Source organism: Aythya ferina, assembly GCF_964211825.1.
Source record: "Aythya ferina genome assembly, chromosome: Z".
Lineage (NCBI taxonomy): Eukaryota > Metazoa > Chordata > Aves > Anseriformes > Anatidae > Aythya > Aythya ferina.
The window spans coordinates 63,089,709-63,233,887 of NC_140299.1; the positions used below are offsets into that span (position 1 = coordinate 63,089,709).

A 144,179-nucleotide genomic window follows, 5' to 3' on the forward strand; every position below is an offset into this window, starting at 1 on the left:
ATAGACCAACCCCCACCTCACTACAGCCTCCTTTAAGGTAATTGTAGAGAGCGATAAGGTTGCTCCTGAGCCTTCTTTTCTCCAGGCTGAACAAGCCCAGCTCCCTCAGCCGCTCCTCGTAGGACTTGTTCTCCAGGCCCCTCACCAGCTTCGTCGCCCTTCTCTGGACTCGCTCAAGCACCTCAATGTCCTTCTTGCAGTGAGGGGCCCAAAACTAAACACAGTACTCGAGGTGTGGCCTCACCAGGGCTGAGTACAGGGGGATGATCACTTCCCTAGCCCTGCTGGCCACACTGTTTCTTATACAAGCCAGGATGCTGTTGGCCTTCTTGGCCACCTGAGCACACTGCTGGCTCCTATTCAGCTGACTATCAACCAATACTCCCAGGTCCTTCTCTGCCAGGCAGCTTTCCAACCACTCCTCTCCCAGCCTGTAGCTCTGCTTGGGGTTTTTGCGCCCCAGGTGCAGGACCCAGCACTTGGCCTTGTTGAACTTCATGCAGTTGACATCAGCCCATCGGTGCAGCCTATCCAGATCCTCCTGCAGAGCTTTCCTACCCTCAAGCAGATCGACACACGCGCATAGCTTGGTGTCATCTGCAAACTTACTGAGGGTGCACTCAATGCCCTCGTCCAGATCATCGATGAAGATATTAAAGAGGACTAGCCCCAGTACTGAGCCCTGGGGAACGCTACTAGTGACTGGCCTCCAACTGGACTTGGCTCCATTCACCACAACACTTTTCAGTTTTACATTTATTGAGAACTCATCATTCTTGGTCAATCAGCAATCTGTGAGTAGGAGGCAGAGATGTGTCTCTAATTGAACATTACTGAAAGTTTAAAAACAAACAAACAACAACAACAACAAAACTTGATTTTATAAATTAAAAAAAGGTTCATTAAGGTGTTTACTGTATGCAAACTTATTCATGCATAACGAGTAAAAATTGTCATTTAACTTAAGAAAAAAGGCAGGCATGTAGTAAGCCACTGATCTGTGGTCAGCTGACTCACATTGGATATTAACATTTCATCTTCTAACATTAAATTGCTCTATGTCTGCCTTTGAAATCAAATAGTAAATACTAGCTGAACATAACTTTAATGCAATAGAAAGTTTTAAAAGTAACTATTTATTAGAATTGTCCTCTTGGTACTCTTAGAAACATGATATGGATGGTATGGGTAACTAATATCAAATATAAAATTTTGTCACAATAGATCAGATTTTCAAATGGTGGAAATCTGACACTGATATATTTTCCATGTGTATATCTAATGAGGATCAGACTATTGTATTTACCTTGTAGACACCAATAATAGAGCGTGTTAAACCTCTAAAGGATATGCTAAATATTAATGAAGCAAAAGTTATGATTTCTGCTTCATTTTAGAAAAGAGGATTTTAGAACCATAATATTCTTAACTCAGAAAGTTGGGAAAGCTCAGTAAAATAGTAGAGAAAATGTCTAAATGAAAACTGTAAGTAAATAACATCAGAAAAAGTAGTGGAGGAAGGAAAAATATTTGAAAACTTTTGGTCAGTCTGGCAGTTCCAATGTTTAAGGACACAGGAGACACAGACTATTATCTGGGCTAGAGTGTGGGTGTAGATAATACACCCTCCTCCTAGGAAGGAAGAGCCAACACTGACAAGTCAGAAAGGTGTCAGAAGCAGAAGAGTTGAAGGCCTTCATGGGGTTGCATCTGCTCTGCAACAGAAGTGCTAGGTGATATGTAAAAATAACAAAAATAAAACAACTGAACTGCCTTCAAAAGGTTTATACTGAGACAATGCTTGATTATTGTACATGTAAAATCATCCTCCCAGAGGAACATATTTATTATTATTCTCTATATCACATTGGATACAGTTTCAGGTTTGTGTTTTTTTTTTTTTTTTTTTTTTTTTTCTCCCCTTGTTCTACCCTGTTGGCCTGGAAATTACTGCTGAGTCAACCTTTAGCTTTCCACAAGATCCTTTCCCCATGGAATGAGACATAATCCAGTCCCAGTTCTGGCACACAAAACTGTTGATGTGTTGATGGGAAGGGACCTCTGGAGGTCATCTTCCCCAGCCTGTTGCTCAGAGATGGTAGACAGGTCAGCTGTGGCCTTGCTTGTGGAGTCTTGGAAGTCTCAAGGGTGGAGTTTTCAGCACCTTGAAACTCAGTCTGCATTTACATCTCACTTTCCTTGCATGTGTGCTTGAATTGAGGCATTATAGGATATTCTGGGTAGAGCTCACACAATCCTTTTGATTGTAGACCTTCCACTTTTGCATAACATAATAAATAGTTGTTGAGCTGGAAAAAAGGAAAATAAATTTCAGCAGTGGTGGCTGGGTCTCAAGCCTAATTAATATTTAATTATTTGTATACAAGAATGACTACACTAGGATCTAAAACATTCTCCTCGTTTAATACCTTTGTGGTCTCTTGGGACAGAGGGATTCAAACAGAGGTGAAAGAAATAGAACTGACCCAGAATAAATGCTGTAATCATTGGACTATTAAGTTAAATAACTGCTGATGCTCCCCTTGATTTTTGGAATCCCTATCATTTCATTGCTTTCGCTTTTCTTATCACAGAATTTCTAGGTTGGAAGAGACCTCAAGATCATCGAGTCCAACCTCTGACCTAATGCTAACAGTCCCCACTAAACCATATCACTAAGCTCTACATCTAAACGTCTTTTGAAGACTTCCAGGGATGGTGACTCCACCACTTCCCTGGGCAGCCTGTTCCAATGCCTAACAACCCTTTCAGTGAAGAAGTTCTTCCTAACATCTAACCTAAAACTCTCCTGGCGCAACTTAAACCCATTCCCCCTCGTCCTGTCACCAGGCATGTGGGAGAACAGACCAACCCCCACCTCGCTACAGCCTTGTACTGGGTCTGGCTGGAATGTTAACTTTCCCGGCAGCAGCCCATACAGTGCCGTACTCTGTACTTGTAGCTGGAACAGCAGTGTTATCACACCAGTGTTGTGTCTACTGCTGAGCAGCAGTGGCACAGCATTGGGCCTTTCTCTATCCCTCCTAGGGGGTGGGCAAAAAGTGAGGAGAGAAACATCACTAGGGCAGCTGACCTAAACCAATCAAAGGGATATTCCATACCATGTGATGTCACACTCAGCAATAAAAGGTGGAAACAGGAAGAAGAGGGGAGGGGTGGGCTCTCATTGGGAAAACGTCGGTCCTCCTCTTGAACACCGGCTGCGTGCGTTGAGGCCTTGCTTCAAGGACGTGGTCAATCATCGCTCATTTGTGGGAAGTAGAGAGTAATTTCTTTCCTCTGCACTTCCATATAGCCTTCATTTATTTTGTTTGTTTTCCTCCCTTCTTTTTATTTTTCCTTTTCCCCTCCCTTTTCCCCTTTCCCTTTTTATTTCCCCTTAGTTAAATTTTTTAGTTCATGGTAGTCTTTATTTAATTATTATAATTATTTCCCTTTAATTAAATTATCCTTATCTCAACCCGTGAGTTGTTCTTTGCTTTACTTCTCCCCCTCCTCATCTAAAGGAGGGCGAGAGAGAGAGCAGTTGTGGGGTTTAGCTGCCCAGCACGATAAAACCACCACAAGCCTCCCTTGAGGTACCTATAGAGAGCGATAAGGTCTCCCCTGAGCCTCCTCTTCTCCAGGCTGAACAAGCCCAGCTCCCTCAGTCGCTCCTCGTAGGACTTGTTCTCCAGGCCCCTCACCAGCTTCGTCGCCCTTCTCTGGATGCGCTCAAGCACCTCAATGTCCTTCTTGTAGCGAGGGGCCCAAAACTGAACACAGTACTCGAGGTGCGGCCTCACCAGAGCTGAGTACAGGGGGACGATCACCTCCCTAGCCCTGCTGGCCACACTGTTTCTGATACAAGCCAGGATGCCGTTGGCCTTCTTGGCCACCTGAGCACACTGCTGACTCCTATTCAGCTGACTATCCACCATCACTCCCAGGTCCTTCTCTGCCTGGCAGCTCTCCAACCATTCCTCTCCCAGCCTGTAGCTCTGCTTGGGGTTATTGCGCCCCAGGTGCAGGACCCGGCACTTGGCCTTGTTAAACTTCATGCAGTTGACATCAGCCCATCGGTGCAGCCTATCCAGATCCTCCTGCAGAGCTTTCCTACCCTCAAGCAGATCGACACACACACCTAACTTGGTGTCATCTGCAAACTTACTGAGGGTGCACTCAATGCACTCGTCCAGATCATCGATGAAGATATTAAAGAGGACCGGCTCCAGCTCCGAGCCCTGGGGGACGCCACTAGTGACTGGCCTCCAGCTAGACTTGACTCTATTCACCATGACTCTTTGGGCCCGGCTATCCAGCCAGTTTCTAACCCAACGAAGTGTGCACCAGTCCAAGCCAAGAGCAGCCAGTTTCTAGAGGAGAATGCTGTGGGAGACGGTGTCAAAAGCCTTGCTTTTTATGAACTGTCCAGAAATGAAATGTGGATAAAATGATACATGAACATGACACAGTTTGAGAGGAGCGAAGGCAGAGGAGTACCTTTCACTTCTGTAAGACAAAAAGCAATGAAAAAATGTACATGAGATTTATTTAAATGTATCAAATGTATATGCCTTTTTTTTTCTTTTTTCTTTTTTCTTTTTTTTTTTTTTCCTCTGTGGTTGCCCATCTGAAAAATCAATTAGTTGCACAGCCGTAATCAAGGTTACTTCTATACCCATATCCTCATGAAATAAGACAGCTGGATAATGAATATTTTAAACCTGCATTTTACATGTCATCTGTAAGTTCATCTCAGTATTTGAAGGGATAGAGAGAGCAATATGCATGTTTTTGTTGAGTTGAGGTTGTGAGGAAGAGTTCTGGCAGCGTTTCATGTGGCAGTTTCATAATTCTCCTTCCCTTCATTTCCTTTCTCAGCAGCCAACAAAATGGGTTGACACAAGGTGAATGTCTGCCAAAGAACTTTAACAGGAGGCAGTTTTTAATTAACAGGGGCCAAAGAAGGTGATAACCCCAAGGGTGGCAAGAAGAAATTAACATGGAAAAGCAGTTCCACGCTTCCGTGGGTCCCAAAAGGCCATTCGTATTAGTGGTGTCTGTTCTGATTGAACCTTTGTCGTGTCTTTTTATTGATTCCCTTGTCAGAGTCTAACAAAAACACTGCTGGCCGTCAGTTGTTTGCTTGTGGTGGCAGCTTATGGTTTGAAACAGCTTCCTTGTAAAATGTTCAGCATAGCAAGGTCTGTCATTGTGGTTAACATTTCCCAGAAATAATTAATTTTGTTAGAATAAAACTCAGCAGAATTAAATAAAAGCCTCCTGAAATAAAAGAAGTTCAGTTCATAATGTTTGCCTGGCTTAGAGTAAAATGTTTTAATTATTAACCTATTTTAAAGTGAGATTTCAGGAAAGATAATCACTTTGGCTCTTTCAGAACGGATTTATTCATTTAGCATATCTGTTACTTGGGGAAAGATTTTTTTATTATTATTTTTTTTAATAATATCCTGTGGATAAATATTTCAAGTTTCTCTTCCTGGACTGAAAATGAATAATAAATAAAGCTTGTAAGAACTTCGGGAAAAGCCTGCCTAGCAAGCAAAATTAAAAAATAAAATTAAAGAAAATATAAAAAATAAAAAGGTGACACCTTTGTATGCTTCAGTGTCTGGACCAAATTCTACTTAGGCTAAAAGGTGGAGGAAAAATCTTTACAATAGCTCAGTAAAATCCATGCTTATTCTTAAATATTTCTGTTGCACAACTGACTCCAAATAAGAGCATAATCCAATAATATTTGGAAAGCTTTACAGAGAAGTGCCCAGCATTTGCTTTCTTGCATCTTTGAGTCACAGAGTATGATTCAAATAGAACTACAGTTCCTATTTTCCTTTTCAGAGCCAGAGCCCAAATCACAGGATTATAGAATCATTAAGGTTGGAAAAGACATCCATGATCATCTGGCCCAACTATGCTCCTACCACCAATATCACCCACTAAACCATGTCCCAGAGCATCACGTCCAACCTTTCCTGAAACACCCGCAGGGACAGATTCCTCTACCTCCCTGGGAAACCCATTCCAATGCCTGACTGCTCTTTCTGAGAAGAAATGTCTTCTCATTTTTAACATGAACCTCCCCTGGTGCAACTTGAGGCCATTCCATCTAGTCCTATCGCTAGCTATCGGTGAGAAGAGGCTGACCCCCTGCTCCCCATAACTTCCTTTCAGGCAGTTGTAGAGAGAATAAGGTCTCCCTATGCCTCCTCTTCTCCAGACTAAACAACCCCAGTTTCCTCAGCTGCTCCTCACAGGCCCTTCGCCAGCTTCATAGCCCTTCTCTGGACATGCTCCAGGGCCTCAAAGTCTATTTTATATTGAGGGGCCCCAAACTGAACTCACCATAGCAGGGTACAGGGGGATAATCACCTCCCTGGTCCTGTTGGCCACACTATTCCTGATACAAGTCAGGATACCTTTGTCCTTCTTGGCTACCTGGACACACTGCTCATGTTCATGTGAATGCCAACCAACACCCCCAGATCTTTTTCCTCTAGACATCTTTCCAGCCACTCTGCCTCATACCTGTAGCATTGCATGGTGGTGTTGTGACCAAAATGCAATCTGAGCTCAGTCACTCAAACACAGCCAGTGCAAAGATTTTAGATAAGTGAGAACAGGAAAAGTGTCAGTGAGTGTGCTAGGGAAAAACTCAATGCTCACAGAAACATATGTGTATGTATTAACAATGAGACATGCACCTATATGTAACATATTTGAATGTTTCATGTAACTAGGCAGAATTTATAAATCTTTTGCAACTGAAGAGAAATGTTATAAAAACATTTAGGTGTTGGTCCATATGTATTTTATCATTCATGCTCCCTTTTAAAATAGCATTCTGTTTACATATCATTTAATCCTTAAGTTCTTTTGGCAGGCTGCAGACATTTACTGGATAGTGAGGAAGATCTGTGATCTGTTTGCTTTGATTACTTACTTCTCATGGTTTATGTTTAGTTGCTTACTATATGTTAGCTGGCAATATTCTTCGCTCTGATTGCTTGACTGAAACAACTTAGAGTGCAAAGAATACTATCAATAACCAGTGGTAAATCATGGATAATTAATTTCTTGGATTGCTTTTGGAAGCATAATCATTAATACTGTGATGTACACTAATTTTCAGGAGCCTGAAACAATGACAACTTGCAGGTTTTCATATGTAAAAAAAAATGCAGAAAAAAAAGTTTTATGTTGTGTAAAAACATTATTATGTATCCAAAAACATTCCAGAGCTTCTGAAGTTTGGGGGAATTATATATATATATATACATATATATATATATGTACATTTTTATTAGTGGAAAAAGTAGCTGGACCATCTTCAGATATCTTTGGTCCATTCCCAGAACATGTATAAAATCGTCAGCTATTATTAACTTCTCATAATTTGTAATTCAGCCTCATTACTCTTATAGAAGAGCTCTCTGTGTAACGTCCTATTTATACAGTGTCACTCACCTTTGACTTTCATCAAGTTGACTACAAGTATCAGTATTTTTTTAACTATGGTCTAGAAAGCATAATTAGGAAATGGACTAGATCTGTTGTTTATCTCATGCAGTTGATTAAGTATGCTTTTAAAAGCAGTGTAATTTGCTTGTTCTTTTTAAAGGAATTCTTACCCCACAGAAGAGGTCATCCAAGGTAAATGTTGTCAGTGACACTTGGCTTGCCATAATTAAAATAGCTAGGTTACAGAGCCACGTAACGAGGGCTGTTTGCTTATCTTTAGAACTGTCAGTTGACATTAAACAATAGACACTTTAGTAACAATGTGGCCTAATGCTGCTAGAGAGATTACAGGTATCAGCATCCATTGTACATTTGAACCCGTAAGACTTCATAGTTATTGTTTGTTATTTGGCAACACATATTGTCAAAAACAAAACAAAACAAAACAGAAAACGAACGAACAATCAAACAAAAAAAACTCACACAGAGAACAGAGAGCTGCTGATCTGTTGTAGGAAATAACATCACAATGTTTTATTTATTTATATATATTATTTATTTGTTTATTTAAGCTTATTTTCTTGTTTCCAAATAAAAATCCTACGTAGTTTCTAGCTGAAAAGCAGTGCATCTGGGTTGGCAGTGTTATTTGTTATTATTACTGTTACCATTTAAGTGAACACAATGAACAGTGAGAACACATTACACTTCTCTCCCCTCCAACGGCCACCTCAAAAACAAAACAAAACAAAACAAACAAACAAACAAACAAACAAAAAACAGAAAATACTGACAAGTGATATTTTAATTGGCTTGACCTCTAAAGTGATTAAATAATTATGAAACCTCTTCTGTTTAACAACTGCTTGAAGTATTTTATATTCGTTCCTCAAAGTGCAACAGTTTCCAGCTAGTAGCAGTATGATTGATTTTTCCATATCAGATATGATGTTATGGTCTATTGTTTCCATAGCAAACCTATAGCATTTGTCTTCAAATTCTGGCTGCAGTCCTGCACTACCCAGTGATACTTTATGTGACCACATCCTTCCATTACAAGTATGAGTGGATTAATATTGATTTTTTCCTCTTGTCCAAGACTGAAGGTCCATCTTAACAACAATAAATTACACAACTGAAACATGGGGATAAGCTTGCTCTTCCTTTGGTCTTCATGGCCAGGATTATTACTTTGTCTCGAAACCAATTTCTAATGTTTTTAACCCATTACAAGGCTGAAGGTTGTGCTTAGATTTAAACACTTGTTTGGGTTATGTTGCCAATAACAATACAGCATTTCCAGTATACCTGGAGTCCCTGGTTACAGCAACAGCTCTTTACTCTGCTCAGAAGTTGGCAAGAGTATTCTACTACAGTTTCTGTACAGCAAGGTTCAGAAATAACATTGAAGAAATGCAAGAAAGTATGGCTACCAGATTCTGGTGATCTACAACTTGCTCAGAAAGAAAGTGAAATAAGGGCAGGAATGGAGACGATAACAGGACAATATTGAATAGCGGAAACATTTATGGAAATGTAAGGGCATACTGAATTAATGAGATGCATTTTATGAGTAGTGATCAGGCAAGTGCTATACATGATGATGGTGTCAAAGGCCCCTACTGGGGTACAATTTCTTACCATTTCTGAAATCACCTGAAATACCAAAGTCTTCCCCAGGTTCTGCATGCTCAGCAGTGGTGGTACTGTGGCACCAGTGGGTCACCCCAGTTCTTCTGGGCAATGCTTCACAAATATTTTTTTGTGTGTGCATGTGTGTTTTGTTTGTTCATTTGGGGTATTTTTACAGCTGGAATGTAATTTCTGATGTGCTCTTTGTGGATATAGGCTCTTTGTGGATATAGGCTTTCTAGTCTGACAGAAGTATGTGTTGTAATCCTTGAAATAGTAATATATGGGAACAAATCCCAGTGTGGAAAGGGTCCTGGCAGCACCTGTGTAAGCAAACTGGGCTTTGGGAAGGTGAATATGGGGGTTCATGAAGGAGTGAGGGGGACCTTGCCTCTTCATGGTGGCAACCTACTTGGCTGGTCAGCCCTGGGCCATCAGTAGCTGTTCCCCACTGACCTCTCTTCTATGGAAGCATGGAAAACTCCTTTCTGCCAGGGAGCAGACACAGCTGCTGGGCTGCAGGGAAATGGTGTGGCAAAGCCAGGGTCTCCCTGCAGCCCCAGGCTCTCCTTGGGGTGTGTCATGCCAGGAACATGCCATCCTCCCTGGCAGGCCTGCACCAGCTACTTTTTTTGCAGCAGTTCGGACATCTTGCATTAGGTAAAATCCAAGTAGCACAGAAGCAGGCCTTTTATACTGCTGTATTTATTGCCAATTGTTGTGGTCAACACTAAAGAAAAGAAAACAAAACAAAACAAAAAAACAAGTCACACCTAGACTGAAGTTTTGCTCAGGCTTCACAGTTGTGCTGACAGTTCAGCAGTCTTGCATCTGTTTATGCCAATATTCTTTTGGTGGCATTTGATATTTGCAGTATAGAGAGTACTCACTAAGGGAGAACATTTCTGAGTATTTCTTAATAAATTCAAATGCTTCTGTTTAGAAAAGTGGTAGAAATAGGCAAACAGAGATCATCTTGACAGCTATGTACTTTTAGAGCTATAGCTGAATGCTGGGAAGGTGCCTCTCATTGGCTGGAGCTGATAAGTCTTAGCTACAAATGTCTGTAATAAAATATGAACAATGGAGTTATTAATCTTTATTCAAACTCTAGCTGTTAGGAAAAAAAGTATGTGCAAACATGAGATGGGCATGAACTTTTATATTGCTAGAAAAAGAAAACAAACAAACAAACAAAAAACCAGAATGCATATTAACTGCTTCAGAAGTACCTTAAATTGCAAAAACATACAAATAAAATACTGTTTTTACCTAAGTGTGTCAGCCTAGGTGTATCTTCAGCTTTGTAGAAGACAGTTCTGAATCCTTGTCTTTTCCTGAAAGTCTTTTAAAGCAGTTAGATAGCTTAGACAGACTGCACTAGCTGAGAATGCACTTGGAGTTCAATCCACATCCCACCTCAACCACATCTGCTTTCACTGACAGATGGGAAAAGGAAGGAGTGAATAAGGGGAAATTACCACCAATATGATGGGATGAAGAATTCTGTCTTTGTGAGCATGCAAGTAGATATATTTTCTAACCAAGATCACTTTGAATAAAAGAATAAAATTGACATGATTAGAGTATCGCTAATGTAGTAAAGATTCAAATTACACTCCAAGCAAACAATTTTCACTACAATTTATCTGGTGTTTTTATACTCTTTTGTTTATACTCTTTTTTTTTTTTTTTTTTTTTTTTTTTTTCCCCACAAATTATTTGAAAATTATTTTTTTCTTTATTTGCTCTTTGGAATTGTTTTACAGTGTTTTATGTGAAGAAGCTTCATTCAGTGAATCTCTTGCATATTTTTGACTGGGATCAGTTTGCTGTGCATGTTGTACAGGTGGCTACCCTTATGTCTAAACGCAGTCTTCTGAGCTACATAGGGAGGCAAGTTCCTTCATTTTGTCAGGAAAAAGCTAGAGGGTTTTTTCCTTTTTCCATTTCTGTTTCCCTGTCCCTTTCCTTTTCCCCTTCCTGTTTCCTTTTCTTTTCCACTTCCCTTTCCTCTTCCACTCAGTTTCTTTTTCTTTTTCTTTTTTTCTTTTTTCTTCTTTTTATCCTTTTTTTTTTTTTTTTTTTTTTTTTTCCCCTAACTCTTCATCATGGTGCTTGATGATGCTTTGTTCTAATGGGAAAGTGTTAGCAGACATTATTCACACCAAATTCAAACATGACATTTAAAAATATATAAATATATATTTTCCAGTGGAAAAAAGGCTGTGTATATTCATATTTTCATGATTTAAAAGCTTCTTGCTGACTGACAGGATTAAAACATATGACAAGGAACTGAGATTGAGTTAGTAAGTTAGTATAAGAAAAAATGTAGCTTGTGTAAGTCAATTTTGCTGGAAGAATCCTTTTTTGGTCAAGTCTATAAATGTAGTTAAGAAAAATCATGATATTTGGGGTACAAATAATATTTCCAGGTTAAAAAAGTTTATTATTATTTTAAATGATTCTTGATAGAACCCTGACAGCTTTTTTACGAGAGAATGGCTGGTACTAGGAAAATGCCTTCAAGTCTTTCAAGTCTTTTTTTTTTTACTGCTAAAGTACTTCCCTGTATTTACTACAAACACAGTTATTATTCTCTTCCCTGTGGTACCACAGTGTGGTTCTAAACTTGATTACTACATAAAATAATTCCAAAGCAGGAGTCTTGTTTGAAAAGTGATTCAGTCATAAGATACTGAAACATAAATAAGAGATCATTATATTTCTTATTTATATTATATATAAATAAGTGTATATTTAACCAATCAGAAAATATTTTCGTCCTCAACATTACTAAATGTTTTACATATTATTTTGTTTCATAAATTACTTGTACTTTTTTTTTTTTTTTTTTTTTTTTTTTTTTTTTTTAAGCACCATAGTGTTTAGGAACTAATTTCTCACATAATCACAATTTCAGCCTGTCCAATTGTTTTTATTATTGACATACTTGTTTTTAAAAAAGATTAGTACAATAGTACATCAGGTACAGTTATATATTTTTATAAGTCTCTTTACAGTCTTCAACAAGTGAAAACCACAAAGCTGGGGTGGATGAGGTGCATGCTGGTGCTAAAGGTCAATGTGGAGACACCCTGTACAAACACAGATATGATCTGTTGGATTTTAAAGAAGAGAAGTCTGTGCTCCATTTTCAACCAGAGAAAAAAAAAGTGAAGGCTTATTACATCCATCTGCCTTGCTTCTCTGTCCTTGCACATCAGTCAGACATAGCCAAACTGAAAATCTATTCTGTCAGCAGCATTGAACTGGAACTAGTCAGGGTCTGAACAGGTAAACCTAAGTGTGGACATGTACTGTGCTTAGCGTTGGAAGGGTGTTAATCTTTCTTTAAAGTTCACATGTAAAATGATAAAACTGGATAATTTCTACTAAATTCTGCTTTGAATTTGGAGATATATTTTGAAAGCAAAGCTTAAAATATTTTAAACCCATACATTCTGAACTTCAGCCCTTAATCTAGCTGATCAATAAATGTTTAGCAGGAGCAAAAAGCAAGTTCAGTCTAGCTACAGAACTCTGTAAAGTTTATGGAACTGATTATTTCTATATTGCCAAGAAGTTACAAGTTGAATCATTTGTATGCTCTGGGTACAAATGGATAAAACCTTTTTTTTTTTTTTTTTTTTTTTTTTTTTTTTTGCTTTGTTTTCTACACATGAAAGAACAGTAAGGGAATTATTATAACAGTAATCATGTGTAGGATTTCTGAAATGTAATGCAAACTAGTAATCTTTGAATAAAGTAATCATGTTAGAAAAGTCTTTTTGTTTTACATTTTTTGCAGACAAAGTACGGAAATATGTATTTGGCAATATACATCCTCCATAATATAACTGTATGTATGTAATATCAGAAGAATGCTAAGATTTCAAGTAAGCTACTAGAATATTAGAGAAAAAATACTATAAGTAAAGTTTACCTGTTCCAACATATTATGATCTTTAATTTTTTGTTCACATACTACTTTTTTTTTTTTTTTTTTTTTCAGTATTGGTGACATGTTCTAAGGTAATCTCTTAACATAAAATATGAAAATCTTAAAAGTTCTTAACTGTCTGCAAACTCATTTCCCCAGAAAATTGTTTTTGCTTTAAAAAAGAGCCTAAGTTCATTACCTAAGAAAGTTTTGAGACAGTATAAAATTGTAAAGGTGTATTCCACAGAGGGGAAAAAGAAAAAAGTTTTTATACAGTGTATAAGCTCTCAAAAGCTAAATAGCACTTCTTTAAGAGGAATCTACAAAAGATGACTTTATAAATTGAGGACTAATGTCAATTCAACAGTGTTCCCTAAGATAACCTTGCAAGACTGATTCTGTATTCCTCTGGGAAATCATTAGATATGTCTACTTTAACTTTTATTTTTGATTAGAAGTATGTTTTTGAAGCAGATCTCCATGTTGTCTCTACTTACACTGTTTTAGTAAATAACACAAAACAGTCTCAGTGTTCTCAGAATGGACTCCTCTTGGATGAAACTAAAATGGAATATGATTGGAAAGGGCATCCCATGCATCCCAACAACAAATGGGCACTCAGTCAGTGAGGAATTGTTTCAAGTCATGAAGAAAATTTGAAACAAGAATACAAATAAACTCTGAAATATATGTTATGCAAGTTTCAGGTTCTCACCTCCACTTGGAGCCCTACAAAGCTGTTTAAGTAAGCTGTTGACTCATGTAGTTTGTAGTTTCTATGGCCATAGTTTCTGCAGTTGGCACTGGGAATGTGTATGGCAGCAAAAGCATATCACTCAAAAAAATCTCCAGAGCCTATGGAATGTTATAATTTACAGTGATGAAGTTTTGATATCAGGAAGAAAAACAGCAGAGACTTTTTTATGAAGAATATTAAGCTATAAGTAGCAGCAAAAAAAAAATCTTGTAATAGAATTATTGTTAAGCATCAATATCACTGCCTGTACATGGTGATAGTCATGTTTCTGTTATCTCACAAGCCTGTATCACTTTGGTTTGACACATTAATGACTTCTGTATCTGTATATATGCAAGTTTTTCTTAGATTTTTTATGAGTTTCTCTCTATGAAAGGGAGAATAAAAATTTTCTTTTGGGTAAAGCTGAATGAAAGTAAGCTGTTGACCAAGGTATTTTCTCTAGCTGTTAAAATTAAAACTAAGCTATATATGATTATACAATACAGAAATATGAATACGTTTGTATAAGTAGGAAAAAGACATGTATTTTTACCATTTACCTGCAGTGCAGGACATTCTAGAGAAAGCCAAGTAGTTTAAATTGCTGAAAAAAAGAACCAAAAAGCTGGACTGAAAAAAAGAGATGTAAATATGAACATATCTATCAGCCTTGCCAGATTATGGACTATTCCCCACTGGACATGAAGCAAAACAGAGGGAAACAGAATAACTTCAGCTATGAGCAAAAATCATGCTTTTCTAATAAGGCTACCTGTATTGCAGAATTCATGGTTCAACATTGGAATGTGTTCAATTCTCATGTTGCTTGTAAGGGAGACAGGCTGTTTATTTTGATCCTCTGAGGAAGCTTAGAGGATGTTGTGTAAAACATCACCCATAAATTAGAAAAATGGTGTCTGTAAATGTTAACAAAGGACATCTGTCTTCAATACTGACAATGGAAACCTTGGAATATTTGTAATAGCAAATATCCTGCAGACAACAGGAGACTTTATGGTCAGTCACTTCATTACTTTGTCTTACTGTGTAGCAACAAGGTGTACACTGTAAGAAAAACACATACTTTTCATTGAGTAAAATCTCGCTTGTCCCATTGATGGAAATACTTGTTGACTTCAATATGAATAAGGTTTGAACCAAAATATCTTCTAATAAGTGCAATTTAAGTAATAGACAAATAAAATTTGGTTGTCTGGATGAAAAAGGAACTTTCCCACTTCAAAAACACACTGTATTAATATTATTAAAAAAACACACTGTATTAATATTATTAATATTCATAACATTTTTGTTTTGTTTTGTTTTAGAATATACATGATACTGTCAGAGACTTTCAAATTTATTTATTTATTTATTTATTTATTTATTTATTTATTTATTTATTTATTTTCCTTATTGGCACCTGTAGTGGGTTTATGTGCCAAGGTTTTGGTAGCAGGGGGCAATAGGAGTGGCTTCTGTGAGAAGGATCTAGAAACTGCTCCATGTTAGGTAAGGGCCCCACTGCTGGCCAGGGCTGAGCCAATAAGTGATGCTGTTTGCACCTCTGTGAGAGCATATCTAAGAGAGGGAAAAAAGAAATGCTGTGGACCAGCAGCTAGGAGAGCAAGGAGTGAGAAACATCCTTGCAGACCCCAAGATCAGTGCAGCAAGAGGGCAGGAGGTACTCCAGGCACACAGCAGCAGTTCCCTTGCAGCCTGTGGAGAGGCTCCTGGTGGAGCAGGCTGTCCCCCTGCAGCCCATGGGTCCCACATGGAGCAGATCTCCACGCTGCAACCCCCCAATGGGTGGAGCAGCCCCCAGTGGAGCAGGTGGATGTGGCCTGGAGGAGGCTGCGGCCCATGGAGAGCCCCCGCAGGAGCAGGCCCCGGGCCGGAGCTGCAGCCCATGGAGAGGAGCCCATGCAGGAGCAGGGGATCTGGGGGGAGCTGCTGCCCACCCGTGGGGGACCCGTGCTGGAGCAGTTTGCTCCTGGGGGATGGATGCATGGACCCCGTGGGACGGAGCCGTGTGGGAGCAGTGCTTGAAGAGCTGCTGCCTGTGGGCAGCCCCCGCAGGCTCAGTTCAGGAAGGACGGCATCCCTGGGTGGGACCCCACAGGGATGGAGCAGGGGCAGATCGTGAAGGAGTGGTGGTGACAAAGCGTCAGGGACTGACCACAGCCCCCATTCCCTGTTCCCCTGTGCTGCTCGAGGGGTTGAGGGTGGTGGTAGAGGATGGATGAAGGAAGGGGTGGTTTTTTTTTGTTTATTTGTTTTCCTTTGTTTCTCACTTCTCTAGCTTGCTAGCAATAGGCAATGAATTTTACTATCTCCCTCCTTTGAGTCGGTTTTGCCCGTTGTGACAACTGTTGAGCAATCGCCCCATCCTTAACTCAACCCTTGAGCCCTTTGCATTGCATTTTCTCCCCCTTTCCATTTGAGGAAGGAGAGTGAGAAAGTGGCTGAGGTAGAACTTGTTTGCCCAGCTGAGTAAAACTCCTGCAGCACCAAGCGTGATTTATAGATTGTGGATACTAGTCATATGAAGTGCAGGGTTCATCATATTATTGCACGAGGTGACTTGCTCAAGTATGATGTTGAAGCATTTTCATGTTACCACCGACCTGAAATAGTGCAACTAAAAACACTATTTTATTACTATTAATCATTTCACAGAATCACAGAATTTTCTAGGTTGGAAGAGACCTCAAGGTCATCGAGTCCAACCTCCAACCTAACGCTAACAGCCCTCCACTAAACCATATCCCTAAGCTCTACATCTAAACGTCTTTTGAAGACTTCCAGGGATGGTGACTCCACCACTTCCCTGGGCAGCCTGTTCCAGTGCCTCACAACCCTTTCAGTGAAGAAGTTCTTCCTAACATCTAGCCTAAAACTCCCCTGGCTCAACTTAAACCCATTCCCCCTCGTCCTGTCACCAGGCACGTGGGAGAACAGGCCAACCCCCACCTCGCTACAGCCTCCCTTGAGGTACCTAAAAAGAGCGATAAGGTCGCCCCTGAGCCTCCTCTTCTCCAGGCTGAACAAGCCCAGCTCCCTCAGCCGCTCCTCGTAGGACTTGTTCTCCAGGCCCCTCACCAGCTTCGTCGCCCTTCTCTGCACCCGCTCAAGCACCTCGATGTCCTTCTTGTTGGGAGCAGATGTTGTTGCCACAGGATTATTCTATAATTTCTGCTGGAGTGGGACATTTAAAAGTTTCTTTGTCAATGAAGTCAACAGGGTTAACAAGTCCAGAGGTGTGAACATCCATACATTCATTACGAACACATGGCATAATATGAGACAGCATATGAAGCAGAAGCTTTGGGGGTTAAAGTAGTGTTTTTCTGTCCACCAGTAATGGTAGACAACTGCTACAATGAGCAAATTAACCAGAGGGGTTAGTGGTCACTTTAGATGCTGGTATACAGTGTCACACATAAGATGGGGGTCAATATTTATATACATACATATATTAAAGTGGAAGATAAACCCAGTGTGAAATCAAGTGAATGTATGATGACTCAGATACTGTGAAACTGACAGCATTGAGACTCATTAGGACCAGGATTCACCATTAAGTAGAGGTCATCACTGTGAAGCTTAACAGGGTCCTTTGGGACATGGTTAATTTAAGAAAAATTTCTGACTAGGCAAACTCTGCTTACCTGGTACATTTTGTTCTGCATATTCTGAATCTTGCAACACTTGTCATAGCCTCTGTGGGAACATTTAAAATGCTGTGATAAAACAGCGTAAACAAACCCTCAAACAATTCTATGAACGGTAACTGCACAAATCATGGCAGTATTTTCAGTATGTTATTTGACTAAAGTGATGCATTCTTTGCTGACACTGAAGTGGTATCTCACACTCATAGAGCACATAAAATTTGCATTTAGATTTTATTATAGCTGTTTGCTTCCAGTTTCAAAGGCATGTTCTCACCAAACATATTACAAAGAGAGGGAGGCAGTGTTAGCTTTTTTACTCTTTGGGTTTCAGTGGTGTTTTTAAAGAACAGAAAGAATTATGGTAAGATTTATTTATTTATTCTTCCCCTCCTGTAGTCATTTGGGTAAACTTATTGGCTCAGGTTAAATAAAACATTCAGTTGTTATGTTTGGCAGATTAATCTTGACTTTGGAATGAATTTGAGGTCCTATGCTCAGGGTTGAAAGGTCACGTGTGGATTTGTTATGCTTCCTGATTAACCTAAAAAAAATAAATTAATCTGATGAAATTCTCATGAAGTGTTTATTTTGTAGTGTTTATATAATAATCAATAAATTGTAATTTATGAGGATTAATTGAAGAAAAGTCTAGAGGAAGTTGTGTATAAGATTAGGGGATTGTTAAATCAACTTTACCATGTTTTCAAAACTTAAAAATGTTTTACAGCTACAATAAATTGCTTGAGAGTGTTATCAACCTACAAATTTTAATAATTTAATAAACATTCAAACTCATCCATAAAGTAGGACACATGGCCAAATCTTAGGGTTGTTTGTGCACAGAGTATCATAGTAATAATGCTTTTTTGTTTGTTTGTTTGTTTTGGTTTACATAGCTAATGCAAAAGTGATCTGTTCCTATGCATAATACTTAGCGATTGGTCATTAATTTTAATGAACTGTGTCTAGGAACTCACTGGAATCAGGAGGACAGCTGACATAACCCTCCTCCTTCCCCATCTGTTGCAGACTGTTAGATACTGCTGTTGAATGTAAGGAGGGAGCATCACTTATTATCTCTCTCGTAGCATATTGACCTTTCAGGCTTTTGGCAAAGTGACTGCAATGTCAATATACATCTTAATGGATGACGGGAGGCAGTTATTCATCTCTCAGTGCTGGCCCACAAGGGCACAAATAGGGAAAATGTGAATTTATTTCACATAAGGGTGATGGAGAAGAGGAATATAGCCAGTAAATCTTGCATCCCGTCAGTCACTAGACACCCTGCATTTGCGCAGTATTGGTTGGAGCCTGGATGGATTTTCCAATGGCATGCTGTGCAGAGCATGGAGAGAAATTCTCCCTTTTTGAATTTGAATTGTTACTTAATTCCTTGCTGTAAAGCAACTCAATTCCTGAAGGTTGTTCTCATGAGAACTTCTGCTGCACTTTTAGACAAAAGCAAGGCCATACAGCTGATGTACTGAGTGGGAGCTGCCCACAGGTTCCCCTCTGACAGTACTCTGTCTGAGGTTATCCAGTGTCCAAGGGATTTGTGCCTCACAACTCAGATGTGGAAACCATGCTGTGTGGGAAGCACAGCACCTGTTCAGGTTAGCTATTATGTTGATCACTAGCTCCTAAACATGCAAGACTATCCAACTCAGGATCCACACCGTGGCTATTCAACAATGAAATAATATTAAATGCAGATTTCTATGCAGTGTGATATCTGCTTTTGTTGATACTATAACAGGTGTAAATAATGACTTATTTATTTTTGCTATTCATTTATGTTTAATTACATTAATTGTGTAAATTATTTTTTTGATTTATTTGTGGAAAAATAATTAAAGACATTTAAAATAGAGAATCCCTCACAATTCATACCCTTTTGAATGGATATGAATGTCTTAATTAATTTATCTATTTATTGCAAAATGGAAACCCATTTTCTTCTGGATTCCACTTGTATTGGGTGGAGGGTATCCTCTTTTACAAATGTAATTTACAAAGACCCTGTATGAGGTAATTGTTCCTACCTTTGAAGTAATTTCATTTTCAGACTATACAAATATATATATATATATGTGCACACACTTCGGATACATTTTGACTTAATGAAGAGCTTAATAAAAATCAGCATTCATAGCTCCTGCATAGTCAGATAAATTAGTTAATGCACAAACTGAGCTCTTATGTATTATGCAAAAGATTAGTTTTAACATTTGCATAATGTGCTACAAATGACCTACTGTTTCAAGCAGCAGAGGCTCAGTTAAAAGTGGGTTGAAAGCTGAAGTGACGTCAATAAAGTAATTACCCCTAGCTTAGCATGTCTCATGCATTGTCAAAGTTCAAGACCCCCTACAGTGCCAAGAGAACAGCTGAAAGACATTGAAGGTGGGTTAAAACAAAAATAATGCAACAGGAGTTGGCTCAAAAAGCAGAGAATTATCAGTATGATTTGGGTACAGGCTTCCTTATCTCTTCATCATCAGATCCAAAATCCTGTTAAACTGAAAAGAAATCCCTGTTTACTTAAAGAGAATTAGTCTGTACAAGAAACTGTAGATCTGACATGTAAGAGTGTACAAATACAGAACTGACTATTCTTATACATTAAACCTTAGATCAGTGTAATTTCTGAGGAGGAGGGGAGAAGTAATATTCTTTTCTTACATATCTGGAAATAATTATATGGTATTTTCTCTATGTGACAAACAGCAAATGTCAGAATTTTAATCATGCAAGTGGCACAGAGAGTGGATTGGAACTCCATGGTCTCCAGTCCTTTCTTGGTTTGAATCATAATATGGTCAGAGACCTTACTGTTTCCTCAGGTTTCATGTAGAAATAACTCTTATGAAAATACCCTCACAAAATATTGGCTTCCTATGGGAAACAGCTTACAAGAAGAATAGGTGTGTGGTAGTAGCAGTATGCGATATCAGTTTGAGTCAGCATCACTCAAAATTTATTTTCTAGCCAGCTGCTGTTAGACTGAGTATACTCACGGCATTTCAGTCTCTGTGCAATCCTGAGTGCCAAACAACCTCTTTAATTAGTGCAGTTAAAGAACACTCTTAACTTTCTCTTAAGTAAAGGATTAAATGTACACTTTAGAATTATTCACTCCAGACTTACATGTGAACAGAGCAATTAAATAGAATATATACCACCATTGAATCAGTGTAAGAAGCCCATTATTTTTGTGACATGTTGGAAGAAGCATCTTGCACTGTTTGTTGGGCAGTCACATAGGTACCTAAAATCACTTAATGCACTTTTTACACTTTTTAATCTTCTTTTAGAAGGGATGCTTCATAAATTTATGAAGAAATCAATCCATGCAAAGGGTATTATTGCTTTTTTTTTTTTTTTTCTTACTGAATTAAAAACAACAACAATCATTTCTTGATGCATCAGAAGAAGCAAGAGTTTATTGTTTGAATTATTTTTGACTGAGACCCTCATAAATTATATTTTACTTAAAGTAAAATAAGGTTTAATCTACTTCTCTAGTATAAAAATAAAAACTGAAGAAGTTGAATTTCAGTGCTGCCAATTCTTGCAGCATGTTAGTGTGGGACTTGTAGTGTCTTATGGTTCCAGTGAAGTCCTGGTCTTCATTGCCCTGTAAAAATGATAGCAAAGAATTATGTCTTCAATTTAGACAAGAAAAGCTTGAAAATATGAATATGCTTGAAGGGCTGAAAAACAATGTAATCCATTTTTTGGTCCAGGTACAATCAGGACAGGCACACAAGGAACAGGTACCTTGAGGACACCCTGAGGCACAGGCCTCTGCCACATAGGACACTGGATCCTGTCCTCTACCCTCATGGGCATTCACATTGTTCCATGACCTTCCTATCCCAACTCAGCTCTGTTCTAAAAGCATCCAGCCGTTTTGACCCTACACCCTGGTATCACTCAGGGATAGTGAGAGTTTTAATGTGTCCTGATATAATATGCACATTCCATCCAGTGCTTCTTCTCACATTATACTTCTGTTCTTATTCCTTTTACAGAGGTACTCATATTTGTCTTCAGAATAAAAATCTATATTGTTCAGAAAAAAACTGAAGAGTCAGAATAACTTTTTACTAAATTGCATAGGCATATGGACAGATGGAGTAAATATCACCAACTCTATGTCTAGTCCCAACTTCACTATCAGTAGGAAAACGACTGCTTGAATGTTGTTCGGTTAAAATCTGTTTTGGGAGAATGAAGCAAGAAATTCAAAAGGTGTAATTTCAAACCTTTAGGAAGCCTGTGTGTATATGTGTGTGTAAAAAAGCAAGCAGAGTATCTAATTATAATAAGATTTTTCAACCACTTGGTAAAAGCCACAAGGATGATGTGCTGAAGTAAGGTCATTTTTATCAATCAAATGAAGTCCTATTGTTTCACTAGAAAGCAGTGTTTGCAACTATCTTTATGACAGCTGTGTTCTGTCTTAATTAGTAGTATTATTTCTACTTCACCTAAAATAGCTGAAGGGTTCTTTTGGGATCTATTCTTGGGTACAATTTTGTTTAATCTTATTATTAATGATAATAATATTTTTCTTGCTTGGATTATCATCTGTATGACAATGATTCCATTATTTAAACAAATAATTATTACACATTACAATTCCATTTACTGCATGACAATAACAAATCATAGTTATGGCTTATTCAAAGTAAATTAGTTCTAAAACACTAATAAAATTAATTGCAAGATGTTTGATTGGAAACTAGAGCCAGTTAAAATAGGAGCTTTTTATCATGGTCTTTGATAGTGCATTACTTACTGGAATAAAGCTACCAGCCTTAAATATCTTGGTGCTTGTTAGCAAACAAAGAGTAATTGAAAGTTGGTTGCTAAGAGACATTGTTTCTCATTGTTGACAACCATGATTTTCTTTGATTGCTGCTTCTATTGTTGTTCATTACACAAGCTAAACGTTTTCATACAAGGCTGGGAAAACATGCTTTGGATTCCATTTGTTCTACGTGATACCACTGGGTCTGTTTAAAGAGCTTTCAGTAAGGATACATGCTCTTGGAACAGTGCTGGTATAGGATTTTCTGGTGTAGAAATTTTTCGAATGCCAGAGACATAAGTGGAAGCTGTAATAGCAATCCAAGGTTAGCAATTCTAACATTTCCTCATATATTGTGGGAGAAAAAGTTTGTAAGAATTTGTTGTTTAATGACAATTAAATAATTTCTAATTATGTTGAAATTTTTGCCCAGGGAAGTGGTGGAGTCACCATCCCTGGAAGTCTTCAAAAGACGCTTAGATGTAGAGCTTAGGGATATGGTTTAGTGGAGGGCTGTTAGCGTTAGGTTGGAGGTTGGACTCGATGACCTTGAGGTCTCTTCCAACCTAGAAAATTCTGTGATTCTGTGACAAAAATTCTTAGCAGCACCAGATATTTTCAGACAAGAACACTGTTTTCTGAGGAACAAATTTTAGTCATCTGAGAAAGGGCTTTATTTTAAAGTCGAAGTACTCACTATCAGTAAGCTAAACCACAAAAAGCATCTTTATTTCATTGTAAACCATTAATCAAATTCCATAAAATACATACAAATGTTTTAGAAGACCATTGTTTGGCAACTAGAAAAAGTCCAAACTCTTTGATTGCTGATTCAGGCAGACACCTATCCTTTGGCCACCTACCCTTAAGGCTGTTTTCCCTCCCTGCTCCTTGTACTCCCCCAGCCTCCTCACTGGCAAGACAGCATGAGAAGCTGAAAAGTCCTTGATTTAGTGTAAGCACTGGTCTGCAACTATTAAAAACATCTGTGCATTATCACAGCTATTTTAATCACAACTCTAAAACACAACATCGTCTGAGCCCTTATGAAGAAAATTAATTCTATCCCAGTCAAAACCATGACACTCTCCCACATTGGTTGTCTATTATTTGGCCAATTAAATACACAACTTTTGTTTTAGACCAAAACTCTGCTCTGTGGAAATTACTTTAAAAGCTGAAAGGAGACAAATTTTAAAAATAGTAGAATTAAATAAAATGTAGCATATGCACACTGCTTCTGGCAGAAAAGATTAGGAATGGATGGAAGGATATGGAATTAACAGTGGAAGGATCAGTGAGGATTTTTGATTCTCCTGTAGATGCATGAACTATTATGCATCTAGCTGTGACATATCTTTTTTTCCTCTGGTGTGCTGAGAAACCCTCCAGCCATTAACTTCTTCAGGGTGGCTGAGTGTTGCTTACATATCTAAGAGCACAGAGTTCACAAATGCAGAAACCAATTTACATGACAGAATCAATTTACATATCAATGTACAGTGTAAATTTTCAGAATGGGAATGTATTCTTTGGAGAGATGCCAGTAGTGGTTCATGGGGAAAGGTAGTATGACCAATTTTGTTTGAACTGCAGGCTTTTTCAGACCAAGAGTTATAACCCTCTGTATCTGTAAAGGACAATGAAAAAATGAAATCAGAGTCAGTTCTATGCTACAAAACACAATTGCCATATACATCTGTCCTTGTAAGCGGAGCATGTATCATAAGGGAGTGCCTTCCACTGAAAACAGAAATGGGATTTATGTATGCATGTGATTGCATGGGATTTATGTGCATTAGTGTTTAATTTGAATCCAAGTGCAATAAAAATAAGTCCATTTTAGCCTTCTAAAGTGAGGCTCCATGCTGAAAAGTTTGATGTTGAACTCTTTCATGTTATTTCCTTGCTTTCAACTTTAACTGAATGATCTGAGGGAAAAAAAAAAAAAAAGTTCTTTTCTTCACTTAGACAACCCTGACTTCTACTTCTTGAAACAGCTGTGAGGTGAGTTTAGTATTAAAATTGCTAGTGGAAAAGGAATATTGTGGAGGGGAAACCAATCCCCTAATTTCCCTTAGAAAGGAAATTAACCTTTGCAACATATTGCAAGAAGGATGTCCTTTGGATATTTCCATTGTTTATTTTTATTAAGTTCCTATGAATTGGCTTACTGTTTAGCTACTGTGACTAATTCTTGGGTTTTACTTTCTAAATTGATTGCTTAATTGGTGGTTTCCAGAGTTCCAGTTTGAGAGAACAATCACAGAATTACAGAATGGCTGAGGCTGGAAGGGAACTCTGAAGATCATCTGGTCCAACCCCCCGCAGAGCAGGATCACCTAGAGCACATTGCACAGGATGACATCCAGGCAGGTTTTGACTACCTCCAGAGAAGGAGATTCCACAGCCTCTCTGGGAAACCTGTCCAGTGCTCTGTTACCCTCACAGTAAAGAAGTGCCCCCTAATATTCTGCCAGAACTTTTTGTGCCTCAGTTTATGCCCATTGCCTCTTGTCCTATCACTGAGCACAAATAAAAGAGACTGGCTCCATCCTCTTGACACCCTCCCCTCAGATGTCTATACACATTGATGACGTCTCCCTTCAGTCTTCTTGTTTCCAGACTAAACAGGCCAGTTCTCTTAGCCAGTCCTCATACAACAGGTGCACTCCTCTCATCATCTTTGTAGCCCTCCTCTGGACTCACCCCAGTAGCTCTGTGTCCCTCTTGTACTGGGGAGCCCAGAACTGGACACAGTACTCCAGGTGAGGCCTCACCAGGGCTGATTAGAAGGGGAGGATCACCTCCTTTGACCTGCTGGGAACACTCTTCCAAATGTACCCCAGGATTCTGTTGTCCTTCTTGGCCACACAGGCACATTGCTGGCTCATGGTTAGCCATGAGGACTCCCAGCTTTGCAGAGCTGCTCTCCAGAAAGTCAGCCCCAGCCTGTACTGGTGCTTGGGGTTATTCCTACATAGGTGCAGGACCCTGCATGAGGGTTCATGCAGGTTCCTCTTCATGAGGTTCCTCTCAGCCCAACCCTCCAGCTTGTCAAGGTCCTTCTGAATGGGGCAGCGCTGCCCTCTTGAGTATTAGCCACTCATCCCACCTCTGGGTCTGGCTGGAATGTTAACTTTCCCGGCAGCAGCCCATACAGTGCTGTGCTCTGCACTTGTAGCTGGAACAGAAGTGGTATCACACCAGTGTTGTGTCTACTGCTGAGCAGTGCTGGCACAGCATCAGGACTCTCCCTAACCCTCCTAGGGGCTGGGCAAAAAGTGAGGAGAGAAATGTCACCAGGGCAGCTGACCTAAACCAACCAAAGGGATATTCCATGCCATATAATGTCACACTCAGCAATAAAAAGTGGAAACAGGAAGAAGAGGGGAGGGGTGGGCTCTCGTTGTGAAAACGCTGGTCCACCTCTTGAACACCAGCTACGTGCATTGAGGCCCTGCTTCAAGGATGCAGTCAAGCATAATTCATTTGTGGGAAGTAGAGAGTAATTTCTTTCCTCTGCACTTCCATATAGCCTTTAGTTGTTTTGATTGTTTGTTTTCCTCCCTTTTTTTCCTTTCCTCTTCCCTTTTCCCCTTTCATTTTTTTTCCCTTTAGTTAAATTATTTAGTTCATAATAATCTTTCTTTAATTATTATTATTATTTCCCTTTAATTAAATTATCCTTATCTCAACCCGTGAGTTGTTCTTTGCTTTACTTCTTCCCCTCCTCATCTAAGGAGGGGGAGTGAGAGAGTGGTTGTGGTATTTAGCTGCCTAGCAGAGTAAAACCACCACATGGATCATCAGCATACTTATTGAGGGTGCACTCTGTTCTACCATCTATTTGTTGACAAATAAATTGAACAATGCTGGACCCAGTACTGACCCCTGGGGGACACCACTAGTTACAGGCATCCAACCAGATTCTGCACCACCAAGCACAAGCGTCTGAGCTCTGCCATCCAGCCAGTGATGGCAGTTTTGTAATTGCAATGCATCTACCACTGTTCCTAAGTACAGTAGGAAAAGAACAAATGTCAGTCAAGTTCCCAGACAAACATTTTAAGATACTGAGGGTAAAATCATAGAAATCCATAGCTGGAAAGCACAGAACTCAGACTTGACAGCAGTTAAGGTAAAATTTTGATAGGTTCAGATACTTTTTATGTGATCTGAATGAGTTTTTTAGATACTTAAAGAGAGTCTAATGGAGTCAGCCAAACTATTCATCTCTTGAGAATCTCTCATGTTCAGCCCAATTTTCTATGCACCATACAACCTTGCATCATGCAAGAATCAAGCTACAAATTCTGCAGACTCTTATCTAGATGGAATTACAGCATGTGTAGCTACCTAGTCTTTTGGGATTTCTTTCCTTCAAGAAGTGAAAGTATATACATAAAATCTAGTCACCTAGGAAAAATAAGAAAGGACTGTTTGTGTACAGAAAGCAGATTGGGTGTGGTTGGTGACTTTATGACAGCTTTTCCTATGTATTTTATTTAAAAGGAAAATGTCAGAGGTTTAGTGCTTTGGAAAATACTAACATGTAATACATATGTGCTGTATGATTAATACAATAAGGGAACAACAGTGTCATCAATGAGCATTTTAAATTTCTTTAAATGTTCACTTTTTCTGTAAATGTCCCTACATTATATCATCCTCACATACATTGCTGGAGCCTCACGGTAGGATGCTTGCTCAGGAGCGATGTTTGTCACTATGTCATTTGTGTGGACTGCGTTCCACCCAGGATATCTGTTTCATGTAGGGCAATGTGGTGAAGAATCTACCTTCCAGTCTGGACAAAAAGGGAGAAAGTCTTGAGATGGTCTCAATAAACCTTCACTTTAGTAGTAAGTATCTCTGTGCCAAATAAGAAATATAGACACTGCTATGCTGCATCCATAACTTCAAAATTGTTATAAAATGTGAGACTGAACTGATGTGATACAAGAGATCATTGTAAAAGGAAGAGGACGGAGTCCTTTTTTCAAGCTGTGCAACATGTTACATGGAGGTTGGCATGTATACCAAGATCTGACATATGCACCGTATTGTCTCTGTGAGTCCAGGTGTTTGCTCTCTGCATGTGATAATTTGGGGTAGATGAATTGGTGTATCTGTCAATGTAGGTAACTTCTTTATAGGTGATCATAAATACGTTTTGCTGTCTGTGAGATCAGTATTAACACTTTTACTGTCAGTTTGCTTCAGGGATGATCTCACTAAAATCAGTGAGCATATTAGTATATTACAAAGGAAAATGACTACATGATCCAGGAAGCATTTGCTGGATCCAGGAAACATTTGCTGGATTTGACGGTGGTGTCATGTTGCTGGTTCAAGAAAGGAATCATAGGCTTTCTTAAGGGCATAGTAAGGGACAAAGAGGAGGATGCTCTAGGACACTAATCATGGTGAGATTAGAATTCCAGTCTGCACAATTCTGCATCCATTAGGCATCCACTTCTGTAATTTCATGACACTCTTCTGGGTGGTGATGATAGGACATCTCTCTGAACTCTCTCAGCCTCCTGCTGAGATTTTTTTGCCTCTCAGTTCTGAAAAAAGAGTTAGTCCTCCAGCAGCCTCATTAAAAAGAAAGATCACAGACTTCTTCAAAAAACAAAAAACAAACAAACAAAAAATATTCAATCAATCAATCAAACAAACAACAAAAACAAAAAAACACCACAACCTGTTAGGATCTTAAGTTTGTGACTGGTGCAGGGAATGGCTTAGAGTAGTTTTTAAGTCTCTCAATATTTACTTGCACTGTATTCTGTGTATGCATATAACCCTGATGTTCTGTGTTCAGTGAATAAAATGTCTGAGTGCTATGAAAAAATGAGATAATGTTCTGTTATGGACATTTGCACCTCTGTATACTGAGTGTGAAGGAGATTTGACATGTTACCAGACCAGACTGGTGATGTTTTATTCCTGCATTATATTAAATATCTATGAACAATGGAAGGCAAAAAAGTTGCCAATTATTGTGATGTAATTTTGAGATTCATGCTATTATTGTTATAATGCCCAAAGTGAAAAGCTTGACTTTTATTAAGGAAAACTTTTAAAATCTTCTTATTGTAGAAAGAATCTTGTAAACAGATTCTAGAAACAGACATGAAATTTATGTTCAGATCTCTTTCAAGTTGTATACAATATAACATCATCTAACTGTATGCTTAATCTAAGATTAATAATTTGTTCAAAAGATAAAATGATTCCATGGATTTATTTTTTATGGTGGATGTTTGTAGTGCATAAAATATGAACCTGAGGCAATTAAAAGCAAGTCATCAGATGATATTCCTCCTGTTTCCTTGTACAGAGTTTTATTTTAATTTGTTTCTGTTTCTACCACCTTTCTGTATCTGACATAGTTCTCTACTTAGTGTTGTTATTATTATTATTATTATTGTTGTTGTTGTTGTTGTTGTTGTTATTGTTATTATTGTTATTATTATTGAGATCACTCAGTTGGGTTCCAGTCAGTCCTGATAATCCTGCGTATGTTTAAAGTTAAAGCACACCAAGCACACCAAGTGTAGAGATACTAGATGGTGTAAGTAAAGAGTACAGGAGTTTTATTTTATCTTGCAGTTATGTAGTATAACATTTTATAGAAAAAGCCTTATGCATATGAAATAAATTTGTCATTCAAATTATGTACATCAGAACATCCCAGTCCCTCAAAGACAAATTTTGAGGCAGTCTGAAACTGTAGACTGCAATATTTGCAATGCTTTGTGCTTTCACAGTTTCTACTTTCATATAAACTTTTTTTGGATACTGATTATGTTTTGGGTTTCATTTTTTTTTAGTGTGGCTGTAACTTTTCATTCACACCACATGCTTTTGCAAAGGAATATAATTGACCTATTCCCTTTTGCAATGTTCTCTATTTTATATTCACTTCAGCTGCTTGCTTTTCTTCCTCTAGTCTAATAAATTCTTTATTCCAGAATTATTTTCTCTGAAGCTTCCTGATTTATTGTTTCCGTTTTAAGGAAATCCGTAAAAAGATAATTGGTGCAGGCATTACAGCTTTCAGTTTACAATGTTACTGTCTAAGTAGAATGATATTTGTTTTATTGATAAATGTGAGTTAAATCCAGAATTCAGAAGAAAGAAGTTGTTACCTTTTTGTTTTCTTAAAATACACATATATAAATAAATAAATTATGATTCACCACACTGTAGCTTGTCACTTGAGACTGTGAATTTTTAGTAGGCAAGGCTGACCCTTAGTGAATAAATGCCTCAGGGTAATAGGTCAAGGACAAAGACCTCCCTCAGCTGTCAATACTCAGGCAATTGATCTTCTCTTTTTATTTAATCTCACCAGCCACTTCCCTTTTTTTTCTCTCCCTTCCCTTCTGCCTCTTTCTCCTTCCCCACAGTCTACTTAGAGAAACTAAATGTCCCTGCTGCCAGCAGAGCTTAGTGTAAGTGTAATATTACATGAATCAAAGGCCCTTTAGGCCATGATATAGACTGGTAATTTATTACTGAAGAACAGAGGCTTTTTTGAAATTTCCTTTAGTTCAGGCAGATCACTGTGAATTAACTAGGCAAGAGGGCAGCAGGTGCTCTCATTAAATTTACAGTCACTGACAGCAGACAGGAAAGTATTTAAAAAAAGAATATGCAGCTGTACTGACACATGTAATCACAACAGTCCACAGACACACAAGACGCGCAAGGGCAGCCGCAGGTTCTCAGTCACAAGCGCCAACGAGCCTAGAGCTGACGATGAGTCCCTAAAGGGCAGATAACTCAGGCTAGACCTTCAAATGCTGTGTGAGGAGCAAATGAGCTCCTTGAAGGGCTGGGCTTAGCTGAACCTCCCAGCTGAAGTGACCCTGAACTTCAGGGAAGTTCATCTCCTGACTGCAGCTTTGTGGTTTTGGCATTTCTCTGCTTGCCATTTTGTGAGCCTGTGAAATAACAGCCTCAACAGACCTCTCCTTGATCTATTTTCTTGGCTCAGTTTTCTTCAGCCATCATTTAGTGTTTTGTGTATGACTGGTATGTGAAACTAATGAAATGACATTTTCTGTAGAGCCAAAAATGTATTTTCCTTAAAGGAAAGGAAATTCCATGCAAAACTGCTTCCATCTCAGTAATGGTATCTTCTCAATTTACCTTTGTAATCTTTTAATACAAAAAAAAAAATAAAAAAATAAAAAAAAATAGTATGGAAATGCTTATTTTGTTTTCAGAATTTTATTTGAAAACATTTGCAAAGTAAACTCTTGGCTTTGATCCAAAGCTCATTTAAGACTTCCACTAACTTCACTGAGCTTTACATCTGGCCTTTAAAACCTCTTTTTGGCTTTAGAGGTCTGTGCTTTGTTTTCATTAATTTCCGTAGAAGTTGCACACATATGTTTATGCCTCATTCTCTAGGTTCAATACAATCCTTAAGTGCAAATCTACTGAAAAGGCAGCACTCTCTCTTTGAAGTACGTTGTACTTTGACTACTGCTACATAGCATATATGGTTTGTACTCAGCTTACTGTTATAAAACTGTGTCTATATTATTCCTAGATTTTCTTCCAAAATATTCTCATGAGGAGTTATGAAAATAAATTCTGTTTTATTAATTAAAGGAAATATAAATTATTCAATTTACTATGAGTCACTACAAAGAAATATTATTTTATCATTTATAAATCTTTTAAGTTTAGACCACTGTAACCTGGTATTAACATTTTGATTTATTTATTTTGAAATTTGATGAGCATATATCAAGCTATAAACTGTATTCAAGCTTTTCACTCTTTTTAATCTTAAAAAATAAAGATGTTTTATGTTGCCTTTTTTAGTATGTCTGACCCTTAAGGCAAACAAAAAGAAACATTGACACAATTCCTCAATATTTCTTCTATGTATAAACTCCCTTTCAGGACTACAAATCACCAAAAACAAATATAATCATCTGTAGAAAGTCTGAGGAAGATGTTTCTTCTCTCTTATGTTCTGTTTACAGTTTCTGTGGGTTCATGAAATGTTCTGATGTTACAGAACGTGAACAAACTACTCTGCTTTTAATAGAGCTATTTATCTGCTTTTGAGAAGGTTAGCATACAATCCCTAGAGACATTTTTCAGCTAATAAGAATAAAATGAATGCTACTTGAGCATCTGTAATCAAATTACTTTTTATTCCCTAAACTCTTGACTGGCTCTGAAGTCTTGTAGCTTCCCTAGGTGGGCATATGGTGGTGTAGTTCTGGTAGATTCTCTTTTACTTTTTCTCCATCTATAGTTACGTGAGAAAAAAGCAAAACCAAGCAACCAAAGAGAAGACCCCATCAGAAAGAATGTTGCAGTGTTTTGGAGGGATGAATTCCTCTGTAGTGTTGCTGGAAAAAAAGGTCAAGCCATATGACTTGTTGATGTGCACTGCTACCATAGACTTGGCTGTTCCCAGATTACGTTCTCATCAAGACTGAGGAATCAATAAGTAAATAAATAAATAAATGTTTATAATTTGAAACATTCATATTTCAAATTTAAATAAATAAATAAATAAATAAATAAAACTTCCGTCCAATGTAACTGATTTTCAGTGAATTACAGCAGGCCTGAATTTGGTCTTCAGGCAGAACTCAGTAGTTTTAATTCAAAACACATTAAATAGATATTCTGAGCTTGCTATATGTGCATTTGCAAATGGAAAGAGTAAGGTTTGGTTTTGTCTCATCAAATGAAAAGAACTTTATTGTGATACTTGGATCTATTTCCCAAACTGGAATACAGAATTATATTTTGCACAAAGTTCATGGTTGGAAGCTTATTTAGGAGACTAATAGGTTTATTGTTGGCCCTCTGAAAGTGAATTAATATAATTCATTGATTACATTTTTAATTAATATTGCTGCAAATAAATTAACTAGACTACTAGGAAAAAAGCCAAGAGAGCGGAGCCAAAATACTGTTAAATAAATAAATGGCAAGTACTAATTGAATTGGTAAGTGTGGTTGGAAAGTTAGTGTCTAATCAGATAAGAGGTTCCTGTCAAAATGTCTTTTTATGGTTTTCTGATCAGACATAATGCCAATCTGAAATACAGATTTTATTATTATTATTATTTATTTTATTTTTTTCCTAGTCTCAGTTCCTATAATCTGTAAACATGGGGTGTCAATCACTCTGCTGTCTCAGGCAAGACTAATCAGAAACACTTGATCGAAAAGGACTTCTCTGCCTCCCAGTTTGGGAAGACAAGCTGTCACAGTGTTTAGAAAAAAAAAAGTTTAGAGGTTGCTTGTTAAGCATATTAATACCTTTGAATTTAGTGTAGGTGAAATTTTGAAACCAGATTTTTCTGTCTAAAAGGGAAGAAAAGTTGTATGGAAATCTACCTCATGAATTGAAAATGATAGCATAATGAAGGAATTAACAAGTCCTATACAGCGGCAATAAGATGTCTTAATCATCTTAATATTGAAAATTTTTAACAATCTGTTTGATTTCCTTATTGCAGGTATGATTTATAAATTTGTTTTCATAGGAGGCCCCGAGATCAAAATATAATCAAACACTGTTTTTTTCTTTTTATAATTTAAACTTTCATTAGAAGTTAAGATATATTCTATAAATTAAAGAGGAGTCAGAGTCATATATTACCAGCAATGAACTTAGATCCATAACCAGCAACTCCTGAACTTACTATGTCAAGACAATGGATGAGGCTACATATCAAAAAACAATGGGGTCCTACAGTGAGATCCCTTCTTTTGCTTAACTTAATTTTCTTGTACTCTGCATATTGCAAGGTAATGCAGAACAGAGGGAAAAGGCATTTGAAAAATTCTGTATGGTCTTCATTACAATTAAAATAATAAGTGATCTTGAAAACACAAGCTCAGTCCTTGAATGTCTCTTAATGATTTCATGAATTAATAGTAGTTTATGAACATGAAAGTATTTCGCATTGTTAATAACTCTAAAATGTTTATTTTATGCAAATTAAATGGAGCTTAAATGTATTACATCCTTGAAGAGTCACTTGCAGTATTGAAAACCTCCCAGATTTATAGAAGAATAAGCATTATCATAATCCAGCACACTTTTTTCACTACCATCAGCTGATGTTCTGTTGCAGAAAAAAACTGTATATAGTCAACTTCCTTTACTCTTCACAGATCAGAGTCCCTCTCAGAGTCTCTTGCTTCCCCTCAGCCCTTATTTTATATATATATATATATATATTTTTTTTTTTTCCTATTGTTAGTCCTTCCATCTCTTCCACTTACAATATTTCTGGTAGGTCATTCTAGAGGCAGACATAAATCTTCCATGTCTTCTATACAAACAAAAACCATACCAGCCTGTTAAACCCTCCTGTGGCTTTAACAGAATCCCAGCAATGTCTACTCTACTTTTGCAGGGTTTGTTTTCACTTGTTTGCTTTGGTATCATGGCAATGTGGTATATCTGGGTTTCCACTTTTTTTTTTTTTTTTTTTTTTTTTTTTTTTTTTTTTTTTTTTTTTTTCCACAAAGCCACTGAAAGTTGATTTTCAGAACAAAAAAAAAGCAAAATTTTCTTGCTCTATCTTGGGCACTCAGTGCAGTAGTTTACAACAGTTGTCAACATCGAAGCAGGGTGAACTTACAAAGAAGAAAGTGTACAAAAGGAACATCCATCCCAAGGCCTAGACCATTCTTTGGCCTATGTTTGCTAAAGTTGCTGTGCTTTTCTGTTTTCTTTCTCCAACTTGGACTGCATTCTCCCATGTGGATCTTAACTGTACCTTATATCAATGGTGTCTTTGATTATATTTGCTCCCTGTACAGAGTCTGTAGCATACCAGGTAGAGTCCTCTATTCCAGAATGGGTTTGACAACTTGCCTAAGAGCTCCTATTCTCAGTGATTCTCCTTCTCTTACTGACACACATGCATTTGATAGTCTTCTGTACACTTATTTCATCTTAATAGCATCAGTACATTGAAGAAGCAGATGGAGCTCCTCCTATAGTATCTATCTTTTCTGACAGAATGATGGAAGTGAGACCTTTATCATAAATGTAATGTATTTTTTATAAAGATAGAAAGTAAACCTTGATGTTTTATTTCCTCTCAAATTATTTCTAGTCCCTGCCTTGAAGATGGCACACACTTGCTTTGATTAATGTTTTTTATCAAATTGAGGATCTTATATTCTCATTCAGTTGCCATATTTCTAGGCTGCAGAAATATTTTGTAGTCAGCTATGTACACAAAAACACAGAAAATAGGACTTGAATCCTAGTCTGTTCTGTGCCCCGTGTCAAGATAAACTATACCAATCTGTTTCTGAAATTCTCCAGTGATTAATATTTGACAAGCTCCCCAGGCAATCCATTCTAGTGCTTCTCCTTCTTCATCCTTAAGACATTTTTCCTAATTTATCTTATGTTCCCTTATGCAATTTAAGTCCATTGACTCCTGTTCTAGCTGACATGCTGCCATTGAGAACAAGGTATTCTTCTCTCTTGCTACCATGTTTTCCTATCACTTTTTATCTTCTCTGGGTTATGTATTCCTTTTTTTCTCCTCTGGACTTTTCTGAATTGCTTCATATATTTTATATTTTTACTTGAAGTTTTTTGTTTGGTTGGTTGGTTCATAGAATCATAGAATACTGAGTTGGAAGGGACCCTTAAAGATCATCAAGTCCAACTCTTGAATCTTGGTTGGATTTGTTTGTTTGGTTTTGGTATTTGCTTGCTTACATGTGCATATGAGAGAGGCTCATAAGGAGAGGCTGTTTGCTTAGGCAACAGCCTCTGGAGGCTACAGCCTCCCCACTCTACTCTGTAGGACTGCTGGCCAGGAGGCTTTTCATTCTCTCCGTGTTCAGCAGTTATCCTACTTAGTCTTTCTATGGTCTTCATACTTGGTTGCATCACTCTTTTATTCAGTTTATGAGATCATGTGAGACCCCACCTACAAAACTTCATCCAGCTATGGGTCCTCAGCACATGGGCCTGTTGGTGTGACTCCAGAGGAGGGCCATGAAGGTAGTGAGCTGGAGCGTCTTTCCTATGAAGACAGATTGAGAGAGTTGGGGTTATTCAGCCTGGGAAGACCTTATAGCAGCCTTCTAGTATCTAAAGGAGACTTACAGAAAAGCCAGGAAGGGCTTCCCACTCTCAGGGAGTCGGAAGAACAAAGGGTTATGGTTTCAAACTAGTACACTCTTCTAGATTTAGTTTAGACATTAAGAAGAAATTCTTTAGTCTGAGGGTGGTAAGGCACCGGAATGAGTTGCCCAGAGGAACTGTGGATGCCCCATCCCTGGAATGTGGCTGGTGTATGGGGCTTTGGGCAACCTGGTCTAGTGGAAGGTGTACTTGTCCATGTCAAGAGGTTTGGAGCTAAGTGATCTTGGAGGTCCCTTCTAACACAAAGCATTCTATGTCTCTTTTGTCTCTATCAATTGTCTCTATATGTCTCTATCAATTTGAATGTTTCCAGCCCCTGCCAGCTTTAGTATTAATAAACCAATAATTGATAAACATGGTTTCTGAGCCTCTGATCTAGATCTTTAATAAAAATGTTGATATGGCAGGACCAGAGTACATCTCTTCAGCTTTAGTACATTCCTTCCTTAAGGAACTTACAGTGATCTACAGATAAATGCTGTCTCAATACAGCTTTCCAATAAATTTTAAATCAACCTTGAGTAATTTCATCTCTACAAGTTTTGCTAGCTTGCTTATGAGCATGTCATATGAGACAGAGTCAAGGACCTTACTTAATTATAAAGATGTCATTTCTGCTTCTGCTGTATTCATGAAGTATGTTATTCTGTCACAGAAAAAAATTAGAATCTTTTGACATAATTTCATCCTAACAAACCCTTGCTGACTGTTCTCTCCTTTTTTTATTTTATTTTATTTTTTATTTTTTTTTTCTCATTTGATAGTATTTGCTGATTATGTTGCCAACATATTTGGCTGTTTCAACATTATTTTTTGTTTGTTTGTTTTCCTCATAACAAAAGCTACATGTCTGGACTAAAGTCTTCTGTAACTCCTCTTCCTTTCTAAAGATGCCTGTTTCTGTCCTTGCCAGTTTATCGGTGCCTTTTGTGTTGTCCTTGTTTTCTCTGTTTTCCTGAGAATCCAGAAGGATGAAGAATACCAGGACTACGTGTTTGGAAAACTGATTTTTCAGGTGGTGTATGTGTTCCCCTTACATGTAGGACTTGCCTACTTGGCACATGTGTCAATATTTTCTAAATCTTTCCTTCCAATTACGTCACTTTTCCTAACAAATGTCTCTTAGATCAGTTAAATTGCATCTTTATTCTTAATTGCTACAAATAACTAGATTGTTTCCTGTTCTTTTTGTATCAGTACCAGAAATCTGAAACTTATAACAATAAATCATCTCACACAATTTATTTTCATTCTGTGATGTTACTATGAGTAACTTTATCCTTCTTGGTTATGGGACTTTAACGAAATCATTATACTTTCTTGTCCCTGGTCAGTCACAGAAGAAGACTTTCTTCTCTAAAGCTAGTGAATGCAAAGATTCTTTAACCACTTTTCATTACACAGAATCTACCCTCCACTCAGGGAACATCTTCCCAAAATCAAGGAAACTAAAGCCCTCCTGGTGAACCATCTGTGCAGGCCTACTTTCATCTGTAGAATGAATCTGTCCTGGCCTGATCCTTTGACCCTTGATGGAAGGATTAATGAAAATGCCATCTGAGCCTCTGACTCCTTCACCCTTGCTCTGAGTCTCATCGTCACTTTTGATCTGTTTAGAGGCATTCTTGGTGGTATTGTTAGCATTCAAGCCTTTTGTTATATCACTTCCACTTCAATAGCATGTGCTATTGAATAAGAAATCATTTTGGAGGGTCTCTTTAAGGTTTTGTCATTAGTTTTTGCGCAAATAATTATCTGTCCTTGGGCAGACCTTTTTACATGCAATCATGCAAAGGTGTTCTTTTTCAGTCTGGACAAGTTCGTGCTTTGTTGGTGCAAGAGCCCTTCATTAAAGAGCTATGACTGTCTCTTCTGGAACTTGTTCCTCTGTAGTTCCTCACTGACAACAAACAATTGCTGTCTTATTCACAGTGTGAAAAGTACACATGTGACTGCTATGGTGAGTAGGACAAATGTATGGCAGGGAAAAGTGCTTATATATGAGAACCTTAAAAGAAGTTGAGAACTTGATATGCTTCTTTGGAGATGAGCATAATGAGTAAAGCTAAAACAGAGAAGACATAAGATGTCCTATTGTGCTTACTTTTACCTTCTTTTTCTTCTCTTTTTTAATTGATTTATTTCGTTCCGTGTTGTAGGAAAAACAAACAAAACCAAAAGCAACAACAACAACAACAACACAATGGGAGTGGCCATTCTGTGCCATAGCTAGCACCAGACTCTATTTACACCCATAATCCCACTATATTTAGTTATGATGTTAATTTCTACAAATCATATTTGCATTGCTTGCTGGCAATCAAAATTTGGCTATAGGTTTCATCAAATTATGTATCTAGCTGTGATTATCTTTATGCTACAAGATATCTGCTGCAGTATTTTTTATTTTTTATTTCCCTACTATCTATCTATTTACATATATTTGCCAATATTTGTCTTTTTTTGTAAGTAACTTAGAATTTGTGTGATTTTTTCTCAAGTGATATTGAGAATGGGGATGGAAGACTTAAATAAGTAAATTATTAAGTTTGAACTCACCTAACAAGACACCTGGAGTAATAGGAAAACTTTTTATTTTACAATCTAGCAACTTTTTCAAATTTTTCAAAATGAAATTGTTTCAGAACTGCCTATAATTTTAGAGTACTACAAGATTATTTTTTGTGTGTGTTGATTTTTAAGAATTAGTATTTTTTTAAATTTAAAATAAATTAAAATATTAAATGAAATGGATAATTCAGTTGAGTATGAACAAAATTATTATTATTATTTTTTTCTTAAATAAAGTTAAGAAATTACAGACAACTTATGACACAGAAGCAAAAGAAAGTCCAGGATTTCATCTTTGAGATCTTTCATTTTCAGATGTTAAATGTTAAAGGGAATGAACTGGAGACTGAAGTCCAGTTGAAAAACAAGTTCTCTTGTCCATCTGCTTGTGAGAAAAGAATTTGTTGTGATGCTTTAATTATTATTTTCTTTATTCTTTGTTTTTCCTTTCCCCCTCTGCATACTTAGTTTCTGATTTCATGCACTTGCAGGTTCTGGCTCACTGCAGACTGACCCCATGTTCAGCATTTCCAAATACAAAGAGAGAGAGAAAGAGCAAGGACAGTGGGATATTTCAAGCTTCTATGATTATTATTAATTATTATTATTATTATTTAACTACTTTCACAAAGTACTTCATCAAAATATATTTCCATACATTTCTACACATATCTCTCTATACTAACCATGCCTCAATTTTTTTATTTTTTTTTGGTCCCTCATTACTCTTGTAAGAAATGTGATCAGTATACTAGTGTATTATACTAATTCACCCTCAACTATAAACATTTATTCAGCAGCTTGCCTGAGAGGTGAAATTTGTTACCTGAAGGAGGAAAATGTAAGATTAAGGTCTTTCTAGAACATTTCTATTTTCTTTTTTCTTTCTTTCTTTTTTTTTTTTTTTTTCTTTTCTTTCTTTTTTAAGATATAATTATTGTGTGTCTTTGACATTAACTGACCTTAACAAAAAGATAGAATCTTATTATGGAGCATTACAAGCACTTGGAATTTTCTGATTGCAAATTACACATTTTACTTACTATATTGTTTTTTTGTTTGTTTGTTTTAATATATTTTTCCATTTGAATGTGATCTCCTTTGCATGAACATGATTTCAGGGGGGTATATCCTTGCACATCGTCTTACACATCTTCACTTAGAAATCAGCTTCAAATGAGCTTTAACTTTGCAGACATGCTCTTTTGTTTCCTTTGGAAGAATTTGGAATAATGCTCTCAGCAGATTTGTAGGGAACAAGTCAGCCTGAAGAAATGAAAGAACATTGTTCAGAACATTGCCAAGAATTAGTACAGCTTTTGGAATATCAAGAAAAATAATTCAGCTGTTTCTGGAATTCAACATTTAAAATTAATATTACAAACCCTTTTCCTATTATTAATGTGATTATTTCTGTTACTCAATTTCTTGCCAAAATCTTACCACTTGTAAGAAAGAAATGTATATTTTTTTCAGGTGTTAATAAATAAGTTCTTAACAATTTAGCACTCGACTTAAAGAATTAGATTTTTTTTTTTTTAATGTAAGAGAGAAATCAGGTAATCCTGTTGCAAAGACACTCAGTTATAAAATCCATCTTCAAATTAAAAAAGATGCACAAGAAATGCCAATACAAAATAGAGAAAGTGCAGAAAGTGTTTCTTAATAAAATAAAAAGTAAACATTTTAATTTTTAAGTAAAAAGTAACTCCCTTCCCTTCCCTTCCCTTCCCTTCCCTTCCCTTCCCTTCCCTTCCCTTCCCTTCCCTTCCCTTCCCTTCCCTTCCCTTCCCTTCCCTTCCCTTCCCTTCCCTTCCCTTCCCTTCCCTTCCCTTCCCTTCCCTTCCCTTCCCTTCCCTTCCCTTCCCTTCCCTTCCCTTCCCTTCCCTTCCCTTCCCTTCCCTTCCCTTCCCTTCCCTTCCCTTCCCTTCCCTTCCCTTCCCTTCCCTTCCCTTCCCTTCCCTTCCCTTCCCTTCCCTTCCCTTCCCTTCCCTTCCCTTCCCTTCCCTTCCCTTCCCTTCCCTTCCCTTCCCTTCCCTTCCCTTCCCTTCCCTTCCCTTCCCTTCCCTTCCCTTCCCTTCCCTTCCCTTCCCTTCCCTTCCCTTCCCTCCCCTTCCCTCCCCTTCCCTCCCCTTCCCTCCCCTTCCCTCCCCTTCCCTCCCCTTCCCTCTCCCCTTTTCACCTCCCTCTCCCCTTTTCACCTCCCCCTCCTCCTCCCCCTCTCCCTCCCCCTCCCCTTTCCCCCCTCCCCTTCCCCCATCCCTATCCCTATCCCTATCCCTATCCCTATCCCTATCCCTATCCCTATCCCTATCCCTATCCCTATCCCTATCCCTATCCCTATCCCTATCCCTATCCCTCCTCCTTCGAATTCCTCTTCCCTTATTTTTTCCTCTTTCCTTTCTTTTTCCTTTTTCATTCCTTTTTCCTTTCTTTTCCTTTCCTTTCTTTTCATTTCCTTTCTTTTCTTTTCATTTTCTTTCTGTGCAACATGGATAAACACTGTGCAGTCCCAGGTAGGGTGCAGTGTTCGCACACTTGAATGATGGTGCTCCATAATGTGCTATGGGAACATGAAGTGTACGTACACAAATATGGAAAGGAGAGTCTTTTATAATTAAAAATAGTCAGGGAAACAAACAAATAAACAACAACAACAACAACAACAAAACCCTGCCCATTTCCTTGGAATGAAAATATAGCTAATAACAAATAGAAGATCATACAGGAGAAGGAGTAGATACTTGGAGTCAGGCCTAGTCTTTTCAGGGGGTTGAAATAAAACTGACAACCTGAAAGAATCAAATCTTTTCTAAAATTAACTCAGTTTGATGCCATTTATCAAACATTTAAAACGGTATGCAAGGAGCTTGTGTACCCAAATGTTCAAGCAACTTGCTGATCCTTGTTCTGCAGTGCTAGAACACTGCTAGAAGTGTTTGCTAGTATGCAAATTTGTTTGTTTGTTTTTTTTTTTTTTTTTTTTTTTTTGCCATGTGTTGCTGTAGATTTAGGTCATGAAAAGGCATGACAAGTCTATCCTCTGACCATGAAGGCTGAACCCCAGGCCCTAGGAAAGGAACACGCTTAGAGCAGAGGGCTTATCAATGGGGCTGCCATGTATGGTGGTTATGGCAAACCTCAGAGGAATGTGTAGATGGTCTGGAGGGCATGGAACATTCTGTGGTGTCTCTGGAAAGCCTAACTATTTTTTCAGTCTTGTCTAGCCCTTAATCACTGCACATTACAAGCCCAAATGGGATCATTTCCAGTGCTGCACACTAGTAATATTTATTAAAAGGCCCAATAAAGCTTTCCTCTGTAGCCAGGTTCTTATTGTATGGTGTCATTACATAAACAAGCCTTGGAAGACTGTTTCCAGTTACAGATATGTAGCAGAAAGCTTAATCTCAGAGGCCCAGTAAGGTGTGATTTTAGGTTCCTTCCTTCCTTCCTTCCTTCCTTCCTTCCTTCCTTCCTTCCTTCCTTCCTTCCTTCCTTCCTTCCTTCCTTCCTTCCTTCCTTCCTTCCTTCCTTCCTTCCTTCCTTCCTTCCTTCCTTCTTTCTTTCTTTCTTTCTTTCTTTCTTTCTTTCTTTCTTTCTTTCTTTCTTTCTTTCTTTCTTTCTTTCTTTCTTTCTTTCTTTCTTTCTTTCTTTCTTTCTTTCTTTCTTTCTTTCTTTCTTTCTTTCTTTTTCTTTGTTCCCCTTTCCCTTTCCCTTTCCCTTTCCCTTTCCCTTTCCCTTTCCCTTTCCCTTTCCCTTTCCCTTTCCCTTTCCCTTTCCCTTTCCCTTTCCCTTTCCCTTTCCCTTTCCCTTTCCCTTTCCCTTTCCCTTTCCCTTTCCCTTTCCCTTTCCCTTTCCCCTTCCCTTTCCCTTTCCCTTTCCCTTTCCCTTTCCCTTTCCCTTTCCCTTTCCCTTTCCCTTTCCCTTTCCCTTTCCCTCACATTATAGTAGACTAAATATTCAGTATAATTTGAGGACTCAGTGTTTCAGACAGATATATTAATTACAATAAATTATTTCCCTTTTCTCTCTCTTCACTTTTGAGAGTAGTGTACATATGTGTGTGTATATATATATATATATTTCATTCTTGGGAGTCTGTACCAGCAACAGCTTCCCATATGTTAGACGCATCTCAGGATTTATTAGTCAGCCGAGGTCAATTGAGATTTGCTGTATTTGCTTTCACAAAAGCTGTGTGTACTATATACTTCTTGAACTGGAAATCACACAATGCTCCTTATTTGCCTTCAATCACTAGCAGATGCAGAACGGTCAGATCATTTCCCTTTAAATTGACCTAAGGGATTAAAGGAATTGAAAGGAATTTCCAACTAACTAGTGCCTCTGCTTTCCCGGACTTTAATTCTTGAGCCTTCAGGGTCAAAGTCTCTGGTAACTTAATCTGTCTCTCCCTCCCCCTAATTTGTTCACTTCCTTCCTTTTGTTTGCCTCCTGAGCAGTAACCAAGTACCCAGGCTCAACTCCTGTGTTTGCTGGCTTCCAAACTCTTAAACTAAACATTTGTGTAAATCTGGCAGGAGGTGGGTGCTCTGTCAAGAGCGTAGGAATCAGAAATACTCCTTTGTGGCAGTTTTCAACCTTTAATTCACAGGTATCAATTGCAACTAAGGTAAGTATGAAAAGGAATTATGTTAGTAGCAGCCTAAATTTGCCATGCAAGCATCCCAGTCTTCAAACAGGTAGATAGGAAGAGAGAGACTGAAAAATAGACAGACAAAAACTAACCAAATGTGTAGGAATATGAAAAGGGCTAAAAACTGCTCTTATCACAGCAGACAGAGTGTCAGGAACAAGAGCAGTTTTCTCAGTGTTTAGGAAAGCAGTCCTGAAGAAAAGAAGTCAAGAAGGGCTGGCTCACAGCAGAAGATGTAAAATACAACAGGTAAGATGTGACAGGACAACAATCTGCTTCCAATCAAAAGCAGTTAATGGCAGTTCTGCATCTTATATTGGTTTTTGTTTCAGAAACCTGTCAGGAGCCCTTTTGTGGATTGTCTCAACTATCAGGGGATAGCAGCTTACTTAGCAGGTGGCAGTTTAAAAAGTGGCAGATACTTTTAAAACTACCTCTACATCTTTTGTTCTCTGCCTGCTTCCATGACTATGTGTTTCTAGTTTTGACATCTGCTCTTCATCCAATTACTCATTTTGATCATATACTTGTGGGGCATGAAAGGTGCTTTCTTTCAAAGAAAGCATGTCATTACTTTCTTTGATGACTACTATCGTCTCTATAAATCAGCTTCTGTTAAAAAAATAAAATCAAAATCAACAACCTATCAGATTGGTGGCCAAAAACTCTAGAAGCGCTTTCTCAACCATTTATTTTTTGTTGAATTTCATAGCATAAAGTGTATGGATTATAAAAATTAGGCATTTAAAAATCTCAAAATTTATCATTAGCATATGAAAGTTAGAAATTTTTACTTGACTGAAATAAAATCTTCAAAATATGAACCAGATCGTTCTGAGAAAAACAGTGATTTATGCCTCATATTTGCCAAAACAAAACAAAACAAAAAAACTTCTGTCATAACTAGATCTGTCTCCTTCCTGTTCAGTGAATTAAGGTTGTAGTAGCAAAGGAAATTTACACATTTGTTTTTACCAGCTTATTCCTAACTAAAAAAAAAGGAAAACATGTAAATAGGAAAAATTATATCATGCATAATTTTGGGGTAGTGAGCATTTGAGTTATCATTTATTTTATTTCTTCATTGTAATAGAGACAGGCAACACCCATAAGGATGGAGCAAAGCTTGATGTACCTCTGAATCCACCTAAAGTAGCCAGAAGTTCTGGAAGTGTTTCCAGGAATTTTGTCATCATTTCTGTGGCATCAAATCCCAGAAGTCCAAGAGAACATAGAAAGAGGTCAAGTTTAACAGATGGATTAAACTTGAAGGTTTACCTGAGGACATGGTTTAGTGGGTAATATTGGTAGTAGGGGGATGGTTGGACCGGATGATTTAGGAGGTCTTTTCCAACCTTAATGATTCTATGATTCTATGGAGAGAAAAATACAGCTGATAAAAGAGAGAAAAGACAGTAATTGCCATTCTTTTGTGAAGTTCATTTTTGTCTTTACAGGTACAATTTTTAGAAAGGAACAAATAAGTGTTAATTAAACTGCTGTATCTGTACAACAGTCTTAAGCCTATATCTTCTTCTTTTGTGCATTACTCTACTAAGATCTACGTCCAGTCACTTGTTACTTTTTGGTGACAAGGAAGAAAGAATCATAAAATCACAGAAAGGTATGAAATTACTAAAATGATTATATAAGATAAATAAAAACTTAATTGTGGGAAAGATGGATGCAAATGTATTTTTCTTCCTTTTCACACACACATCTTCCCATAAATCAAGCAGGTCAGAACAGTTTCAAATGAAATGCAATAATCTAGTTTAAACTCAGAGTAAATGGTTGCTTCTAGTAGCTTATAAGAATCTAGATTATCCTTTCCCAGATGGAAAAGGACAGAACAAATTAAGTCCAAAATATGGTGCTGTGATAGAGAGGGATTAGTTAACTTGTCCCATTTATTCCATCTAGAGAGTAAGGTATTGGCTGCCTCCACGAAGGGTCCTCTGTTCTAAATCAGTGGAGAAGGGTCTTTAGCCCAGTGACTTGACTGAAGTAAAACGTTGGGGAATCTACTTTCTCCTTGGAACACCAAGGCAGGCTGGTAGATAATTCATGGCTTCAACTTGTACTATGCAAATACCTCAAGTCAGAATCTGAATTAACTAGTATGGTATGAGACCTGTGTAGCCAAAACAATCATCTAAATCATCCAAATCTCTACATTGTAGTGTGTTATACTCCTTTGTTTTAAGTAATCCAACAGATGGTGATACTTTCTTCCAAGTCTTCTGGGAAGCTGGACTTAGATTTCAGTGTAGGGATTTATTTATTTATTTTTCCCTGATATTCAGTCTACATTTAATTTGGCCTTCTTCCATCTTCTGAATCATAGTTACACCTTCTTGGACCAAGAACTCTGTGTGATTCCATCCTGCAGACCACCATGCAGTTTCCTGTTGATCTGAGACTGTTTCCTTCTGTGGACAATGAAGAGGAAGAGAGGCTCAGAGGAGTCAGTCCTTGGCCTGAATAATTCTGATGTCTCTCTGGTGCCTGTATCCTACAGTTAATCATAGCAGTTACCATTTGAGACTTAGCTTATCTTGGTGCATTTTAAGCCCATGGAAATACTCAGAAGAAAGCTCAGGACATTTTTTTTTTTTTTTTTTCATTGTGCTGTAAGATCTTTTATTTATTGAATTTAGGATCTTCTCTGAACTTTCCTGGACATTTTAACAGCATCCTGTTTTATCTGAATTGGTGCCACCCATTGCATAAAAGAAATTACAGATTTTGTTTCAGAAAGTGCAGCGGTCTCTTTTGTCATCACTTTTGTATCACAAGTTCTTTGCTAATGTTCAGTTTTCTGTTATTCTGGTTGAGCTCTTTTACCTTCTCTGTTTTGCAAGTGCTTTCCTCCTGCTGAATATCTGTTTCAATTTATTTTCCCACAGACACATTAACTTGAGTTTTTTTCATGTTGAATCTCATTTTGTTACTTCCTGTCTATATTTCTGACCCCTCTAGGATTCTTTGTTTTACGATTAAACAAACCTGTTCATGGGCTCTGTGAAAGACGAGATCATGCATTTGTAGGTTTATTTTTATTGAATCATGGTGAAAATTGCACCTTGAGGGAGGGCTCTATTACATTTAACTACTTAGCCAGGATTTATTAAAATAAACAGCATAGGAGCCAAGACCTTCCAGATGGGATCACACTTTAAATTGTGCTTCAAAATATATATAGACTTGTGGGTTATCTGCATATTCCTCTGCCTAAGGAAGCTTAGTTACTCTCACCTGAGATTAGTTTCTCATTATTGTGGGTTTCACATACTCCAAAACACTTTGTACATCATGAATTTGAACAGGCTGTGTGTTATGATTGAGGGGGATATTCCCTTTCCATGGTATTTTGTTTTGTAAGACCAATAATTAAAATTATCATATAAGAAATAGCTGTTCCCCATGCTCTGCCATGATCAAGATGATTTCAACATTTTCTGGGATTCTGTTTTATTTATATGTCTTAGTTTTTGTCCTGCTGCACTGTATAGGAAAACCATAGCTCAAATCTAATTAAACCTTATGCATTATTGTTGGTAGTTGAGGGAGAATTGTATTTCTGTACTGAAGATATCTTCTCTCAGATCATAATTCTCAGCTTTTTTAAGAATATTGCAAGAATCAAATCCATATTTTTCTGCTGGTGTGTTGAAGAGTCCAAAAACTCCAGTTAAAAGATTGGATGGTTTGATTTTTAAAGAAAGTTTATAGGAAAAGAAAGTATTTTGCCATGTAAGTGAAAGGGTTGCACTGAGCCAGGTTTTCATTTGTTGCTTCAGTGTAATACTAAATTAATTCTACTGATCCTAGTGGGATGACACGGGATTTTTTTCTGGATTCACACTGGTCGCACGGAGATCAGAGTCTAACCTACCATTTTTTAATGGACTTCAGGGAAATTATTGGGACTATTTGAAGGATTTCTGCAACACACAGAGACTGAGTGAAGGTGTAATTTTTGCTTTACATATGCATGTGACAACGTTTTAAATAAAACGGCAGGGAAAAAAGTCCTTGACTGAAGTGAGTTACAGGTAAAATACATTTTTTTTTTTTTTTTTTTCTGTTCCCAACACAACAGTGATGGTAAAGTTTAAATAAGCATACTGCACAGCTATGGAAGAAATAAAACTCACAACTGTATTACATCAAAAACTAGAGCTCAGGCAAGCTAAAATCAAAGCCCATGTCAAGTACATCAAGATCACCATCAGGCTTTGTCTGTCTGCTCAAAGAGCTTTCTCTTGATAAAGGGGAAAAAGGCAGGAGGGAGCAAGGTTTTACACTCATAACTCACATTCTGTATCAGAGAACAGCTGCTCCAGGCTTTGTCTCATCCTTTAAACCTATTCTTTAGTGAGGAATGAAAAAACAGAATGAGAAATCCATGGGAGGAGGTGTGTGGTGTGTGTGCAGAGAATCTCACCACGCTGACAGTTTTCTGTAATGCCATTTAAACATAACCACCACCAGCTAAGGAAACAGGAACATGGCTGTGAGCTGCATGCATCTTCTCTTACCCCCTACACACTCATGCTCATTACAGCTCTTTCTTTAAACCGCTGGCTAGACAGCTGGCAGTGCCTCAGAGGAGCGCCGAGTAAGGGAGCATATAAATTACTGTTGCATTTTACAGCCAAGATAAACTCAAACTGCAGGGTTATAAGCCTGAACTGGCACACACACACACACACACAAGAATCTAACAGTCCTCCGAGCAGCAAAGGGGAAATGAAATAAAGAAAACACATTTTGGCAAACTTTTGGCAATCGTGGTGGTGAAGGGTGAAGTAAATACACAAAACAATGTACTAATTCTGTATGTCTACAAATGATAGCAAGTTTAATAGTTCTGTGTGTGTAACCATTAACGTGTAATTTTAAATTACTTCTTTTTTAAAGTAGTTTTAGGCTTACTTGTACTGTCACCTCTGTAGATTTTCAAAGATGACAATGGATGTGTGGTTATAATTTCCATGTTATACTTTTTACTAAGTGAGGCTCAGTACACTTGCCATTTCAAGTGGGTCAGTGCTTGAATAAAGCTCCCAGCTGAACACTGAGCAGGCTGCTCTGTTTGGAACTGCTTGTGCTGGCTCTGTGCCTCCCACATGGTATAGGTAGTTGTGCACTATTTAAAACAATGAGTTTAAGATATACAGCGGTACCAAAGAGTTATTAAGATTAAAGCATTATTTCAGATCCATATTCATTTGTGATTGACTTTGCTCGGGAAAGAACAAGTTGTGGTCCCTAATATGAGTGGCTTTATTTAATCCTCCACCCAGCATTGTGTAAGTCATGGTATAGAGTTCAGGAATTGTTTAAATGCAAGCATGGCTTTATGGGGCAGGCTATAATACCAGGTGCCAAATACTCAGATATTTTTATATAGACATTTCAGTCTGTTACCACATATTACTGTGAGTAGTCTCTGAGAGTATTACATAGTTTGTGGAACAAAGAGAGGCTGAAAATGTGTGCAGCCTGACTCATTCCCTCAGGAAACCATGCTTGAGTGTCCAAAGACCCACAAAATAGGTACTGGACATGCTTTCAAAAATCTATAGGCTGAAGCGCAGTGTGCAGTGCATAGTACTGCTCTGCTGCAAGGAAACATAAAACATGAATCTTTACTTTCAGCCAGAAACCCTGGAACCTCTGGGAGATCACAGTCCAAATCAAAAATCAAAATATTTCCCCAGTGCAACTACAAATTGAAAAGAAACCCTTGTACTGTTCTGGCAAAGATACAGATGGAAGATGGCTTTGAAATGCTGAAAAGATTCAGATGGTGATCAACTTGGTGACTTTTCTTAGGTAAGAAAAATATTAATCTCAAAGATGCCTTTATTGTGATTCATGGAGGTTTGAGAAGTGAGAAAGGGAGCTCTTAAGAAAGGCAGTTATATTGGTTACTGTATATTAACAGTATGACAGTGTATGCTTAAAAGTTATAGTGCATAAATAAAATGTCGTGACTACAGGAAGTGAGGCAAAGCATTCTACACAATTTGTTGCAATAAGAATCATACAAAGATTAGCTATAATGTGGTTTTGGTCTTTCAGAATCAAAACCGTATCATCTTTGGTCAATATTGTATTCAGATACAAAGGCTAATTTTAGCAAAACTCTTCTGATTCCACTTCAATTTAAAAAGGTTAAATTAAACTATATATATATATATGTATACATAATTATATATAAAATAACTACTGGGATAATATAACTAAATGTTTATACATAAAATATCTACTGGTACACTTAGTACCAGGAGAAGGTTGAAACAAGTAAGGAAGAGGAGGGTCTCATATCTGACTGGATGTTAAAACACGGAGCATACCACAAAGTCAGGGTAATTTGACCTTCCCCCACTTTAGTGAGAGCACTGTCCTGAAAGGTAAAACAGGATTGTTGAGTTGAATCATCATGAGGTGATTCCAGAGAAGATGTCAGTACCACAACAAGTTAGAATAAAGACACAGAACTGTAGCAGGAAAAAATTCCCTCAGTCTTATCTGGAATGTTGAAGAATGCCACTGAAAACTTCTGTTTTCAAATCTGGTTGATCTATGTCCCCTTGAACACTTCCACTTGAGACAGCCACTAGAGAAGAGCCTGGAGAGCTGTGGAGAATGGTGGTATTGCTTTTTAGAAGTCCTGTCTTTGAAACTTAGCTTTTCCCTTTGATGTTTTCTTTGCATTAAACACTTCTATATTTCTGCCCTATGGCTAGCGCAAGTTGTTAAGTTTTCACAGTCAAAGATGTATATTTAAAATGGTTATTTAGGTTAGGTTTGTTGGATTTCCAGAGATCACATCTTGCCTTGCAGAAAGACATATTGTCTCTCTTCTCTTCAGGCATTTCTAGCAAGGGTCCTTCTTAAGCCAGGAATTAATACACCAAGGTTTTTCATGCTGGTTGTGTTCAGATCCTGGGTTCACTTTGTCAAAATGGAGTTACACAATGAAAATGTTATCCTCTTCAAACGATGCTCAACCAAGGTATCACTTGGAGTTCACTTCATGAAGGGCTCTGGGTCCTTCCTGTTTTGTGTGCTCCTGCCTCTGGCTTCAGACAGGACAGGTTGGTGTGCACTGTCCTGACGCCTTGCAGCCAACAGATTGTGTCTGTGCTTGGGGGAATCCAGAATTGCTAATGCTTGAGGAGCCAAACCTCTGTGAACAGAGTCAGAAAAATAATCAGAGCTGCAAGACAACACTTTATTATTATTATTATTATTATTATTATTATTATTATTATTATTATATACAAATAAAGGATGGAAATCTGTATTTTATGGAGAACATGCACATTCCCTTTTTAACGGGTATATAAAACTTCTGTGAGCAGCCCCATATGTTCTGTAATGGGAGGATTAAGCCCAGGCACATATTATCACATTGATAATTATTACACTTATAGAAAGAGTTGTACAACTCTAGAGATCTCTGAGTCTACCAGAGAACCTCTACAATGTCCTAAACTTGGCATTGATATATAGTGTCTCCAGTATGTAACCAGACACTAAAGCTGTCTAAATACTGTAATCTATTCTCATTCCACAATAACACAGCACATGTGCATCTTTTCTGCTGTCTGTCATGAATCATGATGCCTGACAGGTCCAGGTAATCAGCTTCACAAGATGGCACAGAGGCAGAGAGTGTTTTGTTTGTTTGTTTGTTTAATTGTTATTATTTTTATTTTTTAATCCCTAAGGGAACTGTGCAGTTCTACTTCTCTGGCTGCCTTCTTTTCTTCTTCAAGTCACATAGAGACATCTAAGGGATCTTTTCCATTCTTCTAATGGTAATTCTCACTTGAAATTCTGTGTGAGTTCTATCTGTAAAGGAATGATTAAATATTTTAACCAAGTTAATTGGTTTGTTAGTTAAGAAGAGTTTCCAGAATTATTCTGTTGAGGTTCTAATACTAGTTTTATTTTGGATAATGACTTCCAATGATTAGACTAATTCCTGTTTAATTAAAACAAAACAGAAGAAAACAAAACATTTCTGTTATTAACTTTTAACATCACAATGTCATTAACATTAATACTGTGCACTACTTTTTCATCAAGAAAAAAATAGAATATTTCTTCAAAGGAATGTTGAATTAATGTCATGATTTGCTTCTCTAAACATTACATACATTCAAGGCACCTTTCAGCAATTGCTCAATACCATCTCAAATCTTAAACAGTGTTGTAACATTTTAAAGACAACATTGGAATTTAACCCATATGTAGTAACCAGTATTAACCAGTTGCCTTGTGACTGAAAGAGACTGATTATTGTCCTAGAAATACATTCCCCCTAAACATTTTTTTTTTTTTTTTTCTCTTGAAGGTAGATGTGCTAAAATATCTGTCATATGACCCGCTGATTTCTTGGGAGGTTACATTTATAAAGATCTGGAATTGTTACTGATGAGTTATATATTACACTAACTGGACATGCACACGGGACTTGCAACTGGTCTTTATTTTGCGCACATGTAGTTATTTGGGTGTTTTTCATTGTGATATAGTTTCAGTAACATCTTCTAATAGCATTTGCAGTTTATCCTTGATATAAAATAGAATTAGAGGAGATTAATAAACAGTAAGGCCATCTAAAGCCAGAATCATTAAAATAAATAACCACTATATTTCATGGGGTGGTTATAGATATGTAACTCTGCTAGACTCACCTCACAAGCTTCTATTTTTCTTGTCTTTCACACCATGTAAGAGAGCAAAGTATTTCTTGTTTTATAAGTGCAGCAAATTTTGCAGCTGTTGTGGATTGCTTTTCACTAGTATAATGATACTGAATGATACAGAAAATAATGGTCTTAATGAAAAAAAAAAGACATACGTACATTAATACATGTTATTTTTCAAATAGAAATAGTCTTTCAAAGAAAAAAAAAAAAAGGTGTGTGTTCCTTGAAATTCATCTTAAATAAAGCTCTGCATAACTATAACCAAAGTATGTCCTTTCCTTACTGTCTTTTCTTTCCATTCCTTACTGTCTTTTCTTTGAAAAGGAAATAAAATAGCATGTACACAGAATGTGGAACAAATTACTGGAAACACAGAGATAAATCAATTATTCACTATTTATTACAAAATAAAATAGCTCAACAATTCACAAGGTATGTTAAATGCTTAAACTATGATTATTACACAGAGTTTATTTCTGTCTTTATTACATCTTGCTTTTAATATATGTGTATAAAAGAGAAGGGATATTTTATATGGAAAATTTAGTGGGGGAAAAATTTCCATTCCATTTTCGGTGATTTCATGCTACTGAGATTTCACTCTTCCACTAAATTCCTCTGGGATAATGGAAATTTTTCACATTGAATCATACAAATGTTTAAAAAGCCTCTTCTGTGTGAAATGTTATGCTCTATTTCTGATAAAACACTTAAGAGGAATTGTGGCCATATTTTAAATTTATCTTTTGAAGAAAGATATAAGAACAAGTGAAGAAAAAATCACTATCTAGACCAGGTTTCTGTCAAAATATTTCTATGTATTTCTAATTTGCTACAAGACTGAAAAAATAAAAACCATTCTTTCTTTAAGAAAAGAAGTAGTGTTCCTGGTACTCAAAGGGAACCTTAATGTATGACATATCTGTGAACAGAGTGAGATGATTTCACAGAGCCTTGTCTGCTGATAGATCATCTGCCACAGTGTAAGCTGCTGATAAATTCCTTGGGTTGTAGAAAGATAGGGATGTACTGTGATTTCACTTGAGAAAGAAGAAATGGATCCTGGTTTTCATTTCTAAAGATTTTGCTTTCTGAATGTAACTTTTCAAAGTGTTGATTCTTTTAATTGTTGATTCTATTAATGAGATGTAATTTTTGCAGTAGCTCCATCTGGGGAAAGATACTGTGACTCCTCAGGCAAAATCCTCATCCCACACTGGCCCCCTCTTTTTAGACTGAAAGGGATCTCGCCCCCAAAACCAACCAAACAAACAAACACCTTTCTGAATTGCAAAAATTGTTCCCCATTTGAGGGCAAACTCTAGCAAAAAGGGTTTGCTTGGAGTTTCTGTCTGTCTCTCACACTGTCTCTGCTAGGGGCAGTGCAGTGGTTCATAGCATACATAGCCTGTTGGAAGTGAGACATGTTTTGAGGCATTGCTGAGGACTTTGGAACAGTAAAAATGTGGCTGAGAGCTCTCTGTTGGCTGCTTCTTCTCTTGGCTGTACCTCTACAGGAAACATTGCAGAGCTCATCTCTGTGTTCTAAGGTAGCATCCTGCTGACTACAGACAGCTTAGCATACTGTATTTTACCTGCACGTAGGTGTCTCTCTGGTTGAAGTGTTAAAGGGGGGATACAATCCATGACAAAGCAACAGGGCAAATAACATGCACAAATCACTGATGTAAGAAACTCCAAATGCTTTATGTCTTTTACATAATTTTTTTTTTTAGTCCTTTACAGCAAATAGCTCTTCCTGCAGTCTCAGTTCTTTAGGTTGTTGTTTATGCTCTGTATAACTTTGAATCTGTTTCACAAAGGGACACCAAATTTGTAAGGAAGGAAGTTTCTTTGGCTTTGCTGAATAACTTTCAACCCTCTCATTCCTCAACTTTTCTTCTTAATCTGGGATTACACTAATATGTATAGAGTATCATGGTTCAAAGATAATGCAGCATTTTAAAGCAATCATCCTGGATACTAAGGCCTACGAGTGATGAAAGAACAGAAATAAACTAAGCAATACAGATTGTAAATTTTCTGTAGTTTTTTGGAATCACATTGACTATGCCTCCAAAAGTGAAATGGTTGAAACAGAGTTGCAGACACGTTTTCTTTACAGAATTTAAGGCTTTCCTGAAAATGTAGCCTCTTTTTACCAGAACATCAAGAAATACTTGTTTGGCTCATGTCAGAATTGATTTTTCAGTGCTGATCTGAAATCTGTGGTACAACATAAATGAACAATGGGCAATGACATGCAATTTAACAACTTTGGAACTTTTATGCTACGCATTTTGTCACTCCTGAGGCAAAGAAAACATAGCAAAACCAGTCAGATAAGCTATATTATAAGTTATATAAGTTATATATAAGTCAGAAAGGGATATTGTTTGAGCATGCTAAAAGAAAACAATAGTTGAACACAAAAACAAGATATAAATTAAAAGGAATGAATTAACTTATTTCTCAGAGGAGTCCCATGATTTATGATCAAGTTAGAAAACATCAAGTAATGGAGCTGTAAAGGGGGCAGGTGATTGTCAAATATAGAGATTACATTTGCACTTCCATTGAGTTTTCCAGTGAGTGAGTCACTACAGATTTTCAGAAGCTGTGATGCCAGGCAGAGAGCTTCATGTGGAAATAAGACTTTGTTAAAAATATACTTGTTAAGAATTTCCTCTTTACATCTGATGCATGCCTCAGTGCATGTCATAATATTTAAATTGTCGCTTAATGTTCAGAGTGTGTAAAATGCACAGTTTGGGAATGTACTTAACCGCTTTTGCAGAACTGTTAAGTCAAGGGCAAAAGGCAGGAGTGAGTTTCCAAGCTGAAGTCTAAACTGCTGGATGAAAAAACAATAAGGATGCTGTTGTATACAGACTCACAACACTGCTCATACATCTTAAACAGATCTTTGTCAGGCACAGGATCACGCAGTCCCCACAGTAATAATAAAGCAGCATGCTTTCTGTTTTTTATACAACCCTCTCTTTGAAGAATTATATTTAGAAGTTAAGTCTTTTGACAGATTTGACAAATTTTTATTACTGCACACCCAGCACAAACAGTTCTTTATATATTATGAGGGAAAAAATAAATAAATAAATAAATAAAATAATAATTAAAAACACTGAGGTGCATTCAGCTCCAGTCAAGTCAGATTAGTCAGTTTAGTGTGGTTGCATGGCTGCAGTCATTAATTGAGAGCCAAGGGAGATCTATTCTACAGAGTGCAGAGTATTTTACAGCATATCTTGGATAAAACATCTTCTGGTCAGTATTAACTCCCAAGCCTTGTTAAACAGCATAATTGAAAGAAAAATGTCACATAATTTTTCTCCTTAATAATTGATGGCAGCTGAGCACTAGACAAAAGGCCTGATTCTCCCTTCCCTCTCTGAGGCTCTCCAGACTATGTCTGAAGAAACTGGCTTGCAGTCAGAGAAATTTATGGGGGTGTAAAAATACTGCAATTGATAAGGGAAACAGGCTGAGTACATTCCTGCAAAGCTTTTGTTTACTACAATACTTCCATTATTTTGAGTTTTCACAGCCCCATTTTCTTTTGCATAATACACATGTTCAGGAGAGGTTTTAAGTAGTTGCATAAAATACCTTTAAATATGCAAAGAAAAGATGTAACTGACCACCTGGTAACAACTGGTGCTCACATGTCAGTTGTGCTTAAAGCATAACTTTTTTTTTTTTTTTTTTTTTTTTCTCTCTGAGTGTTCCTAGTCCCCCCAAAAAAGGGAAAGAGAGATCGAAATTTGGTTATAGGCAAAGACACTTAAAAGAAAAAAATGATGTATATATATATATATATTTCTATAAAAACTGTTTCAAAAAAGAGATTATAAATAACTTTTTTTTTTTTTTTTTTTCACAAAAAAATTTTGAAAACAATTCATTTACTTACTTAGGAATCATTTCCTCTAATACTAGGGTGACCTTTCTAACTTTTTGGGGTTCACAAAGAACCTTATTTGCAGCACGCAATTCATACATTGCTATGAAATTTTGCATAATGCAAGTGACACTTCTTGATCCATTTTCCTCTTCTTTTTCTTTCTTGTGAATTGCAGCTGTTACATCTGTAGCAGTTTCCATAGTAACAGTCAGTTTTAGACTTTACTAAAGGGAAGGAATGAGCAGCTTCAGAATGATTGACCAGGAAATAGGTTTAAAATGAATAATTATAAAACATTTAGAAGCTACTGAGAGAAAAGGGAGGGGAGTGGATGGGAGGGGGTGGGAGGAAAGACACTGAAAATCCTTAAACCCTTTCCAACCCCTTACAATGTTAACTCAGCCTTCCAAATGTACCCAAAACACCAGTTCTGAACACATAAATAATTAACTCCATGGCCTGGGATCCGGCAGCTTGATGAGACAGTGGTTTCCACTGTGATAATTATGGTAATATAGCTTCATATTAAATTTTAACACTAAAGGGTCCTGTCATTTCTATACTTCCTCTTTCTCTCAGAAAGTGGGCTTCCCCTGGTGAAGTCTGTCATGGACTCACATATGAGATAGCATAGAGGTGAACTAGTGAGGTGTTACAGTGATCACAGTGCACTGAGATCTATTTGTGATCAAATATGACCCATCTCTGTTGCATGGAGATTTGGAAAGTTTTGGAAATATGAATTTATTTATTTATTTATTTATTCAAAGTCAAATTTATGGACGAATATCTCAGTCTCAAATGCCACTGCATTAATAGGGTACCTATGTGCATTTGGCTGAATCTAGAAAGAAAAATAGCAATGTTATGAATTGTTGGAATCCTAAAGTGCATGGAAGACAGTTTCAGCACAAGCTTTGCCCACTGAATGAATACTCACTAGAAATAACTGTTGTGAATAACTTCAAAAAGAAAGACAAAAGAAGAGAGGACAGAGATTGGCGGCTTAGCAGCTAAAACCCTGAACCTTTCACCTCTGGATCTACACTGAATGCCCAGCTTGAAATTCTCAGAAAATGTGTTTTCTACTTCAAAATGGAAAGAACTTACCATACATAATTGGAAGTGATTTAGGATAAGGAGCTAGAATAGTAGTTTTATGAGGTCACGACCTTTTAACCTGCACATTTTGTCATGGTGCTTTTTACAGCTGGTGACATTTAGACCAAGGAATAATTTGTCTTGACATGTTTTTGTTTTGCTTTGGGTTTGGTTTTGTAGCAAATGGCACATAGATACTTTCTGTGATAAGTGTTTAATGTCCTGCATTTAATTATTAGAGGTTGATCATCCAGCTAATCTTTACCTGAATGGAACTCTGATTTATTGTAGCAAATAAATTGCAATATAAATACATATCTAAAATCAGCATTATAATGGCATGATTGAATTTCCATGGAAGGAAATTCATGGAAGAGAGATGGTAGATTGTCTGCTGTAGCTTAATTCTTACTTGGTAGGAATGGAATATGTGGTGGTTCCAGGTCCCCCATAATGTCATGTGAACACTGTAGATACTTGTTAAAAGGCTGATGTGAATTACCTAATTGAGGCTAGAAACATATAAATTTATTTCCCATTATTATCTGCATTATGCAGCTGTGGTTGTATAAAATAACTTCTCCCTTTCTTAAATGTGGTTGTATAAAATAACTTCTCCCTTTCTTAAATTCCATCACACCTGAGTTTCTGTGTAAGAACTGAAGATACTTGGAAGCTCACTCACTCTCCCTTTGCACTCTGTGTGACTAGTGACAATTAATAACAAAATCCTCATCAGAACAGTAATTCTGTCATAAGAAAAAAATCATAAACATATGTGTATATATACACATATGTATATATATAAATATATAAATATATGTATTTGTAAATAAAAGCTAGGGCTTAAGGGTTTGGAAGAGATTTCAACTTTATCCTAATATGACTTTGTTAACCTTCTTTAGAAATACTATGAAGAGAAAAAGAAAAACATCTTAAGAAACAACTGAGAAGTTTAGTCTTGTGAATAATAACAGATTAGGGAGAGTGGGAAAAGAAGAAAAGAATCAGAAAAAAAAGTGAAGTACAATGAGATGACTGGTGAAAAAGAGTTAAGTGCCTCACTTCATGCAGCTTGGTAAATGGAAGAACACAAATCATTGCAAAGGAAAAAACATGCTTGGAAATCTCTGGAGACTGACTTCACATGGCTAATTTACAACCACATGCCGCATCTGTCACTTTTACAAATCAATGAGAGTGCCTACCCTTTAATAGCACAGGGTCACTAGTAAAGGTTGCTAGTGTCAGCCATACAGACAAGACCTTTCAGGATGTCAGAAAAGAACCTTGGTGACGCACATTAACACCCACACGCTCCTTTATGTCACTTCCAATTTACTTTATCTTAAATTGTCAGCTAGCAGAGCTCACTCCCATATTAATAACTAGGGGTTTGCATCCAAGCCAGGAAAAATAAACCCTGCTGATAGCTTCATGAGGCAGCTGGCTTGCTCTAAGGAAAGCCAAAAGGGAAAGATTGAGCTCTCAGTCTTTCTTAGTAGAGAGTCTGCAATATTAAGGAAAGAAAAAAGATGGTATGACTTACAGATGGTCTATGTGTTGCATGTAGAGAAACATTTGCATTTTCTTATTTTCTCTACAGATTGTTCAATAAGAGAGTGATTTGATTCTTTTACATTACTGGACTACAAAAGGAGACATTGAGGCCAAATATTAATACAAAATGCTCCCATAAGATGGAAAAAATTCTACCAACCCGTAGTTTACATTTCTCCATGGTATTACTAAGTATTTAATCCTCCTTCTTAGTCCTTTTTCCAGTGTTAGAGAAACTTAATAGGCTTGATTCACTTTTTGAATTAAGGTGATAGAAGCTGAGCTGTGGGACTTGGTGTTGGAAACATTTTTGAGGGTAAATCAACACCACCAAATGCATCTCAGCCAAACTAGCAAACAGTCCCTCAAAATACATATCTATTCCTGCTCCAGAGGGGAGGATGCAAGTCTAAGTGCTCAAGAGAAGCTGATGCGTCCAGTCCTGTAGGTTTCTTGCAGTGGATCACAGTTGTCCACTGGGGAAACTCACAGAGGTCCTTCAGCACTCCCCATGGTAACTTCATCTTCCTTCTTTCTTGTATCTAATCAGGTGAATAAAAACCCAGATGCTAATTCCTGATGTTTCAGCTAAAGAATGTGTAGTTACAATTTTAGCTGAATCCTCACACACCTTCCTAATAAAGAAGGAAAAAAAAAAAAAAAAAAAAAAAAAAAGAGAAAAAAGAGGAGAAAAGGAGAGAAGAGAAAACAAACAAACAAACAAAAAAAACCACCACCATCACCACTACCAAGAACTTAATCGTGTTTATTGGAAAGATTAGAAGCAAATGTACTTTCATTTGGTTGGTTTTTAAACCAGCTGCTTGATAATTTTTCTGGAATGACTACTTGATTGTAATTTTATTAACTGCAGCTGTAACCCTTCATTCAGGTAATTGTCAAGCTGAAGTATCCTCTTTTTTACTCTTTGCATGCAATGGAGTGGATTCCATGACTGTAGTCATTGGTAAGTCTTATCACCTACTTAATTGTCTGCTTTACCTGCTCATTTATAAATAAATAAAACATATAGATCTGAGTAGCAATCTTATGGTCTTCTTTCCTTTCACAAAAGTGATCTTTTGGTTGAAATAGACTAAATAGCAACCAAATCTGCAGCTGGATACCTGTTGACATGGGAAAGATTGAACTATCTGCCATATGTAAAATGTTGAGAGGAGTAAGTAGAGAGAAGTTTTACAGAACGGTATAATGTTTATTCAGATTCCTGGTGAGAAACAGCTCTATTAATGTATCTCTGCTGAGGTGAATGAGTTTAGCACAGGAAATAACTGAGCTAATTGTCAATAATCTAATGCATTTAACAGCTGATGTCTGATGGGTGGAGAAGGTGGGCTGTAGCTACAACTGGCAGAGACAACCCAAAGTAAGGATATTGCAGAAGTGATTTATATGTTACAACAAAAATGTTGCCTTTGGATTTATCTCTATTAGGCTGGTGTAGTTATGCTTGATGTGATAGCAAAAAAACAAAAATATATTTGCAGGATTATTGTTGGTTTTGACAACAAAACATGGTTTAGCTACTCTCCATAAGTGAAGCAAAGCATTTTCTCTGTTGGAGTAATTTGCAAAAGTATATAAAGTGATGTTAATGAAAAAAATATACATTTATGAAGGATATATCTGTAATTTACCTTTTGAAGTTTAATGCAGAATTTCAAGTAGTCATTTCTATTTTCAGGTTCTTATGGTATCTGTCATAGTTACATTTGTTGACCTAAGTTAAAGAAATTTGTCTGTAGAGTATGTTTTCTAAGGATTGCAGCACAGAGATGCTGTGTTACACCGCGGTAATCATACTTCAATTAAGCATAGTTTTTTTGTTGCTGTTGTTAATGAGTACTTGTTGTTGTTAATAATGTTGTATCATGAACATGTATACTCTGCAGTGGATACTGCACTGTTGCTTAGAACTTTGGTCTCATCTAAAAGTCTCAATTCTCATCTAAAATCTCAAGAATTTTCAACTTAATATGACTGCATAGAAAAACAACAGGGAGATAAAAAATAAACCATAGATGCAATAGAGAAGAGGCACTTACTGTTCTGAACACTGATTGGTGTTCAGTCCACATTGCTTCTTGTTTTCATTTGTCACCATTGTTTCCCAGACTGACCTGTCAGGGGGACGTAAACAAGCTCTTTGAGAAATACAGCTGGGTTCTTCTCAGCATCTCCAGCAACCTATCAAGTTGTTCTCAGTACACTAATATTATCATTTTAGGCCAAACTGACAGTCTTGGTCATGTCTTCTTGGTCATGGCTTCAGTTCAACTACATCTGTAGAAAAGTACTGCTTAGTCACAGGTGAGATGTAGAATCTGTTCCTAAATTGTTCTTTCCATGCACTAGTGATAATTAAAATATATTCAGAAGAAAGCATTGTTAAAAATAGTTTATCTCACAGGAAATTGACACACCTGCTGAAATCATTCTGAACTACTCTCTTGCAGAATAAACTAATATTAAATAAGGTAAAGACAATCAGTGTGGTTCAGAGATGCTAGCAGTTCTAATTATTGTATTATCTTTAACTAGAAGATGCTCTGCACAAGAGTGATCCTGACATACTATACTGAAACATGTTAAATTTTCAATGCAATGCAAAGGTCTGAAACCATACTCATTGGCTGGTGGGGCATGTTTTTGTTTACAAATACTGGTCTTACATTACAAACACTCTTTTTTTTCCCCCTGTTGTTCCATCAGTGCATCAAGACGTAACAAAGTTCGCTATATCTGTTATAGGACAAGATGTTTTCTTTTGTTAGATTACCCTTCTAGGGTTAAATGCATAGCAAAGGAGCAAAGGAGACAATCCAAGTGTTGTGTTTTTTTTTTTTTTTTTTTTTTTTTTGTTTGTTTTTTTAAAAAAAAAACATACCACGCTTTAGGTCACATTAATCTTAATAAATAAATAAATAAATTTTTAGATACTGACTGCTTTGTGTTAAAAATGACATCATTAGAATTACAAGAGTTCTGTTTTATATATTTTTGGCAAATAATTTCGTATATTTTTAAAATTCAGGTCCTGAAGTAAAATAGGCATCTTGTGTATTTCTCATATCTCTTGTCTGGAGAGAGTTGTACTTTTATTGTTTCAGACTGAGTTCTTGCTGTTTTATCTTCTTTTCCTAATAAAAAGACTCCAAGGCTGGTGATGTGTTTTCCTCCCTCCCTCCCTATATATTTTTTGATGTTCTCTAGAGAATACAGGCAGGTGAATAATATCAAATGTTATCTGTATATCACCCTTGCTCAACATGATCTCAAAGAAGAAAATGGAAAGAATGACATCTGTCAAGAAGCTAAAACCACAACTTAATCCATAATTAAACAGTACTTTCACATGACTGAGCAAAGAGCAAACATCTATCACTGTTCTCTGATGTTCTTTTATAAAACTTATCTCAATTTGAAAGCTTATTTTAGCGGTGGGCTTTTCCCTGTTAGCATTTTCAGCAAAATTTTAGATTAGTAAGCATTGAAATTATTGTCCCTTTCCCTTTCCTCTCTAATATGTTGTCATATGCTTATGCCTACTACTATGGCATAAACACAGGAATGCACAGAATTTCAAAGAAATACTGACACAAGTAACTCAAGAACATGTTAACCTCCTGTTACCTGGAGGAAGAACTGCTCCAAAGAGATCTTTTCTCATTTGTTCAGAAAGAAATGGAAAAGAAGAGGTAAGAGGTGGCGGTAAGGGAAGAAAAGGTATCATTTAGAGAGAAAAAAAAAAAAAAAATCTTGATGCATCCTTGCACACTGATGGGGCTGCTTTAGTGTGGAGTGATGTGGAGTAAGATAGGATGAAATAAATTCAAAGCCACAAAAGAAATGTGGTGGGACCACTCCTGTGACTGGAGTGTTGCAAAGGATGGCTATAAGCTTTTCAGATGGACAGGTAACAAAGTAGGGGTGGTGGCGTGGCTGTCTATATTAGAGAGTGTTTCAGTGTTCTTGAGCTTGGGGCTGGGAATGATAAGATAAAGTCCCTAAGGATAAGGATCAGGAGGATGGCTAACGAAGAGGACATCCTGGTGGGAGTCTGTTATAGACTGCCAAACCAGGATGAAGAGATGGATGAGGCATTCTACAAGCAGCTGGTGGAAGTCACACAAACATCCTAGAGTAGAATCATTAGAATCATAGAATCATTACAGAATTGCTGTTGAATCATTAATCTCTAGTAGACCTACTAACCTAGGGGGATGGTTGGACCAGATGATCTTGGAGGTCTTTTCCAGCCTTAATGATTCAATGATTCTATGAAATCTGAGAAACATATGCATATACTTCTATTGTTTATATTCAGGAGGTAGCCTAGATGTCAGGAAAAGATTCCTACCTTGCACAATCTCCTTCCATGTGAAATTTGTTTCTGTGCACTATTGTTATCATCTCAAATTTTCCTTCTTTCATTTTGGATCCAAATCAGAAATCACAGGCCTAGTGGAAGCCTCAGAGGATCTCATCTGTAGCCCTCTGACTACAGATGCTCTGAACTCTTCCCTCTGAGTTGAGGTTCCCACTTCATGATTATTTTTTTGCTTAAGCACTCCTGTAGTCTTATGCCTAGCAAGTACCTGACTAACTAAATGAGATCGGTCATACTCAAGAAAAAAAGTGTGTCATCTCCCATTTGATTAAACAGATATTAAATAATGGCTTTTTCTAGGGTGATCACTTGTTAAGTCTAAATATTTAAACATAGGAACACTTCAATGCTGATGTTCTGGTAGTAAATCAGACTTTTTATAGATGGACACTTTGCAAAAAATCAACTTCTCACCAGGTTTCTGTATTGAAAATTGTAATCTAGACCTGAGTCTTCCTCAGTTTTCCCAGTTTCCCAGTCTGTAATATATTTATCTGCATAATGTCCACACTGTTCTGCTCTCCGTTTGGATTGCCACTCTTGCAAAACATCTGCCTGTGAGTGTGTGCAGAAGATTAATTCATGTAGCCAGTCTTGCTCATTCTGTTTATAAAGAACTTTTTCAATAAGTGTCTTCTGCCTGCAAATCTTGGCTCTACAGACCACCTGTCCATTTGTTAACAAGCAATGTTGCTGTCCATTTGTTCAAGAAGACTTATTTTGAATGAACAAGAATTTTTGTTCATATATGAATATGAACAAGAATTTTGTTCATATATGCAATGCTTTTATATTGGCTATAAGAAAGCTTTTACCAATCATTTACAAAATAGACCTAAGATGTGCTATTGTGTACTAAATACCTACAAAAACAGCCTCTATGCCATATTAACTTTAGTTATGTTCCTATATACACCTTTTTGATAATATTAATATAAGTGGAAAGTACTACAACAATGTATTTTTTTAAAATATCATAGTAATTCTGTTAGTTTGTTGTTGTTGTTGTTTTCTTTTTTAATTATTTCTAAAATATTTTGAAGGTATAAACCCCCCAATCTATATCAGTGAGAAAATAACAAGCAAGAAAAGCTCTGCACATGAATATATTTTTTTTTCTTTTTAGTTCCTCAATACCTGTTTCTCCTAATTTATTAGCATATTGACATTCCTGCTTTTCCTTTTTACTTTGAAAAATATCAAAGTTTATGTCAGTATGCTGAGATCAGTCTCCCTTTCAGATGGCTCTTGGATACCAAGTACATAACCCTGTATATTGCAAAGGGATAAATTTCATTGTATTCATGTCTTCCTGGACCGGGAAATAATGGCACTCAGTAGTGGTACTGACTATACTGTTTCTCCAAAGCTTATGAAAAAAATAGACTTATGGTAAAATCTTGTTGAATGTTTTAGTAATACTGCACAATATTTGCAAATGGGTTATTTAACTTAAGAAAAATTCCATGTGATATATACATATATATAAAATCTTACTGGTTGTAGAAGAAAAAATAATTAATTATGCAAACACAAATCCTGTCATGTTCTTCAACACAGATGTACAACAGAGGTGTTCAAAAAGACCAAAGTAATGGTCTTTTTGATTCTGTGATGTAATTAAAAGAAATTCTGGTTTCTTGGATTATTTGTTTTCATTTCTGGAAGAAAAAACAACAACAACAAACAAACAAACAAAAAACAATCAAAACAACAACAACAAAAAAGAAACTAATAAACAACAACAAAACATGCAAGCAAGCAAACAAACAAAAACCAGGAAAGTAGATAATTACCATGAACCAGAAAAGAAAAGACTTACAAGAATTCTACATCTGTGTATTGAGGCATGACTCCATTAAAGGTCCAATTAGTGTTTTCAGATAATCATTAATTCATAAGTAGCTTTGGCTGCAAAAAAATATCTCATACTGTTCTAAATACTTTACCTGTACTATCAAAGTAATAATTATTTTGCTAGTCATAAAACATTGAAGAATAACAAAGACCTATGAAGATTACTGCCATTTTAGGATAATGCAGGGCAAAATGTGCATAGTGTAGGCACTGAATGTAGTGTGATGGCTAAGAGAAAGCCACCTACTATGAAGATGTCCAATTTGAAGATATAACAATATCTTACCAGTGAAGAATATAGTCTTGAGAACAGGGCTCTAAAAAGTTGTAATTATAAAGAAACAGCAGGGCAGAAAACAATGTAATTGACCATAAAGAAGGTAAGAAAGAAGAGAGAAATAAAAAAAAAAAATTAAACAAGGAGCCTATTTTTGGAAGATATGGTCACAAGAGATTGCCCCCATTTTATTTCAGAGAAGATTAGAAATGATTAATAAGCATAAGGTAGGTGCTATGAAAACAAGTGATGTGGATGGTGAAGGACCTGGAACACAAGTCCTATGAGGAGTGGCTGAGGGAACGAGGGATGTTTAGTCTAGAGAAGAGGAGGCTCAGGGAGACCTTATTGCTTTCTACAACTACCTGAAAGGAAGGTATGGGGAGCTGGGAGTCAGCCTCTTCTCACAGGTAACTAGTGAAAGATTAGAGGGAATTGCATCAAGTTGTACCAGGGGAGGTTCAGATTAGAAGTTATGAGACATTTAATTTCAGAGAGTAATCAGGCATCGGTATGTGTTGCCCCAGGAACATAGTCCTTGGGGGTGTTCAAGGAAAGGCTGGATGTGGTGCTTAGGGACATGGCTTAGTGGGTGACATTGGTAGTAAAGTGATGGTTGGACCAGATGATCTTGAAAGTCTTTTCCAATCTCAATGATTAAAACTGCACTTTTGATTAAAACAATTCAAATAAAATTGTGGGAAGCAGAACAAGTAAAGTCAGAAGAAAACAGATTCAGGTTACTTTATTTGTTCAAAGGATGAAGCGATCCTAATTAAATAATCTCCTTGATTTGCCTCGAGTAGTAACAGCATTTTCTTCCCCTGGTACTGAAGTATGTTTTACAGTTTCAGAAGCACTCTGTGTTTTAATCCTATTATAGCCTACCAAAATAAACAAGTGTTTTAACATGATTATTTGAGATGTTCCACCTATTAAAGCTGTTTTATTTATTTATTTATTTATTTGACTATATCTATCAATAGATTCTTAATTTTCTTGATCCATAAGATATGAGCATCTATTTAGCTTTCTATAATACTCAAAAGTGTTTCTTGATGAGAATTATGCTGGGTTCAGGGAGAAATTTTATCTATAATATTTTTTAAAGCCTATTTATAAATATGGTATTCTTGAGAGTTACAGCCTTTGGAAGATGGTGGATGGTGAATATAACATAACGCATAATCCTGAATAGATTTTAGTAGAGATGAATAGGGTGTGTATATACTTAAATGAATTCCTCTGAAGCAAAGAATAACAGCACTTGAACACTCCAGAGTGATGTCATGCACTGCCTTTATCTGTCCTTAGTTCATACAGTGGACAGAATGTCTAAGGTTTGTTTCAAACAATGATTGTAAACAGCTGCGTTATATAGAGTTGATTAGTCACATTGGACAAAACACCAGGATTTATTATTGTTATTGTTATTGTTATTGTTATTATTCATAAAACAAAGCCTGGCAAAAAGTGAGGCTGCCTAGTTCAGGATCTTTGGGTATGTTGCCCATGCCACCAGAGATGAACTGCAACTAAGGGAACCTCTATGAAAGCCAAAATATTCCCATTTGCTGGTGTTTAGAGAAGTATAACAGGTATTTATAATTCTTGAAGTGAGTGTGTGATGACCATAAATGATGGTTATTGGACAACCTTTTTAACATGACCTACTGCTAATGTAGTTCTGTAGCAAAGCCCTTTTTCTTCCACAGACGAAATGGATGCATGACCAGTTCTGGACATGACCAAGCTCAACCCTATTACAAACTTAATGGCCTGGTTTGTTTCTGCTGTAGCTGTTTTTCTGTCAGCACAGCCATACTTTCTACCAGACAATACTGATCTTGGCATTTGGTGTTGTCTTATCTTTATCTTTATTTTTTTTTAAGCTTAATCTTGGGGGACTGGGGGACAGGCAGTGGAAGGGAGCTGTCTCCTACTGGCAGGGCTCCACATGGCAAACACGGTCACGATCCTGAACCTGGCCCGGCTAGGACAACAGACCACAACTTTCATAACCAGGAAGCTGACTTGGAAAAAAAAACAAAAACAAAACCAACTATATATATATATATATATAGTTTTTAAAAAGGGTTTTGCTACAGAACTACATTATATATATATATATATATATATATATATATTTATGTATATTTATGTATATGATTTTATCCTAATAATATCACATTTCTGGAAAGCTGTACTTTGAAACTCAATTAGGTGCCACAGCCTCCATTGATTTTCTTAATACATATGTATCTCTAGTGAACTTTTCCACTCATTAGGACCCATTAGCTAGTTTACGACATGATATCATAATCATTAGAGAGTTACTCATTGCTAATTGAACACTTAAGGCTTTTACTATTCTTAATGGAGTAAATTTGTCTAAGGTATGAGGACTCTATTGATAATTTTCCTTACTGGTTAATTTTGTAGTATGTGTTATAAATCAAACTTGTTCTCTGTTAATATACAAATGATGCTGCATATTTGCTTTTGGAAAAAGAGGTCTGTGCAATTGAAAGGAGGATGGGTGTATTAAATTTTTGCTAGGGGGTTTAAGTTGCCTGCTGCTGGTAATTTTCCCAAACTCATTGAAGCTCAAAATCATCAGCTGGCATGTGGTAAAATCTGCTGTTAATTTTGTTTTTCTTTTTTGATTTGAACATAAAGGGGTATATAGCCTGAGACTGTGTGTCGCTTCCCCATTTTATTCTTATAAACCACAGCACATAAACATCGTGATAACACATGTAAAAATGTTCATGTCTGCTGTGAAAGCAGCAGCTAAACATGATCAAATTAAATTCAGCAATGAATGCAGATGAGCTTAAAGGTTGTGTTAGCTCTTGTTAATAACACTGTACGTTTTCACATGCAAGATGTCAATATAGATGGTCTCTACGAAGTCTTGATACTTTATTAAGATTGCAGTGCCTGCGTGTTTAAAATAGTAGGGTATTATCAGTATATAAAGAGAAGCCTACAAAACGTGACATGATGCCATGAAGTGATCCCATACCAATGCTTAAATCAGCTGAGTTATTGTATTAGAGAAACTAATCCTCACAGCAGTCTTTGAAGCAAATTGTACTGATATGCTGTTTATGGTAGTTTTCATTTATGTCTACTATTTTAGAACACATTTTGCCAGGCACCTGACCTTCCAGAGTTTAATCCAAGTAAACTGGATTTTCATTTTTCTTTTCTATTGTACCTGGCCACATGGCCACATTTCCTTTCATTGTATTATTGTTATCTTTTATACGACATAAAGTGAAAAACTGCTCTGCCTTTTACAAGGCAGTGTTTTCTTAGGGAAGGGACATGGTTTGCATTCTAAATCGGCTACAGTAATTTACAAGTAAAATTGCCAAAAATGGCTGAGATGTGTATTGTATATCCTTGGTGAATAACACCTATGATCTTCAATATAGAATAGAAAATCAGACATCTATTCTATTAAACTTCTGATTGCTCGAAATTTGTCCTTACATACATACAAATATATATATAAATATATAAAAATAATAGTGACTAGAGTATTTGGGTATCTTTAGTGCTACAGTTGTCAGCTCTAGTTAGATGTAATAGAGACTGACTGTAACGTGCTTCAAAGAGCTTTAAATAAGGAAGTCAATGCTGTCTTGAAAAATAGAAATTACAAGTGCCTCTACTGGGATATTCTAGGGGGTATAATTGAACCTCATCAGATAATTTTATCATCTGTACCAGTTCCCATTTTGCAGGTCTGCAAGTGTAAAATATCTTAATCTCTAATTTTTATTTTATTATCTTGAATCTTTGAAGGTCATCACTTCAGAAAAACAGTGAAAAGGCTGGAGCAGGATTTTCCAAACTGACTTTAACAGCCAGTTTCCCATCCCCTCAAATCGGGCTTGATTTTCAGCCCTTTATCACTGAGGATTTCCTGAAGAATGGTGATTTTTGAACAAGCTTTAGACTTACTCAAGATTATGTTTGCCTTCAACCTTAAGTTATGTTTTTACTTCTAAATTCTGTCTTTTTCAAAGTATCATGTTCTGTTTTGTCCCAGACATCATTTATAAATCTTGGTCTAAGACTGACCGTAATACTTGTCTGACCTGATTTCTGGTTTTGAACAGCCTGCTGTTTTCACTCCATTGAATGTTACCATTTTACCACTCTTGCAGTGATGGATTAATTTTATTAAATGCCTAGATGATCTTGAAGACATTACTTCAATTTTTATTAATTTTATATTTTAAGAAACAAGTATTTACTTAAACACTATCCTTGAATGATATAATTATACCTCTGCAATATTTCAAAAAAAAAAAAAAAAAAAAAAAAGTGGAAGTCTTATATGGGTTAAATTTACTTGAATTGAGGAATGTTTCCAAAGAGTCAAGTTAGTTCGCCCTTAAAACTTACCATGCTAGCATCCTGTATACTATGTATCCTACAGCCTTTGAGGAATTGTTATATGATGCATGCACATCCCACACTCCTTTGACATCCTGGAAGACAACAGATATATTTATCCAGACTTTCAGTTACTTTTCAGCTTCACTGATTTTCTTCCCAGGCACTGGACAATTTCTTCTATAAAGTAATAGGCAATACTTCTAACTCTCACATTTGTGCTCCAACTCTCACATCCTGCTTCACATTTTGGTTTCTCTGGTGTTCCTTGTGTAAGAAACTTACATGACACAAGAATTATTAATAGCTTTATTTTCCCATTTCACAAACTTTTAGTCAGGAGAAGCATGTGGTTTATTATAGGTATTGAAAGGCAAAGCAGATCTTGGGTCAGCTGATGGAAACAGTGTGGTGATGGCTATTGAGCAGGGACCAGGCTTGCTCCGGAGCTGCCTGCTGGGAATCGCCATTGCTTGGGCAGTGTCCTCTACCAGGTACTGTGCAGAATAGCCACTGGTCTTGAAAATGTGATAAACTGGGTTGATGGGGTAAACTACAGCATATGAAAGACTGTTGGGACATACATACAATTGTGGCATACGTGTTTTTTAATCTTTTGATTCAGTAGCCATACACTCCCTTTTAGGGGTTATATTAGAGGGAGAATTTATTAAATTAAAACTAAAACTGTTGCAAATATAGGCAGTGATATTTTTAATCTGACTCACCAATGAAAAATTGATCTACAAGACTCTCACCAGCCATTATATTTTGTATCTATAGGCACATAGGTATACATGTGTGTTCATGTATAGAAATGTACACAAAATGAAAAAAATTATAATGGGTTATTTTAGTTAAATGTGTTCTGTTATAATCTTTATTCATTTTCAGTTTTATCTTAAACAGCAGTAATCATTTGAATCTCTATTCTTTTAAAAGATCAATACAGAGGCAGATATCAGGGGTTAATAACAACAAGACAGTTCTCTCTAGAAAATGAAGGTACCAGAATCCATATGTGCTGAATTTGACTTCCTCAAAATGTACAGATATTTAAATTCAATCCCTGCTGAAAGACTGATAAAATTTCTTGTAATTCTCAACAATTCAATATAGGATTACTTTTCCACCAAACTCTGGCTTTTTTTTTTTTTTTTTTTTTTTTTTTTCCTCTTTACAAATAGAAATTTACTGTCAGCAATTATGACTCTTGGCTATAAACTTTTGATTTAATTAAAATCTTAAATGCCAAATTAAAAATTCTGAATCTTCATCCAAACATAGACCTAACTTTAGCTGCATGGTTCACAAAGTTGTAGCAATGATATAGACTTCGGTATTAAGGAATGTGTTAATAACAAACCTATTTTCTAAACAGAGACCAAAGTCTGCTGTAACAATTCACTCATTTCAAGTGTATAACTGCACTACCCCAGATTAAGGAGAAATATCTAACTTTGTTAAGTATGAGCTGCAAGAAGTATCAAAGAACAAGGAAGATTAACAAATATTCTCCCTGTATTAAGTGCAGTCTAAGCAAACAAGTTGGTAAAGGACCTGAAGGGGAAGACATACAAGGAGAGATTGATGTCACTAGGCCTTTTCAGCCTGCAAAAGAGGAGGCTGAGGGGCGCTTCCTCATGAGGGGGAGTGGACGGGCATGTGCTGATCTATTCTCTTTAGTGACCAATGATAGGACCCATGGGAATGGTGTCAAGCTGCGGCAGGGGAGGTTTAAGCTAGATATAAGGAACAGGTTCTCCACTGAGAGGGTTGTCACGCACTGGAACAGGCTCCCCAGAGAAGTAGTCACAGCACCAAGCCTGTTGGTGTTTAAGAAACGTTTGGACTATGTTCTTAGTCATATGGTCTGAATTTTTGGGTAGACCTGTGGGGTGCCAGATGTGGGACTCAATGAACTTTATGGGTCCATTCCAACTCAGGATATTCTATGATTCTCTGATTCTGTGAAGGCTGTGCACTTGTGTGAAAAGCATTGCAAAAGGTAAAATGAAATTTAAATTTAAAGTAATTTTGTTGTTGTTATTAAGGTGGAATGGATTTGATACTTCACATTTCCTGAAATAATATTAAAGCAAGAAAGCATTTTACTCTGGCTCAGCCAGTGATCATTGTAGAGGGGTTTATTTTAAAATCCTGGCAACTATCATTGTTATACTTGACTTGTGCATCAACATTGACCAATGGACATTTTGGCTGAGTGGAAACAAATAGTTAAGATTTTGTTCTGTTACATTTTGGTATCTGCAGCTTGCCTGGTGGAATTTTAATGTTCTAGAACTGTGGTATATTTTTACAGTTTTTTTAAGGCATATTATTGTGTGACTTCGAAGGTATTTTTATTTTGAAATGTGTTATATATTTGAGGCTTAAATATTCTTACATGATTAGGTGAAAAATCTGTCAACATTTTCTAGCTCCTAATGAAACGACTGTCATGAAAAGATACTGTTTAGATCTAGTATTAAACATATCTTCCAAATTAACTGCTTTTTTTTTTTCTTTTCCTACTTGTGTTGTAGAAAATGCACCCCTCCTTTACTAGAAATCCCACATCCAAACAAAAACTTTACACTGTACTATAATCTAATTTGTTCAATGTAGCACATTACTGTCGCATATACTATATTAACCTCTTTAATGCACTCCTTTCTCCTAACAAAGATAGACCATAAGAAATACCCTGGAGGACAGCAGGATTTGATTCTTACACAGGTTGAAAATAGTTTCCAAAATTAAGGCTCCCTTTCAGGTCCCACAGCAACAAGCCTCCTACCATTTCAGAGGATGGATTTAATGAAACCCATTTTTAATGAAACCCATCCTCTGAAATGGTAGGTGATGATCAGCTTGGTGATGCCTCTGGATTTCAAGCCACACCTAGATCCAAATGTTGTCCATAAGGGATGGGAAGTCTTGAGCAGGACCAGCATCACCAAGTGACATACCCTCTGAATGTACCTATGGTATTAGGTGATAATATTGATAATATGATGATAATAATTAGTTGATTAGATGTCTTCCAGTTTAGGTAGGTTTTGGCTCTTTGATCTTGTGGTTTGCCTTCAGACTAAAAGACTATGATTTGAACAAGCATGTTTTTTGTTTATAACATTTCTAGCCTGATGCACATGTGATCCTTTGTGTGATTCTTTGCTTCATTTCGCTGGAGTGTATTTACATTTAGGTATGTAGGTGTAGGGTAGTCCAAAGCTGTGCAAATCTTGTTCAAGATCTGAAAGCAGTATATTTTTAAATTTATTTATTTATTTTAAGCAGTCACTTCATAAATTTGTATTTTCTCAGCCTTTCCTTTACAAATTCTATAAGATTTTACATGGAAACGAAAAGTTTTTCTCTACCCCTTAATGTTAAAAAGGTAACATTCAAATCCTGTTGATCTCTATTTGACTGATTTAAATCTTCACTGAAATGATAATTTCCTTTGCTTCGTTTTGTTTTGTTTCTATCCATTTAAAATGCTTTTATTGACCAGTGGTGTTTAGTATCCCAAACTGCAAATATTTTTCTTTCTTAACTAGGTTAAAAATAAAGAAAAAAAATGTAGCTACAGTAAGAAAAAAAAAAAAAAAAGTTTTATAAAGTAATATAAAATGTTATAACTAACACCATAAAGAATGAAATTTATTCTTATTTAATGTTGTCTTGTAAATTAAATATAAAATAGAACTATACAAAATTCTCACTTCAGTAGTTTGCAAGGTAGCAATTCTTTCAAAGGACCTGGAAGTTGGGCATAAATGTACATAAATATTATAAATAAGCTGAAACAAAAAAACATTCACGCTGCTGAATAGTCCCAATTGTATAAGAATAACATAATTTGGTTTGAAACTCAGAGCAGACCAGTAATTTTCCAATGGAAATAAACTAAAACCTTTATCTTTTGGGGAAAATGAGTTCAGAGATTATTCTTTTCAACTCAGTACCATCAATAAACACAGCGCAATAAACACATCAATAAACACAAACACTGCTCAGTGCAGGAGTCTTAATTTTTAGACCTTTTGCATTGTTTTTGTTACTCCTTCTGTGCAGGTTTCTTTTTTACAAACATAAAAATTCCAGTCTTAAAAGTGTTTGCTATCTTGCTTGATAGCAAAGTATTTTTAAAAGACTTCTTTGTGATTGCCTTATCATATCTTTACAAAATACATGTTAACTAGGAAAATCACCAATATCTCATCTGTCTTTTTTTATTATTATTTAATTTTTAATTTAATTATTTTTAATTTATTTAATTTTTATTTAATTTTTAAGTTTTATTTAATCATCTGATTATCTGATTAGTTTATTTAATTATCTGATCATTATTTCATGTTCATCGCCACTGAAAAAACATCTTCTACATTCTTTCTCTATTTGCATAATTGTATCAACATAGTATAATTTGTGTGATAAATTGTTTAGCCTGATCAATCTTTTCTCTATATCTTCAGTTCCCTTTAAGCATGTTTGCTATGTCTATGCACTTTCTTTTGTGTACCTTTGAACTTTTATCTTTAATTTCATCAAGGAAATAGTGTTAACAGACAAGAATATGCAAAGTTCTTCTTATTATGATATCATGATATCTCTGGCTTAGGTGAAACTGGGTGAAAAATCGAACGGAGACAATGGCTGATTTGTAGACTGGTGGGATTAATATTAGAAATAAACTTTTAAAGTATTTTAAAATGCAATATAAAAGCATATAAACTATATATTTTTGCTTATTAGAAAAATGTTAGGAATATTTTCTTTGGTTTTGTTTCATATGAAATTGCAGTAGCATCTCTGATTCAGATTTTTTTTTTCCATGAATTAATTCAGCATATTTTTTTATTTTTAAAATAATTTTAAAGAAAATAATATCAATCAATAAATAAACATAATAAATACTATGAAATAATATTTTTGATTTCAAAAAAATGACTATGGAAAGTACAAACATAATTTTAAGAATTGTAGTCGGGAAGTTATCTTTGTAAATTGTATGGCAAAAAGAAAAGAATCAAAACAACACTGATTTTGTGTATCAAACTCAAAACATATCTTATGAACCATTTACAAGGTCCTAATTACATATTAGAATTATTCTATAAATAACAGGTGAACATATAAACAACAATTTTATAAACAATTTTTAAAGAACTAACCTGAGAAGAGGCAAAACTTGGTCTTTGTAAATAAAATAAAATTAAAAATTCTGGTTTCAGTGGATGAACAACATTTTCTATATTTTGCATTAAAACATTAAGCTGAAATGAGAAATTGCCTCTTACTCATATGAGGGGATGGTGCCTCATATGAGGGGATGATGCCTCTAACTCATATGAGGCTTATGAACTTTAAAGATCATTTTAATGAAACTGTGAATTTCAAATTTGCTACTATCTATGTTTATTTTGATTTTGATTGTATTAATTACAATATTAATATTAATTACAATATTAAAATTATAATTGTTTTAATCTTTTATCAGATAACAAATGCTCTGTTTTGCATCATGCCCTTGAAACTACCCTCATTTAGAACCAACAGAAAAATGTGTTGTCGAGTCTGCAGAAGACTACTCCTTTCTTTTGAAGCAAAGGAAGAAAAAGAGGAAATATTTCTATGGAAGATGTATTTCTAGAAACTACCTATGCCTGTGATAACATGTGAAAATATTGACACAGTTCAGCTTTATTATACTTTACATTCGATCTGAGTAGCACTCATTTGAAATGGTTACATTGTTACATAAAAAAATGTGAACTCATATAATTACCTACCTAATATACAGGAAAATGTACGATGGATGTATATGGTATCTTTTACCTTCTTGCTTTTGAATGACAAAAGAAAAAAAAAGGTTTCAAGTAAATGTTCAAAAACTCAAACAGATTATTTATTTATTTATTTGTTTATTTTCTGGAGCTTCAGCATTTAGCCCAATGACATTTTACTACAGATAATATGCAATAATTTATTTATTTATTTATTTATTTATTTATTTTTCCCTTGAGGTATGTTATTCCTCTATGACTAGTAAGTATTAAAAACAGAAATAAAATACATGGAAAGTGGTTCAGTTTCACATGAAATGTCACACAGTTGCTTGTATTATTCCAGCTGGTTTTCAGAAAGAAAGTTCTTTTTTGTTAATGAGAGTAACACAACTCATCCCATTATAATATCTCTAACTTAATGAAATGAATGTTTGCACATTTCTCCTTCACGTTTTTTCCAAATAGATTGTTTTTGTTGTTTTCTCGTGGCCATAAACCTTATTGTGGAGGAGGTGTCATAGCTGTATATTTTAAGAAGCAAAAAATGAATGGGAAAGCCTGTCTCCATCCACCAGGGATATCTGCTTGATAATGTCCCCAAGGCAAAGAGAAAGTGAAATCCCTTCTCTCACATTTAAGCACAGCTCTCATTAATGTTGCAGTGTTATCTTGTTACTAAAATGTTTTCTGCAATAATTTTTTAGTAGCTTTCATTCATATATCTATAAACATTGGTAAAATAGAATAATTGCTAGTGTTAATGTAGTGAAAACATCAAAAGTAGCTTAAAATTATCAGAATCTTAGCCATTATTCAGTGTGTTTGAAAAGGAAAGGAAAATGCAAGATGATGCTATATTATCTCCCAGGCAATAGGGTAAGCTAGAAGTTATCATAAACTCATGAATTCTTGAAATTCAGTGGCAAGCTCAGTATGTGAAGCCCAAATGATTTGTCTGATCAGAGTATGCATATGAAGAAAACATTTCCACTACGAGACCTCTGATTTCACACATAGGAAAATTTGGTTGATGTATCTTCTCAGCTTCTGCCTGCAGTCTACTAGTTAGTTTTCATTTTCTTACATAAATAAAACAGTGCAAATACTTCAGGGATGCAATCAAAAGTGAAGAAAAGCTACAAAACCACTATTGCATGTTGTCATTGTGCACCTAGAGGAAAGCACATCAGAATCTTCACAGGTGCACTTACACTAGCAGAGGAGAAGAAGAGCATCAACCGAAGAGTCAGTGTGTATGATAAGGCTAAGCACACTGAAAAAAATGGTCAGGAAGTTTGACTGAAGGAAAGGAGTGGGCACAGAAATACTTCGGGGTTAAAAAAAAAAAAAAAAAAAAAAAAAAAAAAAAAAAGTGGATTTGCTGGAGGCAGTAACTACTTCACTCTCTGGGTGAATGTGAGTCAACATTTCTTGTTTTGTGATGAAGACTGGTGTTCTGAAGGATCATTCAGAGTGGATCAGCTTGATCGACCACTAGGAAATCATAGTACATTGTTGTTCTATCTGCTGTGAATTACACAATTCTTCTTGGATAGCTGTATGCCAAGGAAAGTGGTGTCTCACTCACTTTCCAGTGACCTAACCTGTCATGCTCACTCTTCATTTGGACAGTGGAAATGAATGATGATATCCTGGACTAGAAGAATAGGGCTAGGACTAGAAGGACCTAGACTGTTGTGGCAGAGAAGTAATGTGCAAATGGTTTGCCATGGGCATGTTGCAGATTTATTTTCTTAAAGTGCTTTTTTACATAGTGCAGGCACACAATTCTGTGTGCTTAGAAATGACAATCATGAAGGCTTTGCTCTTACTGTCAATAATGAGAATGAAACATGGGAGGTCTTACTCTGCGATGCCTGTTAATTTCAGCCTTAAATGCTCTTTCTGTAGTTTTTTTTTTTCACTCATCAGAACCAAGTCCTGCTGCCATAAAATGCCTGACAGTTTTACTACTGACTTACTGATGAAGCAGAATTACATTGTATGAAACGGTTATCTTCAACTACCTACAAATAACTGCCTTCTGTTTGAAAAGTTATCTGCTAATAAACAGATTTGTTGCAAATAAATACAAGAATAACATGAAGAATTAATTTCTATGTATCTACAATACAAGGTAAAATATTGTTTATAGGTTGTTTGTTATTTTTTACAAGGTACAACACAGAATAGGCTACGTTAAATAGTCTATATTAAATAACTATATCATTTGTTATGATAATGAGGTTATGCTATGTTAGAGTGTATGTTAACGACCTATATAGCAAGCCTCCAAAAACATGTAATATGACCTAAATATGTCAAGAAGCCTGGGCATCATTACCTATAAAAGCATACTCTTTTTTTTTTTTTTTTTTTTTTAAGCGCATTGTTTACATTCCATGAAGAAGTTGATTGAGCAATATGGGTCATTTATATTACGTCAGTTGTCCGTAGTCAAAGGTTCGAACTTTGGAATTGGTCACAAAGGCAGATAAAAGTATAATTCAAATTCAGGAGAACACAGAGGAATTGTATTTCCTCTTTTGAGACTCCCTTGTTGAACCATGTAGAAACTATTTATTATATTTTAAAGGCTCAAATATTATTTTTTATGTAATTTTTGTGTGTGTGTGTGCTAGTGACTTCATCTATCTAAAGCTGTCTGAACTTCAAACAGATTTAGGAAATATAGTAGATAAAAAGAATTTATGAGAAATAAATTTTGTCACCAAAATGGCAAAAGTCTTTCTCCCCAGAAGAGGTCTTTTAATAGGAAGAGTAAAATTTTCCCTGCATATTGATAATCGAGACATTGAAGCAGACATATTTCTCTTAACAAATAATTTAAATGACAGATTTAAAATAATAATTTTAAGATTACATGTAAGAATATGTCAGTTATTTCACATTATTATGAAAATAATTTTTAATATCTAATTTAAATGCATGTCATTATTTTTTAGTATTTTGTTATTGGATTTTTCTATCCTGAATACAATCATCAATGTTGATGTACGCTTCTCTTATTCTTTCCATTGACATTCACAGAAAGATATCATGAGCCATGAGGAAAATCAGGCAAGTTGAGTGGAATTCATTACTTGTGATTACAAATATGGAAGTCACACTGAACCAACAGCTTGCTGTCATGGAAGGTATCCCAGGAAGCTGTGGCTAAGTCCCTGCTTTAAATCTGAAATCACCAGCCTTCTCCCCATTACTCAGATGTTCTTCCAGGGAGGCTTGTTGTTTGTGCTCAAATCTTGATCCATAGCAAGGTGGGGATGTTGCAGCCTGGGTATGGGGACTATCGCTGAACAATGCCAGGGACTTCAGTGACTGCAGCTCTTCCAGCAGACACAAATATAGGTATGTGGCATCCTCTACCACAGAAAAGTGGGTGTTTTAACTCTAAATAAAGGGTCATCAGGGGACAGATTTGAAGATCTCAGTACGTACACTGGCAATAAAGTTGCTGAGAGTCTATGTGTATTTTCACCTCTCATTAATAAGTCTAAAATAAGAAGGTGAATCAAAGAATGAGGTGAGAATAGTGAAAAGACCACCAGATTTAAATGTAAAGTAATAGAATTTACTTTAGAGTGGAATTAATTTCTTTGAAAGTGTGTCGGACAGAGGAAGTCTTGAAATGCATAGCACATAACATGAAGGAAAAAGAGCTGCATCTCAGTACAGGAAAGGTTATCCAGGGACATTTCATCTGCCAAACACTCCCTAAATTTCTAGCTCTCTTCCCTAGTTGTCCAGTCACAGGAAGAGGCTGTATAAGAAGAGTAGCAGTGATATTTGGTTGGGTCTGTGCTGTCTTGATGTATCCATGCTGGTAGTTCTCCTCTTTATTTGACATGGTTGACTTATGATGTCTTGGTCATGGCTTGTTTGTTCAGCCAGGCTCTTCATTCTGGCAGATTTGCTTTCAATTGCCATCCACCTCTTCAAAGCTACCTCTAGATCAGCTTTTAGTGAAGCGGGTGGGGAAGGAAGCTGACAGGTAAAATTGCCATGTTATTGAGAAAACAGACGTAGGTGTGCTCTGTAAGAGGCAATGCTCCAGATTCCTTTTGTCTGGCTGGTGTAAAATGTAATATTTGTCCTTAGTTATTGCCAGCCTGTTTCAGCTCTTTTTCAATTAATAAAATAAAATAAAATAAAATAAATGTGGTTTTGCCTTCCAGTACAGTAATCTTCTATACTGCTAAAGTGGCAATGACTAGATTTCATATGCATTTCCCCAGCAAATCTACCAGCTATTATCAAACTATTTGTGAGGAAAAATAAAGGAGGAAAATTTTTCATTACAAACCTATGACAGGAAGGGAAGAATATTTCTGTCTTCTAGTAACCCTTGAACATCTGTGATGAGTCCAGGGTGCCTTTTTACCCCACAGAGCTATTGACGTGTGTGTTGCACTTGAGTTAAGCATAAAAGAATAATACTACTACACTCAGACATTCCCCACAAATCCAAGCGCATTAAAGGAGCTTTGTCACCCCCAAGTTATTTGCTGATAGTCTACCTAGTCCTCTGTCTGAATGTCAAAATGTGAGGATACATGAAAGGCAAACTGTAAACCTTCTTCTGGCCCACCACATCTAGGTTCTGGGGTTCATTTTGGGGTTGTACTTTTGATTTTCTGCTTTGGGCATTTCAGGTTATTTAATTTACCATTCTGCTGGAGGCCCTTTAAATAGCAGTTAACTCTAAGTTTCTGTTCATTCCAAATACTGTTTTTGATTTCTACTTTTTTCCAACTTTTTTTATCCCCTGGGTTACAGTTAAATTCTCTTGTGAGTAAAAAGAACATTTCCTAAATGAGAACTTACCTCTCTGAATTATATGGTTGTAATACAAGATGTAAGAAATGGTGACCCTTTATAATGGATTTTCTTCCATTTGCTTCACTGCACCTTCAAGGATAGCATTTTGCTTCTTCCTTCATGTTCTCTCCTCAGAGGCTGGCATGTTAAGGTTATGAAACTAGAAGAGCTCTAGTCACATCAAAAGAGGTGGCAAATAGGTACTTTAGCTGCATAAAATCCTCCCCTTCATATACATACATGTATACTATGTGAGCATGGTGTTTGTGTATTATTCCACAAAGTCAGTGTAATTTACACAGCTTATACAAGTTCTCTCTACCTTGCTTCCACCTCTTCCCTTCCAACATAAAGTAATATAAAATGATTCTCATACATTTCTCAACAAATGCACTTTTGATATCTTATCAAATCAGCCTGACAGTTTTCACTTTCAAGCCTGACATGCTATTAAATTGATGTGTAAAGAATTTTAAAAGTCCAACAAACCGACTTAATTTATACATTTCTTAATGGCATAAGATTATTTATTTATTTATTTATTTATTTATTTATTTATTTATTTATTTATTTATTTATTAATGGTACATCCTTCAGTGTTTAAAATCCAAGTCTTTAAGGTGTGCAGCACATTTTACTTAATCTGTCATAGCGACTGATCAGTTCTTCACTATCAGTTGCTATGACTGTTAGAAATGTATACCATGCCCAGGGAAATTCAATATTCATCTACCTGCCTGAGGATATTTTTATTTTGAAACGAGAACTTTAGCATGCCTAGGCAATCTGATCTAGTGGGTGGCTTCCCTGCCCATGGCAAGGGGGTTGGAATTAAATGTTCTTTAAGGTCTTTTCCAACCCAAGCCTTGCTGTGATTCTGTGAAAATCATATTCTGTACATATCATGAATTTGCAGCTGATCATTACACATGCAATTTAAATATTTCTCAGCTTGCTTCTAAGAGGCACTGTTTGTATGTTCAGAAAACAAACAAACAAACAAACAAAAACATTTACTGTAAAGAAGTCTAATCTTAAGAAAATCCAATGTTAGTGAATAAATACACAGATTCTCTTATGGGACAAGAATAGAAGTCAAAAAAAAAAAAAAAGTAACCATCAACTACCTTTTGCTATATTGCTTTTTATTAAATTAATTGTATGGAAGACAGAGACAGCTTTGGACAGTGTTTGAAAGTTTTGAACTTGTGTGCTGTTTGGTGGGAGGTGTGACATTTCAGAAGTGGGTGGCTGTCACCCACCATGGCACTGACTTAACAAGTAAATGTTAATTTTAGGCCTTAAAGAGGGAATCAGAGACACAAAAAACCCTTGCTTAAACTGAACTATACTATTCCTACTGTTGTGTAGGTGAACACAACAGAGTCCATCCACAAAAGGAAACTAGCTCTGTCTGCAGAGCTGCATTCAGAAACAAAACGGATATTGGAGAATACTTTTGAAATCCTGGCATAATATAATAATCAAAACTATTAAGGAACCTTATTGTATTTCACTGATGGCTCCCAAATCCCTCTAGGCATTTCCTCATGCAAGTGTGTCATAGCAAACATATCTAGAAGCCACAAAACTTTTCTTGCTTAAACAATTGCAGTAGCCTTAGCAAACTGAAAACTATTCTTTTACCAGCATCACACCAAGAAATGCAGTAAATACAAACCTGTATTTTATGTCACTGGAGAGTGCAAGGGGGTTAAATCTTCCTTGGGATCTTTCTGAGTACTTACCAGAGTGGTTTTTCACCAGACAATCTTTTACATACAACTAGGATACATTTGCAGATTTGCCCCCAGTTGACAGAAAACACATAACAGTCATAAAAGGTCTGGAAATATGATACATCCTATCTTCTCTGTAATCACAGTGAGAAAATTTGTAATCCATCAGGGATAATCAATATTCACAATGCTGACAACTGTTACAAGCTATTCTTTTCTTCACCTCTGTTTCTTTCCCAGGATGTGGAATAAATAGTTTGGCTAGTTTCTTGGTTAACTGTTTATTTTTTTTGTGTATCTGTGCATAAATGAGTGGGTATGTTAAAAATCACTGAGATAAAGCAAATTTAAGTATATGTATTTTAATTGTTTATTTCATTAGTGTGTGTGTGTGTGTGTGTGTTTGTTTGTTTTTAATTTCCATGTGTAAGCCAAAACGTAAAGAGACAGTTTGTGTGAAAGTTCTGACCATACCAATGAGATTTTCATCTAGTACAACATAAACTGGGGAAGAGCAAAGAGCAAGCCCACAAGTCAGAAGACCAGTGGACCAACCCTTCTGTTGGGAAATTGGTTGATTACTCCTTGGTCCTCTTGGGCAAGCCATGGATTAAACACAAATAGGATAGAATATTATCCAAAATCTCTTAGAGGGTGCTATCAGCATACTTTGGAGTATAATTTCATGAGAAATAGAATTGCTATATGCAATTCTCACTCATAACTATGCTGTCTTGCAGGCAATCACAGAGATTTTCTTCTTCAACCCTACTTTACGCCTTTCATCAGCAACCTCTTCAGCCCTTCTAATTTACCTAGATGAACATTCGACCAAGTATGGTTTCATTTTAGTGGAAAAGAGTGTTACATTATTCATTATTATATTGGAAACACAATGCAAAATAAACACTCCAGTGTACGCTTTTCTGTTTCTCACCCGAGGAAATGTTCAGAGTCAGTTGATCTAATCAAAACAAACAAGCAAATAAACAAAAACAACTATTGTCTACAAACCTTCCCTGTAGAAGTCTTGTTCTATCTGTTACTCAAGGATTCCTTTAGGTTATTTCCGTACTGCCGTATCTAGGTACTCATCCAGCAGCTTAGGTTGCTACCTTTAGAGAGGGACAATGTTGCAATTCCTCTTCAGGCTCATTAGACCTGAGGATTCTGAGACAACAGATCTATCTGAACGTATTTTGAGAATACCTGTTTTTTTCTTTCTTTCCTTATACTATCTCCTTTTTATCTGACCATATTGTGCATTTTCTTAGGCAGGGGAATGCATACCAAGCATGGAGTTTTGTGTGACTGAGTTACGAGAGAGATCAGTGTAGTGGTATACAGAGTTTTCACACTGCTTCAGAAATTCAGCAGAACTCCTCTTTATTTCTCACTCCTCTCTTCTCACAAGATGATTTGCATTTTGACATTTTCATGGCTTTGTAAAAACAAAAACATTTTGTACTATAGGAAGTATTACCTTTCTGATAGTCTCATAACATAGGTTATATAGCTGTTTTATATGAAGATCACAAATAACATGTTAGTAATAAAGCTGTCTGAGCTAGCATTAAGAATCTCTTGTTCCCACTCTTTTTGGACAGTTTGGGGTTTGGGTTTTCACAATGAGTCATATGGGTTACTTTGAAAGTCATAAGAAGAACCTGGAACAAGATTTGTTTTTTAAAGGAGAGGCAATCTGCAGACAGAAGAGCACAGGTATTCAAAGTGGTAGTATGCTAAACACACAGGCTGCCATAGCTTGGTTGACCTGGAATTTTTCCAAAGCATATGGCTTTATTCACTGGCATCATGTGATGCAGTAATCAGCCATAAAGTTTATGAATATATAGATCTCCATGAGCAATTGTGGTAGACACCACTAGGTCTGGAAAGCTAGAAGACAATCATCTGTTGATTTGTAGGTGAAAAATAAAGCATCTATTTGAGTAGAAACTATTTGAGTGGAATTAGCAGTCTAACATCAGGTGATGAAGCGACCAGGTGATAGATGGGGGAAGTTAAAAATCATGGGACAACTACCAGCTTTTATTTTCCCTCCAACAGTTATATTTGGCTAGCTACATCTCACCACTGATTTTTTTTTTTGTAAGATAGGGTAAGTTACAGATCATACTTGTTGAAAAGAGACAATGAAAAGACTGTTGCTCTCAAAGATTTGCTTTACCTTTTTGTTCTCTGGTTTAGCATCATTAAAAGCACTCAAGTCTCTCTGAATTTAGAGCACAACTTAAATATAACCTTCCATTTAAGAGGAAATCAGAAGAGAAAAAAGCTTGCGAAAAATCCACATCCAGTGAAAGATTTCCCTCCAGGGAAGTCTCAAGCCATCATGTGTTCTATGAGTCTCTCCAGCCAATTAGAAGCATTTGCTCAGCTGCCTCTTCCTGCATTTGTCAGGTTTCTATTGTAATATATAAATGTGTTCCTGCTTGACTCTTACAGCTGGTTTCAATCAGACTCCTATAAAAAGGAAGTTTCAATTAGCACTGATCCAAACATATTCTAGAGATATATTTTTATGGCTGCTTGACAAACAGAACTCTTTGTTCACAGAGGTGCATGCAACTCCAAAACACAACACAGCCAGAATTGTGAGTCATCACAACAAGAACTCTACTTTGTTTCATAGGTCAGACTGTCAAAACCAGAAGAATTAGTTGGCCAGATTGAATTAGTGGTTTAAACATTAATTTATGCTACATAAATGTTATTTTGGCCCTGTGGGCAAGTACTTAGGTCATAGGCTTTATGAACTATTCACACCAAGAAGGCTCTCCAGATGTAAATCAGCTCTGAAACTCACCTTTGAAAGCCCTGGCAGTTCTGAGCTGTACTATTCCCTGTCTGCACCGACTCCAACTGCCTTTCTGCATGTGCTTTGTGGGCCACACACCAAAGAAGCAGTCAGTGCTCAGAGCAGAGCACCTGCTGGGTCTGATGGAGACCTGGCTGCCCGTGTGCCATGCAGTGGCAGCTGGCGCCAGTGCAACTGCATGGTAAGCCGAGACCCTGGCATCTCAAGCACACACATTGCCCCACCCTGACAAGGCTGATTCTCTTCTGGGAGAGAAGGAGGATTAGATACACTTCTGGACAGATTATTTGGAAGTGAAAAAAAGAAAAAAAGAAAAAAAAAAAAGAAAGAAAATAAAAAACAGAAGGAAATACTTTCTATCTGCAAATTGTGGTAACTGAGGACATATGCCAAGAAAGAATTATGCATAAACGATAGTGTTTAAATTTGGTTTTCTGTGTTTGGATGTGTCTCTGCCAAAAATCTGACAGGGTCTTATTGTTGGATCTTTTTCATTGTGAAGCCACTGGCTGCACCCAGCAAATGTCTCATAAATAGTGAAATAACCGGGAACCTTCAGTGCTTTCTGCTGGTGTCGTCAGCCACATTGAACAAGTTCTGCTCTCCTGCAAGCCAGGTAGACACAGAGGAACAACACAAGGGGGGTGGTGTCTGCCAACCAGGGGGAAGAGTAGCCTTTTTAAACAAGTGTTGTTAACTGCAAGCTCTAATTCACATCCATTTGTTTAATTCTGGGCTGTGCCTGCCCTTGCACAAAGGGTTATTTGTTTTACTATTGTTCATTTTTGTACAGCTCAGCTAGCACATCCACTCCCTTGCACCACTGGCACTGTGTGTCTGAATCATTCTGCACATGCATCTTCCCCTGCAGAGTGCCACAACACATGCCTCCTCTTGTTTTTAAATGTAGTACAGCCAGCATCCTTATCGGTTATCTCCAGTGCTGCTGTTCTCAAAGACACAGCAACCCCAATTCCAGGCAGCAAGTTGCTTTTACCCACACTCCTGGACCTGATTTCCAGGCTTGTTGCTTCAGGAATCTTGGACGTTAATCATCTGGTGTAAGTGATGTTTTTCTTTATGTTGAATACTTCAACTGGATCACAAAAGAATGCTTTCATAGCATTAAGTATTCATAAAATCATGGCAAAATGGTTTAGGGGATTTGAAATACATGAAGTCTTGAAAACATAAATATTTTATATTTAAATAGTTTTTCACGAGATTTTTGTTGATTTTCACTACCCTTGTGCTGTTACCATAAATTAAGTTTTCCCTTCCCTTCCCTTCCCTTAGGCACTGGAACAGGCTGCCCAGGGAAGTGGTGGAGTCACCATCCCTGGAAGTCTTCAAAAGATGCTTAGATGTAGAGCTTAGGGATATGGTTTAGTGGAGGGCTGTTAGTGTTAGGTTGGAGGTTGGACTCGATGACCTTGAGGTCTCTTCCAACCTAGAAAATTCTGTGATTCTGTGATTCCCTTCCCTTCCCTTCCCTTCCCTTCCCTTCCCTTCCCTTCCCTTCCCTTCCCTTCCCTTCCCTTCCCTTCCCTTCCCTTCCCTTCCCTTCCCTTCCCTTCCCTTCCCTTCCCTTCCCTTCCCTTCCCTTCCCTTCCCTTCCCTTCCCTTCCCTTCCCTTCCCTTCCCTTCCCTTCCCTTCCCTTCCCTTCCCTTCCCTTCCCTTCCCTTCCCTTCCCTTCCCTTCCCTTCCCTTCCCTTCCCTTCCCTCTGTTTGTGTGAGCAGTATCCATTCACACTGCTCCCTAAACTCTTCTGTGTTGACTGTTTTTACTGCAGGATACAGGTTACCATTATGAAGATTTCAAGTTGGCTATTAAAGCTGCCAGAGTGTAATTTTTCAACATAAATAGCTTTTTCTAGAAAGCAAATAAATGATTGTCTGAAGTGAGGTAGATTTTCAGCAATAATGAATCCATATGTTTCCTATTAAACCTGTCTTCAGAAAAGTAGTGACAGAAAGAAACATTAGCAGTAACAAAATAAATTCTTTTGTGACATATATATATTTTTTCCTTTTTATTTCTTAGATGTATCTCCATTCTCTTAGTGAAAAGAGAACCACAGTATGTAACATTGAGTAGCAATAGTTATGTGTTTCCTAAGCAAATGTTTAATCAATAGACCAATAGATGTGGTGGACTACATTCACTACATTTCATTAATTGGGTTAAGGTAGTGGGGATATTTATGACAATTATTTGGAACACTGTGTAAAAAGATAGCCAGACAAACAAACCTCCATAATCCACTTACACCACACAGATGCCAAAGGGCTGAACAAGCCTATTAACAAGCTATATGCCTGTCTGTTTGGAGGAGCTGTTAAATCATGAATCTCTGCTTGGCACCTGAGGCAGTCAGTTAATAAAGATCTTTTGTAGCTGATTTCTCTTCTATTAAAAATGGACATAAAGCAGAATAATTTAAAATGTGTCAATAACTCAAGGCAAAAGTACTTAATGCAAGAAGCATCATCTTCATACCTTATAGCCAAACATACACAGTGGTAAGTACATACCTTAGTAAGTAAATTGGTAAAATAATAAATAAATAAATAAAGTGGTAAGTACAAACATACACAGTAGCAGAATGCTACTAAGGGTGGTAGAAATTATTTTTTGGCTATGTAGCAAGTTTTATGGCAAACATATCTTACAGTGGTTTGTTTTTGTGGAGTCTGGAAGACAGATTTGAACTTTAAACATGGAAATTAACTTATTTTCCATCAATGGAAAAGCATGCACCACTCCTCTATTCTGGGAGTGCATGCAGCTGATTGTGCTCTTTGTACAGTAATGCACACACCAGAATGGGAGGTAATAGCAGTGGAGCACAGCAACAGTGTTCAGACACACCAAATTATTGCTGCCCTGTTCTGACCACCCCACAGAGACAGGGACCAAGAGCATGCTCCTATGTTCCCCTCCCCAAAATCAGTATGGTCATGCCCCAGGTACTTCTTGTGAGCCACAGCACACTCTTCCTTAGTGTCTTGTGCTTATTTGTCATGTTGCTGCCATGGATCTTGCTTTAATCAGGAAAGATGGAAAGACAGGCAGGCAAAAGTATGGACTTAAAAAAAAAAAAAAAAAAAGAAAGAAAAGAAAAGGCAAGAGGCCTTTGCTAATATTTATACTTGAATTGTCTAGAGACACCATAGGGGCTTTAATTAAATTCCCTATATTTAGTAATTTCTTGGCAGTTTTGATTGATTTATTATGTGTTACATCTGGTCTTGATTTACTGCATTTCATTTATACTACTGTTTTGTTTTTGTTTCTTATGTGCTGCTTATTAGTCACGAGTTCTTGCGGTTTGCAGTTTTTGAGTTACACTGTGCAAAACATTCACACTACAACTTGAAACCAGGTGTTTCGATATGAAAGCAAATCACTCTAAGGTTTACACAAACCACTAGGATAGCAACCCATAGAATTTGTCAAAATGTGTTTGGTTAGGTTAGAATTTGGTTTCTACAGATGGTGGTATCTGCAATGAATTTTCAGATTAGAATGTCTATGATTTGTTATATATTTAGTATTATAATTATGTGTTTTACCAATTAATTACTATTAAAATTTTTAATGTACTTGCCCTGAATTTTATGCCAATATATTTAACACAAAGTCCATCGAAAACAAACCAAAAATCCTAACGATCCTAACTCTGTGACCCACTCATTCTGATGCTGTATTTTAGACCTTTGATAAGGGTTTTTAAATAAATTTTAATACAGAGGAAAAAAAAAAAAAAAAAAAGAAAAGTCATTTGGAAAATCCTAAGTTTAACAGTATGTCTTCTATGATGCAGTTCATCGTGGTGTTGTCAAATATCTGAGATCTTAAGTGTCAGGAACTGTGCAGCTTGAGAAATCAATGTACTTGTTGAGTTTAAAATGCTAGTAGATTATTATAGAGACCACTTAATAGAAAAATAGAAAAATCATTTCAGCCACAGAAGCACTGAAATGCGTATTTTGAACTTTAATAAATTTCAGTATATTCATTGTGTCAAGCACACTCATGAGGTCACTGAGGGCAAAAGGAGGCCCTGCAAATATTTTTAATGTGCTCATCACATCACAGGATTGAGAATGTCCATGACTTCTCTGGAAGGGGATAGATGATAACTAGAAATTCAAAAGAATATTTAAATATTTTAATTATTATGCCTTTTTCTGGTGTCAGTGGTTCATATGGGATAGAAATTTCTCCTCTTACAGATATGTAAGTAGATTTCTATTTTCTGGAGGACGTTTGTGTGTTTCAACGACAAATGGAAATGCTTATTGTTTTAAATTTCCTGGATTTTCTGAGCATACACATATTGATTGCATCAACCTAATAATATTGATTACATTGATTATATTGATTTCAGTGGAGTTACCGTTGGGTTATGTTGGCATCATAATCAGGTCCCTGTTAGTAAAAGAGGACTTTCTATTTGCCTGTTTTCCAAAATTGATAGTTTCATTGCCTTCTATATGTTTTGAATTTTTGGATTTTTAGTATTTATATTATTTAATCAGAGGTTTATTGATTCTCTGTCCCTTAAAACAAATATTTTGAGATATTTCTTTGGTTTAATAGTGCTGTAGTTTTTGAAGATGCAATCTCCAGTGGCAGGTCAGCCTCAAGGCAGTCCTACTCAGTGACTGCTCCTGTCACACTTTACTGGTGTGCACCTCTGCTCCTTATGCAGCGTAAACATTCATGTGACTGTGAATAGACAGTTTATATGAATATTTTTAAATGAATATTTTATTTATTTATTTATTTATTCTTTCCAGTACAGCTTGCAGCATATCTCAGGTGGGAAGCATGCTGTAGCAAGGGGGTAAACTACACCAGTACTGCTAGCTGAAGCTACTTTGAGAAATCCATCCTCATTTCTACTAAAGCTATCTAACAAAGAGTTATTGCAGGATAATAAGACAGCAAAAGAAAAAGGAAATAAAATCTAGTAAATGTGAAATGTTGTGTTGGGTAAATCTTGGGCACATCTATCCAAAGAATAATGTAATTTTGGATTAGTTTTTAGGAAATCGGGAACATCAGGTGAGCCTAAAAATGGTTCATTTTGTACCTATGTGTAGGACCTTGATTGTCAAGAGGAAAAATGGCAGAGCAACTAAGTCTCCACTTCTAGAGGACAAGGTGCTAACATTGTTAGAGATAAGGTGGTTAGACTGACTGATATTCTTGGATCTGATATGTGAAAAATTTTTGTATTTCCTAGTTTACATGTATGACAAAAGTGAGAGAATAGCCAATAAAAAATTGTAAGTCTCTAGATAAAATAAACCCCTTGGATTTCCGTTCTTGGATCTTAACCTACATGTTGTTAAGAGGCAGTGAAGGTCAGGTTGTATGGGGTTTTAGACAATCTGATTTAGTGGACAGTGGCCCTGCCCATGGCAGGGGGATTGAAATTAGATGGTTTTTAAGGTCCCTTCCAATCCAAAACATTTATAATTCTATTATTGTGTCCAAGTAACAGGGAAAAGGGCCCTGTCCTTAAGGACTAATAGAACAAAAAATAAACTCTATGGTAAAAAAAGAAACAGAGAGGAGAAAACACTGTAGTAGTGACAACTGGATCTTCAGACCATAGACTTTATTTTTTACAGTCTGAAAATTACCTCTCACTTTTTATTATTTGAAAAGTCAAATTTAAGTCTGCTAGAGAAATTAGAGAAAATGGCATCCATTTTAGAGAACTGGGAAGATATTCATAAGTAGACTTGAGTCTATGAATTCTAATTCATGCATAACCAGTGGGAAAAATGGCTAAGTGCATTGCAGTTTATTCTTCTTTCCTGGTAATGGAGTATATATGTATAATCTAATTTAAAAGTGAGAAACTTCTGACACCTCAGATTATCCATAATTCCATTATCAAAGACATCACTAAATAGCAGCCATATCTTAGACTGTAAATAATAATGTTATTTTAAGATCTCCTTGTTGGTGACTGAATAGTCAATGAAGACAAGCATCGGGAAATATGCTTAACTGAGAGGGAATATGAACAGTTGAGAAGAAAGGGAAGCAAAGGGAAGCAATGAGGCAATGGCCACAAAATGGATCACAGGAAGTTCTGTACCAATATGCAAAAGAACTTCTTCATGGTAAGGGTGACGGAACACTGGAATAGGCTGCACAGGGAGGTTGTGGAGTCTCCTTCTCTGGAGATATTCAAGGCCTGTCTGGATGCCTACCTGGGCAGCCTGCTCTAGAGAATGTGCTTTGGCAGGAGGGTTTGGACCTGATAATCTCTTGAGGTCCCTTCCAACCTCTAAAATTCTGTGACTCTGTAATTCTGTGAAATCAGTTAGCACTGAAATATCTGGCTTTGATACTTCTTCCAAGATAAGCAGTAATTCAGAAACTGAATACCAGTTCAAAATCCAATTTGTAACTCTGAGAACAAAGAGCAGTACTTTGCAATTTTTCTTTTTTTCCTTCCTTTCAGAGGAAAGCTCTCTGCTTTTGAAGATATGCTGGTCCAGATGTGCAGTCTGTTGACCTATCTGGATGCTTTTTATGAATTAATAGATAAAGGTAAGGGAAAGGTAAGGGGAAAAAAAAAAAAAAAAAACACTCTAAAATATATTACAGAAAGTTACAGCTCAGTCTCTGTAAAATAGACCAAAAAGCAGTTGGAATTTTTCAAGCATGTGAAGTTTGCCTAATGTAGATAGTTTTACAACTGTTCTATAAATTATGCTGCAGCCTCTTACAGCTTCCTGTTTTTGAAGGGAAACAAAATTATATCTATATAATATGCTCTTATTCATGTCGTTTCTCATTCACACACACTAAAGGTTTAATTATTCAAAAATTTAATGTACATGTTCTACTACTAGTTTTTATATGTAAATGAAAGACTTTTAAAAGACAGCTGGGCATTGTTCATTTTTATTTCAATCACTCATTTCATATAATTTGATTTTTTGTACCTAGACATAATAAACTGTAACTTTCCAAAACATGTTTTCATTGACTTTCACCATTGTCAGAGAAATAGTTGCTTGAGAGGTTTTGTAAACACTCAGAATTACAACTGCTTGTAATCTCAAATGTCACAAATAACTTTAAAGGAAATTGAGGGATAAGACTATCCCTGCTTGTGACATTATTCTCCTTCTTTAAGGTTTTACCTTAAATCTCTGGGCTTTCAGGTACCTGTAAATTTTGGAGAAGATTTAAACAGATAGTGGGAAATTTAAGTTCATTACTCTTTTTCTAAATATGTTGTGCAGTCAATTAGCTGAGGTGGAACTCCTTGTGAATTGATGTTGACTGCTTTCTTTTCCCCTATGCACAAATGCCAAGAGATATGGTTAGGTGTGCCTAGCAAGAAATAAGGAAAAGTTGGGAACTTTTCTTTTTCTTTACTTAAGAGATTCATGTTTTCATTCAAAAGATTTTGCATAAACTCCTACCAATTGTTGACTAATTTCAGTATTATTGATTCAAGCTAAAATGTTGGAAGATCTCTTTTGCAAATCACATGGTACATTATTTGTTTACATATAAAGTTTATTACCATTAGATAAAAATGTTTTGTTTTGCTTTGTTTTGTGTTTGTCTTTTAACCATTTCACCATTACTATTAAAATTGAGAAATGACTATGATAGGAATATATAGCTGAGGGCTACGTGAGTAAAGCCAATGATTAATACAAGGGTTTTGATCTTATGAACCATAGTATTTAATTTGAAAAATGTTTGTATGTGTTTTTCAATTCAATTCTTCAGTGTAATTTTATTTTGCTGAACATGGGGTTATTCTGTAGTATAAAAATCTATTTTCTGGAATTTCCAAACAGCTCTTCTAAAATGATCTAAAATTTTTAACAGCCAAATGTTTTATTTCCCTTTTTGTATCAAATTTCTATTTTTCTTGTCACAGATCCTCTATTTATGATAAGTCAAATATTTACAAACAATATTTTTAAAAAGATCTTTATGCAAGCAAGACCTATAAAAACAATTTTCACTGACATAGTAGGGGATTTTTCTGCACTGTCTTTCAGAGATCAGGCCTGTATTTCTTATTTTCCACTTTTTCCATTTTTCCATTTTCCATTTTAAGGTAAGACAAATTTATTTTTATTTTATTTTATTTTATTTTATTTTATTTTATTTTATTTTATTTTATTTTATTTTATTTTATTTTATTGTAGAGCACTACTGTACTACCAAAACCAGCAGGATTGTTACAGCACTACAAACTATTTTTTATCTTGCTGGGATGGTTCAGCATTTATCATGTTACTTAAGCAAACCTATTATTGGGAATAAGCTAAAATTAGAATTACTGTAAATGAACTTGGGATCACAATAGTAGATAATAATCAGTTTATTTTTACCTGACACTATATATATTTGTATTATATATATTTGATATGGTAAAATTGTATATATATTGGATATGGTAAAATTGATACAATTTTAAATAACATAAAATAATAATAAAAAAAAGCAACACTTAATCAGCAAAAACTTGGAACATAATTTGGAGGGAACTTTAACCCCACTATACTCCATAGAATATTTGGATTTAACAGATGTATTCATATTTGTACCTGTATTGTATGTCCTTTACGTTCAACAGATAAGTCATCAAATTAATTATTTTTGTTAATCTAACTGAAGCTCGTCGAAGTCAAATTCTCTATCACTGTGTGGGAGGCAAGTAAACTTAAAGTTTAAGATATTTTCTGTGTAATCTTGTATTTGGAGAGTCTTTGTACACCTCAGATGAGAAATGGTATGTGTGGATGGTGCATATACAGTGCCTTTAGTTGACAGTTATTAAAATACTTCTGTTATAATAATACTAACAGTATTAAAATACTTCTGCAGCCATCATAGTGTACCTGAAACAAACAAACAAACAAACAAATAAACAAACAAAAACACACACAAAAAGAATCAATGCTGAACTCAGATGAAGTCCTAGCTCCAGGCACCATTTCTCCACACCTTCTCTTCTTTCTTTCTTTTCTTTTTAAAGAAAACAGTAACAGGATCAGGATTGCACAACTTAAGTCAGTGCTTATCCCTTGATGGTAGTTTCAAGGGCAATAAGTCACTCTGTCTCTCTACTTCCACCCTTGGGTACGCAGGACTTCCCTGAAATCCCGTCCCATATGTGAACCTTCAAGGTTTTTGAGATGCATGACTTATTAACTCCTTGTCAACTTCTTGTTAACTCCTTGTGTGTTTGGTACTGGAGGCTTGCCTTCCTTTGACTTCCTGTGATTCTTCCAGTGAGCAATGAAACACACAACTTCAGTGACATAATTCTTCATAATTGTTATGTTGTAAGCTGTAGGCATAACATATATTAGAACAATTTCATAGAGATGTTCATAAAAATAAATAAAAAGAAAAAATATCTTAATGTTTCACTGAAAGCTTATGCAAAGTGTTAGAATTGCACCCCAAAGCCTTGTTGCATCATAGATGAAACTATGGTGACAGTTTCTTTCTTAGTAATATTAGTCTAGTGCTCCCTAAACTCTGAGCAGCATACTAAATCAGATCTGATTAAATCGGGTTCCCTTGATAGAGCAGAAGATTGCTTAAACCTTTCTAATTTGTGACCTATGATTGTGCTCAGTTAAATGTGATATTAAGGTCAAGGTCTAACATAAAGTCACAGAGTACACCACAAATTCATTAGTACATTTTAATTCATGTAGTGACACATCTGAGAACATGCTCCTTTACCTTTGACCTGCAGTTGTAAAGGAAATCCATCTGTTCTTACTAGGTTATGCAAGCCCCTGGAGAATAGATTGCCAGGATTGTTAAAGATATAGAAGGTCACAGTAAGGAGACTTCTGTATAAATGTTGTATCCTTCATATTCTCTTTCACTATGAGTATTGGCAAAAATCAGTAAATAAGGGACATAGTCAGCAATGTCTCATGAGACTTTTCAGAGCAGAGGACGCATGGGGCCAGGAAGGGGGGGTGGGGGAGGGAAATTTATAATGCCTACTCCACTTGAGGTGTCTTGCTTAGGTACAATTAAGAGGGCCATATCAGGCACTTAAATGTCTTCAGTAGTCAACCAACAGGAGCCAACAAGGCAGAGATTCACCATTAGAGTTAGATGCTGAGAAGGCAGAGAAAATATTGGCTTCGTTCTGACACAAAATTTACATGAACAGCATATAATGGGCATCAAAATATACAAAGAAAAAAAAAAACAAACAGTCTGAAGAAGAAAATACTAAATTATTCTGATTAGAAATTATTTTATAATACATCTGTTCCCAACCAGATCTTTTTTTTTTTTATATATACAAACCTTTCATGTGATTCATTCTCTATATGTGTTTTGTTGTTGTTGTTGTTTGTTTGTTTGTTTGTTTTCCCATTGGTAAAAGAGAGCTTATTGTTTTGTTTGTTGTAACCATTCAGATGGTACAAATGTTATATATGTGGTTGTATCTTGTTCTTTAGCACTGTCAACTGCCTGTCAATCTTCATATTTACAAAAAAGAAAAAACACAAACCATTCCACTACACTGGATGTGACAGCACTGTAATGTCAGAGGACCGAGAGACAGGTGATGGTTTATGATAGAAATAAATCTTTTACAAGAGCAAACTTGGGAGAATTGCATGCTTTTGTAGGGGTTATATCTCTGCACAGCTATCACTGACAGTCTTCTCAAATGCCTCAGCTTGATAAGGAAGGCTTTCTATAGTGTCTAGTCATGTTCTGAGTCATCAAACAAGAAAAAAAGAAGAATGTATATGCTCTTTGTATACAATAGGTAATACATAAGATAGTATGTATCAAAATATGTGTGCTTGCATTTATGTTATTTGAAGAGATATTCATTATATGTATATTCATTAAATGGTCCTTAAATTGACTTTCACATTTTATAGTACTATTCTGAGTGCTACACAGCATGCAAGAGTGGTTTGGCTTATTGCATTCTGAAATGAAAATAATAATAATAATAATAAAAGCTTTTTCAGAAAAGATTTTAATTTATACATGAGGGCATGAATTTTAACTGTAATTTCTGATATGCAGAGAGATGCTGCATTTTCCATATCTTTGCAATGTTTCAAATATTCTGCCTGTAACTAAGTTGCGGAATCATTGAGTTCAAAAAGACTTTTTTTTTTCTTTTTCTTTTTAGTTTTAATATGTATGAAAGAGTCTTTCACTTCCAGAAATAAGCATAAACAGAAAGCCAAACATCCTACAGATAGGCAAAATCATCTGAAGGATTTTATTATGTGCTCTTCATATAACAGTGGCCTCTGAACCCTGCCCTCTGAAGCTTCCATTTTTACAGGTAAGCTATTCCAGTTCTGTCATGTTACCCCTATAAAAATAATTGATAGGAATCATTTAAACCTCAGAAATCTCTTGTTTTATTCATGAGAAATCTGTTATGTATGAAAAATTTTGTTCTAAAAACCTGCAATGTCATAACAAACTAGAAAGCAGAGCTGCCATTCTAGTCTTCCCTCAACTAATTGTCTAACTTTCACAGCACTTTTGTCATTTTTTAATTAGCTTTACCACACATAAAGTTATAGTTGCAAACCCCACCCAGTTTTCATCTCTTTAAAATGGCAGTCACGGAAGTTAATATGAGTGCTTGAGAACTTTTTCTCTTACAGTTATGCCATTTTTTCCTGATTCATATTGCTTTTCCCTACATGAGCAGTAGGATTACTGCTTGATGAAATCAGCTATGTCTATACCAGAGATCCGTGGCTAAGGGTCAGTTTAGTCATGAAAAGGGAAGACAGTAAGGGTAACAGTGTCTATTTATAGTGAGGTAGACAAATTCTGTCTCAATAGCTTCTGTTGATCCACTGGGACTCGTAGGTTGACAGGCCCAGATGCAGGGCTATGCAGTTGAAGGAAACAGAATAGATGTGGTGTGTTTTTTTTTTTTTGATAAAAAGTCGAATTCCACATCTAGTGTGAAGATCTACAAAACCTACAGAAATGTCTGGTGGTCCTGACCAGCTGCCTGATGCAATTGTTAGGTTGCTTCAGCAGACCAACAGAGATTAAAGTTGCACATGGTACTCATTTTCTTCTGATGATGTGAACCTGGAGTGTAAGAAAATAGGTAATGCACCTAAGACAGACACATGGAAAGGATCCCAGTCTGACCCTGTGCACTCAAACTTGGTTTCCATTTAACTCCATTTACCAGTCCAGGAAAGTAAAGTATATTATTCCACACTCTATTTTGTCAAATAATCCCCATTAGTAAAATTGTTAGGCTCTGTTTTGTTAGCAAAGTGGCACAGTCATGCTTTCTGTCCACTGTGTTTTGCCTCCAACCTCAAATTTTTGCTTTTTGTACAAGCATTTATTTTCAGAGACCTATTTCTGTCTCATTTTTTTCACAACAGTTGTGATTGTTAACAACAGATTCAGATGAAGAAGGAGAAGGAAGGGGATTCTTCAACACAAACAAATCCCCTATTCCACTATTTTTTGACATCCTGTTTGTTTGCGTGTGGATTTTCACTTTCTTTTACTTTTTTTTTTTTTTTTTTATTTTTATTTTTATTTTTCTCAATCCATCTGTTGAGTATCACACAGGGTCTCTTCCCAAAACTCCCACTCTAAGAATCCTGTGAGGTGCCAAAGCATAGGATCTGCTAATTTGAAGGACAGACCTTGCCTGCTCTGTTGTCAGTTCACTCCTCACAAGCGTTGCCCTCCTGAGTGCAAACATAGACAGTGGACTAACAAGCAAGACAACAGACACTGTTCCAATTAGCAGTAGTCAAAGTTTTGGGGAGTTACCCAAGTGGTTCAGATGTTGTCCAAGCAACTAATATTTTTGAGGAAACCCACAACAATGCCTATGACCATATCCCCACAAGTACATATAATTCTCCCTACAGCTTTCATGGTCACCTCGTTCCTTACTTTTCCTACGTTCTCTTTTGATGGAGATCCTGCATATTTCTGTTAATTACATGTGGTCTCCTCTGATCTCCCTCTGTCCCCATTTGGAGATGGATTTCTAGTAATGTTTGTCTATGTTTTGTAGGCTGTAAATTTGAACAGAGTATATATTTCTCTCACATCAACATTGCTGTAGTCTATTAATTTATTTAAACAAGCCTGACATTGCCATGACATCCCTTGAAGAGAGGCTGAAGACAGATTTTTTTTTCTAGGTTAATGACTTGATCACAGGGAAAGTAGTTTTTTTCCAAACATAAGCAAGGTCTGCTTGTTGAACAATCGGGAATTTGACCAGTGGCAGGGTTTAGTCTTAGTGAATGTTAAAAAAATGTCTGGATGTCACAAAATTAAAGTCTGTATAGATATTATTTCTCCAAACCAAAAAATGAAGCCTTTCTAAATGTCCATTTTTCATTTGAATTGCTTTAGACTGAGATACAAAAGAGAATAAATTAAGGAAACAAAATTAAATCACTGTTTATTTATTGGCTTATTGTTGAAAACAATGCATACTACTCCCTGAATTTTCATGAGTGAAGACAATTACTATGAATTTCTCAACAGTTAGGAAGAGTTTTACATGTAAAATAACAGTGTTTGTAGTTGGTTATATAGGTATTAATCTCTGAGTGTATTTTTATATATATATAAATTTTATCAGAATGATACATCCAGACCACTCCTCTATGTCATCCCCCTTCCATTGTAAGGACATAAAACTAAAAATTAGATTAAGAGCTAGAAAACAAAACCAAACTATTACTGGTTAATTGCAATTTCACAAGAAAAACAATAACAAAAAGTACATCACTGAAAAGTAGTAATTTTATTATATTATTAAGCTTTTTTTAATGAGAGTAAAATAAAACTGTGGAGAAGTCTTACAACAGTACATTCCAGAGGGTGTATGCATTTTGAAACTATGAGAATTGGACAGGAGTTACTTTTTTTTGGTAGTGAAGTTGAGGGAAGGATGTTTTTAAATACTGGGAAACAAAGAAAGCCATTCCTGTAGTGAAATAGAGAGGGCAATTTCAATAAGGTTTGTACAAACTAGAAAAAAGCTTACAAAACATGACATATTTCTAAGAAATACAAGATCTTTGAATATAAATGTGCATCAAAATCTGGAAAAAAATCTTGTAGAATTATTTTTATATACGTAAGGTTTAAATATTTTTCTTTTTATGTTACATTGAACCTTTGGAAAGACAAATTTTCCTTTGAGTAGTGCTGGAAGAAATTACTTTTTGATCTTTGCTCTTCTCCTGACTTCTCACTAACTCTACCCTCACTCCCTTAGTCTGCTCTACTAGTCTGTTGCTCTTGTCCAAAGGCTTGGTCCTGTCCCCAGGGGGTGTTTTCAGATGTCAAGGAACACTGGAGAACTACGGTGATCTGTTCAAATGACCTCTTCTTTAATTGTGCCCCCTGCTCATACAAATTAACACAGCTGTACTGTCTCCAAAACCAAGTCAATGCTAAACTTATCAGAAGACTGTGCTTTAAATCTACAGAATATATTAGTGTCTAAATTAGTGGGGCAGATGAGATTTACATACTAGAAAATCTGTCAAGGATTATTCACTTTTTTTCTCATAAAATATGCAACATGGATGGAAATCAATATAGTCTACAGACAGAAGAACCATGCCAGTTACTTGATTTGTGTTTTATATATCAAGTATAAAATGAAGGATTGTAAAGGAGCGAGGATGTACAGGTTAAAGAGATGCATTCATTTGGAAAAGCAAATAAGTATTATGTTAGCTAGTGACATGTAAAAATACATGAGAAGGAATCAGGAAAAGGAAAACAGTTAAGCGATGAAGTGATCCAAGTGATCCATGTGGTTTGTTGTTCTTGGGCATGTACTTTTTTTTTTTTTTTTTTTTTTTTTTTTTTTTAATTAATTTGGTTTTAAGTTATTAGGAAGCCTAATTGGAAACCAAAGATAGAATAAGCTTTTTAAGTAAAGGTATTTTTGTGAATAATTTGAAAAAAAAGAGAGAGCTAGGGCATAAAAATTGCCTGAGTGAGGAATTTGGTCATGAACAGAGTAGATGAAGTACAAAGGGAATAGCAGAAGGAGACAAAAGAAACGGAGGATATCCATTTGAGGATGCTGAGGGAGTTGGTGGGTGTGATAGCTGAGCCACTTTCCAGTATCTATCAGTGGTCATGGTCATCCAGAGAGGTTCTGGATGACTGGAGACTTGTTAATGTAATATCCATCTATAAAAACAGGCATAAGGATGACCTGGAGAAGTGTAACCCTATCAGCCTGCCCTCAGTGCCAGGAAAGTTGATGGAACAGGTTATCTTGAATGCTATTGCACAGAATATGCAGGACAATTGGGGGATCAGGCCCAGTCAGCATGGGTTTATGAAAGGCAAGTCCTGCATGACCAACTCCATCTCCTTCCATGACTGGGTAACCTGCCTGGTAGATGAGGGAAAGATGACGGAGTCTGCTTAGACTTCATCAAGGCCTTTGACATGGTCTCCCATAGTATTCTCCTGGACTGGATGCTGTACTCCAAGATGGGCCTCACAAGTGCAGAGCAGAGGGAGACAATCATCTCCCTCCACCTTCTGGCCACTCCTTTGTTGATTCAGCCCTGGATGCAGTTGGCTTTCTGGGCTACAAGTACACACTGCTGGCTCATGTTGAGCTTTTCATCCAACAGCACCCCAAGTCCTTCTCTGCAGAGCTGCTGTCAGTGAGTTCTTCTCCCAGTCTGCACACATGTCCAGGATTGCCCTGGACTAGGTGCAGCACCCTACATTTAGATTTGTTGAACCTTATTAGGTTCACATGGGCCCACTTCTCCAGCTTGTCCAGGTCCATTTGGATGGCATCCCTTCCTTCTATTGTAGCAGCTGCGCCACTCACCTTAGAATCATCTGCAAACTTGCTGTGGGTGCAACTCAATCCCACTGTCTATGTCATTAATAAAGATATTAAACAGCACCAGTCACAAGGTAGATCCCTGAGGTACACCACTCATAACCAGCCTCCACTTGGACATAAAGCCATTGACCTCCACTCTGTGAGTGTGACCTTCAAGCCAATTGCTTATCCACTGAATGGTCCACACATAAGATTGATATCTCTCCAATTTGGAGACCAGAAGGTTATGTGGTACTGTGTCAAAAGCCCTGCAGAAATCCAGGTAGAAGACATCAATCAGTGTTCCTTTGTCAACTGATGAAGTCACTCCATCTTTGTGTTGCATCTGTCTGGGATGGAGTTACCTTTCCCTGCAGCAGCCCACACAGTTCTGTGCTCTGCATTTGTAGCTGGAACAGCACTGATATCACTCCAGTGTTGTGTCTATTGCTGCATAGTGCTGGCACAGTATCAGGACTCCTTCCAAGCCCCCAAGAGCCAGCAGGCTGGTGGTGGACAAGTGATGGGGAGGGGACATCGCCAGGGCAGCAGCTGACCTAAACCAACCAAAGAGATATTCCATAGCACCTGTCACACTCAGCAATAAAAAGGGGGGCTCTCGTGGGGGAGGGGGCCATCTTTCTGAACAACACTACATGTTTTAAGTCCCTGCTTCCTAGGACGTGGCTGAAAATCGCTCGTTGATAGGAAGTAGAGAATAACTTTTTTTTTTTTTTTCCTTTCTCTCTGTGCTTCTGCATGGCTTTTTATTTTTTATTTTTTTCCCGATTCCCTTTCCCTTTAATTAAATTATTCTCATCTCAAACCTCAAGCTCTGCATCGTATTTTCTCCCCCTTCCTCTTTGAGGAGGGAGGAGTTAGAGAACGGTTTTGGTGGAACTCAGCTGCCCACTCAAGTAAAACCACCAAATCATAACAGGCCACCATATTGGTCTGACATGATTTACCCTTGGTGAAGCCATGCTGCCTGTCTTAGATCACCTCTTTGTCTTGCATATGCCTTGATATTGCTTCCAGGAGAATCTGTTCCATGATCTTGCCAGGCACAGAATTGAGGCTCGCAGGTCTGTATTTCCCCAGTTCCCCCTTCCTGTCCTTTTTTAAAATGTGAATGATTGCTGCTTCCAGTCATCAGACACCTCACCTGACTGCCAGGATTTTTCAAATATGATAGAGAGAATCTTGGCAACTCCATCAGCCCATTTCTTTAGGACCCTCAGATGCATGTCATCAGGCCCCATCAACTTGTACCTGTTCAGTTTCATCAGGTGGTTATGAACATGCTCTTCACTTACAAAGGGTGGAACTTTGCTCCCCCAGCCTCCATCTACAGGTTCAGGGAAACAAAAGACTTGGGAAGCCTGTATGTCAGTGAAGACTGTGGAAAAGAAGTTGTTGAATACCTCAGCCTTCTCCATGCCTGTCATTACCAGTTCACCATTCTCGTCCATTGAGGGTGTCACACTCTCCTTGGCCTTTCATTTCTGAGCAACATTTCTGAGAATCCCTTCCTGTTATTTTTTGAATCCCTCCCCAAGCTCAGTTCTATCTGTGTCTTGTCTTTTCTTATCCCATCGCTGCATATCTGAACTGCACCCCTGTATTCTTCCCAGGCTACATGTCCCTGCTTCCACTGCCTGTGCGTTTCCTCCTTGTGCCTCAGTTTGACTAGCAAGTCCTTGCTCAGTCATCCCAGTTGTCTGCTTGAAAAGTTCTTGTGCTAGAAGGAAAACATCCTTAAAGAGTTTCCAGCTCTGTTCAGCTCCTAGTCAATGTAATGTAAGTAATGTAATGTAAGACCCAAAGAATGGTTTTCTAGGGAATCTCAGCTACTAGGTTTTTAAAGAGCTTCAATTTCATTCTTTGGAAGTACAGGGTCCTGATTTTGGTCTTTGTCAGGTCCATATTCCTTGACATCACACACTCAACCAGGGCATGGTCACTGCAGCCCAGACTACCTCCAATCTTAACCTCTTTAGCAAGCTCTTCTGCATTAGTGAGCACCAGGTCAAGTAATGCTTCTCCTGCAGTTGGTTTGTCTAATACCTGAACCAGGTAGTTATCCTCAATGCACTCTAGGAATCTTCTGGATTGCTTACAGCCTGCTGTGTGGTTTTCCCAGCAAGGGTCCAGTTGGTTGAAGTTCCCCATCAGAATGAGAATGTGCAAGTGCAACATTTGTAGTTGAAGCAAGAAGGCCTCATCCACAGGCTCCCCTTGATCAGGAAGCCTGTAGTAAACCCCAACCACAAGCTGACACTTATTGATGTGGTCTTTAACTCTCACCCACAAGCTCTAAACCTGTCTGTGGCTGTTTCTCAGAGGCAACTTTTCACAATCAATCACTTCCGTAATGTAGAGGTCAATAGATCCTCACTTTCTTCCCTGCCGATCCCTTCTGAAGAGTATGTTGCCCTCTGTTCCAATGTTTCAGTTATGTGATCCATCCCACCATGGACATATTTGCCTAATTGCACCATGGTTTCCAATTCCTGTTGCTTGTTTTCCATGCTGTGTGCATTGCTGTAAGGGCACTTCCATCAGACAATCAGTTTTATCACATTTCTAGAACCCTTCCTGATTGCACTGGGACCACGTATTTCCCTGTTGTTACTTAGAGTGTTTTCAGGTATGCTTTCTTCACTCACAAGTACATCCCCTTCCCCCACCACATCTAGTTTAAAGCCCTTCTGATAAGTCCAGCTAGCGTAATGCCCAGAACACTCTTGCCCCTCCTGGTCGGCTGCACCCCATCCAAGATCAATATGCCCAGTCCTTCAAAAGTACATCCAAGGCTGTAGAACACAAAACCTTGGACATGGCACCAGCCTCACAGGCAATCATCCACTCAGTCCATTTGTCTCCTTCTTCTGTTTTGAGGGCAAAATTAATAAAAGTAAATTGAAGGTGGAATGTGAAGAAGGTGACAAAGAGATTTGCAGATGGGAGAGGCACGGTCAGAAAGATAATGGGACCATTATTGCCATGTTTTAGCAAAAGGACCACCCTGTACACTGTCTGGCTAGGATGGAGTTAACTTTCCCCACTACAGTCCATATAGTTCTGTGCTTTGCACCTGTAGCTAGAACAACACTGCTATTGCAACAAGTTTGCTAAGCAGTGCTGGCACAATATCAAGATTCTCCCCAAACACACACCAAGCCTGGGGGTTGGCAGGAGGTGGGGAGGGGACATCACCAGGGCAGCTGACCCAAAACAAGCAAAGAGATATCCTATAGCAAGTGATGTCATGCTAAGCAATAAAAGTTGAGGAATGGGAAAGAGAATGGAAAGATTTTCTTGAAGTTGTTTGTCTTCTTGAGCAACCAGTAAGTGTATTGAGGCTCTGCTTCCCAAGATGTGGCTGCGCATCTCTTGTTGTTGGGAAATAGAGAATACTTGTTTCTGCTTTTGCTTTCATCTAGCTTTTTCTTTTTCTTCTCATTAAGAGAAGAACTTCTTCTCATTTCTTCTCATTTCTTCTCTTAGCTCAAACGTGCATATTTTTGTTGTTTTATTTTGTTCCCTCCATTCCCATTTCTGTCCCCAATAACCTTTGTCCTACTGAGAAGAGGAGGGGAGAAAACTGCTGTGTGGTACTTAGCTGTCTATCAGTGTCATACCACAACACACCCTTGGAATATAAAAAACGTCACAGAGAAATAGGGCAGAGAGGATGGTATAATTTTTGAATAAACTGCATGACTTTAAGAAGCAGATTTAAGAGTTTTTATATTGATAATGAAATAAAATAGGAAAATAAAAAAATAAAAACCAAAGGGTGAACCAAGAACACAGGAATGAAAGAAAGGCTAAAGGAGAAACAGAGATCAGTTTTAGGTGTTTTGGAAGATAATTTTGGAAGATGTAATTTGGGGTTGGAGTGACTGTGTCCAAATTAAGGATTAGAGAAGACAGAGTTCTGTGAATCACTGGAACAAAAGAGATAACCTATTACACAATCTATAGCTATTAAAGTCATTTTCCCTGGGCTTCATTGGGCTTTGAATTTGATCTTGTGTGACAAAAGGAGAAAAAAACTAGACAGGAGTCCAAGGGGCAGTCAGGAGAATGGCCGCTGACTTATATGAGGAAATGTAAGCATAAAGGAAGCAATATTGGTTGACTTCTTATTATCATGGAGATTAAAATTACCTTGGATGAGATGGAAGGAAAATGAAAATTAGAAGCTGTGAGTGGGCTGAAAGACTTGGCAAAGCCTACATGAAGGAGGAAACATCATCATATACTTAAAAAAAAGACAAAACTGAATATAAAAGTTTTGCCATCCCATATCATAAAGATCACTATTCTAACAGCTGAAATCCTGAAAAAGAAACAACTTAGAGGAAGGTAGGATGCTGACCATCTCTTCCTACTTTCTAGAGAGATCTCTGAGATTTGAAGTTGGAAAGGTACTTGGTAAAAGAAAAGGGTTTGACTTTAGGCTTGACGTCAAAGGGTTGAATTTAGGCTTGACGTCAGGAGGGGGTTCTTCACAGAGAGGGTGGTTGCACACTGGAACAGGCTCCCCAGGGAAGTGGTCACTGCACCGAGCCTGTCTGAATTTAAGAAGAGATTGGACTTAGTCACATGGTCTGAACTTTTGGGTAGACCTGTGCGGTGTCAAGAGTTGGACTTGATGATCCTTAAGGGTCCCTTCCAACTCAGGATATTCTATGATTCTATGATTCTATGACTCCATATTTTACTTTTTTTTTTTTTTTTTTTTCTGAACTTTAAAATTTGATATTCTCTGATTTTATTTTTTTTTAATTTTGATTTTTGTTTCCCTTTGTATGAAGTTTGCCTTTATCAGATTTCAAATGCTTTAGCTTAAATATTTAAAATAAAAAACACTTGCAGTAGTTATCACTTGTCACAGAGCGCCTTATGTAGTTTCACACAATCAAAACTGCCTATGTAGATGAAAACCGAAAATTAATACCGAGCACTGGAATTGTACTTCACACCTCATACACTTTTAAAATTTTGTTTCTCTCACAGGAGTGTTTAAACAAACAAATAAACAAAGCAACAAAACAAAACAAAACAAAAACAAAAACAAACAAAAAAAAACACTTCGCCATTTATGTCTCCAAATCTCACATGCTAAAGAACCAAACCATCTTCATCATACAACAGAAAATACTCATTAAACTTCATGATAAAGTGATTAAATTCATGATAAGGTGCATTAGCTATAAAGGAACTTTCTATGGCCATCAATAATCTGTCTACTAGATGCTTGGTAGTTACATGTACTTATTCCTCAGACATGTTAGATCTCAAAAACTTGACCCAAGCCTTCATGAAATAAGAAATAAATTTGTTAAAGTTCTCTTACAAATATGAAGCAATGATCAAGCATGAGAATTAAGTGAAAATACTTATTTAACATGTTTAAAGAGGTAAAGAATATGAGAAGAGCCATGACCTTTGAGGTCAAAATATGTTCTCACTGCAAGAACTGATATTGAAGTATTTTCTCTTTCTGCAAGCAATCTTTGTGGACAAGTATTGTGGAAACTTCTTTATAGCTCCTAATTAAACAGGTATCATCATTGAATTAAAATGATCAGTTTTCATGTTGATGATGCTAATATCATGTATTGAGTAAAGAAGGAAATTATTTGTTAACTAGTTAAAAAAAAAAAAGTTTAAAAGAAACCTATGAATGGAGTGATCTTTGAGGATTTTTCAGATTAATGGATGTTGACTTCTCTTTGCAAATGGAGTTATCTAAAGTTTAGAGATAGCCACATATGTGTATAAAATAGGATGAGGTTGTAAAGATGTTTGTAAAGATGAAGTGTGAAGATGGTTGTAAAGATGAAATATGAAGAGCTTTGCTACATAATCTGTATTATCCTTTCCAAAATTAACATACAGTGAATAGATTAAAGACTGCAGATAGGAAACATTTTTGTTCTCACTAGTGGGGATAAACTGGAAAGTGTTTAGAGGTTAATTTGTCATTCACAGATTACCTATTTCTGTGGCTGTGTGGCTGTGCTTTTTTTAATTATTATTTATTTATTTATTTATTTTCCTATTCTTCAACTTAATGTGTATCTTAAAGCCAGACACTGAAACTGGATTTATTTGGGTATTGACAAACAGAAGGAAGTAACTGAGGCTGAGCAGGAGAAGCAACATATTGTGACATGCATTTCCCAGAGCTGTGAAGTTATCTTCAGAAAAATGACAGTCTTGAAACATTATTGTAAAATATGGAAACTTTTCCATAAAAGTATACACCCTGGCTATAATTTTTTTCTCCTAGCCTTCTTAGGCTTTCCTTCTAGTGCTCTTCACAATGCTGTTTTCTTATACGTAAATAGAATTTACAGTATCTTATGAATACCTTTTGGTAAAACAGTATTTTATAAACACCTTTTCTTCCAGGTGGAATCATATTTGTGTCTTCAAGGTTTACTTCTATATTTTTCATTTTAATTATTCTGTTTAGAAAGTCAGGAGACCTTTTTGCCAGTTGTTCAGTGCATTTTCCTTGCTCTGCCACAGGGCTTCAGAGATTATTCCTTGTCCTCTAGTTCGTGAAGCAGTGGAGCCTGCCACGGTCTGATAAATATATTTCTTGAAAATGCTAGGAAGGAAGAGCTGTTTCAGGATAGTCCCACTCGCCAACTAACTTAACATACCAAACAGATGTAAGAGTTTAACAAGTAAAATAGATCCTCATCTGAGCTTTCCTTTCTCCCATCTATACCTTTAATACTAAAGCAAGGGGTTGCTGACACAGAGATTTCCAACAACAGTCTACACCTGACCCTGTGTCACTGATGATGTGATCTGAGTGTTACTTTAGCTCCTCTGAGAACTGTGCTTAACTTCTGAGTCAGTAAAGTGCTTTAGAACTTAATGCTACCTGAAGTTTTGTAAGGTTTGGTTCAAAGAAGGCCATGTACATTCTCTCTGAGACTGAGGAAATGATGGGTTTCTAGCAACAGATGCCTCTGTGCCTTCAGTGCTGCACCCCCTTTGGAGAGCTGATACAAAAAAATTCTGTTACACTGTATTTGAAAGTTAGACTGAGAGACAAACATTTTCCAACTCAAGGACAATAAAAATGCACGTTTATTTCCTGATTTGCATTTTTTCCAAAATCAATGAATCAGAAAAATCTTATTATAGTCATCAAAACTGCTATGACCAGAATTAACTATCCTGGAGAAAATATGTTCCTGTAACTTTGGCATACTTTCACACAATTTGCTAGAATGCCTGGTGCTGCAAGACCACCTTAACTTTTAACTATATTCAGAACCACTTATTTGATCACTCTTAGATTTCACCAGCTCCATGAGATTCTTCCACAGAATAATATTATAATTTAGTTTTCTTGACCCATGTATACACAAGAATAATAAAGGAATTGATTTTTGGTGAAAGGCTTGAATCCCTGTTAATTTTACTGAAGAGCCAATATTCCTGCCATTCCCAAACACTTCATTTTGTTTCCTTTCAAATAATGTAGAAACACAAGGTTAGATGTATTTATGCTTCTTCTAAGGTAACAGTAGTGTTGATTTTCATACTGACAATATTTTGAGTTGGTGTTGGTGTGCAGTATCATCTGAAGACATGACATTGCTGCATCCTGATCCAAATGTCAAAAGGGTTGGGAAACAGTGAGATTTCATGTGGGGTACCCTTCAAATATTTCATACTGTGCAGACTTAAGATGTCTTTTTCTTGACATTTAATAGATTCAAAGAAAGATCTCCTGAGTCACCCAAGTTATCCACTGTTAAGAGCTGGGTCCTTTGAACTTTTCATCCACACTGTATGGTGACTATAAAGTGCAATAATATCTGCAAAATAAAACAAAATAAGTAAAATAAAATGAGATAAATAATAAAATAAAATAAAATAAAATAAAATAAAATAAAATAAAATAAAATAAAATAAAATAAAATAAAATAAAATAAAATATTAATAAAAGGATCTGCTGTTGTTCCTTATTAAGATATAACAGAGCTTGCACAGTTATAGGGAAAAGAAGCTATTAGATACACTTGCTAGACCCCTTTAGAAAGTGACATTTCTTTGTCATCCTCAAATTGACTACTAATCAGATTTCTTGTTCTGTTCAGACTACTTCTCCAGTACAGAACAAAGGGGGAGAAGCCATAGATAATGAACAACTACATACCATAGTAATTCATTATATAAAAAACATAAGGATGTAAAAAAATATGAACTCTATTTTTCTCATAAATATCATTACTTCATCAGTAGCAACAGATAGAAGCAAAGATATGAGGCTACAATCATTTGTATTCTCCCAGTGGAATTCCCTGAACAGTCAAGCTTTCTCTCTCTCTCTCTCTCTCTCTCTCTTTTTTTTTTTTTTTTTTTTTTTTTTGTCTCTTTGTCTTGGGTAGGAGAAACACTCATTCAGATGACTTCCATAGTCTATTTGCCTGGAATTTGACTTGCATTGTTTTGTGTGACTGTGTAACTGAAGACTGTTATAATCCACACACACAGGAGGATATCGTTACAGTTGTGCATTCATCCTTAACTTTGACATTTTTTTACATTTAAGTAGATCACCATGTAAACTTAATGTTCCATGAATGCAGCTTCTGTATGCATTTAATTTATTGCTGTTGTTGTTTTTTTCTTTTTTTTTTCTTTTTTTTTTTTGTTTTTACAGGAAAAATATGGGTGTGAGAAAGGAAAAAATCATAACAATATACAAGTTATACAGACTTTAAAGCTTCACAGCTTAATTAAATTAAATAATGTAATTACAGTATCTTAATTGCATTATTAAGGTAGGTATCAGGGAAGTCCATGAACTCAGTTGCCCTTGACCAACACTGCCAGAGTGAAGCAATGTAGGACCTTTTGAACAACAACAAAAATCTCTTTCATCTTCACTTTGTGACTTATTGAAAGATTGTCCATATTAAAAGTCTCTGCCTAATCACCATTAATCTACTTGTTACTAGAAGAATTCATGCTAATGCTGTGGCAGTTAAGCCATGGACTTTACTATTCAATGTCATTAGACTAAATTAGTATCCTAGGAGACAGCCTCTCCCATATACCATGTTGAAAGTGCAGTATTTAAGGCCCTTTGTTCCCAACATGACTAATATACAAAGTATCACAGTACTGACATTGCTTATGTAGAGGACAGTCAATTGACTTAAGGATCTAAAGGAAGAGCAAATGCTTAGCAAATGCAGGTAAATTACTACTCTTGCACTGCCTATTCTACAAGCTTTGGATACATTACCAGAGGATAGGTTTATGGTTCTGTTGTGGATTAAGTTGTGGAAAATATCACAATAAAACTGTGTAAAACTGTCCTCAAAGCACATGAAGAATGAATATAAGGGTTGATTCACCTCTCAATGGGATATGAGCTCCCAGTATAAAGATTTAAAGTGTCGTTCCACTGAGCCATCCTCCTAAATAACTGCTATATGTGTAAAGAGAAGGTGTGCTGCAGGCAGTGTCTTCCAGACCACCCAAGACTTCTGCTTTTCTTTTGCTTCCTCAGCCTTGGCCACTGCTGCACACGCTGTGCTCTGTGGAATGAAGCAAAACACAGGCCAGAAGGGAAAAAAAGTTCTCCTTTTTGCAGCTTTTTTTGTTCCCTCAAGCACAAGGTAACAGATATCTACTTAATCCTTTACATGCTTGCAAGGTATTACTTTCAGGAAGGCTTTTATAAATAATACCTCCCCAAAGAGTAGTTATAAATGCAATTACACAAACGTGAGGAGCTAAATCTTTTTTCCAAGGTTACATAGACAGCATGTTTCTCTAGCATGAGTGCCTTGCTCCAAACCTCTGGATGTTTTATATGCTATTGAGAAAACACTAGTGATATGTGATCTCATGCAACAGTCAGTTAACAAGCAAAAAACAAACCAACAAACAAAAAAACTTGTTACCATGGTCTCTACACACATTAATTCACTATTTTTACAGGAAAGAACTGGTAAAGAAAAGCTGTGTACTTCATGTACCTTTTTGACAACAGAGGAATTCACCACAGAAGATCTTCATACATTTGTAGCTCTGTAACTATAGATTTGGATTTCTTTCATACTTCTTTAAGCACATACTCTTCATTCATAGATTTCTTCATTTATCTCCCTAAGAAAAGCTTTTTTCTTTTTTCTTATTTTTAAAATATTTTATTTTTACAGTGAGAAAAATATATTTCATCGACCCAAATCTCAAATAGCTCAATTTTATTTTATTTTATTTTATTTTATTTTATTTTATTTTATTTTATTTTATTTTATTTTATTTTATTTTATTTTATTTTATTTTATTTTATTTTATTTTATTTTATTTTATTTTATTTTATTTTATTTTATTTATTTTATTTTATTTTATTATTTTATTTTATTTTATTTTATTTTATTTTATTTTATTTTAATTTTTTATTTCTTTTATTTCTTCTTATTATTGTTGTTATTTTTGTGATGTTCCAAGATGCTCACTTTTGGGATGAAAACAAACCTGGAAAGTTGCCATGCTAGGCATGAGTGATCTGTTTGGACTGTGTGATTTTTACAACCCAAAGTCACTGCAGCTACAAGTACTTTGATATGTGTACATGCTTACATTTCAAAGCACTGGATGTCTTATATAATAATTCAAAATGATATCATCTAGCCAACAAATGGTCTACATTGTGTGCTTATGTTCATTAAGTAGTCAGTCCAAGATTGAACAGTTGCTTCTAGCCTTCCTTGATTTTGTGCCCTGCACTTTGTGGAAGTAGACTGCCTGCACTTCGTGTCCTGGTTGCCTGTCTCTGCATGCAAACGCCAGTCAGCTTTGCTGCTTTTCGCTTACAGCAATTTTCAATGAGTGCTAAAGTATTGCTTTAGGAGCTAGGGAAAGCTGTCAGATCCCCTGTGAGATTAAATGAACACACTTGCCAGAACAGAAAGGAAAAAGAAAATTTGCTTGTTCAGAGCATGCATGCTCTGGCTTGCTGCTGTCAGAAGAGGGGTTCTATAGGTGCTAGCAGGAGAAATGTGTTCAGGTTCAAGGAACTGTCTTTATATATTTAGCAAATTGTAATTGCAGTGTAACCAGGTTAAATTTTGATATCTTTTTCAGGGCACTTATATGCACATATGGACACACCATTCCAACCACCCAAGCTCAGGTCAAATTGAAATGGAAAAATGTAAATTTTTGCAGTCAGTTGTGAAAGGTAGGTGATAGTTCTTACGCAATCCCAAGTATGTGGTAATTTAGACCTACTGTTTTCTTCTTCTGAAGTCTGCCTATGTCCTAAAGTGAAATATTCAGAAATATTCATTCTGTTCTGATGGTGTTTGTCAATCCTAATGTTTACTTATTTATCCAGAACTGCAGTACACACACACACACACACACACACACACACACACACACACACAAATAAATAAATGAAAAATATTGTGGACGCAAGTTTTATCATGGTAATCTTTCTTACAGATACAGTTCTGAAACTTTTTTTAATACCAGCAAGTAGATCATTCAAAAATGGTAAATACATTGAGACAGACATTAATTAAAGAAGAATTTCTCTTGTGTGCACATGTTAATTTTCTGTTCAGATAATGGAAACAGCTCTGTCAGAACTGATGTGAACTATCCACATTGAATCTCTATTTGAATTAGAAGAAATGGAATCAATCAATTTATAAACAACCCTGAAAAAAAAATGTTTTGGTGGTGGTAGTGGTTTTGGAATGTGTTTTTGTTTTTGTTTTGTTGTTCTTTTTGTTGTTGTTTGCTTGTGTTTTTTTTTTTGGTTGTTGGTTTGTTGTTTATTTGCCTGTTACTGAGTTGTTGTTGTTTTATTTTGTTGTTGTTAGTTTGTTTTTGGAAATATTTCATAAAACATTTTTGCCTGGAAATTGGTACCCAGTGTACAATAATAACAATGGGGAACTCTCAGACTAATTAGGGATGCATATAGAAATGCTAGCATGTATATGTTGTCAGTCTTTTGAATTCAAATCAGATTTCTAGAAGTGTTTACACACAAGACTTGTCTCTCAGCCCCTTGCAGACAAAGATAAATCAATTAAATGTGAAGTAGGCTCCTTTTTAAAAGTAATTTGATGTGAGCTAAACCACAGAAACATTTAAATAACTAAGAATTTGATTTGATGAGCTGTAGCTCCTTGTTGAACACTATATACAAGAGGCTGAGATTAGACATATCACAAGCAGGTTGTTGGAGAGGCCATTCATTATGTTTATGAAGTCTGTTGGGGGGATCAGGGATGATTAGTAGGTATGATGTAGATGAGCAAAGGTTATGTGCAAGCAGTGACAAATCTGATCTGTTCTGCATGGTCAGGGAACACAAAACAAATGAATTTAAATTCCTCCTTATGCCTTTGTAGAGTAGCGACTAAATGTAGCTTTATACATGTAGGCGGAGCGAGCAAATCACTGTGCAAGGAGGCAGCTAATTGCTGAACTTGATTGCAACTGCTAATCAGAGTCACAGAAAAAAAAAAAAAGTGTTGGGAATTAATTAGGCAAAGACCTTCAGAACAGCAGCAGGAAGCCTCCAAGTGACCTTTATTTACAGTCAGTTAAACAGAAGTGTGACTAAAAATGCCAAGGAGCAAATCAGATTATTAATATTGATTGCTTAAAGAAAATGAATAATTTAGAAGCAGAGTCAGAATAAATATGCAGTGACAGAGATGAAAGAGCACAATGTACTGCCTTTCCAACATTCATCTATCATGCAGCAGTGACTCTTCACACAGAAATGGAGAATTTCCAGCATCACAAAACATAATTAGTTTCATGACCCAGCATGATAGCAGCATTGCTCCTATAAGGAGCCTTTATTATTATTATTATTATTATTATTATTATTATTATTATTATTATTATTATTATTATTATTATTATTATTATTTTCTCAAGGCTGCAAAATGTGGGGGGAAACATTTGCCTGCTGTAAATAAGCTTTATTTTTTGGAACTTCCTACAGAGATCAAATTCAGGTACTATAGGAATAACTTCCATTTCTTTGTCAACAGAACAGCAGAAACAGTATTTAATTATTTCAGATATACTGTCAGAGTAACCATTGGAATTAGCAGCAAAGCTTAAAAACATTTATTAAACTGCTAAGTCCCAAATTTCCTCTCCTATTTGTATATAGTGCCTGTCTGTACTTTATTTTTTCTTTTGTTTTTGGTGATTTTATTGATTATTTACTGATTATTTTTAATCAATTCTCTTATTTTGTCTAATTTTAGTCTTGCATCCTGGTAAATTGATGTAATTAGTTGGTTGCAGGTATTGCTAGAACAGCTACTTTGGTTTTGGTTGGTGGCTGTTGGGAGATCTATTTATTTATTTAATTAACATGACATAATAATGTAATTAAATATGATATGTCTAATAAGCGTAAAGTTAAAATGTTATTATAACACAGAAAGTAAAATGTAACAACAAAGTAACTGTATATGTATGTTTCCCCAATCAGTCCAGTTTTTCATGACCTGTTCTGAAAAGGAAACTGAATACCAGTAGTTATGTTTCTATTGTCTTAATTAGCATTTGTCAACAGTTTCTGTACACTTGTCTCTTTTTTCTTCTCCTTTCCTCTTTTTTTTTTTTTTTATTATTATTTTTTGTTTTAATGAACAGAAGTAGACAAAGATATAGTTAACGGAGACAAGTAGATCACAAAAATCTAAGACGAAATTAGGTTCCACCATTTTGCTGTTATGCTGTTCAGGACTCTCACAGTGATCTTCTGTACTGGAATAGTAGAGAAAAAGCTTATTCTGATAATTTTCTGCTTTTCTCTGAGGGAAACAAGTGTACTACAGCCAAAATATTTTTAAAAGATGTTAAGGTTAATTGTGTTGTTTGGTGGTCATATTTTCCTTTACTGTTAATGATGTCAAAGGTGGTGGCACACTAGCTGCCATTGCAGGGGCTGGCCATATGCTAAGGGAATTCCCTGTGGGTGTTCTTGGACATATATTTTTATATATATATATATATAAACATATATATATATATAAGTAAACAAATGGTTATGATGACAGCACACATCTGAGGACTATGACTTCAGGTTTAATGGTAGTTTTTGCCCTCATGCACAGTCAGGACATACTGGGCACTAACAAAACTGGTTAACATGTATTTGGGACCACCAAATATGTATCAACAGGGCAGAATTTTACTTCAGGCAGCAACTTGGGTAAATCAGAGGAGAAAGTAAGCATTTAAAAAACATTCCTGCCCCTTTTTTATGAGGAACACCTGACAAACATGTCCAAATGTAGATGAGCAATACAATCTTTGCAGAAAGGGAACTTCTGCTAGTTATCCATAAACTAATACATCAACAATCTTGAACAAACACTACTTTTCTTACACCAGTTTGCCTTGCTAAATGTCAGGAGGAGCAAGAAGGAATACACTGGAGTGTATGGTATTAGGACACATAAATATTTTAATTTTCATTTTCTCTACTACCACAGAAATAATGACTTAGAGATGGAACAATGAGTTTACTTCTCAGATAATTGTCTTTGGTTCAGTAGATTTCCACTATTTGCATTTAAGTGACTATTTAGAGTCCTCCATATCACAGAGAGTGCTTCATTTCCCTGTTTTGGATATGCCTCAGTGAAACTGAGGGATGATGCCGGTGATTAATAAGTAGCAGATAAACTAAGTAGCAGTGAACAAGAAGTCATGGTTTCAGCATGAATATAAATATGTTACAGTCTAGTAAGACCTTACTCATGTAAGTTAGGCACATTGCTTTCAATCAAACTATTCGGATGAACCACTACTTACACACTGAACATTAATATAACACACTGCTATATTCGCTGTATCACCAAAGAATGAGAGCTGAATTTCAGCTGGTCCAGCGGGTCTATGTAGTTGTAATTAAGACCTTTAACAAAAAGAAAACTCTTCATTAACAAACTAGAACTGGCATCTCTTTTGTTTGTTTGTTTGTTCTGTTTTGTTTTGTCATCCCCCTCCCTCCCTTGGAGCATAGAAATGTTCATGACAGATGATGAAAATATGATAACATTAATGCACAGATAACAATAAATCTGGCATCCAGAATTTGTCTTTGCAAATTGAAAAATTGAATAAAGTTATTTTCAATACAATTATTTTTTATGAATGTCAGTGTAAAATTTTAGCTTGTATGACAAAATCACTCCTATATATGAATTTTAGCTCAAATGTGAATTGTACCTCTTAAAGTGAATTAATTCCTTCTCTTAAGGAAAGAATATATCTAATGAATGCGTGTTGTTATAAAGTTGGTTGCTTTATGACATTCACAGCCTGACCTACATCCACCCAAATTCATGCCTTCTTTGAGAACCTACTAATTTCTTGATCTCCATCACACCAGGGAAAACCATGCACAGAATTAGAGCAGATTAGATGAGTCGCACCTTTATATTAAGCATGAAAACATACTTGCTGACCTCTCATGGTTGTCCTTTCAAAACCATGTCATTATAAAACCCACTGCAAAGTTTGAGAACTGTGACAGCTTCTGCTGCAAGGCTGGGGCAGAGGGAGTCCTGCTGCTTGGGACCAAGCGGCATTGGCAGTGTGGTGTGGGAAAGCAAGCATGGCACCAGCCTATGAGATGTGATACCTGGGTCCTTTTCAGTCAGCACTGCTCGCCTGTCTTTCATGAATGTTGTAATTATGCTGGGTGCCACTTAAAAGCTAGTGTTTGCCAAGTGCTGTCACTGAGCTGTGTCTGAAGTACCATAGCCTTGCAGGAAACAACTGAGGTAACTGCGTGGTACCTGTTGAAAAATGCTGGTTTTTAAATGGCACCCACTGTAAACAAGACTTGAAAACCTGCTCTAAACATACCAGTGGGAAGCAAGCCATTTGTTTTTTCACATACCTTTCCATTCAGTCGTCTCTAGGCATGAAAGATGTGTGTAACTTGAGAGACCCATAGGAGCTTCTTCTGCAGGGCAACTTGTGAAAGGTTCTTTTTCCTAAGTGAAACATCATTATGCAGAGGATATTACCTATTTTTTCTCCTATAACTCATTCCAGTATATTTTGAATTAATCTGTTTAAATTTATATTTTTTAACAATTGCTATTCAAAGGAAATGACAAAAAAGGAACCACAGAGATTTCATAAAGTGCAAGCTTAGAAAAGTAATACTTTTTTTTTTTTTTTTTTTCACTGAAGTATGTTAAAATTATTCCGGTAGTTGACACGTGGGTTACTGGTGGTTTATAGATGGTATGAGAATTTAGTGAACAGTTAGGTACTCTCACATGGTGCCAAGATAATTTGCTCTCTTTCCCAAAAGATGTTTCTCTAATTCTCGTCTTGCTGCACAGTTCTGCCAAGTCATTTTGCCTCACTTGACATAATGAACCGGCATATGAGAGGGAGAGAGAAAAATTCTCAACAATTCATCAACAACGCAACTTTTCTCTGGATCACTAAAATAAGCCTAGTTCTTTTGACAGGAAAAACTCTGTTGCAGGTTGACAGGATTCCCTCCATAACTGAGGGGCAGGTGCATAAGGTGGCCAAAGAGAGCAAGATGGGGAAGAAGGATGCAGGGAGACATCCCTGGCTGCTCTGTCTGCCCCCTGTCACAGCATTCAGGCCTCTGGACTCCAAGGGGGGGAAAATCTGTAGGGAGGTGGGAGCAATGCAGCAGGGCCAGAAGTGCTGAATTTAGCCAGAGAAGAGTCATTACTCCCAGAAACAGACTTTTGCTCTGCTGTTGCCTCCCATCACTGTTCAGTTAATCAATTTGTGGAAGCACTTAAACACATGCCAAAATCTCATATTATTTGAAACGTGTCTGCAAATTAAGCTTGTGTTTAAGGTCTTTCCCAAACTGCAATAATAATAATGAAGCTCAGGGAATGCCAGTGTGATTTATAAAAGTGTCTTACTGCAACACGGTGGCAGGCTGTCATCACCATGGACTGCTCTGCTGTCTTCAAAGTTACTTCTCCTTTTAAATTGACCATGGAAAAAACATTTAACACTGAGTGTTAAAAAGATGCTGGCAAATGTGGAAACTGATTCCAGACATCCTGATATGTGAACATGCTAACACTTGAGCAAAAATATCAATTATTTCAATGGAATCACTCCCCTGAATAACATCTAGTAACTCAATGGTATTTGAAAAATCCTATCATGTTTAGAATAATGGTCTAATCCTGCATAATGCTGGGAATCCTTCAGACTCACTGCAATTTGTGTGATCACACGGTATATAGTGGATCAGAGTCTTTGTGAGAACCAGATAAATGACAGAGAAACAGAGCAGTATGTGTGCCAGTCTGTACATAACAGGCAGGCATAACCTAGCAGACAATTTAATCTCATCTATTTTCTGAAACCAGACTGTATTATTGCAATGCTGCCTGCCATTGCACTATAATAAAGTATCATCCTTAGAATGGATACGTTTCTGTTTCATCCTTTTGTTTGTACACAGATTAAAGCATGATCCCTGTTGACTGTAACCTATAATTGAATCAAGGATTCTACTGCTGTTGCAAAGAGCAGGAGTGGCGCTTGAGTGGTTTATAAGCATGAGCAGCCGAATCTGAAGATTAAATTTCATCTTTGATCTTCAATCTGTGACCATGAATTTTCTGTTGATAACATATAGAAACCAAAATTATACAGAATATTTTGAGTAGAGGGAGACGAAAAGAAGCTAGTCAGGGATCAAAGACATTCTTTTGGTGCAAAACTTTGATGCACACCACTCAGCTAAAATTGTGGATGATTTTTAATAAGAATATCTTTCATATATATATAGAAATATATATATATATATATTTTATTTCACATATATTAAAAAATCAATTCAAATTTTGGAGAGTAGAATATCAGATGCACGTGGATCAAGCCATCTGTTTTGTTAGTTCTTTAAGCTTCTCAAGTCTCAGCACAATTTTCAAAGAAGAAAATTTCCCTCTTCCTGCTCTTTATATGCTAGTCACAGTTTTCTTACTGGATTCCAAAATACCCATGGTCTCGAAGTACTACTGCACAGCTGCTGCCACATATGTTGCTGCTGAAAGCTAAAACTTGCTGAAATAGTCATTCCCAGTGTTTGAAGAGGATACAGTTTAGGCACTGCTTGATGCATCTTGTTTCTTTAGGGAGCAGGAAGTCACAGCTCAAAACAGCAGCAAAATCAAGAATGCAGGGTTGATGTAGGGTTTTGATGCCCCCTCTCCTATCGCTACTCTGGTCTCTAGCAATATAAAGATCTACAAAAACTGATTTGCATCATAAACCTTTATTTCAGAGTAAGTGATTGGATTGATGTTCATACATAATTGCCCATGCTGGATATGAGAGCTGTAAATTTTTAATTTGTAAATGAATAAAGGGACAATACAGAGAGCATGATGTCAGACATTACAAAAGAAAACAAAGAGAGAGGTACTTTTGCATTATTCCACTGTCCTAGAATAAGATATGGATACAATATAAGCTAGCAGGATCAATCAAGAGCATAGGTAAGATCAAATAAACCATATAGTAATCCTGAGAGACAGATCTTTCACTCTTTCCAATTCTTTCACTCCACAAAGATTAATAGGTGCATTTTGGTTAGTTGACTGATACAAATCAATATGACTCCATTGAAATCTGCTGCAGTGTGTTATTTTACTCCCTGTTTGTGGTTCTCAGTTGAGTTTGGCCCGCTACAAAGTGTGCTGTGAAAGAGAAGTTCAATATGTTTTAAAATTGTTTCTATGCCCCTTTTTTTTTTTTCTTTGAACTTTATTACCAACAACTATGACAGACAGTGAAAAATGTTCAGAGAAAGAAATGGAATAAGGAGAATAATCCTATTTCAAGCTGATAAAAGAGGTGAAATAAATAAACACTACATCTGGGAGAGTGGGGAGGTGGATTTTTGCTTCTGATAGAGCTGTGGTTTTAATTTGCAATCAAGCTAGAGATGGGACAAAAATTTCCAAGGAAGTGTGTCCTGACTTCACCAGAATCACTAAATGTGCAGCTATTTTTAAAAAGCAAGCTGCTTTGGTATGATGGCTGCTGAGGGCAGCCAGATACTTACTCTGGTCAGTGAAGCTAGAAAATCCACAGGTGGACCTAGGCCTGTACCATTTCCACCTTCATTTGTCCATTTTAATTAAAGTGAAAGGCCATGATCCACACCTGCAAAAACCCTGTGTGAGGCCCCTGCAGTCTTTAATAGGTGACAAATAGAGCTGCATGGGGGTTGCAGTGCTGCTGTTGCTGGGGGCACTCCAACACTTGGTGATGAGTTTAATCGGAGGAGAAAGGAACCACATGTTGTATAACCAGCCCAGCCAGAGTGTGTGGAGGACAATGGCAAGGACACAGCACCTGATGGAAGAAGGGACACAGTTACTTCTCTTTCTTTCCCTCCCAAAGACCACAGGTCTAATGTTCTTCTGACAACATTTTTTCTTTCTGGCACTGTAACTTTGCATGCTTCGGTTAGGGAAATCCACAGTGTGTCGATATATCCCTATGGTCAACCAAGAATTTAGCCATTTATTATTAAGCCCAACATGAACTCTAATGCTTTTTGCACAGGCGCTTGCATCTGAGGGGATGGTAGAAGCAAGCTGGAGTGAGGAGCTGCCACTGGAAGACCGTGCTGCTTCCCCCTGGAGCTTTTACGGAGTGGCAGAGCAGCTTTTCCATGCAAGCTCACACCAAGCACAGACACCCTGCACTGCTCATTCAGACCAGAACCGGGAAAATGAGCTAGCAAATGTTGCTCATGATTATTCACACACTTTTTAAAAGGAATGAGTTTATCTATGTCAACATCTCATTTATGTCTGCATGCTGTGAAAGTGTAATCACAAACAATACCATATGCACACATTTTACAGTAAATTTTAAATTAGAACTATGGCAGATATTAAAAACACAAATCCACACATCTCCTTTCCTGACATTTTCTGGTTTAAAAGACAAAAAACTAGGAAGCAAAGAGTCTGCCCAGGGTATCTTAGCTGGGTTTTCTACACTTGCCAAATGGTCTGAAAATCTCATATGAATGTTGCTAACTCTACTAATCACCTGGAAAGAGCAAGAATTTTTGAAAGAGCAAGCTTGTATGAAGACGTATTTCCAATTTTAACTATAACTGGAGGTGCTATACCTGCCAGATATCAGAGAAAGGTAGAGTTTTCTGAAACTCAGAAATGATCCAGCTTAATTCTAGATTAGAGATCAGCATAAATTCCTTTATCTTATGTCACCATATGTATTATATTATGTGACCATATTATATTTAATAAACATATCTCTGATAAAAGGTGTGAATTTACAGTGCAGTTGGCTTGTTCCTCATAAAAACTTCTACTGAAGATTTCCAGCACTATGAGAAAGGCTGGTCTACACAAGAAACTGAAATCTGACATTATAGAAACAGTCACTAAAATATCTAAGACTATCTTCCTGTCCTTTCTGCCTCAAACAGCTCTTGGAGTTCTGAGAAGTTTTAGGAATGCAGCAAATGTGGCCTCATTCAAAATGATATAATCTGGCCCTACCACAGCTACTTGACCTTACTTTAAATCCTTACTCTCAGGACTATAGACTGTGATTCCTATTTTAAGACATATCTCTTTTATGGCCTGTAACTGGAATTGGCTCTGTAGTTCATGTTTGCTGTCAGTCAAATAAATGTTTTCAATTTTTCATAACAAGCTGTAATTGTCTGCAAATTTTAAAGGAGATTGAGAGAAAGAAGTTATCTCAACAAGCAAACTCCTATATATTCCAAGGTTACTGTTGTATAATTAATGGCATTACCAAAAGGGGCTGAAAGTGTAGAGTCTGCAAATGGCTAATAACAAGGATTAGGTATGCACTCTGTTTTTCATGCATGTTCTTCCAGTTTCTTGTGAGCCTAATTGAAGTCAGAAGGATCTTTCCACATGACATGTTTTTGCTACTCTGATCAATGGCAAACAGTTCTTGTACCCTATGGAAAAAACTCTAATCATGTATTTCTAGGAAAAACAAAACAAAACAGCAAAACAAAAGCCCTCCCTGAAACCCCTCTTCTTTTTGAAACTCCTCTTCTTCTTTTGGATCTAAAATGTAGCAAGATACATTACATTAGAAAACTGGAAAAAGTGTTTTCAGATGTGGTAAATGACTGTCTTTTTTTTTTTTTTTTTCCCTCCTTCCTGAGATTGCATTCACTAAGGTTTTATTAATGGAATCAGCCACATATTGCAGAAACCTGTTAAAGACATCAAGCTTGCTTCAAAAATCTGTAAAACAATGGAATGTAGACAAATGGTGGAAAATACTTTTAAGTGAATCCTTCTGGTGTTAAATTATGGTGATACCAAAATCCACTTTAGCAAATAGGTCAGAATAGAGCTGCTAAAAGCAAGGAGGTCATTGTCTGAAACATTATCAAAATGATTTTGGATAAATCACTTTCGTGCCTGCAGTAAAGTTTATTTGTGTACGATGCTTAGAAAAGGGAGAAGCCTGAATATCTCTAATCTCCTCCTAACCTACAGTAAATAGCAAAGTATTAGCTCTCTGTGCATCTCCAAGTCCTGTCTTTAATTATACCTTTCCCATGTTTACATGAACTTTGGTTTGCTTTTCAAAAGCCTCATGGAACAATTCCTGCAGCTGACCTGTGTGTAGTGCTGAATTTCTCCATAAAGTGAGTATTGATGAGCTGAAAAGTTCAGTGAACAGGAAAATTCTGCTGCTTTTATTGCCAGTGTGACAGGTTACTTTATTACCATGCCTTTCACAGCAATTTAACAGTTACCCTGGCAACGGATTCAGTGAGGTAATGGGATCAGAGGCATTAGAGGAGAGGAAAGGCTAGCGACGAGAGAAAACCATCTGCTGGCTTATGTTCTCGGGGCTGTTTGCTCACTGCGAGCTCCTGACAATCATTGTACTTGGATGTAAATGAGGCAGGTTAAACCACAGGCCTGCCCTATTTAGCCGTACTCTGGTGATTTGTCTTTCTAATTTTATTGAAATAATAATCAGGATTTGTTTCTGATTAATTAACTAACCTTTTGGTAAAAAGATTAGATAACGAAATTGCTGCCTATTCAGAGATAATGAGATTTTTATTACTCTGTCAAAAAAAAAAAAAAAAAAAAAAAAAAGTACATTTATGTGTCACCAGCCACTATGTCAAGGGAGGAAAATAAAGATTTAAATCTTTATGTCAGACATTTATTTCCTCCACAGATTAAATGTGTATTTAATTCTATGGATGAACATCATCTTGTTTAAAACATTTCAGAAGAGCTTTTAAAACACCAAATAAAGTAATAAACACATTTAAACCATGATGCACTTTATATTAATTTGTTTCAAAAATTGTCTCCTAATGGAAGAGAAACACTTGACGATTCAGATATCCACCTGTACTGTGTGGGTGTATTTACATAAGTGCAAGAGTGTGAAGAAAGCAGTAAAATCTCCTCGTGAGCACTTTAGAGTGACATATGTAAATAGGCTGCTATTATATCTTGCAGAACAGACATGCCTGACACAGTAGTTGTAGAAAATTCATTTATGTGTCAGAGCTCTGCCTAGATGCATGAAATACCACACAGGCCACTGGAGGCTGATATAATTAAATAATGAAAGATAACAAAACATTGCATTTAGAATCTTCTCACGAAAGGCTCCTGGGGAAGAGGCAGCTGCAGCCTTCAAGGAGAGACCCAGCCCTGCACAGAGGTGACTGTGGGACTCCAGGCTGCTCTACACCTCACCACAGTTAACCCTGCCAATACACCAGCAGACCAAAAATGCAAGAAAACTTGCTCCTGGAACAATGGAAGTGCACAGCCATAGAACATGTTCATTCCAGAGCCACCAGTGGTGTCTTGTGTTGGGCAACATGGTGTTGTAAATGCAAATGTATGGATAGATACTGTCAGTGGACAGCACTGTTTGTACCAGGCATGGCTTGCCCATCTCAAGGAGATGGGCATGCTGTGTGTACTTTGTCAAGTCACTAATTATGACCTGTTAATTAATAAATCTCTAAAATGAACTGTGTTGAGAACATTCTCAGTCATGAAAATGAAACAAGAAGAAACACAGGACAGGACAGAACATTTTGTTGGCATGGCATTAATGCATTCACTTTCAGATTTGAGGTGACACTTACACTGGTGGCATTCAGCGTGCTTCATTACTTTTACCATTACACGTTAACATGAAAAGCTCTCAAACACTGAAAGTATCCGCTTCTCTCCAGCAATGTACATAGCTGAAAGCCAGCCAGATGCTCAACCCACTTAGAGAAAACGTCTTCAGTAAAGAGATGGGAAGTTGAGCCTGTTTCCTGCCTGTCCCCCATCTCACAGCTGCCCCTCCACACTGCCAGTATCCCTCCCTCCCTGCGCGTGCTGTCTAGTATCACAGCCCTGACAAAGAATGCAAACAAGATGGCTTTCTTCTACCAACAGAAAATTGTTTCCCTCCCCCTGCTCTCCTAAAATTCTTACTAAAAGCTTCTGACCCTTGATAACCAAAATCCCTTGAAAAGGAAGCAAGCACTTTTGGCTTAGCACCAGATAAATAGCTTTTGCTCTCCCTCTCTCTTTCCCCTTTCCCCATATAAAATCCAGGTTTAATATTAGTAATTATTATTAAAATTAGAAAAATGTTATAAAAGAATCTCAGCAAAGGAGAGTAAGTATAGTTTTCCTTTTTCCAGACGATGACATCTGCAGCTCTACATTTTCATGAAATGACTATACTTAACAAAAACATTACTTCATTTTCATGGTATTTCTTTTGTGCCTAGGAGCAACCCTGTAATTGTTCACTTCAATTACAACATTACTATTTTAAACTGAAACCCATTTTATTTGCATGCCAGCTTTTTATTTGTTTTACCAACTATATCTATTTCCATTACTGAAAGGCTGATGGTTTGTCTCAAGAGGAAATCAAATCCATTAATTCAGAAATTTCAAGCACGGCTGCCTCTGCCATAAGCAGCATTTCTTATGCTAATAGCAAATGTGCTGAGACTGAAAAGAACTGACATAGTTCTGTTTTTTATCATAACTTAAGCATTTATGTAAAAAGGCAAATCTAATATTACTAGGAAACTTGTAAATGTTATCATATATAATTCACTTTACTAAGATCTGCATAGGGCCCTGGTTATTGCAACTGTGGTTTAAATCATGTTGTTTGTGGTTTTACCTTGCTTGACGTTTGGGGTCTGATTTTGATCTTGGTTACCTCAATGTAAATCTGTCATTGTTCATCTGACAACAATAAAATTATTCCAGATTTACCCCAGGCAAAAAGGGATCAGGACATGTTCATTGTGCTCGAGGTATAATACCATCTCATCATCACAACAGACTAAACTGACTTTGAAGTGTGTGTGTGTGTGTTTGCACAGAAAATGTATTACAGAAATTGGATTTTTTTATTTTTTATGTTTTTCTCCAGCCATGAAAATAGCCACCCAAAGGCAATTTAGGAATTTCCAGGAAGTTGCACACACCCAGCACCAAAAACAATAAACATACTCCACCACCACCACTGCCTCCTCATTTAATGCACTTAGTTCTGTTGTATCACATGGGCTGTGTTCAATTAGATAGCTTAACAAGATAAACTCTGAATTTGACCCAGAAAAAACAAACCAGACTGATGCAGAGTTCTATGTAAATTTTTCCAGGCACTGTGACCTCCTTATGTCAATGAAAGAGATCCTTATCATAAGGGCTAAAAAAGTTTCTGAGACTTTTTTATTTATTTTATTTTTTAATATGTGTGTGTACAGACAGAATATACAGAAATTAGTGTACCAGTTCTGCCCTTCATTTTTGCAGCAAAGCCCTTTAGTGCTGTAAATCAGATCTCATTGGGAGATCTTACATACTGGCTGCAGATAAGCTGTTGAGAAGTAGACAGGGCTTTTAGGAATTGCTGAACCATGAAGCTGACCTGCTTAGTGTTTTGTTGTAGGCTATTAAATCCAGGATTGGTGTTTTAAGATGATTCTGCTTTCTTCTTCTCTTGGCCTGGTTAAGCCACACTACCCCCACCTCGTTATTTAGCTGATTAAAACAAAAACTAGAATGAGAAGCCTGCTGTTTGAAAATCTTACCTTCACCCATCAAATTAACGAGTGACTTATGTTAACATAGCTTGTGGCCTTAGCAATTTGATGCTGATTTTGCAATGAAGATTTACCAGCTGTACACACCACTCTGCTTTGGTTGGAGTAAAATGGGTTTCTTTTCTCCCCAAACAAGGTCTACATCTTTTGTAAACATTCTTTATTTGATTGACTTGTTGTAAAAGGGTGGGTAGGGTACTAATTCTTCCTGTGAATATGTTGATGGTTACGTGCTAAAGAACCAAACAAAAAGATTATACTTCAATTTGAGTGCCTTTTCCAGATATTTTAAGTCTAGTAAATATGTTTTGCACTGTACCTGTTACTGTCTAGTTAGGAACATGTTGTTTCTTTGAAGAGTCCTTTCATATTGATAGAGAAATTAAATGTGATATTTTATTTTTCCTGTGTTTGATGAGTGTTAACAAGTTTAGTATCTGAGAAAGCCCAAACTAAATAAAGCTCTATAGCTGTTGCTCTAAGTAAAGAAAAAAGCCACCTGGTGAGTAAGTTCACTGGGTCTTCATTTCTTTGTGTGACTGAATGAAAGAGAATGACAGGGAGAAAAGAATTGCATTCATATGGAAGTTCCTTTGAATCCCACACAGGAGATAAAATCATAATAACATGTATGTATGAATATACATGTAGACATACGTTACAGATTCCACTTAGTATGAACTTTAGGACATAATAACATAAAGCTTGAGGAGAGGAAGAAAAGTACTTAAAATTAGGTACTGTGTGCTGAAAAATGCATTTCCACAGCTTTTTGTTTGTTTGTTTGTTTTTGTTTTTAAGTCAAGAACATTTGTATCACAGGTATGTTTTTATCACCTTTTTATTTAGAGCTCCAATGTCAGTTCAACACCCACTGGGGTATTTTCATGGGATCACTGTTTGTTTTGAGATTCTCACTATGGTTTAGAGTGCTTGAGTTTCTATTGTAACAGTCTCTTTTAATGAAGTTTTCTGGCTTTAGTTTGCTCAGAGTCAAAAAAGAAAGGTGTGAGAAGTAAATGAATTACAAAACAATAGGACCTATCTATCACATGAGAATGAAAATGGAATTTATTTGTATATCATATGCACATGTAGTTAGCCTTTTCAGGAAGGAAAACAAATTACACAAAAAAAATTCACAGCCTTTTTCCTCTCTGATAATTTATTTTTCCTCTTTAAATTGTTTATTTATTAATTTTAATACAGATAAAATCTACTTTATTACTTTTAATACAGATAAAAGCTACTTCGTCTCCGCTGTCACGTCCTCAGTGGAGGTTTAGAATTGGTCTTGTTTATAATCTTAACAGCTGTACATGGGACAGATTGTATTTCCTACATTGTAGGTCAGCAAAATTTGTTTTTCTTCATGTTTTTTTGTAGGCTCAGATTTCACTGTAAGCCTTATATGTTCATCCAGGCTTGTGATAATGAGCAAGATTATAGAGCAGTCAGATCACAAGCTTAGAGTTTTTGTTTTGTGCTGTTTTGTTTTGTTTTTACTTTTGAATTGCATTCATGCAACTGCTTCTCAGTTTTCTGTTGTGCCATATCTGTGAAATAACAAAATAATAACACTAATAAAAAAGAATAGTATTTACAGCTGTGGGACTTTCTCCACGCTGCCTGGAAAAGAACATAGTAGTTTATTATTGAGAAATCCTGTAAGGTTATTGCAGGGAAATGCAGATTTTTTCCATAGTAATCACTGATTTCTGGCACCATAGCTATAAATAATTATGCTAATATTGTATAAACCACCTGATTTTAAAATAGCAACAGTTTCTTAAAATTATTATTTCCAGTTTAGTTACTATACTCTTCCATTAATCATCTGTCTTTTAACCAACATTTGTTGTTTCAGAAATTATCTATTTAATCAGATATGCAATTTTGTATTCATTTTGTATAATTTAAGTAAGAAAAGGATAATAAGATTTCTTGATACATTTTTAGATATGCTATGCAAAAGAAAGTTGTAGTTTTTAACTCAAGGCTTCCCCTGCAGTGGCTTATAGCCTGAGTGTGATTCAGCTCATGATTTTAGTCATTAAAAGAAAGATATTCTGTACCGGTACTGGGAAAAAACTCAGATATTTCCCAGAGATTTATTCCCACTGTTTTCTCTTCTTATTTATGGATGGAGATAATTAACCTACCAAAGACAGATAGCTTGTCTTTGGGAGTGAATCCTGCTTTCTGTGTTTTCTGAGGTGGTGAAATGTCTCTCAAATCTGACAGCTTTAGGAGGGCTAAATATGAACATTAACTTAGGATGAAATGAACTAATGCCTTCATGCTGCTTTTATACTAAACTAAGCTATTTACTTCCCCCTACACTAACCCTTAGAATCCATGAAATATTTTTTTATAGTCTAGCTACAACTTCTGCTAAGTAGTGCATGAGGATATCAGTTTGCTCAGTTGGTCAGCAATGACCAGTCAACTGTAAAGCTATTTACACGATATCTGAGGGGTCTGTTCTCAGATCAATGCACAAACTGAATTCTTATTAACAGTAATAGAAGTTATGGGCAGGCATGAAAGTAAAAAAACTCCCTGATTAGAAATAATGAAAGACCAGACTGTTGTAGTCCTGAAAGGCTGTGGTACCCATATTTACTTTGATAGAAAATGAACACTGAAATTTAAAGTGAAACATTAAGTTCATGAAATGGAGCAAAAGTAACTCACATTTTGGAGTACTATGCCGCTCCTGCACACCTCCTCTTTTTGAAGATGTGTGTAGATTAGATTTCTCTGTTGCAAATATCTTCTTTAGAAATATCTTTGCAAGGTGAATTGGGAAAAGAAAACAAACAAACAAACAAACAAACAAAAACTGTGGACCTGAACATATATTCTATATTTAAAGCAAAAGAAGCAAAAGAAGAAAGAAGAAAACCTAGAGAATTTGTATTAGTATACTGTAAGTTGCTGGGTTCTTGACTGCTGTCCCCTGATATTGCTGGAAACCATGCTGGATAATGCCTTTCATAAATACAGTGTAAGTCAGTATTTTGTTTGTTTGTTTCCCAACAACTTGTTTGGGAGTGCTTCTTGGGAGCCCCAGTTCTTCAGGGTCATTTTCGTATGATTTTCTAAATAACTAGTAGTCTATTCAACTTTATTTCTGTTTTAGTTTAAACTGTTCTTTCCCTTCAGTATTGTTTGATGTGAATTTAGTGCCCTTACAGATTACAGCCCTCATTACTTAAGCTGAAGAAGCCAACTACTTTGTAGCATTCTCATATTAGATAGACATTCTGTTTATATTGTCCAAAAATAAAATAAAAAAATGCAAAAATTTATTTTTAAGGCCATCCTAGAGGATTGAATTCATTCTCTTTAAATTTATCTTCTGGGAATATTGTTTTCGAATTGATTTCCAGGTAAGCTCTCTGACATATGCCTTGTTGTAATAATATAAATGTTATCTTTGTAGGAATAGTTTTTTAAGTACCACAGGTTTTATTTTTATTTATGTATTTATTTATGATAGGTCTTATTGGGAGCTTGCAGATGTTTTGTTTTAGTAAATGTGTGCATCTCTTCTTTTTCTTCAAATGTTCAAAACTGAGGAGTCCACAACATGTAGCAGATCTTGTTATTCACTCCAAGTGACCTTGACTTTTGTATCTTTGTTCTTTAGATAATCAGTCTTCAGGGTGAGCCTGTTCATGATTCTTCTGTGCAATGATATATGCTTTCTAATATGATCCTCTCTAGGGCATGTTTGGAACATATTTGGAATATTGTACCAGTATTATTAACAGAACTGTTAAAGGAAACCAGTCCAAAGACTGAAGTTTTAGAACAGTCCAGTTTATCTGTTATTTTCTTCTGTCCTGACAGGCCTTCTCAAACAATCTGTGGACATTTGCTTTTATATTATGCTATATTAAGAGACCAAAGTAGTTCACATTTCTATAAAACATTCAGTTTTTTTTTCCCCTTAGGAAACTTGAGAAAAAGCAAGTTTTTCTGTTAAAAACAAACCAAATCAACCAACCAACCAACCAAACAAACAAACAACCACACAAACAAAAAACACACACACAAAAAAAGGAGCTTATCTTGGCAAACATAAATTTTACACCCTGACAGGAATAGAAAGCGTGACAAACTGATGAGCACATTTTGCAGAGGGCATGGGATCATTTTGTTTAGTTCACATCCCACCCACTTCAGCTACTTTTGGGTAGTAAGATTTTCTGTTAGCACCTTATATATACATATAAGTATACATACACATATACATGTATACCATATTTGGGTCTTGTTTGACTTAGTTAAGAGCAGTTTTGCTTGGAAATATATAAAAACAAAAATGAAAAACTGAGGGAAATATGTTTGAGAAATCTTGGAAAGAGGACTCTAAATTCTAACCTCAGAAGCAGGTGGATGATACATAATTGTGAAGGGCTTTGGGACTGATCTGGAGAGAAAATATATAATTTTTAAAATTTATTTCTTTATTGATTGATTTCAGAATATCATCACAGAAGGGTTCACATTGGGAGAACTGGATAATCTGCATGTTACTAGGCTTTAAAGTAGCTTCCTAAAGAACTTCTGTTTTAGCAGTATTTTGACAGGTGATATCAGAATTTTTATTTTTATTTTTATTTTTTTTTTACCTCTTACATAGTCTAATGGTTAACAGATGTGACTAAATATCTATCTCTAATGGCATTTTTGTATAATGGACAATGCATCCTTAAAACTTCAGGGTGCTTTCACTACCACTACACATAAAATCTTCAATAAATAAATTTCCAAAGCAGCAAAATCCTCTCTACTCTTCAAGGAATACATTTCTCAAGTAATTAAATAAATAAATTCATTGTATTGCCAGGTAATGTTAGCTTGACTGCTCTTAATTGAAGAATAGAGCAAAATTTCCATCATCAAACCCACGACAAACTCTTGGCATATGCTCAAATTCTCTACTGATGCAGGAAGAGTGGTTAAAGAGAAATAGTTTGACAGAAAGTGGAGAAGATATTAAAGCAACCAAAGGGATGAAATAAATAATTAACCATTGTTTCTATTCTCCATCTGGGTCATATTGCATACATCCTGTATTTCTTTAGAGGGTAAACTATCTGCATTAGACAGTTTCTGATTCATTTAGAGAATTTATCATTTGTATTTCCTTAGCCTCCATAGTCAATGAATGGAGTGATGGTTAAATAAACAACAAGCATGAATCCTGAGCACTGTGTACTTTTGGCAACTACTTAATCAGTCCACACTTTTTGAGAACTCAGCCTTCTCAGATTTTTTCCTCTTATTCTGCAGAAACAAGACCTATAACTTCAATTCTAGCCAATATTTCTAGTCCTTTAAACTTTACAAGCTAATGTACATCTGAATTACACCAGCCTTGAGTTCATTAACTGCTCTAAGCAAACACTGCTTGCTTCATGTTGTTTGTGGAACTTTTAATGCTTTGTGAGATTAACATTTCTTAGCCCTTGTAAGGTTTGTTTTTTTTTTTTTTTTTTTTTCGTTATTTTCTGAAGCGTGACAATGTTGAAGGGAAAGCCATGATACAGCCTTTTTACAGGTGTTACTATGATTTTCCATAGTAAGACCTTGTGGACTTTTTATTCTACCTTAATCAGATTATACAATAATTATCCCCTTGGAAAGATATTTGAAATAGTTTTGGATAATCAAGTGGTATATTTGCAATTAGAGCCCTTTATGATAACAGATATCCCAACTCTGTAAATATACGAAGAAATATGCAATAAATCAAAAAAAAAATTTTTTTTTTTTTTTTTTTTAATGAGCTAAAGGAAATGATTCTTAGTCTCAGATGTCCTATAGTGAGTTTATGTTTCTTACAATATATTGACTTGAGCCCAAGCCCATAACAGTTAGTGGATAATCAGAGTAATGGCTCTCCTTTCTTAAAGTCCTGAACAACATCATGAGTCACAAAATTCTCCAGTAGTACCACAACACTCCCACAGCACCACATCTGAATGTACCTTTTGCCCAGGAGTACAAGAACAGCTAGTGAGTACATAGAGGATGAATTCCCAAACACTTCATTGTGAATGTTCAAAAAGACCAAAGCTCTAGGAGACTCCAGTAACTGTTGACCAACTTGTCTAGCTCCCAGTTGAACTTCCTTGTGTAACCAGGATTAGACCATGCAGTGCCAGAAAGTCTTGCAGCTTTGCTGTTTGTGGCCTTTCATGCTCACATGAGTCATGTAACTGAAATCTCAGCTCCTGTAAGTCCAGGACTTGCTGGTTCCTCCTCTGAAGTGCAGGATTTTGCAAAAGATATAAAAGTTAGTTACACTGGCATGGATAGGCCTGCCCCAGAGTATTGGATATTGGAAACTGAGTATTACAAACAACGTTCCAAGAAACTATTAGAAACCTGCCTGTGCTTTGACCACTGCTATCAACATTTTGGATTCCTGATACTTCCAAACAGCTTTAAATACAATTTCCAGTTATCAGGAACTATTTTTTTGTTGTTGTTGTTTATGTAATTAACAAATGCCCACTGTTTTATTGAGATACAGCTTAATGTGCACATCCAGGTGCTCAGTATCAATGAGACTGCAGGGACAAGCATGCTTTTGTGCCTGCTTTGGTAATGGCAGTATCACTAGGGCTGACTGGAACCACTTATCTCTACATGGCACCTACCCTGGTCTCAGTCATTGTCATGATGTGTGCATGTTAAATGGATAATTCAGTAACAATGGCCCCATACTATATCATTCTGGCTCCTGGTTTGTTTGCTTGCTTGTTTGTTTTTCACATGTATACCACTTCTATAATCTTTTTTTGTTCTTTATTATTATTATTATTATTTGGATTAAATTTACATGACAGATACTTAATGTGACTAACCCGTTCTGCTCATAATCTTTCAACATGATTTTTTTATTATTATTTTCTCTGATCCCTGTCTGTAATTGCAGACAAGTGCTGTCTGGATGTGATCTACTTCTTCTCTTATAGATTTTCTAATGTTTCTCCCAAGGCGGGGGGGGGGGGGAGGGGGAAAAAAAAAAATAGTCTTTGATATTTGGTCTTTTTAACACATCTCTTTCTGTGTCCTCAACAATTCTGACTTCAATAGTAACATGGAGTAGTAATATTTTTCCTCTCTTACATAAGCAAGCAAGTTCTGGGCATATGATGCACAGTTCTTCAGGTGTTTTTGAAGAATTTGTGGTCCACAGCTACAGAAAGCCCAGCCAAGTTCACTTTGGCACACTCTGAGAAATACAAGATTTAAGTGGTTCTGACTTGTTAGAGACTTGCCACATTAAGAATCTGCCCTCTCACTCCAGCTGTGAGGGAAGTGAACATGTGTAACTTCTCATCAGTACAGTTCAGTAACAAGAGTATGATCCTTGGTCTTCCTCACCCAGACAAAAATGATTAATGCAAAGTAGGAAGAAAGACAGAAATTCTTGCCTCTAATGTTTCTGTTCTTGTAGTTTGTAAGTGAGTAAAGACAACACTGTTACAATAAAATGTTGGGAATGTGTCTCTTGGTTTTTAGATTTACCTGCAACATATATATGAATCTTTCAGAGCTCTTAATTTCCCATGATCTCATTTTCACACTGATGGAATAAAACAGTTTTTTCATGGTATGTGTCTAAGTTTGCTGCATGTGTTGAAAGTATGTATATATATATTTATTTTTTTCTATTTAAAAGTTAGTTTTGTTTGGATTTCCAGATATTTAAATTTATAAAACAATGTGTTTTGTGACTCTGATTGGAAAGACCATATACTGTTGACATCCTGAATCTTACATACTGATTATGGTTTAAATTATACAAGTGCAATAATTTCTTGTTACAGGTAGAAATTAGAAATAATGTAGAGAGTAAAGACCTCATAGTATACATTTAAAATGTTTTTATTGATACAAGACCTCTTGTTTGAAAGAACTATAGGATCATATTTTATCTGTGTTTTCTTTTCTCTCTACTAGATTAAAAGTGGAGTATTTTTTAACTTGATTACATATGGCACATAGATGCTGGCCAGGAGTATAAATAAGCAATGTTCCCATATCCAGTACTAACTCTCCACTGATTCACCACAGGGAATCAGTCTGGCACATATAACATCTAATAACTATGTTATGCTGCAACTGTGCACTGAGTATCAAAACCTTTTAGTAAAACTGACCTATGGTTTCACTTTATGATTGAGGCAAGTTGCAGGCAAAATCATGGCTAGTTACAGACATCAGAAATAGGTTGTTCTAGACAAAAACTTTGTATCTGATAAATGCATAATCAATGCCATAGAGTTAACAGCTTCTATCAAGGTGTGCAAACCTCAATGGAGGATCTCCCTGGAGCCTTCTCTTGTTTCTTTTCATCGTCAGTTCTCTCAGCTTTTCCTCATAGAAGAGGTACTCCAGCCCTCTGGTTAACTTTGTGTCCCTCCTCTAGACCTGCTCTAACAGATCTACATTCATGTTGTGCTTGAAGCTCCAAACTGGACACAGCACTCCAGGTGGAACCTCACAAGAGCAGAGCAGAGGGGGACAATCCCTTCCCTCCACCTGTTGGCCAATACTCCATTGATGTAGCCCAGGATGCAGTTTGCCTTCTGGATTGGAAGCACAAAATGCTGGCTCATATTGAGCTTCTCATCCACCAGAACCCCAAGTCCTTCTCTGCAGAGCTGCTCTCGATGAGTTCTTCTCTCAGTCTGTGTTCATGTTTGGGATTGCCCCAACACAGATGCAATACCTTGCACTTGGACTTTTTGAACCTCACCCCTTCCTTCTGTTGTATCAACTGCACCACTCAGCTTAGTGTCATCTGCAAACTTGCTGAGGGTGTACTTGATACCTCTGTCGATGTCTTTGATAAAGATATTAAACAGTCCCAAGACAGACCCCAGAGATATAACATTCATCACCAGCCTCCACCTGGACATGGTGGTATTGACCCCGACCTACACCCTCAGAATGTAGCCATGAAGCCATTTCCTTATCCACTTAATGGTCCACCTTTCAAATTCAATCCAAGATACAGCATAGTTGTATGAAATGTAGATTGTATGCAAGCAAGATTTTTTGTTTGGTTGTGTGTTTTGTTTTTTGTTTTGTTTTTGTTTTGTTTTTGTTTTTAATAAGAGATCAGATTTGTCAACACACCAGTACCAGTCTGCAAAGTAAAATCTCATTTTACTGTTGAGTAAAATTCTTATTTCCAGAGGACTTAAAACAGAAGTACAAATGCCTAAAATTCTAGGAAAACTGTGAGCCTACTGAGGATGAGGGATTAAAAATAACTTGTCATGTGAACCTACAAAAGAAGAGGCTGGAGTTGAGGAGGGGCATTGTCAGTTCTATATACTTTTGGATGTCCAACTGTTTAAAAAAAAGGAAAACTTGAGTAAAAGGTGGGCAGTTATGCACTTGTCATAAGTCTATTTAAACAAAAAAAAAATGACAACATTTCTAGTTGTCTGATTGCTAAAATCCTGGAATGATTTTCACACAGGAAAGTGGAACATTAGTAGTTTCAAGACAGACTGAAAGCTGAATGGAAATTAACCTATGACACAATAATGGTGATTTTGAGTTAGAAATTCAGGTCTGTTATTCACAGAAAAAATTGGATGATTCAAAATAAAGACCTGATACTATTTTAGGCATTCTCCTTGCAAAAGACTAGCATAAACAACGTAAGAGGACCTCTCCCTTCCCAAGTAGAGGCTACAAACCACCAGGGTACTGGGGGGCAGCTAAATGGTTCTGGGGAACTTTTCCCACTTATTTTCCACTTGATCAATGAATTTGTTTGTATTCCTAAAGCATTTTGAAAATTAACATTCAAATAAATCCCTAGTCATGCATGCATCCTAATTATGTGTACAACCTGACATTCACAGTGTCCAAATGTCCAATTTCCTCAATGATGCTCTCAGAATTGCCACAAAGACATTAATTTCTCTTCTTTTACTTTGTTCGCTGATGTCAATATGTGCGTATTAATGTTATGTAGAGTGTGACAACCCCTGACATCAGTCTCTGGGTTTCATATCAGTTGATCATGTTTGATATCAACATGTTATAACAATTCAGAAAAAGGATGAAATTCTTGTAATGTAACCAAAGTCTGAGCCCAGAAAGATTTAGACCTGGGAAATTTGTGGAGGGAAAAAGATACCAGCTTGTACTGCCCAGAGGCTGAAACTTCTGGGACCTTGGTTTATTAAAGTGGCTTCTGCCCCTTTGCGTTATTAATGCCTAGCTTTCCAGATCCAGGATTTGTGAAGTGCAAATGCAAAGGATGTGGTTTTGTTTCTTAATCTCTCCAGTCCCTCTATTGCTATGTGTGGGGAATAAAAGAGGGTTGTCTCCCACATTTGACACAACCATTTCCCACATAACTGTTCCATGACACGAGTCCATTTAGTAAGAGTTATGGAAACAGATTGATCACAAATGCAAATTGTCCAAAATATAATGGTCTAAACCACAGTGACACATGTCTCATTGATATAATGCTTCATATGGGTGATACAAATGCAGTTTCTGAATCAAAACTAAAAATTACAACATCTTTAATGTAGTTACACATTCCATCCTGGGTGCACAGAGATTATGTGAGCTCTATGTTTATGTTCCAGCATGTTGTGTTTTTGTTGTATTTTGGATTCACTTCCTTGTTCATAAAAACTGGAATATATCAACATGACTGCCTCCAAGTTGGGTCTAAAACTGGTAGGGTTTTTTTTTGTTGGTGGTGGGTTTTTTTTTTTTTTTTTTTTTTTTTTTTTTCTTCGTGTAAAATTTATGCTCTCTATCTGATGTTGAACGAGCTGACAAGGGATGATTAGTAACTGTGAAAAACAGCCTTACCAAATGCAATAGCTGTTTTTTACATATGGTCAACTGGCTTGAAGAAAAAGTATAGTGATAATGGGTGTTATTTTTTGGAGTCTTAAGATTATTGCTTTTCAATAATGTCAAAAATGTCAAAATACCAAAAACAGAAAATTTATAAGCTCAGAAACTTAGTTTTACTTATACAATAAACATCTGGAAATTACATTGGAAATTGCATTGGGAGATTTGCTGGATTGTGAAAACAGTCTTAGTAAGATTCCAAGTATTCCACAGTACCAGAAATGTTACTGGAATAATCTTATTCACCTTTCTGTAACTTTTGTGTTTGGAGAAAATATGAAAAGGCTCAGAAACCAATGAAAAAATGTGAATTATCATTTTTAAATAAATTTCCAGTTTTTATTCAAGTACCACTTGCAAATAGGCTTTGTTAGACAAGACTCTTCTTTCTATCCTTTTTCATAGCATCATTTATGCGATGCATGTTTCTGTGCCCTTTCTGATTTAATAAGTGAACCAGAATTAGCCACAATAAGCTTTAATTCTGTTACACCTTTCTTTGGTTTCCCTTCCTTAGCTTCTTCCTTGCAAAAACATCTACTAGGAGGTTAAACTCTCCTAAACACATTCAAGTTAATTTTGGCTGAGACAAAAGTGTTGTTTAAGAAATTCACTTTTTAATCCCCAAATCATCTCATAGACAATACATTATGACCCACAAAAATTTTGATATGACTTTTTTTTTTTAATTGATGTGAATTACTTGATATTTTTAAAATGAATGCTATTGTAATAACACAACTTCCGCCTTCCAAATTCATTGGGTTTTCATATGTTAGCAGGAAAATAACTTCAGGGTTTTTTGTTTGTTTGTTTGTTTGTTTGTTTTTGTTTGTTTGTTTATTATTATTTTTTTTTTCTCTGCAAGGATTTTAGTGTTATTTGCTCTATAACTAAATACATGGTCCATATTTTTTAAGGCCAGTCTATGCCACAGGTTGGTACAATCACAGTATAGTAAAAAATATACTTTATTTTTTCTTAATAACCATCTTAATAATAGATAAATGGAATTTTTGTAGTAGACACCAGAATTATGATATCAGCTAGATAGGTGTTTAATTGGTAAGCCGTTTATATACACAGCTCTCCTGAATGATAGAAAAAAAAATTGTAAATAATGCATAATGGTTCAGCTATACAATGCCAGACAAATAGTTTAGATTTGACTTACAACATGGTGACTAGGAATCAAGAAAAACAAAGTTTATTTTTGTTGTTTGTTTAAAAACATGCCTGACTCAGAAAGCAACTCAATTTTGATTCACCTCACAAATATAAAAGATGCTGGTCACCTTTCAATATGTCAATATGACCCACACTAACACTTCTGATTTGTAGATTTGTAACACTCTTATTTGTTAGAGAGAGCTTGGTCTAGTCTAACCTTCACTCCCTCTTCTCCTTCTCCCCCAGCCCCAAAAAAGAAAAAAAAAAAACAGCAAGCAAACAAATATAAACCAAATTCAATACGTTTCCTAGACCTATTAATTTGCTGAGTAGGTTTGGAAACTTTCCTAATTAATACTTAATGTTTTGCTGCAAAACTCATCAAAACCTCCTAATATATCTGTGGATTGCATGATTTAATTCTAAGATACAAAGTGAAAGTATAAATTTTTATCTCAACCTACCTTTCTCTACAACAGTTCAAGGCTGCCAAAATTTTTTTTTTTTTTTTTTTTTTTTTTTTTTTTTTTTTAGTTTTGCAGCATATTTTGGCTGTCTGTAGTCTCTTTCTCTGTGTTAAGCAAGCATTAAAAACGTCATCTATCCTTAATTTTTCCAGAAGTTTTCACCAAATTTTCAGATTATTTGTTAGTATTATTCAGGTACATTTATCAACTTGAAAATATTCTCGAGTTTTTTAAAGCACTTATTGTATGTATATATGAGCCAAAGACTCAGCCAACTGGCAAATGCCAGAAAAATAAGAATAATATGTAAAAAGATGAGTAAATTAAGTGAAATATGTGTATGCTGTAACAAAATTCACTCATACTCAGATATGAGTTAACTGAGTTATCTCAGGATTCTTGTATAAAACATCTATAAGATCTAGTTTTTTTTTTTTTTTTTTTTTTTTTTTTTTTTTTTTTTTTTCCCTTTACTGTATTGTTGTGGACACTATCATATCCCTTAGAAAAGGAACGCAGGATTTTGAGCTATTAACTGAAAAGTGTAAAACTTCTGTTGTCATATTCTAGCACAGTTTTACCAAAATCCAACCTGCAAGTTCACCAGTGTTAGCAAATTCTTTCAGCTAGGAAGAATTCCAAGAGAGATGTTGCAGAGTGTTGGCTATTTATTTATTTATTTATTTTTAACTCAAATCTTAAATTATATGACTCTCTTTTCCTCATTCAGGAAATAATATTGCAAACAGGGTCAAGGGTTAAGATAAATTATAGTAACAGCTATGTAATAAGTCCATGCACACAAATCTCTGTACAATCCCAATGAAGACTTTCCCTTTTCCAGATTTTGGTCCATGCTTCCCTTTCTACAAAGTTTAAGAAGGACCCTTTGTGGTCATCTATATGACAGTAGTCTAGCACATTTATGTAGCAGAGATTCCCTACTTGACTCTTTCTTATAATGAGTTAATAGAGATATGCTAATTTACAAAATCTGTACTTCTAGACATAACATATATATATATATGTTATATATATATATATACCAGTAAGCATAAGGAAGAGACCATTTTTGTCTATCATACACATACTCTCCCCTTTAAATTTAGCAAGAATATTGAGTGTTACAGATGACAGAAATTCATTTTTAAGCACTTAGAAGAACATGCAATTAAGTGTGTACTTGTACATAAATATACATTTATGTAGAGATGCAAACAAATTTGTTTGCTGTTTCAGCTTCAAAATTTCCAGATTTATAATAGTTACAGTTCAAAAGAAGGAAAAGCAGGGGAAACAAAAATAAAAAACTCATGAACTTCCTTCATAACTCTAATCTTGAGTTTGCAGGTGGGATTCCTAGTAAAAGGGACCATGATCTTTTCCTGAAAACAGTGGAAAATTGCTCATTTGAAAAAATGTAGGAATGGGTCTTGTGTAAATCATATTTGATCAAGTCCTTCCTCCCTTCTCTCTCTCTCTCTCTCTCTCTCCCTCTTTCTTTCTTTCTTATGTTGTTCTCATACAGTGAGATCCAAAGACCATTTAATTGGTCTTTGGACCATATAAGAAACACTCCAGCATTTAACAGAAAATAATAATAATAACAATAACAATAATAATAATAATAATAATAATCCTTCAGAGAAGTGAAAGGATGTATAATAGACAATTATAAGTGGATTTTTTATGTCATTAAGGAGAATAGTTATGTGTTTTTCAGTGAGCAAACAGACTGTAAGAACGGAATATGATGGTGAATTTTAATTTAATGGTAATGCAGGTGTACATTCACAGAGAAATAGTTACTTTATTTGATGATCTAGTCAAAAGCATGTGAAGTTGATATAAATGTCACAGAAATTATTTTAAATTGTATTTTTTTTTAGGATAGTTTAAATAAATTTTACACCTCCTTCAGTTTTGGAATATAATTGTTTTGTTATTGTTGTTTTGTTTTTCTCCCCTTCATAGTAAATTAAATTGCTCCCAGAAGCTTTATACAGTTGCCAGGTGTTTCTCTTTCTTTTTCAGTCAACATTCAGTATTTGAACATTCAGCCATGACTTGAATGGACCACCTCTCCAGTATTATGAATGGTAATTTAATCTCCATCCTCAATCAACCATGAGCCTGGAAGCTAAGGTTGCCAATTATGTTGAATTGTACCAAACTATGTATAATTTTATTTCAGACATTCCATTTCTCATTATAAGAATGAGAAAATTTCTTTTGTCTTTGCCACAAAAGAGAGTTTTTACTAAATCAAGTGGTGTTTTAAAACGGAGAAAAGCCTATATATACAGAACAAAATAGGTATCAGATTGAAATAAATCAATAAAAATTAACTATATCCATTATTTTAGAAATCAAACAGCTAGACCATGTCCCTGTAAAACCCAGTGAATGTCAAACATATGAAAAGTATAAAAAAATCTGATTTAAAAATTATCTGTTTTGTACCTCAGTTTTGTATACTTAGATAAAGGCAATCTCATTTCTCAAACACATTTTACTTGTTATGTAGCTAGGTCAGCAGTAAACCTGAGTCCTCTAACTTTCTAAATAATGTGAGTGTGATAGATTTCTATACACAACTATGTTTTTTGTATATAAAAAATAATTATAAATGTAAAATATATATAAAAATAAATGATATAAATATAAATATAAATATAAATATAAATATAAACATAAACATAAACATAAACATAAACATAAACATAAACATAAATATAAATATAAATATAAATATAAATATAAATATAAATATAAATAAATACGTATGTATGTATGTATTTATTTATTTATTTATTTTTTCCAACAGCTTTCCAGTAGATTCAAACTGAACTTTATGAATTCCCAAACCTTGACTGCTGTGGTATGAACTGTAACCTTCTAAAGATAAAAAATATTTTTAAAATTTCTTTCTGCATAGACAATGGCCCCTACTGAGATAATTCATTATTTTTTATTATGCTGATATACATGTTCCTCCAAAATATATCTATATATTTCATAAATGGATGAACTAATCTTACACACATCAATTGTAGAAGTAAAGAACAACAAGACTTTATCCTGAAAAGCTGAAAATATGTATAATTAACTATCCTCAGGCAAATACCTGCCACCACAATTAAATAAATCTGTGCTAATCAATACAGTATGGTAAATGTGTCATCAAATTAATGTTTCAAATACTGAAATGATGTATCTTGAACTTTAAACTGTTGAACACTATTTTTCTAGGATACTGTCTGGAAACGTTGTAATTCAAACCACAGTTTACATTAGTTTGTTGCAATTCTTATATTTTCAGAAAGCAAAGAGAAAGCAATTGTTGGTATTCAGGAATGCAACTTTTGTTAAAAACCAAAGATACAATAGCAATTGATATTGTACCATAACATCACAAACAAACAAGATCAAAGAAATGTTATGTTAATTGAAATAGTAAGACAACTGTCAAAATCATCTCTGAGCTGCATTTTACCTTGTATTTCTCACTCTTTATTAGAGATTTTCAGAACAAAATACCTGAATCAGGCCACGCAAAGCTGACTCTTTTCACTACACTTAGGTGTAAACATCTTTTTTAGGTTCTTGGTTTGTAAGCCATTGTGCTCTCATAGGCATGGCTATACACGAATTAACATGTTGTTCAACACATACTGAACCTCAAGTACATAACCACTTATGAGCAATAGATAATCATACTTTCTGGTGTACTAGACAGGATTTTTAATTTTTAAAAGTGTATCAGGGCTCAGTGAACCACCTTCCTTCCTTTCTTGTTTCCTTCCTCCCTTCCTCTCCCTTGCTCTTTTCTCTCTTTCTTTCTCTCTCTTTTTTTTTTTTTTTTTTTTTTTCTTCTCTATTAAAGTCTGTTAAAGCCCAGAAAGTGGATCAGCAATGCAGCAAACTCAGTAACACTAAATGAAGTGCTGTAAGCTTAAATCAGACTAATTAGTTTGAGGGATAAAATAAGGGGAGAAACTTTTCAGGTTGCTTTGTGAAAGACAGTTTGCTTAATTAAGCCAACCACTAATTGTTAAATATTTTTCAGGCACTAACAGAGCTATGCTGAGTGTAATTAAATTTTGATTTTAGTGGTATTTGCAGGGATTAAAGTCACAATCTGCTGAGGCACTGAGGTTAGTTAATATTCACTTCACTGCCACAGCTGTCCTCCATTACATTACAAAGGACAGGAAAAGAGACAGCAGAATAGGGTGAAGTAATGAGAAAGCTATTCATTCACTTGAACCAGCTCCACTCTGTACAGTCTTGTACAAATGGATCTGATCTGCATGACACACAACTAGGCATTAAATCCGATTTAATTTGGTACAATAAAGGACAGCATAAGCTCTAAAAGCATTTTTATTTTTATACTTAAGTGCATCAAAAATATAATCATATGATTATCATATGATTCCATTCAAGTGGTATTTCTAGACTTACTAGCTCTACAGGAGTCTACAAGGATTGTAAACCAATTCTTGCTAAGCCATTATTTGTCCTATGTGCGTGAATGAACTCTTCACATTTCTGGATTGTGAATTTTGTCCCCTGTGGAATATTTACTGGCAAGACCATGTTTGAAATTTTTTACTTGGCTTTCTCTTGCATATTAATTGCCTATGGGTGCCATGCAGATTACCATAATAACCAGATAACCAGATAACCAGTCTCTCAAGGCTTGAAGCATACCATAGCTTAAACAAAAGGGAGAAATTGATCTTTGTGATTTTGCACACCAACAATATTTCACTCACAAGGATGCCCACTAGTAACTGCTAATGTTGGGCTTGGGTGCAGGTTCAAGAAAATGCATCTTGCCAAGAAATGCCTAAGAAAGCTATTGGCACAAGCCCATACAACTTTGTTTGTCTTAATCTCATGAAGTACGTTGTATGCTTTTGATTGCATTACATTTTTGCCCCTGTCATGGCTTTACACTCTACATTCACTATTGCCATCCTTAACTTGTGCCTTTAAAACTATTGGTATTATCTTACAGGAGTACGACCTAATCTCTCTCACTCTTAAGAATGGGCCAGACAGTCCCTAATTCTCTCACTGGTCACTGATTAATTTTCCTTTTTTTCTTGTTGATGTGGGGAAAGATTGTACCACTAGTATACAAAATAGCTGTAAGTGTGTCCTGATTTCCTGCTGGGACATAGATGTCATGCCAGTTACCATAAGGACTTTATAGTATCTGTCTATGTTTCAGCACTCCATGAGAGCAAAGCACTTCTGTGGCTTTCAAAACATTTTATTAAAATATTTTTTTTCTTTCCATTTTCTTCTTGTTGTTCCATTATTAACCCATTTTATTTAATTTTATTTTCTAATAACATCTTCCTAATAGTTGCATCTTACCTATTTACAACTTGCCATTTACTCATCAGTCTATTTCAGGTAAACACTTAAACTGCAAATGTGCAAAAATATGCTCTTCTATACTATGGTGCCTACCACAATGTTTATTATTACAGCTTGAAGATTCTAAGGCATTTATTTTAATTTAATTTAATTTAATTTTTATTTTATTTTATTTTATTTTATTTATTTATTTTATTTTACTTTTTATTTTATTTTATTTTATTTTATTTTATTTTATTTTATTTTATTTTATTTTATTTTATTTTTATTTTATTTTATTTTACTTTATTTTATTTTTAAATGCTAGTGACATTATCACATAAAAATATAAAGGCAATAATTATATGCTCACTCCCAAACATGCAAGATTACTGCAGGCTTGTTCAGAAAACTTCTTCAAAATAGAACATTTGAGTAATGACATGCTGACCGATGAGCCGCTTTTGATAGTCCATTTTTTCCTAATGAAGGTCATTTTCTCCACCAGCTAATTTGTCTTACCCCTGAATTTAGGAAAGAATTTTTCATTTATATCATACAAACATTATATTAGGATGAGTCTCTCATGCTTCAGTTATGAAGTTAAGAAAGCACTGTTATGAATAAATTACAGGTAAGTTTTTGCATGATGAAGACCCTACACTGGATGCTGAAAGCCACACATTCATATGTCATATGGCCATGTTTTCAAACCAAATGAAAAGTAAAAAGAAACAGCTGAGATGAAAGTCCTTGTTCAAATAAATATTCCTGATATACATGTATTTATTTATTTATTCAAAATACATGAAAGGGGAATTGACTTAAGTTTAGACAGATTATATCTCAAAGTTTTCTCAAGCACAAAGGTCTCTCTTTAAAGATCTTTTCACTAGCTATCTAACAAGTCTT

At 36.1% G+C, this 144,179-nt stretch overlaps 1 protein-coding gene and 1 long non-coding RNA gene across 3 annotated transcripts; both read left to right on the forward strand.

Annotated features, from left to right (window-relative positions):
* Nucleotides 1–58,885: 58,885 nt before the first annotated feature.
* LOC311427536 lies at nt 58,886–74,961 on the forward strand. 2 transcript variants are annotated; one of them, XR_014687409.1, is made up of 3 exons: nt 58,886–58,994; nt 69,349–69,479; nt 74,495–74,961. It is a non-coding gene; the product is annotated as an uncharacterized lncRNA (long non-coding RNA). The 2 variants fall into 2 exon arrangements; XR_014687410.1 differs by lacking the exon at nt 58,886–58,994 and adding an exon at nt 59,368–59,414.
* A 2,889-nt stretch (nt 74,962–77,850) lies between these two features.
* On the forward strand, nt 77,851–120,494 carry LOC311426601 (uncharacterized protein; the record flags this gene model as incomplete). Its single annotated transcript, XM_084503069.1, has 9 exons — nt 77,851–77,941; nt 84,766–84,822; nt 85,117–85,267; nt 90,699–90,787; nt 92,847–92,923; nt 94,708–94,814; nt 95,403–95,561; nt 111,249–111,345; nt 119,754–120,494. The coding sequence occupies 5 exons, from the start codon at nt 77,851–77,853 to the stop codon at nt 92,861–92,863; spliced, it is 405 nt and encodes a 134-aa protein (XP_084359195.1). The 3' UTR covers nt 92,864–92,923; nt 94,708–94,814; nt 95,403–95,561; nt 111,249–111,345; nt 119,754–120,494.
* Nucleotides 120,495–144,179: the final 23,685 nt, after the last annotated feature.